Here is a 144,179-nt window from a genome sequence, read left to right on the forward strand (position 1 = left end):
ATCAGTGGAATTTGAACATTTCCTTGTTGGTAAATTATGATTTAGAAGACCTGATTAAAGAAGCATGGGCAATATGCCTGTGTTCTCGTAGTATATATGCCACTGCCATCGACTGGTGGGTTAAAATGGAGAAGCCAAAGTTGAGGTAGGTTGTTATTCAATACAGTGCCCAGAGTGCAGGAGAAATGAAATGCACTATAGAATATTACTATTCCTTTTTGAGAGTTCGATGTGATCAAGTCTCAGCAGGTTCCTCACTTCGGATAGCAGATATCAAAAAAGTCAAAGCCAAGTTACTTAATATCAAGAGAAATCAAATGGAAGGCTTGAAAATAAAATCGAAGGCAAATTCGGTGTCAGAAGAAGTAACTCAAAAAAGGTACGATTCTCAGAACCCAGCAGGATACCATGAACGAGTTTTATCGCTATTATTGCGAGCTAAATTCTGTAAATCAAAGTAATGATACATTCTTGGAAGAATTCCTTGACATCCTAGCTCCACAGCTGACAGAAGATGACAACGAAAATTTTCTCGAGGTAGTGAAGAGGATGTGTATGAGACTCTGTGTGCCTCACCACCAAAAAAATCCCCAGGACCAGATGGTCTATCAGCAGAGTTTTACATCTGTTACTGGGCAATATTGGGTGCGAAAATCACAGACATTCTAAATGAGGTTATCCAAGATACATTGTTTCCGGCTGAGTTTAAGGAGAGTAAAATTGTTCTTGTGCCAAAATATAATGGAAACAAATATTTAAATAATTTTGGACCAATTTCACTGCTGAATTCCGATTCTAAATTAATAGCTAGAATAGTAAACAAGAGAATTTCGTGCCTTACAGATAAAATTATTAGTAAACATCAGAACTGCATGCAACACAGAACCATTTTTCGAAATCTAACAGAATTAAGGGGTATCATTGCAATAACTTTTGTAACAAACATAAAGTGTGCTTTATTTTCTTTAGATTTTTATAAAGTCTTCGATGTAGTAAATCACGAACATCTTCTACAGACGTTGAAGAAAATAGGTTTCAATGATAGGGTCAAACAGTTGCTAAAGAACATAGCAAATGGAATAAATGCAAAAATAGCTGTGAATAGTCAACAATTCAGGCTGATAGAAATAAAACGAGGTGTTCCTCAAGGAAGTCCTCTGTCCATGTCGCCATTTCACTGGAACCTTTCCTCTGACATGTCCATGCTAGATTAAATGGCTTGACATTATCAGGAAATAAAACAGTTATCAGAGTCTATGCTTACGATATAGGTGTCATTGTAAGGAATAATGAAGAGGTAGCCACACTAGCAACAGTGATTGATATATAGTGTAGAGCATCACAGAGTTCAAGGTACACATGCTGTGTGAAAACCACAAAATTAGAAGGTAGGTATTCGAAAAAAAAAAGAAAAAGTTCGGTAATAAGTTAAAAACTACATTTGAAAGAATGGTCATTGGTTAGTATAAAAAAATAAGACTGTATTGACAGTGATGTACTGTAATTACCTTAAGGATACTAATTAAATTTTTACTGTAAATTTTTGGTGTGTGCTTTTTCTACTTCAGAAAGTAGTTTTTGACATTTTATAAGCTAATGTACAGAACTTATGTGACAGTCGGATTGTGTCTGATAGTGTCAAAACATAAAACATTAAAGCTGCATTATTGGTTTATAGTATAAATATGAAAATTGGCAGTTTTTATGGAAATGTCTTTATCGATTTGTTAAAACCATAAGATTGTATCTGTTATAATGTAATATTCAATGGCTGGCAAATTTCCCTGTTAATTTTTGCACTGTGATGTGTAAGTCAGATTTCCTGTGAAAGATCTATTATATAGGTCTCGTCACTTCGTATGATTAACATTCCATTAATGTCCAGACAGTGTAGTTGGAAGGCTAGTCAACTTTATAACATCTCTTTTCCGCCATTCTCAGGTATTTAAGATATTGTCTACTACGATTATTAAATTGTTTTTATGTACAATGGGCATAAATCTTCCATATTCTGTATAATTTTTGGTGACTTCCATACAATTGTGTGAAATGCTCATAGCTAGTCTGACTGAGCTGTGAAGGTTAAAGATTGGTTTCTTCCCTTAACCTGTCTCTCATGGAGACGATTTCCTTGTGTACATTAATATATTACAAATTATCTCAAAAATTTGCTGATATCCTTCATAAAGTGATATTTATACTTGTGTAAAGATGGGAGCATGTGTTAATACAAATTGCAGTTATTTATTTATTCATGTTTGAAGAAGCTTTAATGTCTTTAAGAAACTTTTCTTGATGTTTAAATTAATTCTTTCTGGTGCTTTATTCAGTAACACAGTTTTCTGTTTTATTTCCTTAGTATCACCATAATTGTAATGATTAAACTGTTTTTGTTTAAATCATTTCATGTATAACATGTGTGCATGGTTAATACATGTACTTGGTGTATAATTGGAATATGTAACATTGTTCCTTAAATAAATTTTTTTAATAAAAGATGGTGGGGCACTTGTCCACAGAAGACTAAGATCCTGAGATCACGTCTCGCTCCGGCACACAGTTTTAATCTGCCAAGAAGTTTCATATCAGTGCACACTCCACTGCAGAGTGAAAATCTCATTCTTTATTAACATTGTTGGTTATAGATGATCACAGTGAGGGCCATTTGTATGTAAATTTTTCCCTGATTAAAATATATCAGCACATCTGAATATCTCCCTTGGACTAAAACCTTTTCCACATAATTGTTTTCAGTTGCATGGTATATTTGGTAATTTATGTATGTCATGTGCCCTGTGTAAAAAAATGTACATTTGGGATATAGTGAAAGTCCACATGTTGTTCGGTAATCTTTATTCTTTTGATTTTAAATCTTTTGCTACGTGAAAACCTTCAAGATAACACAGTCACATCAGTTAACAGCACACCATGTGGTGAAACACTCACGTTTGTATCTGACAGTACACAGTAGCAAAATATTTCTCAGTTCTAACACTGTCACGTCTTACAACAGTAAGAGTTCACTTATACAGGATGATTCTTTCCACTGTGCACAAACTCGAGGGATTTATCAGTGATACGACATGGAACAAAAAAAGGCCTAATGAACTTATGTCCTAAAATGCGTGGTTTCCATGCTAGAGTCCATTTATTAAATCAAACATTGTTACAGAGACTGCAATCTAATACGTGCAGTTCCACACAGCCACAGTCAGCATGTGTTGAAAACGGTATTCATGTGGCTCAGCACATGCATGTATGCACTGTAGCATGTTCTGTCTCTCATGTTCACAGCAGCCAGGCTGCATGGCAGCATGAATACACTGTTCCATTGTCTTCACATCTGGAACTGGTGCTGCATACATGATACTTTTGAGATGGCCCCATAATCAGAAATCGCATGGACAGATCCAGTGAACGAGCAGGCCGTGCAACTGGACCTCCTTGTCTGATCCATCAACCAGGGAAGACTTGATCTAAAAGTGTCCGAACATTAACGACAAAGTGGGCTGGAGCACCATCATGTAGCAGCCACATAACCCTTCGTATCATCAGTGCCACTTCTTCCAGGCACTTCTTCCAGAAGGGGGGCAGGCAAAATCACCTGCAAGAAACGCCGATAGTTTCAGCCTGTTAGGCGACCTGGAAGGAAGACTGTTCCCAAAATACAATCGCCAATTATCCCTCCCCATACATCCTGACAGCACTGATGCTGATCGTTCACTGTCACCATTCCATGGTGGCTATGTATACTATCCCACAGGTGACTGTTATGAAAGTTGAAGATACCACTCCACATAAAGGTAGCGTGGAGACACAAATCCTGGAATCATGGTTTCCTGGTGAAAAAACAAAGGACAAAACTGCTCCCGATGTGGAAAGTCTGTCATTAGTAAGCCCTACACACGCTGTAAATGATAAGGGTTGTAACAATTGTCATGGAGAATGCTCCACACAGACGTCTGCCTTACCCTGTACTGGTGGGGTAACTGCCTGGTACTGACACGATGGTGGCTTCCCACAGCGTTAATCACTTTTTCCTCCAAGCCTGGTGTTTGAACTTTTTGGATACATCTTTTATTATTTCCTGCTTCGTGAAATGACCTTGTCTCAGACAAATGGCGAAACACTGTTGAAAATATTGAATGCTGTGGTTTTTGTCAGTGGGGATAGGTCTCCTGATACACCCTTGCCTTTCGATAAGTAAACATCACGTTGGTAAGCTTTCCGTTCAAATATGGAACCACTGCGCACAATTCTATATCACAACCACTACAAGGTGAGTCAGCAAGAGAAGTAAATCGGACACGTCACAAATTACTATGCCAGGAGAGGACGCTAGGGCATGATGTATGAGGAACAGTACCACCTTCTAGGAGGAAACCATGCATGCTGTAACTGTAGCTGTATGGTATAGCGTGTATTACATCACAGTCTCCGTAACATTGTATGATTGGATAAATGGCCTCTAGCATGGAAACCACGCATTTCCGGACGTACGTTCATTAGACATTTTATATTCCGTATAGTCTCATCGATCAACCCCTAGAGTTTGTACGTGATGGAAAAAAACACTCTGTATATTCAACTATAGTGGTACCAGCTACGTTTTGGATGATCTTACATAGTTTGTGTACCAGGACAAACTACACTACACAACAGGATGAAATCAACAGTTCTACAAAATGCTAGTTTCCATGGAGACTAGAATAAACGACAGGGCTCACAACATGTAAGCGAATTAGCAAGCAGGGCCACTAACGTCACAGTGAACCCAACCAGCGGCCAGAAGCCCGCATTTGTCATAAAGTACTGTGTTTTAATTGCATTTTCGAGCAAAAACAGAGTGGTTAACGACAGTTTGAATTTTTATCAGTAATTAGCGATTGAGTACAGAGCTACGCCGTAATCATCAATGAATTGAGCGATTTTCAAAGAACGTTTTTAAGTGAAAAATAAGTTTGTTACGCGATCGCCAGTTTTACTGACCACAACAGACAGGTACCGGTAACTATATTAGGAATTGTCTAAAAACAATTAGACTTAACGAAAATGAATCAATGCTTGTAAACGTGCTGATTCGTTTTCAGTTGAAAATGCTCTGTCTGCTCAATACGTTTTACTGATTCGAATTATGGAAGGGATTTGAAAATTGAACTGTTGATATTCCTTCGAAACACAAGTTGGAGACTAATGAAGGAATTGCTACTATACAAAATGGTAACCACAAAAAGAAACACTGCAGTGAATACAATATGTACCTACACCAACAGAAATTAAACAGAAATAAAAGACATAAGGCAAGAGAATGCAGATTTACAGGATTGCTTCTCTTGATGTAGCGCTGAGCTAATGAAATTAAAATCTGTTCAAAACATGATTCAGGGCTCTTTCTGTAAACAATTAGTGGTTATGAAAGGACTGTGTACTTAATGTTCCCTATCTCATAAAGCGTTATGTTTTGCTAGGAATTTGCTATAAAGTATTTCATGAGGACGCTCACTTTCATTAGAATGAAAGTCAACAACAAGGCAAAAAAATGCAAAGGTAGTTAGCGAACTGAGAGTGACCAAAGACAAAACAGAACAAAGGTTTGTAGCACAGCTTTCCATAATACAAAAGGAAAACCAGTTAATACAGTTAAAGAGTTTAAAATGACATTATAAGGGATTTCTCGGTACTACGAGGTGCATTCAAGTTCTAAGGCCTCCGATTTTTTTTCTAATTAACTACTCACCCGAAATCGATGAAACTGGCGTTACTTCTCGACGTAATCGCCCTGCAGACGTACACATTTTTCACAACGCTGACGCCATGATTCCATGGCAGCGGCGAAGGCTTCTTTAGGAGTCTGTTTTGACCACTGGAAAATCGCTGAGGCAATTGCAGCACGGCTGGTGAATGTGAGGCCATCGAAAGTGTCTTTCATTGTTGGAAAAAGCCAAAAGTCACTAGTAGCCAGGTCAGGTGAGTAGGGAGCATGAGGAATCACTTTAAAGTTGTTATCACGAAAAAACTATTGCGTAACGTTAGCTCGATGTGCGGGTACGTTGTCTTGGTGAAACAGCACATGCGCAGCCCTTCCCGGACGTTTTTGTTGCAGTGCAGGAAGGAATTTGTTCTTCAAAACATTTTCGTAGGATGCACCTGTTACTGTAGTGGCCTTTGGAACGCAATGGGTAAGGATTACGCCCTCCCTGTCCCAGAACATGGAAACCATCATTTTTTCAGCACTGGCGGTTACCCTAAATTTTTTTGGTGGCGGTGAATCTGTGTGCTTCCATTGAGCTGACTGGCGCTTTGTTTCTGGATTGAAAAATGGCATCCACGTCTCATCCATTGTCACAACCGACGAAAAGAAAGTCCCATTCATGCTGTCGTTGTGCGTCAGCATTGCTTGGCAACATGCCACACGGGCAGCCATGTGGTCGCCCGTCAGCATTCGTGGCACCCACCTGGATGACACTTTTCGCATATTCAGGTAGTCATGCAGGATTGTGTGCACAGAACCCACAGAAATGCTAACTCTGGAGGCGATCTGTTCAACAGTCATTCGGCGATCCCCCAAAACAATTCTCTCCCCTTTCTCGATCATGTCGTCAGACCGGCTTGTGCGAGCCCGAGGTTGTTTCGGTTTGTTGTCACACGATGTTCTGCCTTCATTAAACTGTCGCTCCCACGAACGCACTTTCGACACACCCATAACTCCATCACCACATGTCTCCTTCAACTGTCGATGAATTTCAATTGGTTTCACACTATGCAAATTCAGAAAACGAATGATTGCACGCTGTTCAAGTAAGGGAAACGTCGCCATTTTAAGTATTTAAAACAGTTCTCAGTCTCGCTGCTGGCGGTAAAATTCCATCTGCCGTACGGTGCTGCCATCTCTGGGACATATTGACAATGAACGCAGCCTCATTTTAAAACAATGCGCATGTTTCTATCTCTTTCCAGTCCGGAGGAAAAAAATCAGAGGCCTTAGAAATTGAATGCACCTCGTACAGGTCTATGTGGTCTAAGCCTGTGTGAGTTGTGAGTGTCTTCTCCTAATAAAAAAAGGCAGTGCCATCTGAGAAAGTGAAAGAGGCTGATGTCATTTGGAGGCTTTGCAGTAGCATTAACCTATTGTAGAAAAAGTAAAGCTCGATAATAATAACTGTATTTGCACTATGACATCGGAATCTCGATTACGTTCATACCCACATAAGAGTTAATTACGTGTGCCAATAAGCTCCAATGTATTGCGGCGTGGCGAGAAGGTTCACTGTGACGTCACAGGTCACAGCAACACTGCGTGTGGCCCCTAACGCGTATTCTAGTATCCGTGATGGTTCCTGCAATTTATCAAGTAACGGGGCCGGATCGAGAACATTTTCCTGAACAAGCTACTTCCATTTTGAACCCCTCTTCCCTCCCCCCCCCCCCCACTTCCACCTCCCAACGCGTCTGACTCCCCCCCCTCCTCCCCCTTCTTGACCCTTGTACAGACTTTCCCTCTCCAGTTTTCGTTGCTCACTGAGGGCCGATAAACAAACGAAACGCTCTGGTGCCACGGTTCCCCTCCCAGTTTGGTGGCGCAGGCGGCGGCGCGTGTCGCTTGCGCATTTATTTAACTGGCCCTGCTTTTTAATCTCTGTCAGTACAGCTTTCAGTGCTTTAAAGCGTTAATAACTTGAAAAAAGGGGCACCATGTGGCGACGCACTTAACAAGTGTCACTGTGATACTAATTAACTTTGTGTACGGACAACGAGGCTGAGTGAAATTAAAGTCTACCTTTGTTGAGGACCAGCAAGTTCTGTGGCAATAGCGAGTATATCTTGTATGTATTCCGAGTGCGGGGCATGCTGCACAGTGCTCACACGCCATTTACTGGTACACCAATTTTATTAGCAGCACGATTACACTGTTTTTACATCTGTACAACATGGAAGTCTGTGCACAATAAAACAAAGACAAAGAGAAAAACGCTTCCTCAAAGAAAAAAGATGTTTTGATCACAAGAATTTAACAACGATAAAAAGTCAGTAGTCAACTGCACACGAATAACCTTTAGTTGGTTTATATTAGCGGTTTCGACAGTTTAACCTGTCATCTACAGAACTGAAATAGACTCAAATTATTGGTAAGGCAACGTCAAAGTTAGAATCGGACGGTAATGTCCTACAAAAGATTGGCAAAAAATACGTATGTAAATCAAGTATGTTAAAACAAACGTGCAAAGATCGAACAACAGAAATAAAATAGGTTTGTTAAAAGAAATGTAAAGTAGTTAAGCTTAAGATCCACAGCATGCCTTTGCTACAGAATCAGTTAAACAGAGTGACATCACTAAAAATATATACGTGCAACGAGAAGCAAACAATTGAATATCAGATCTCACAGCGTACATAGTATGCGGGATGAAATTCAACCAACAAACTGATGACATGAGGAGCATTGAACAAGCTCGTATACAAAGTGCTAGTGTACAGATAAACTGTAATAAATTCTGCAAAAGTTGAAGCACAAGTATGTACTAAACCCTATAAAACCATGTGAAATAATTAGCAAAAGAAAATGAACCAAGAGCCAAGCAAAAAAAAATATATACAACATCATTCCTACGCAAAGGAAGACAAAAGTGTTCAGATTTAATCATCAGTTTATGGAGGCGCTGCGAGCTACTGGAACAGTGGCAATACGTGGACCTGTTCAGTATACTGGAGACGAGACGGGCGTTAGCAGCACACATGAGTTCTGTGAAGTGAGCTACAGTCGGACTTCGGTAGCAGGCAGCGGGCGCCACCGAGTCGAAGATGCGCGGTGGTCACTAGCAAGTGTCCTGCGGGATGTGTCTTACAAAATGTTACGAAAATGTGACCTCAGTGTGGCGTTTTCCATTAATAATCCCTCACTAAGTTGCTTTTTATGCATAACGAAAGATCTATAACCAACAGATATCTCAAATCAGGAACACATAAAATTCAATGCAATGTGTGCCCAAGCTTTCATACAGGACAAACTGAGACGGCTTTTAAGACTTAAACTTTTGCAGAACATCTTAAAACTGAAACACACATATCGCCGCCATCTTCACTCGATATGAAAATTTTGCAGTTTTACAAGAAGCTGAAATTTAGAAACATTCTCGCCATACATCTAAGCATTTTCTGAATGATCAACTTGCACTGACAGAATAGCTTTTTTAGTAATACAAGTTCCTTTGTTCTACTTTCTGACGATATCTTCTTGGTGTAAACACGAACTACTATTTATTTTTAATGTGTAACTGTCACGCGCTAACTTTTTTAAAATGCCTACGAAGGTTTATTGGCTTCCACACGTTAAGTAGCACTTCGCACGTGTCCACCCCCAGGTGTCTAAGACCGACTGCGGCTCACTTCACAGAACTCGCGTGTCCTGCTGCTAACACGTGTCCAGCGGTCGGCCTTGTCTCCAGGATACTGAACAGGTCCACGTATCGCCGCTGTTCCAGTGGCTCATGTCGCCACCATAAACTGATGACAAAATCTTAAGAGTTTACCTTCCTTTTGCTCATCTCCCTTTACATAGCAATGGCGTTATTTTTGTATGTTTGTTTGCGTAGCACTTGGTCCATGATTTATTGCCTTTTGCTAATCATTTCATCTGGTTTTATAAGTTTTAATGCATATTTTCCCTTCAACTGCTGCAGAATTTATTACGGTTTATCAGTACAGTAGCACTTCCACTTTGTACATAAGCGTGTTCAATGCACTTCATGTCATCAGTATGTTGGTGACTTTCGTTACACATACTGTGTAGGATGTGAGATTTGATAGTTAATTGTTTGCTATATTTTTAGCGATGTACTCTGTTTTACTGAGTGTGTAGCAAAGGTATACTGTGGCTCTTGAGCTTAGCTATTTTACATTTCATTTACGAAATCTGTTTTCCTTCTCATGTTCATTCCTTGTTCATTTGTTTTTAACGTAGTTGCTTTATACATGTATGTTTTGCCTATTCTTTGTAGGACATTCCGTCCCATTCTTATTTTGACGTTGGCTTACCAACGATTTGAGCCTATTTCACTGCTGTAAATGTCAGGTTAAACTGACGGGACTGGTAAAGTGAACCAAATAAAGGTTTCTCTTGTGCAGTTTACGACTGACTTTTTATATTTGGTGAAACATGCTCCAGCTGCTGAACAACAGCTATGAACAAAATCATAATCTCAAGAATTGAAGTGTCTGATACATTCCGCGTCTGCGATGGGAGACGTGCACCACACAGCCGCCCCACATAGTGCGGATCAGTGGGAGAGGAGGCGTCGCTGCTCCAAGTGTACTCTGATTAAAATCAATTCTGATTGACAGACTGCAGTGGTGGAGGCCTCGTTTGTCAAGACGATGCACCTACCTACAAAACAGGCAACACAGCGAGCTCTTGGTGCTAGAGAAAGAGCTACGATTGTGTGGTGGCTGGTACCAAACGGCGCCCATACTTCAATTTGTAAGGGGGGCCACATGGGAGTATTAACTATTTTTAATATTGTGGAAGACAAATGGCGACTTGTAAGTATCCATAACAAAGTTACATTTCCAATCCTGTTAAAATCCTGCATAATATCCACTTTTAAATTATTTTCTTGCTGGCTACATTATATTTTTTCCTTACCCTGAGAGCTGGGAGAGGGTGTGGGAATGTGCGTCCCTTGTCCCTGGGTACAGGCGCCCTTCCTCTAGCCCCTTCCATCCGACTTGCTGAAACGTCAGTCACAAAGTGATATTTTATTTGGAGTGTAGTCAGCAATAGTGGGACAGTGGGAGAGCTAGACAGGCCCAACGAGAGGGGGTAGGGGCAGGAGGGGGGGGGGCAAAATCCCCAGCACGCAAGCCTCATTGGGGGCCCAAGTCTCTCATGGGTTCAGATAGCCCAGGGTGGTAAGTTAGCAAGTATCAAACTGCTGTTGTAAAATAAATTCTGCATCATACAAAAAATAAGAGAACATTGCTCCGCACCAGCATAACTATCTAGCTCTTCCTTTACACTTCAGTTCGTTCAGTTTTATGAGCCATACCGGCCACTTGCATTCACTTATACTTCGTGTTTAATCCTGAATGCATAACATTTACTTTAGACATAGTGCACAAAAACCATCTCCTGGTGGAGTCAAGAATACACTTTCTTTCATTGTTGTTGGAAATCCTACCAAAACATTTCCCTTCTAAACGTACGCGGTGATAGCTGTGAAACATCTTTATACTTTGGTAGGTTTGCCATCAACAGTCAAAGATAAGGCACTTCTGGTTCTACCATAAGGTGGTTTTACAAGCAGAATGAGTATACAGAAAACATTTTGCATCCAACAGTAAACTCTACATAAGATATTGCCATTTCTATATAGCTGTCCTGGAAGAATGATAAAAGTGAAGAAATGAAATGATGTGAAGGAGGTGCATTAACCATGCTGATGCTCGGAAGTATAAAGCGGAAATATAGAGGTAATGATCATCTTTTGTTCGGTTGTAGGATAGCCAACTTGCATCCATATTGTTACATGCCTTGATGCTGACGTTAGTTCTTGGCCAAACAGGCTTTGCCTTTAGGGGTTCAGCTCAGAAAACTGGAGATCTAAATAATCGAAATTTCCTTGGCATATTAGGACTCTTGACTCACTATGATCCAGATTTTGCAAAATACATTAGCAAGTTCAGAATCCGACAAGGAGCTGCAATGCAAAGTGCATTATCGGTCAAGTGACATTCAACATGAATTTATTTCTAGTTGTGTCCATCGTGTCAAGGGTGATGTCTTGGGACTGAGAGAAAATCAGAAGCATTATTCAATTATTCTTGGTGCAACTTCTAATTTAAATCATATCGAACAAACAACATTCATCATCCATTTTATTTACTTCAAGAAGGAAGTTGATAAATATTAGATAAATGAATGGTTTTTTGAATTTGTAGATTTTAGTAAGAAAACAAAGAGTTACTATCGCAAATTTAATTTGATCAACTCTTGTGAAACACTCACTTGCTATCAGTAAACGCCATGAACAAGGTTATGGTAATGGAAGAAATATTAGAGGATCTTATAAAGGAGCTCAGATACATTTTCTTGGGTGATGTGCTCTTGAACAATTTGTCTATGTGCTTTTCGTAGCTTACTGTGGAGTACATGGAGATGAGAGTTGTCATAAGTAGATACTTTTTTCTCAGTGATTCAACGTCTCTACAACATGTTCAGTAGCTGTCCACAACGACGGGCAAGTCTGAAACATTGTGTTGGAAGTTCTTCATATTCTTTGTCTGACATCCGTTGGTGTGCTCGAGTTCATGCTGAAAAACCAATTGCAAGTCATGTGAATAAGATAACCATTGCTGTTTAAACCCTGTGAATTAATTTTTTCAGCTGACATACTTTCTGTGGTATGGGGTGTTCTTGATTATCTGAGCTCATTCAAGTGTTTAATTATGGCATCATTTTGGCTATTGTTGTTGGTACTAATTAACAACAGAAATAAATTACTATAATCTCGAAATACTGCCATTGATGTTGAGATAAGATACTTTGAGAACTTACTACATGTCTTAAAATATCTTCACGAAAATTGGGCGCCTTTCTCCCTAATCTAAAGTTGTTGCCACTGAAATTGATATACACTGATTAGCCAAAACATTATAACCACGTGCTTAATAGCTTGTTTGTACGTCTTTGGAACGAAATACGAGGCTAAGTCAATCATTATCCTCAATTTTGTTATATTTTTGTTTATTTTCGTAGCACTGTCGTTTTACATTGATGACACATGCTTTGTTTAATTGTTGTTATATCTTTGCAATTTTCAAGTTGCTGGGTTGGTAACGAAGGGGACAACTTCTTACAGAGGATCATTACTGGTGACGAAACATGGATCCATCCTTTAGACCCAGAGAGTAAACGGCAGAGTATAGAATGGAAACATCCTAATTCGGTGTGTAAGAAAAAGTTGAAGACCCAACCGTCCGCAGGAAAACAGATGCTTACGGTTTTTTGGGACGCACAAGGTCCAATACTGGAGCATTATGGGGAAAAGGGCACAACAATAACGGGTGTACGTTACAGTGAGATGCTTACTGCCAGTCTAAAGCCTGCAATTCGAAGCAAACGCCGAGGATTTCTGTCAAAATGTGTTGTGTTGTTGCACTACAATGCCCGTCCGCATACTGCTGCTCACACTGCTGAAACGCTCCAGAAACTCAAATTTGAAGTACTGGGTCATCCTCCATATAGTCCCGAACTTGCCCCTTCTGACTATCACTTGTTTGGTCCACTCAGACAGGCATTAAGGGGCCGTCGATTTGCCTCGGACGAAGCAGTGAAAGAAGCGGTGCATTCCTGGCTCGCAGCTCAACCGAGAACCTTCTTTTATGAGGGCATCAGGAAGCTTGTACAACGATGGACCATTTGCGTTGAAATGCAAGGAGACTATGTCGAAAAATTATGTACTTGTAAGTTTCCTATTTGATCACGATAAAATTTTATAACTACTTTGCGGATAATAATTGACTTATCCTCGTTCATCACTGTTTCTGCGTATCAGAGATCCGATAGCTTGTCGGTAGGTTTGTGGAGGTATGTGGCACTAGATGTCTACGTAGACGTGATGTGATTCGCGTAAGTAATGAGCTGCTGATTTGCGTACACGATCATGGCGCTCCATAGCAACCCAGATGGGTTCCACAGGATTCACACCAGGCGACGAGACATCAACGTTAAGTTCACTACTACGATCCTCAAAACACTGTAACACGGTTTTGGATCCAAGACACGGACAATTATATTGCTGAAAGATGACATCGCCGTTGGGGAACGCATCAGGCTTCAAGGGATGCAGCTGGCTCGAAGCCGTCAGCGTGTCTTCGATTACTACCACAGGTATCATGCAAGTGCAGGAAAACGTTTCCTATACCATAATACTGCTCTCACCAGCCTCCGTGCGTGGCGCGCTGCACGTTTCGAGACGCCGTTCACCTCGATGACATTTGTGGGGACGACCATCGATTTAGTGTACCAAAAATATGATTCTCCCAAGGAGCCGAAACGTATCCACTGATCGACTGTCAAATCCTGATAGTCCCGTGCACACAGCAATCGTAACTAACGGTGTCATTGGGTCAACATGTGAACACATAAACGTGGTCTGCTGCGGAGCTCTGTGTTCAACAATGTACGATTAACGGTGTATTCTGAAACACTTGTGCCTGCACCAGCACCGTGCACTTTCGACAGAGATGACACAGGTCACCATCTGTCCCACTGTACAGGGCAGAAAAGCCTCCGAAACCCACGTTCTGTGAAGAGTCGTGTACGTCCAACCGTTTAGCGCCTAGTAGTAGTTTCACTGTCCTATCTCTATCCATAGATGCTCACGATAATAGCACGTGAACGTTCGACCAGCTTCGCCGTTTTCGAGGTACTCGTTCACAGGCTCTGCGTAATAATTATCTATCATTTGTCAGAGTCGTTTATCTCAATGGATTTCCCCATTTGCAGCCCATATCTTCGCTAGGGTGATCAACCGTCGGTGTCTGCTCCGCTTACACACTTCTGTTACCGCGCCACGTGTCCGCAACGCCACCAAGCGGCATGTAACATCACGGTGGGCAGTGGTAATAATGTTTTCGCTGATCAGTGTAGAGCCTGAATTTCCGGAGGTGCGCACTGAGAAGAGGAAATCATTTCATGATGAAACCAAGTATGAAGTAAATGATTTGAACACAGAAGTTTTTTTGTCATCATTTTCAATCTAGTATCTAAGTGGAAAACCCAAAATGGAACAGTGAAGATTTTAGGTGAAACATTTAGGTTTTATAGAAACACTCAAAGATCAAGTCGCTGAGGCGCATTCGTGTTATTTATCAGTGAATACCATAATGATGGCACAAGAGTTTAGAAGAAGAAATTAAATATTTGAAATCTATTCATACTTCAGAATTCGGATACATTAATTCGGAACTATTGGACTATTGAATAAGAAACACGAGCTTAAAATTTTGAGTGTGTTTCTAAATGTGCATCTTTTAGACTGTTCCATCGACTGTAGCTGACACAAAAAGATTATTCAGCACTCTGACCCATGTTAAAACTTGTCTTAGATTAGCTAAGCACCAACAATGTCTCACTGATTTGGGAACCTAGCCAACTAAATATACACTCCTGGAAATTGAAATAAGAACACCGTGAATTCATTGTCCCAGGAAGGGGAAACTTTATTGACACATTCCTGGGGTCAGATACATCACATGATCACACTGACAGAACCACAGGCACATAGACACAAGCAACAGAGCATGCACAATGTCGGCACTAGTACAGTGTATATCCACCTTTCGCAGCAATGCAGGCTGCTATTCTCCCATGGAGACGATCGTAGAGATGCTGGATGTAGTCCTGTGGAACGGCTTGCCATGCCGTTTCCACCTGGCGCCTCAGTTGGACCAGCGTTCGTGCTGGACGTGCAGACCGCGTGAGACGACGCTTCATCCAGTCCCAAACATGCTCAATGGGGGACAGATCCGGAGATCTTGCTGGCCAGGGTAGTTGACTTACACCTTCTAGAGCACGTTGGGTGGCACGGGATACATGCGGACGTGCATTGTCCTGTTGGAACAGCAAGTTCCCTTGCCGGTCTAGGAATGGTAGAACGATGGGTTCGATGACGGTTTGGATGTACCGTGCACTATTCAGTGTCCCCTCGACGATGACCAGTGGTGTACGGCCAGTGTAGGAGATCGCTCCCCACACCATGATGCCGGGTGTTGGCCCTGTGTGCCTCGGTCGTATGCAGTCCTGATTGTGGCGCTCACCTGCACGGCGCCAAACACGCATACGACCATCATTGGCACCAAGGCAGAAGCGACTCTCATCGCTGAAGACGACACGTCTCCATTCCTCCCTCCATTCACGCCTGTCGCGACACCACTGGAGGCGGGCTGCACGATGTTGGGGCGTGAGCGGAAGACGGCCCAACGGTGTGCGGGACCGTAGCCCAGCTTCATGGAGACGGTTGCGAATGGTCCTCGCCGATACCCCAGGAGCAACAGTGTCCCTAATTTGCTGGGAAGTGGCGGTGCGGTCCCCTACGGCACTGCGTAGGATCCTAGTGTCTTGGCGTGCATCTGTGCGTCGCTGCGGTCCGGTCCCAGGTCGATGGGCACGTGCACCTTCCGCCGACCACTGGCGACAACATCGATGTACTGTGGAGACCTCACGCCCCACGTGTTGAGCAATTCGGCGGTACGTCCACCCGGCCTCCCGCATGCCCACTATACGCCCTTGCTCAAAGTCCGTCATCTGCACATACGGTTCACGTCCACGCTGTCGCGGAATGCTACCAGTGTTAACGACTGCGATGGAGCTCCGTATGCCACGGCAAACTGGCTGACACTGACGGCGGCGGTGCACAAATGCTGCGCAGCTAGCGCCATTCGACGGCCAACACCGCGGTGTCTGATGTGTCCGCTGTGCCGTGCGTGTGATCATTGCTTGTACAGCCCTCTCGCAGTGTCCGGAGCAAGTATGGTGGGTCTGACACACCGGTGTCAATGTGTTCTTTTTTCCATTTCCAGGAGTGTAGTTTTGCAAGGTAACTAGAATTTGCTGCTGTAATCTAAACATTTCCTGAACAAAAGGCTCGCAAATCGTCACTGACAGTTTCACACGCATGTAGGTTATAATACACTACCAGCTGCATGACTCATGGCTGTTTACATGCGAGGACGCTGGTGTCTGCTCACCAGGGGTAGAGAGGGGCAGAACACTCCATAACGCAGCATTACAAGCACCATACATTTCGTCAATGTACAAAGCAGTGTAACACTTAGCCTTTTGTTTTAAAGTGAAGCAAAAGAAAATTAAACCCATTTAAATAAATAAAATTAAATGGAGCTTAAATACATTTTAGATTAATTAATTATCGAGTAGCATCTGAAGCTGAAACTGTAAATTTGTCAGTTGTATCAGTTTTCTCCCTTTCCATGTAGGTCATGGCTGAGCTGTTATCCAATTCCCTAGCTGTGATGGTTTGGACTCCTGATCACTGTGTAATATCCACACCCACATTTTATTCAAAATAATATTCATGACAGCATTGTATGGTGAATGTGACTGGACTTTGATCCTATTTTGGTAATACTAATGAAAAGGACTTCATCATTAATAAAATAATAAATAATTATTGTCAATGACATAATTTAATATTTTGTGAAAAATAATATCTCAGACAATACCCATGTAAAAATATAATGAAACTCTCAGTCTTTTGTTATCCATGATTTTGTAGAAAAATGCTTCTTGTTCGAACTATAGTACTCACAGGATGTGATTGATGTCTCATCGTATCACAGAGGTCTGTAAAAAGCTGTATTATGTTCTTAACCGATATTTGAAAACAGTGTTTATGTGTTACTGAGACGAATTCTCTTTGTTTGGAGTTTTATTTCATTGTAATTCTCGTCCTGTATAAATGTTAAGTTTTCTGCTCAGCTACAAAAGAGCAGGGCAATTAGCGCTATTGATCTACAGCGCAGTTTATTGGTAAAGGGGGAATATTAATGTGCCCTGTAACATTGAGAAATATTTTCAATGTTAATGCATATAGTGAAGGTGACAAAAGATTTAATATATATTATTTATCATAAGTAAAACACAGCCTAAAGAGGAATCGGTAAGTGATTGTCTTAATGTAGCAGCCATCTTAGTGAAATGTTGCAGTGGCAGTTTTAAATTGATGTTCTGAACAGAAATAAATGTTGTTGGTTATTGTGTATTGGTGTTCGAGGATCCACTCTGAGGTAATAAATTCCAGTTAGACTGTGAATACACTGAACTTCTATAAATACAAACAGTATGTTATGTATAAATTCTTATCTGATGATGTATGATGCCCGGTAATTTCTTAACAACTTTTATGAAATGTATTGACAGCAAAATACATTAGTGTTGTGTATGTGTGGTGTTGTGTGACAGAACTATTCATTTTGTTTAAAGAAAAGTGTTGCCACCTCGAATAACAGTAGTGTTAAATCTGATAAATGATCTGCAACTAGCAAAGAGTCTTTTAAACAAGACCATTGAAATTACTAAGAATCATTAATCTTGTTGGGTTCAGGTTACTTATCGTACATTTAGCTTGTTTGGTGGTTATAAATGATTACTTTTCTGAATGAACTTAGTGACATTTACACTGCTTGACAGACATCATTGCTACACATTCCCAGGTGGATATTTCTTTTAAAAAATTACATTCATTAGCTGGGCAAAGCAGTGATTAAATAAAACCTCATGTTACATTGATAATAAGTAACTAATTTCATTGTAATCTTGTTCAACTTGTACGACACAATGTACTCACAATTGCACCACATGTCACAAATGTCTTCATAACTACATTTCAAACCAATTTATTGTCGTTCTTTCACTCTGCTACTCCATGAAAACATTATGGCGCTAGCATTCTTTCTCGATATAATGAACCTTTGCACACTCTTTCATCTGATTCATGTCTTAGTTTGACAAAGTGGTAAACTAGAAAGAGGGTTGAGGTCTACTTTTGTTTTATTACATTCCAGATTTCATTGTAATACAAGGTGTATCGTAATAGTTTCCTGAAATAACAGAGGGCACGAAATTAAACATTTTTTTAATAAAACAGTGTCCAGAAATTAGTCGTTTTGAACTTGGACTGTGATGAAGGAAACTATGTATTGTAATAAAAGTGCTGGTAGGTCTTCATTGGAAAACGAGTGTGGAATTTAGAACATGACATTGGCAAGGGCACATCACACAGTTGTGCTACTAATTGTTTTCTTTCTGTGGAGTTATTATAGTTAGATACAATGCAAACTGGAAATATATTTATAAATGTTATCTAAAATTGTAACTGCCGCAATGTACTCTAATCCTAATAGAAAATGTGTATGGAAATAAAAAATATGAAGTAGAAAACGTCATCGGAAAAAAATCACATACTGGCAGCAGCAAATTTAACTGTCATTGTCAGTTCTGTAATTAGAAAGCCTGTCTATGTTCACTTCCATAGAAAAACAATATTATGAAAGTGTGTATGGAAATCATAAGTGTGAATGTAGAAAATGTAGTCGGAAAAAATCGCATATTGGTGGCAACAAATTCAACTGTCAGTGTCAGTTCTGTATTTAGGAAGCCTGTCTTTGCTCACTTCCATAAAGAACCAATGTTATGTATTTTAATACCTGAAACTAAGTAAACAAATTATGCAGAAGATACCCTGTGACCAATAGTAACAAACTAACTTTAGTAGTTCATCATTTCTATGGTAAGAACAACAACTGAAGCAAAAGCAAATAACTCTGATTTATGAGCGTTTGCATAGCGTTTGTAAACGCTGTATTATTGATAAGTAATGTTTACATTCTTATTCTCCACATTAATAGAAAATTAAAAACAGTTAATCTTATGCATCTGTATAGAAACCGTCCTCTCTCCATCAGACCTGTTCATGCTATTTCTTCAGGGCCATCCCACTTTCTAAATACAATGCAATGAAGTGCCACAGTCCATATAATACTATGGAATGTTCACACGTTCTGTAATCAGGATGACCCTGCATCCGAAATGAAACCAAAGTTAGTACTGTTAATAGTGGCTCTATGATACTAGTATATGTACTACTGTACACTCTAATTCAGCCTATTGAACCATGAACAACTGTTAAGCGTATCGAATTCTGCTGGCAATACCTTGTGCAATGTATAGTACCAAAGTATAATTTCAGCAGAAATTTGCTCCGGTCAGAGTGCAAAAAGGCGACTATGTTCTTCAAAAGACTCTGACAGAAAAGTGAGGAACACCACACCAAGTCTCATTCTGCCTTCATCACCAAAAATTTTGTTATGCAAACACACTTGCGCTCCTTTGACACAGAACGTTTTTAAATCCTCTTACTCAGTCTCTGATTGTAGTGAGGCCTTCAGACAACAGCATCTCCCTCTCACTGCCACTTTCTGAGTCTCTGTCCCACTTTCTCTTTTTTTTCTCCCACTGCTTTACAATATGTTCCAGAGCCACTGTCTCCTCTTCATTGTCTCCTTTTGTCTTTCTTTGACACTACTATTGTCTCCTCCATACTTCAGCATGACAAAATTTCAGAGAGGGGGGATGGTCCAAACTACACCCTCCCCTATACCTATGTGTTAAAGTTCGTCAAACTGAAAGTCTCTAAACCCTTCTCCGTCCCAAACCTATATACAGTGTACACTCATCTCTTTTTCATTTCCGCTGTCTCCCCTCTCTTTTCCTCCACTGCTTCTACCTCCATGCACCTCTCTTTCTCTTCTAGTGCCATAGTCTCTCAGTGACAATAAATATCTCCTCTGTCATTGGCTTCCATTTGTATTATCTTCGTCTATTTCTCATTCTCTTTCTTTGACACTTTCTCTCCACCACAATCACTGCTTCCTCTCTCTTTCTCTCCCACTGGCTCTGTCTCTTCACTCTTCCACCGCCGCTGTCCCTCTGCTATTCTCCCTCAGCCCAAAGAAGTGTGGGAATGTTCATATGCCAAAATTTTTGGTGAGGAAGGCGGAATGGTGATTGTGGCAGCTGGGTCCCCACTTTTCTGTCAAGAGTCTTTCCTAGAGCCACATATTCGCCTTTTTGCGCTCCAAAACGAGCTTTTTTCCTTCAGTTCCCTTCTTTTCCCTGCCACAGCAGCATATACAGCTTATATAAAACAAGTTTCAAAGTTTATTCATGTACTTCGACACATTTCTATACTTTAATGCGTATATAAAAAAATAAACATTATGATATAGGGTTAAAAAGGAATTGTTTGTTTTACATGTTTTTCTTGATTCATTGCTCATCGATAACTAGTGAGTTAACAGCTATATATGTAATTTTATGTATAGGTTTCAGCACAATAATTTGGACAATATTGTAAGAAAATGAATGATTATTTGGTGACATATATGCATTGTGATATAGGGTATATGCCAAACAATCATTCATCTTCTTATCATATTGTCCCAATTATTGTTTTCTATATATATATATGCCACTTGTGAGAGCCTGTGAGGCTGCACAATGCACAAACCTAGTCCACCTTTGGGTGGTACCTGCATCAATAAGGTAAGCATACAATAAGCATTAATTTTGGATCTGAGCTCCACAAACTCTGCACTCTGTGAACCATTTGCCTCATATTTCATCAGCCCAATAACCTTCTTGTTCTGAGGTGTTATGCAGTAAGGAATATCAGCTGCATATCCAAACCTATCTAATTCCTTGGGACTGTACCTAATTACTTTATATATATTGCAGCCTTTCACCAAGTAGCTGAAAGTGTCTGTATATTTATAAAAAAACTTAGGCTTAGTGAAATTTCGCATGTGCAGTCTCAGAGTGTAATCACTACATGTGCAGTTTGGAGAGATTCAGAACACATACTGATACAGACAAGCTTTGTGAACTCCACTGGAAACTTAGTCATCTCCACAGAGACTAATCTTTTATGGAAAATAGTAGCCCACATAAAATTTGGGCTGAGAACACAATCTCTTGTATCCCTTCGATAAACTAAATTAATTCCTCTGTATTTTCTAACATTATCCATGGTTTTGCCAAAAACGGAATTATTTGTTTATTTAAAAATCTTTTTTTTCAAAATCATACATCACGAGAGCCTTCTGCTAAGTATTAACATAAATGGACTCCTTCAAACAGGGATGCTGCTTGGAGGAGATGCTGCTCCTAATAAGTCTGATCCCCAACCTGCGACATTGCCTGAGGTTTCAATAGTGTGTAATGTATCTCTCCATCTTCACCAGCATTGACACCAGCTTGGTGACAGAACCATTTGTGAGGCTAGGCCCTCCAAATGTAGTGACATGTCACTGTCTACATCATACAAAGAGGCAGGGTACTCAAGGCCTGCCTGCAGTACATATCCCCTAACAGCATCAGCAGCTACATTTCGTATCTCATTCCTCCGTCTAATGAGTTCATCTTTGAGCAACCATCAGATCCCTCCAAATGGCAGAGACTGTTGCATGGCATGGCTTTAGAGACTCCTTACATTCATCTAAAGCTTGGAACCAAATTATCAGATGATCTGCACTCCTCCTCCCTCAAACGCAGGTTATTTCCTTGGCATAACTGTGTACACACTGCCAAAGCCCCCATGAATCCCAAGCTCGAAAAAAAGCAAGATAACAACAACAGTCAATAGTTTAGGCTTATCTGTGTCTTTTTCAACATTCTGCCTCGTGTGAACCCCTGGTTTGGTGTAATAAAATCCAGAGTATACGTGCATCCAGAGTATACTTGCTCAGGTATACACTCTAGAATTTCTGAAAAATGTCTGTGAGCATGTACAATTTAGTATATTCCTCTAAATTAGGAATGCTGAACTCATCTGAAACATTCACTGCATGCCTCTACTCTTCATCCATTATGATAGTGACTGAGTTTTCTGATGAATGTAGTTGTAACTGGAAATGTGGTTTCTCAGAGTCACTCCATCAAATCCAGATATTCACAAGGAAAGACACCTTCTTCTAACAAGCAGGAACTTTACATCATCGGGATATGCAATTCTAGTGAGATGCATATCTTCCCAACTTATTATCTCAGTGAATTCCTGAAGATATGCATGCATAAATCTTCATGAATCCATAAAGTGGAGCGATAACCTGGACGTAATTCATTTGGCGAATGAAATGTTGTTTTCTACATTGTCAGGTATGATTCTGACCTTATCAATCTCCAACCCAAATTATCCAAATGCTCAACAAGAAAGTAAGCATCATACCTGTTCAAATTATGGAAGAAAACGGGTATATGTTATGGTACTTTGTATTTCATCTTGCATGCTTTGTGATCTGCACCATGGAATATTCCCATAGGCAACAGTGGCCTCTACATCGAGTTAACATATGTCTGTCAAATGGTAGTCCAAAAACATGACAGTCAACTGCGTGCTTGCATAAGGCATCATTCTCCTGTGCTCTGATCATTGGAATGTTGTTGCTAAACAGATCATCAATATCTTATACAAGTACGTACACTCACAAACATATTTAAGCACATACAAAATACTGGATTTACATTTAAATACTAGAATTAAAAAAATATTCATACAGCTGGACCATAAACATGCTCTGACACATTATTAAATACATAAACAAATTAAATAAAGATATATCGAAGGAATAGCAACAAAAGGTAGGCCAGTAGACTAATGTCTCTGTGCTTTCTAAAACACAGTAAATATTTAACCTATTTCTTCATGAATAGTGTATATCGGATATAAACAAAGACACAGATGAATAAATATATTTATAAGCATGCATCTACCGTTTTTTCGTGTAACTGTGAAGTACTTATGACCTGACGTGATCGATAGTAATCTGCCACTTTGACCTCTAATAACTCATGTACTATTTATGTTACATGCCGGTAATTCATACCAATTTAGGTTTACAATAATAACTTTCTAAAGACACATAGATCGATGAAATCGGATGAACCGTTTAGATTTTGGAAATTCGTTGCTGGGTGTTACTTGTATTATTTACTGTCAGATACTAAACTTTAAACTAACAAAGGTATTGGAAGTCTGATAACACCATCAGAATCATCGTGCAAATAATAGTAATGTACATATTTCTTTCTGAGGTATCATGATTCATCTGGCTACTATTAATTTCTATACGAACTGTGAAATTTCTGCCATGATGGTTTCACAATGTCCGCCATCTTTGGCCCTCCTGGCACGCAGCGTCACTATGAATTCCCAGCCATATACTCGATGGACCACATGCTCTGGCCGTTGTGCGGCATCACGCACTTGCTAACGAGCCTCACCCTGCCGAGCGGCCCAAGTGGTGGCTGCCAACTTTGAACTTAGAATATTTTCAGGGCGTCACAACTCGCCCATTACCTCACAAGAACTTTTTGTCCTGGTTGGTATTTTCACATGTACCAGCTCCTGGCTCAAGCAGTCAGTCTCTAAATACTCATGCATAGCGGACGAGTAGGAGCATCTGAGGCAAAAATGCCTTTCCCCATGATTTTTCGACATGTAGATGGAAAGTAGGTGGGATATGCATTTCATCCAGATGTAGTGATGCTCATCACCCTCGAAGAATAGCAATAAATCCATATGTTTGGGACACTGACCAGCTACTTTGGAAAGGTAGAGGAGTCAACTACTATGCACTTGGCATCTCCTGGCCTGTTTTTTTCTTATCTTCTTTCAAAACATAAATTTGAACTGAATAATTAGGGTTTGCGCCTCAAATTTTGGTAGGACAAGGTATGAGATGCCTTCGATCTTATTGTACCCATAGGCGTTAGCTGTTTTTTATGTATTCATAGCCATTGCATTTTTAGGTAATGTCTATCACAAGCTAGAAATGACATGCAATGCAATATTTATCATCTATTTTGAGAATCTGGACATTAATACACTCTTTTTAGTGGCAATATTTGGTGGAACATTAATGTATCTCGACTCCCTATTCATTGGGTCAACAGAATGCGAATACAAATAAATGTGGATTACAGGGTTGAGTGCCTTACTAGACCCTCTTTCCAACATAGCAGAATAATTGTTCCACAAAATGCTCTTGGTAAAAGTTCCATATCACTTTGCAGTTGTCATGCCATATCATAATTCCATTCCCCAAATTTTAACAATGTTTCTCTTTATGACACTATCACCTTCTTATGGGGAAGAGAGAAAGGGGGGTGTGCATGAGCTCACAGTACAGCTAGAAATGACATGCAATGCAATATTTATCATCTATTTTGAGAATCTGGACATAATACATTCTTTTTAGTGGCAATATTTGGCGGAACAGGAATATATCTTGATTCCCTATTCATTGGATCAACAGAATGCGTGTTGAGGCTGTCAGCATTCCATATGTCACTGGCAGCTATGAGGGTGGGCTCTGCTGAAGCACTACCCTGACCGATAGCAGAGAAAGCGTGTGCTCATGATTGCTACACTGTGTATTTCAAGCACCTGAAGGCGAGATACCACCGCATGTTGATAATTTCAGGGAGGTCCCTTTCGAACACTGCTCAATAAGAATGAACGAAAGTAGGTGAAATTTGATGCCCCACATTATCAATGCAGGACAGCAAAACCCTATCCCAAAAACACCAGGACTAAGGTGTAGTTCAGTGCAGCTGTGCGATTTGCCTGGTTTTCGCTAACGTGGCAGTCTGTTGGACTGCTGCTGCTGAGTCAGGTTACGTTAGGCAAGATTAGGCTAGATTAGGGTGGACTAGGCTAGGCTAAGTGTCATGTAGGGTCAGGTTGGGGTTAGGTTAGATTAGTATTAGGTCTAGGTTTAGGTCTGGGTCCAGTTGGGTCAGGTCAGGTTGGGTTGGGTCAGATCAGGCCAGTCTGGCCCAGGACAACAGAAAAGCAGTACATTGATGTCAGCACCAGCTCTGTGGTGGCTGGACTCGCTGGGTACTCAGTGAGTGTGTCCTTGAATAGCTGGCTAATGTTAGCTGCAAAAGGCAGTTTTACTTGCTAACTGTCTGTGTGGCATAAGCAAAAAGTCTGTGGGTCCCACGAAAATATGTCGCTTCAAAGAATATTAATAACCTGATAGTTAACACAACATAACAACAAAAAGCTTTCACAGATCTCACTGTTCAGAGTTGACTGATGCACTCTCATGGAAGCACAGAATGGCACTTGATCTAGCTGTATTGCTCAATACAGTGAAGGCACAGAGACTGTGTACAAAATGTCTATACTCTTGTGAATATGGTGGCAATGCAACAAGTGGATCCTGGATCAGTGATTAACAAATTACACAAAGTGTGATGTAGGGAGTTCGATGGGAAAGTGAGCAAGGAAACTAATGTGAAAGTCAATGTGTCCTCTTTGTCCAACATGGTAAAGGCACATTTGTGTGGAGTGGGACGAGGAGCTGCAATGGACACACAGTCAGTGATGTGGGAAGTAATGTCTGGGGCTCGACTGCAGATGATCAACTGATGATGCAGCCAGCAGGAGACAAAGTCTCGACAGCAGGCAGTGTCTGGGGCACCACATTCCAACTTTTTCTGGCAGCTGCAGTGCATGCGGGCTGATTAGGACTGTGGGCTGCGGTTATGACACACCGCATGTGTCTGAAGCAGATCCAGCAGTGGGCATATGTGACGTAGTGCTCTGGCTGCTCTGATGGAGGTGATCTGACTGCCTGTGATGGGCACAACCTGGGCACCTGTGGGATAAAGCTGAAGTGTGTGTAGCAGTGCAATGACAACTGGTAGCAGGCGTGTTGAGGCTGGCAGCATTCCATATGTCACTGGCAGCTATGAGTGTGGACTCTGATGAAGCACTACCCTGACCGATAGCGGAGAACGCTTGTGCTCACGATCGCTACACTGTGTATTTCAAGCGAACCTGATTTCCATCCTCATAGTGGTGCTATTAGTGCCACTCTTATGTGAATGGCGCGAAATATGAATAGAAACCACCTTTCAGATGTAGGAACATGCCTACGAACTTTCGTTTATGTCACAATCTCCTTCTTGTTTGTGATTTATTTATTTATTTATTTATTTATTGCCATCAGCGTATGAGGGCAGTATCAGTGGGGTGATGATTATGTCCCATATTTCAGCCATATAGTTTTTGTCTTGTTGACTCGCAACTTGGCCGAACTTGGTGAGGTTGCAGGTGGCACTGCCTCAACTTGCCTGGACCATATCAGTTAGTCCTGAGGAAAATAGAGGGGCAGCCTAACCGACACCTATCCTGTGCTTGTCACCATTCCAGTAACAGTAGATGGTGTCAGAGTGGTGGTGCTTTGTCCACTGAAATTTTCTTCAGCAGGCTGCAGGTGGGGAGACTCCATGTGTTTGGGGCTTCTCTGTAGCTCTGTAGCTCACTCTCCAATCTCTGGTTGTGTGGCAGTAACTCATCTGTTGTCTTTTGCACTTCATCCATGGTTGCCATCTTGCTTTAGAACTACGTTCTCGCATCTGGACTGGAAGGTGGGAGAGGAAGCATACATAAAAAGTAACACAGAACACAAAAAAGTCCAAAGTTCCAAATAGTGTCCACATGCAACAATGGTCAACATATAGAATTGTTTGTTCGTAAGACATAGTTTGCCAGATCTGATGTCACTGGCTGTAGGGGACCCAAAAAAAGCAGGAAAGTTTAAAAGCGAATAATACAAGAGGAAAACTGTTCATACAGGAGTCTTGATGATTTGTCCACTTATAAGGCATTGTTCATACACAAGGATGTAAGTGCTAGTCGACTCACAATTCCGTATCACTTATATTGATGAAAGTTTGTTAAACCACATGTTTGATTAACATCACTTCAGGATCAGCAATGAAGAAGAAATAGAGCTTATATTAGATTAGATTCAGTTCTCATTCCATAGACCCAAAAATGAGATGATTCTCATTTGAATGGAAGAAGTAAGAACATATAGCATAAATAGATAAAACATTTTAACATAATATGCACTATCCTGATCATTTGTCAGGAGATTGTCAAACTATGTCAATACATTACAGTAAACTGGAATTGCTAATATTTACAGAATTAATACACTGTCAGAATGAAACATAGTTATGCACTTTTAAGAAATTTGTCACACACAAAATACCTGATCTTGACTATTGGGACCAATTGCTGTCAAAACTGAAATCCAACTGAAATTGTTACTTAAGGTGGCCTGACATTCCCTGTTAAGATATTCATCTAGAGAGTAGAAGGAGCTGCCTATCAGAAAGTATTTCACACTCTGTTTAAACCATGTTTATCTGAAACCAAGTTTTTAATGGTTGCTGGCAATTTATTGAAAATGTGCATTCTTGAATAATGGGCCCCTTTTTGGGGCCAATGTAGGTGATTTTAGGTCTTTGTGTAGATTGCTCTTATTCCTAGCATTAATAGTATCTATTGAGCTATTAGTTTGAAATAGAGACATATTACTTGCAATACATTTCATTAACGAATAAATATACTGAGAATCATTGGTTAGAATACCAAGTTCCTTGGAGAGGTTTCCATGTGATTTTCTTGAATTTAGACCGCAAATGAGTCTTATTACATGCTTATTTATGCTAAAAACTTTTGCTCAGTTTGGTGAGTTACCCAGAATATGATCCCATATGACATTATAGAATGAAAGTAAGCAAACTATGCAAGTTTTTTTATATCTATATCTCTTACATCAGACATGATACTCACTACACATACTGACTTGTTTGGGCGCTTCACCAGTTCTGTGGTATGCCCTTCCGACCAGAATTTACTGTGGAGTTGTAATCCCAGAAATTTAACACTGTCAGCCTCTTTGATCTGCATGTCTTTGTATGTTATGCCCATGCTCGAAGGAAATCTCTTGCAGGTTCTGAACTATGTATGGTGGGTCTTTTCAAAGTTTAATGACAGTGAATCAGCTTTAAATCATTTATTGATTTCAGTGAAAATTTCAGTAACAGCCTTTTCTAAATTAAATCTGTACCCGACTTGCTATTTATAGCAATGTTTGTATCATCTGCAAACAGAACAAATCTAGCATCTGGCAATGTAACAGACGAGAGATCATTAATGTCACAAGAAAAAGCAATGGGCCCCAAATAGAACCTTGAGGAACACCACATGTGATTAATTCCTAATCAGATGACGACTGATTGCTTGCTCCACAGGTATTTCGCAGCGATATCCCTTGTTTCTGTTAGTTAGGCAAGACTCAAACCGTGACACCATCTAATTCTATTTGCAATATGTGGAGATCTCCACTTACAACTCATTTGTACGATGAGCTGGATTTATTGGTGCACCCGTGCAATATGTTCAGGGAGGAGACTATAGTGGCAGTATGCTGATGAGAACTGAAGAATTGAGAAGGTGCCTGATTACCAAATGTATGCTTATTCATTCAAATTAATACACAGGCAACTGACAACTGAGTTCCATTTGTTAACGTCAGTACACTCGCGATTACATGACTGCTGAAAATGTTATTATCACAAATAGTTCACTCTTTTCGCAGATCACAGGGCTCAAAACCTGATCCCAGAAGGTGTAAACTATCCACATTATGAGCACATTGCCTGATGTCATGACTGCACTAAAACGATAGACTCATGTCCAAAACTAGCGCCAAACTGACTTCCTGTGTGCATTGGTGGGGAGCTCGTCGTATGCTCGATCCACATCGTCTACAGTGACTGAAACAAATTAAGCCTCTGTTCTTGTTGACCTGCAATGCACCCTGTCTTTTGTGGACACGGATCAAACGACACAAACAGTGTCAAATTAATGCATTGTGCATGTGGGTTGGGAGCTAGCAGTAAGCTCCACCCATGTGTTCATGGCTTGATGAATACAAAACCAAGGAATCCACCATCTGCATGGCACAGTGGCTCAGTTCACGCCGCATTGACAATGTCGCACTTGGACGCACCACACTGTTTCCAAGCCTTCATGTAATGGTAAAGCTCATGTTGAGCTGTAGGTGAACTGCAGTCCCGCTGTTCACATATTTCTGCATTATGGCTGCCACAATAATAACAATGACAAAGTTCATTCATGGGGAAACCATAGAACTGATGTTCTTGATCAATTTCTGAGATGTGAAACAACATTTCAAAATATTGACATTTATGTACTAGCGAAGATATATACCTACAAGCATATCAAGCAGTATTTATAAGAGATTGCATAAACTCTGTTTAACTTATCTATAGTGTTTTTTTCTTACATAGCAAATAATCCAGAATAAGATTTTCACTCTGCAGTGGAATGTGCACTGATATGAAACTTCTTGGCAGATTAAAACTGTGTGCCTGACCGAGACTCGAACTCGAGACCTTTGCCTTTCGCGGGCAAGTGCTCTACCATCTGAGCTACTGAAGCACGACTCACGCCTGGTCCCACAGCTTTACTTCTGCTGCAGAGTGAAAATCTCTTTCTGGAAACATCCCCCAGGCTGTGGCTAAGCCATGTCTCCGCAGTATCCTTTCTTTCAGGAGTGCTAGTTCTGCAAGATTCGCAGGAGAGCTTCTGTAAAGTTTGGGAAGGTAGGAGATGAGATACTGGCAGAAGTAAAGCTGTGGGACCGGGCGTGAGTCGTGTTTCGGTAGCTCAGATGGTAGAGCACTAGCCCACGAAAGGCAAAGGTCCTGAGTTCGAGTCTCGGTCGGGCACACAGTTTTAATCTGCCAGAAAGTTTCATAGCAAATAATGTCAGAAACAAATGTATTTTTGTCCTTCAATAGAAATTTCTTTTTTAACTTAGAGAAATATTATTTAATGAACACTGCGTCAGCACTTTACTACCGTTTTTATACATGATGTAGGCATAATCTCTATTGAGTCACTATAGAATGTAAATAATTTTTCATTTCAGGTATTGAGCCTGTCTTGTGGAAGCAGTTCTTCATAGACAGTAATGCAGGGAAACGTTTAAAGTCAAATCTAATTATATTGTTCCAGAGACCTTTTTAAGTCTCAAACATCTATGATATGGACAGACTGGAGCAATGAATGAAAATTTGTACCATGGCCAGTACTCAAGCCCTGACCTCCTGTGCACTAGTCAGATGTGCTATCCACTATGCTGCCCTGGCACAATGGGAACACCAACTGGCTGAGATGTGAATTGGAATTCAGGTCCACAAAGCTATTGTGCCAGGGTGGAGTAATGGTCAGCACATCTGCATAGTGAGCAGGAGATATAAGTTCAGATCCCGGTCTTGATACAGATTTTCATTCTTTATATCAGTCTGTCTATATATACAACACAGATGTCTGAGACTTGGAAAGGTCTCTGGAAGCATATAGTTCATTTGATTAAAGCACCTGTGCCTTTATTTCAGTCAGTAATCTCCATTTCGCTCGATGCTGAGATTCTATTCTAATAAACTTGGCGAGCCTCTGCAATACTGTCCGAGTTTGGAGGGAATACCAAGTGAGCTGGAGTGTGAACGATAATTTCGATTCAGAAGGGAGGTCCGCTAGGGTAGTTCAGGGCAATTGTGCAGAGCCAGTGTGCCACAGCGGTCGATGTGATTGGAACATCTGGCTAGTGAGTAGGACACCCATGTTCGAATGCTAGCCTTGGTACAAATTTTCATTTATCACTTCAGTCTGCATATATACATCATAAATATTTAAAGAATTTAAAATAATGACGCTTTCTAATCTATATGTTAATGAATTGTGTGCTTTCTGAAGACCCATCAGGAATTTTCGGCATTGGACAATCACGTTCATAACTACAAAACAAGAAACAAAGATTTTTACACAGAGATACTCAAAAAACAGCCTTCACCAAAAAAGTGTACATTATCAACCTAAAATACGTTTTAGTGAATCGTCTGCTACAATAAAGAAAACAAAATAATTCCAGAAATTCAAAGTAGAGCTGAAGGAATTTTTAAAACATGTAGCTTTTATTTCGTTGAAAAATGTCGGAATATGAAAAAGTAAAATTATTTACATTTTCTGATGTAAGATGATTGTATTTATATGTAAGATTGTAAACAATCTAAATGTAATAAGTCTAATGTATGCCTATGAATTGACTACATCACTAAGTTAAATATTTAACAATGTAAAAAGTTTACAAGATGTCATGGTAAATTTGAAATGAGTTCTGAAAACATAACAAAATAATAAAACAAAGACTAAGGAGATGAAAAAACACAAAATCCTCTACTATAACACCCGTGAATGCGACGAAATTAGGTCTTCTGGTGTTAGCAGTCGACTCCTTTCCCCATCAACTCAACGTTAAAACTTTCTTTTCGAAACATATAGCTCAGTATAGTCATACTGACGACTCGTTCCATACTGCCAGTTCCACTATGTTGACGACTTGTGTGAATGCCGCCATTTAAAATGCATAGTAGACTGTTTTGACGTATCGTCATTCCGTCCCATTCTGTCAAATGTGGATCGACGTTAATACCGATTTTCATAGTACCAATACATTGCAAACTATATTTAATATATAGTACTTTGGTCACTTATTAACGTGAAAAGAGTGCTGAATATGTGTTTAGATTTAAACTTAAGGAATAATAGTTGTTAGTTATTCGTATTCGTGTCAGATCCAAGTGCATGTGCCAGCTTTATTATACAAGAACATAAAGGTATAATAGTTTTTTTCGTAAGTCTATGGTGTAGCCACTGTGGTGTAATACAGTCTTCGTGACTGAAATGCCTTGCCTAGTCAAGGTGTACAATCTTTGATAATACCTAGTAAACACATGTGGTAGATGTAAAGTAAGCAATTGGTTATTACGTGCTTGTAAGGGTTGGTTTCATGATGTCAATTGTTTAAGATTTCGGTGAAACGAATAAAGACTAGACTAACATTAATTATGGCCATTTCACTGAGCCCATCTCAGTTACAGTGCAGGTTGGTTAAAGAAATTAAGTACACATTTGTCTTGTTAATGACTTTTACACTCCAATGCAAACGGGTACAGGAAGAGCAATAGTATGCACGTTTTGATGGGGTTTCCAGTCGACTTCAAGAGATTTTTTCCCGTGTAATAAGCCAGGTTTCATCCGAAATATGTAATGCTTCACCAATTGAAGAGATTTTTCCAGAGAGACTGAAGTATGGCGTTGTTAAACCTCTCTTTTTGCATCTTCATCTATATTCTGCAACCACTGCGAAGTGCTTGGCAGAGGATTAGCCCTATTCTACCAGTTGTTAGGATTTCCTCCCGTTCCATTCAAGTATTGAGCGCAAGGAAGACTGAGTGTTTGAATGTCTCTGTGCGTGTGCTGTAATTATTATTATCTTATTCTGACGATCCTACATAAAATTAATTGTTGGTAAGGCGGGTATCAGGTTCAGATTCATTGGGAGAGTCCTTAGAAAATGTAGTCCATCAACAAAGGAGGTGGCTTACAAAACACTCGTTCGACCTATACTTGAGTATTGCTCATCAGTGTGGGATCCGCACCAGATCGGATTGACGGAGGAGATAGAGAGGATCCAAAGAAGAGCGGCACGTTTCGTCACAGTGTTATTTAGTAACCGTGATAGCGTTACGGAGATGTTTAGCAAACTCAAGTGGCAGACTCTGCAAGAGAGGTGCTCTGCATCGCGGTGTAGCTTGCTGTCCAGGTTTCGAGAGGGTGCGTTTCTGGATGAGATATCGAATATATTGCTTCCCCCTACTTATACCTCCCGAGGAGATCACGAATGTAAAATTAGAGAGATTCGAGCGCGCACGGAGGCTTCCAGACAGTCGTTCTTCCCGCGAACCATACGCGACTGGAGAAGAAAAGGGAGGTAATGATAGTGGCACGTAAAGTGCCCTCCGCCACACACCGTTGGGTGGCTTGCGGAGTATAAATGTAGTATGTAGAAAGTGATAAGGGAGATGTCAGTAACTACCGGCCTGTTTCATTGTTAATTTCGTTTTCCATAATTTTTTAGAGGGTGATGGATTCTAGACTCGTATTTCACCTTAGCAAAAATAATATCCACAGCAAATCACCGTTTGGGTTTCAGACGTATTGCTCTACTGAGAACACCATTTACATATTCACTAGCCAGGGTTTACAAACATTAAATAATGTAGTGCCTTTTATTATTATATTACGACCTGTCGAAGGCATTTGGCCGTGTGAATCGCAGTAGTCTCCAAGATGAATTGAAGTTTTATGCTGTTCAGGGTACAGCCAACCAGTGGCTGATGTCAGGTCGAGCCAAGAGAGTGCACAAAGTTGTACTTATTAATTCAGCCAATAAGGTTCAGAGACGTAATTCTAAATGGGGAGAAATCACATATGGGGTTCCCCAGTACTCAATCTTGGGTCTGTCATTGTACCTCATATATGTATATAATCTTCCATATTATATATAACAAGCAGAATTAGTCCTTTTTATAGATGACACTAGTCTTGCAATCAGTTCAAGTATATATACAGAAACAAAAGAAGTGGTAATCAATGTTGTTAAAAATATGATGACTGATTTTTATTGGTCTCGCCCTTAGATTTAAAAAGGCGCAATGTATTAAGTCCTGCGCACCTAGGCCAATGATACATGTAACACATGGTGAAGAAATAGTAAATAGGGTGGAAATTTCAAAATTCTTAATGATGAGAATTTAAATTGGAGAAAACACTTTTGGCTCATCCCATCTCGTATCAACACAGAAAAAGAGAATTTTCTACTCATTGTCTCAGATTTTCTTGAAATTTGGCATAGCTATACTGTTGGTATAGACTTAGAAAAATATGGAATTTTTCTGAGATATGTCACTCATCTCTGTATTACAGAGCTGAAAAGTTATAAAGTTACTATAGAAGCTTTCCAAATTGAGCTACAGACTTGGGATGAATACAGTCCTACAGCATTTTTGACACCCTTTCACATGGTGTGGAATAATATTCAAGTTAATATTAGAAAATTCCTTTCAAAACAAAATTTAAAATTTTAATTTATTTAGTAAGTATATATTTTAAAATTTCCTAATTTATTCCATGAACAGCTAGTATTGTTCTGAATCACAGGTGAAAATATAAATTTGGGATGATAATTTCTTCATTAGTAAAAAGGTGAAGACTGAAGCTCTACCTTAAATAATTCGAGTGTGTCCAGGTGTTAATTACTACATCAGTATGAATATTGACATTTTCATGAAAATAAACATGAACACTGTTGTTATAAAGATCGAAGTAAATAGACCACAGTAAAACAAACTGTTAAGTAACAGGATCTATTAATCATTTTAAATTTGAAAATGCTAAATATGTTTGGCACACATCATTTTCAGGTAAAAAGTTCTTCCAGTAGGAGTCACAGGATTTACTTTCACCAGATCATCCATTACTGATACCCACAGAATATCAGCATTTCTTGGGTATGAGAAGAATGTAGGTGGCCCAGTTGGATGAAGAAAAGTTTTTTCACATCATCAAGTTGTTCATTTTTCTGTACAACACACCTGTACTACCAGTTTGCTTGTTAGACAACAGTGACATAGCCTGATATGGGAAATACGGAAGCGTCCGATCCCGCCCTTCTGCTTTGACCCATGACATCAGAAATATGGCGGAAACAACCATAAACGACAATTCCAATATGGCGCATATAAAGTCGTTATGTACACATTATAAAGACGAAAATACATCGAAAAACAAACACACACGTTCCATAAAAAGCCTAATGACTCTAATGGACAAGCGCGGGAAATTGGGGGGTTTTGGGTGGGGACAAACTAAATATATACAAATTTAGACACCCACCCCCATACAGAACCAAGCAAAACGACAAAAAAAACCGACATCACAAAACTCCCCAAATACCACTAAACACAATATCATCTGGAATCGGACACTTCCCTTGACCTATATAGATCTACAGCAGCTCCCGATCCCATAAATTGGGATCGAACACTTCCCTTGACCTATATAGCTCAACAGCAGCTCCCAATGTCATCTCCCAATACAAATACCAACATACACCGCTAAACATTACGAACGGACACTTCCCTTGACCTACATAGATCTACAGCAGCTCCCGATCCCATAAATTGGGATCGAACGCTTCCCTTGACCTATATAGCTCAACAGCAGCTCCCGATGCCATCTCCCAATACAAAAACCAACATACTCCGCCAAACATTTGGATCGAACACTTCCCTCCAACTATATAGCTCAACAGCAGCTCCCAATCCCACAAGTTAGGAGCGACCACTTCCCTTTACCTATGTAACTCAAAAACATCTCCCAATACCAATATCAACCTTCACAGCCACAAATTTACACACACACACACACACACACACACAGAGCCAACGAAAAAATAATAAACCAAAAGAAAAACCCAACCCACCCACACCTCAACCCCCCCCCCAACCAACCCAACCACCCCCCTCACCCCAAAATAAAAAGCCCACAAACAAAAACCAAATTCAACAAAAAAAAATCTCAATCACACACTACAACTCAACAAAAACTTCAACAAAATAGATCCTCCACAACTAAAACACAAACACACACATTCCCCCCCCCCCCCCCCCCCACACACACACACATACACACACACCTTAACAAATGCTCTAACACCAAATAAACCACCCACCCCACCCTGAGCCGAAGCCACCCACCCACCTACCCAGACCACCCTAACCAACCACTTTTGGCCTATACATTTTACCCACAGCCCTTAAGAAAACCCGAACAACACAATAGCCCTCTGGGACACTCTTCCGCCAACAGTACTCATCTAAATGAGACTGAAGGTTGGAAGAGTGCCTCTTTCCCCTCCCAAGAACTGACTTAACCCCCCCCCCCCCCACATCCCCTCTATTGTATTGGTACAAGCCCCCGTCTCATAATTCTTAAACTCTTAAGCTATGATTCGCTACTAAATGATGAAATCCCCTCTCACCCAACCCCCTATACAAAGAAAAAGCATCAGAAACTATTGTGGACCCCAGTTCTATATATTCCTCAATTAGCCCCACTAATTCGGCCTTAGACCTCCCTTCCACAACCCTAAAAACACATTCGGAATCCCCACCCCCTGGAACAACAGCCCCCAACACCCAGAGACCAGCCACAGACTTCCCCCTCCCATACTTCCTTTTCCCAAACTGTGACTCGTCCACCTCCACAACAACCCCATGCCCCCCCCCCCCCCCCCCCCAGCTTACCCCTGTACTTAATAAATTCTGAACACACTTCACAACAAAAAGAATACCAATCAAGCACGTAACAAATACAATCTCGCGCATGCCCAACCTAGACTTCTCGAACCAGGTACCACGCCGTATGGAACGCCATATGTCATCTTTCTGACAGTGCCACATATAACCGTCCCTGGTTCCAGAGGCTGGAACTTTAGCCAACTTCATTTCTTCTCGGCAAACACTGCACTTGACCACCTCGGCAATTAAGCCAGAAAGCTGCAGGAACTTAATCAGCTCTAAAGGGGTGTCCCCCATTGTAGCCCTCAAACGGGAACTATTTATCTTATCTGTCATATCCATTCCTGAACAAAAAACAAAAACCGATTAAATTTAATAACAATACCACACGACATACAGCGATCATCACTACATTAACTTTCACACAAAACCACAAAAACGTCAACTCATTGAAACGAATTCCACTTCAAAAACGCACAAACAATACTCGACACTGAGCAACAGCAAACTGAGCCCAATACACCAAACAAAAAAAAAACCCTGAATATACCACCAGAGGGCACAACAAACCACAACATGACGACATCTACAACCACGCCACACTCACAAACCAAACTCCGCGCCGTCGTGACGCACACACCACAACACCCTTACGTCACGGGTCAAAGCCAACGCGTGAGATCGGACGCTTCTGTCGACCCCTGATATGTCTGCTAATTTTAGTTTATCAGGAGATTCTGGTACTTCCTTTTTGCAAAGTTGAGGATCCAAATAGAAGTTTATCACCAATATTTTAATCTAGTTTTTGGAATGAATGCTTGGTATTGATTTGTTCCTTTGATAATCAATGTTGGCTCAAAATGATTTTTCAAGAAACATTCTGATTCAATATACTCTTCCTGAGCTTAATATGCAAAGTCTACATTGATAATGTTTTCTGCTGCCCATTCAAAAAGTTGCAGTGGGCTTTTCATTTGGTTTTCATCGTCTTTGGAAATTGGGTGTGCAAGCTGCCAGTCTCCTCTTTATAGGTCCTCTAACACTGTCATAAGCCCTTGTGCCATGTGCTGTGGCAAAAAAGTGCCACTCTACTTTCACTTTAAAATCTTTCTCATGGAAACAGAGGTTTAAAAAGTTCTTTTTGTTTCTGTATTGGGCAGCAGACCCATCTGAAAAATAGAATAACTCTTTTGGAAGATTTTGAAATTTGGTTTTTACGTATATACAGTAACTGTGTTGTGCTCTCATGAATCAGAAACAGTTACCTAAGATGTTTAACTTTGTTTTCCTCTTTGAAATGTATAACAAAGGGATGGATTCTGGCCTGTTGGTTTGTCCAGTGCTAACTCTGAGCTGCTTCTTGTGGATCTATGCTGTAATTTTTAGAAAAATTACACTTGACAATGAATTCTGATGCTTTAAGATTTTCTGTTGTGATGTTAAGAAAATATCCCTACTGCTTGACTATGAAGTCGTGCTGAACTAAAACAGACAGCTTGCAGCAGAATAAATCAATAAGCTCTTCTGAATCTTTCTCCAAAGCCTCTAGATTACAGTGGTCAACTGAAAACCACTGGTGAAATTGTACTGGCTCTGAGCACTGTGGGACTTAACATCTGAGGTCATCAGTCACCTAGAACTACATAAACCTAACCAATGTAAGGACATTACACACATCCACGCCCGAGGCAGGATTCAAACCTGTGACTGTAGCACAATTTTACGTGTCAGTTCCACATGGACAGCAATCACATTTCCCCATGTTGCAATCGATAGACAGTGGATTACAAAGTACTTTGCAAGGCTTTGTGTGTAATTTTCATTTTTATCTTTTGTAACAGTTTTCAATTTAGTATTTTTTATCATTGGTTTCACATTTTGGCGATATCTACACACACAAACAGTGTGTGCCACTTTGACCAGCTAACATACATTGTTTAGGTCACAGTTCAGCAAATTTAGAGAAATCAGCATTAGGGAAGCATCTGATTCCAGCCATCTGCTTTGACCCATGACATCATCAATATGGCAGAAACGCCTACTTCTAGCATTAACAAAATGGCGACGATAACATAACTACACCTATATGCCAACAAATGCAAACAAAAATAAAAATGACACAAGAACGTCTCACTCCAACACTAAAATGAAACTAGTAAGATAACTGCAGGAAATAGGGAGTTTAGGGTGGGGACAAGCTAAACTCAACTTAGAACATAATGCTACAACTTCAAAACCACCCGGAATCGTATATTTCACTTGACCTGTATAGCTCAGACTAAGTATGTGATACAAAAAGACCAACATCAGCGATTCCGAAAAGCGGAATTGGACATTTCCCTTGACCTATATAGATCAAATGAAGCCCTCAGTACCATAAAACCAACATCTGCAACTTCGAAAAATGCAATCAGACATTTCACTTGACTTATACTGCTCAAATTCACCTCTTTATATAGACCGGCAAACCACAAATATAAAATCCACAACCAAAAACTTCACAGTCCTACATAAGTCACAGAATGCCACTCAAACTGAAACCTCAACGACTTGAAAACCCAAAAAACGCCATATTGTCTAGATCAATTAAAACACGACTGAAATACTATAAATATAAAACAGACAAAACATTAGAATTACTAAAGGATAAATCTAAAACAAAAATTACTTACCTACAAAAATCACCATGGTTGCCCCCTGCCACCCATGCACAAGGGTGGCAGGGGGGTTGAGGGGAGAGAAAAAGAAAAAATGCAACAACGGACACCAAACTAACCACACCTAATGAAAACACCACACACATAAACAAAGTGGAAAAAAATAACAACAACTGACTGAAAACACAGCAAACACTTCCAAATCCACATTACAGCATTGACTATCGAGACTCAAATAAACCCACATTTACCACAGTGATAACCAAGACTCAAATAAACCCAATACCACACAATGAACTCAACACGTCAACATCCAACACTAGAGGGTGCCATTAAATACAAGAAGACGACATCTACAAACACGAACAAACTCAAAAACACTGTTTAATAGTGACATCAAACAAAATACCACCGTATGTCACGGGTCAAAGCAGATGAGTGGAATCAGACATTTTCAATGACACGACAAATCTGGGGTCGACAGAAGCGTCCGATCCCACACGTCGGCTTTGACCCGTGACGTAAGGGTGTTGTGTGTGACGTCATGACGGCGCGGAGTTTGGTTTGTGTGTGGCTGTCTCCAGTTCTGTTTTATCTTATTTTATTTACTTTTCTGATCTGTTCGTTCTATCTCGTGAGATTTTTTTTTTTAATTTAAAAACACGTATTACTTATTTTAATTGTCTGTCTCCAATTTCTGTTTTAGTTTATTATATTTATCTTTCTGATCTGTTCGTTCTATCCCGTGAGATTTTTTTTTTTTTAAAGACAAAAAACACTAATCGGCTACTGAAACATCTTTATCTTCTATGGGTTGCAGGGGTTACAACCCCCTGGGGAGGTGGGTGGGTATTCATGCATGGCTGTCTTCACTTACACGTTGTAGCTACGCAAGGCATCTAAATTTATTTATATTTAGTTTTCCCCCCACCCAAAACACCCCATTTCCCGCACTTGTCCCGTTAGTGTCATTATGCTTCTTGTGGAAAGTGTGTGTTTTTGTTTCCGCCATATTTGTGATGTCATGGGTCAAAGCAGACGGGCGGGATCGGACGCTTCCGTATTTCCCAAATCTGTTTTAATGATGTAAAACTTGTCTTTAAAATTTTTATATGCTGCTTTAATGTTAAACAATATGAGCCTTTTCAAAATCTTTGATTCACTTCTATCTAATTTAGTACCTGTTGCACAGTCTTTAAGACCTGGCATTGCCCTACTAGCCACATCATCTTCATAAAATGACTGTACAATCCCCACTGTCTCTATTGGCAAGCTTTTCACTTGTTTTAAATTTGGACCTTCCAAAAAGCCTTTTTCTTTAAGACTTCTGTATTAACTGCTTGGCCATATAGTTTGACACATTATATTCATGCACTGTCTTTCTAAAGCTCCAGTTATCTGGTAAACATGTTAGAAGCATTAGCCTTTTCCTCCTACTTGTACAACTGGAAATCTTGTTTTTCAGATTTTTTACAACTTCGTTTCTCATCATTGCTATCTTTTTCTGATGACAAACTGTCAGCAAAGCAGAAAATGTTTACATTTCATAGACAAAATTTTTCTTACTTTCAGTGTACAATATTTCTTGTATTTCATTTTTCTGTTAGCAACAGGAGACTCGCCCAAGTGACTGAACAACCTCTGAAGTAGTTATAAATTCAGTATCACTGTGCAATAATGTTTCTGAGTGAGAATGATCAGTCAACATTTTTGTCACTTAAGGACTGTGCATTTTTTAACATAGTAATTTTCTTCCTACATATATCTCAGTTTTTTGAACCACTGACTGTTTGTAAATACAATACAGACATCCATGGTGTGACATTTCTACATTTCTGAGCTTTCTTCTTTCTCTAACAAAGTGATTTGTTTTCTGTAATGAATTGCAATACTGTATTCACATTAGGTCTGCTTCCATCTTTAGGGACTATGTGTCAGATTACATCTTGAGGAGAGGGGGGGGGGGGGGGGGACCGACCACACAAACACACTTTTAAAGTAGAAAATCACTTGTTAAAAATCAGCCAGTAACTTTTACATTTTAATGATTGACTTTAAGTCACTTTATAGCTTCCAATAACACCTTGTTTTACTGAAGCACTGTATATTTGACCTAAACAATAAGTAATCTTGATCTTCAATACAAGTTCACAAGCAACTAACTTATTAGACACAGACAACTTAGAATATATCCATTCTGGAAGGGCTGCTCTGATGTGAGAATGAGTATTTCAACATGAGTACACAGTTGAATTATACAAAATAGAGCTTCAGTCTTATTTTTTTTTATACTAATGGAGGAATTATCATCCCTAATTTATATTTTCACCCGTGGTTTACAACAATTTTAGCTCCTCAAGGAATACATTTGGAAATTTTAAAATATGTACTTTATGAAAAAGGTTAAATTAAAATTTTGCTTTGGAAAGCATTTTCTTACATTAAATATTATTGTATGGCACACAAAATGGTGTGGAAAATGCTGTGAAATTGTATCTATCCCATGTCCGTAGTTCAATTAGGAAATCTTCTGCAGCAATTCTAAAAACTGCCATTCCTTGTTTTTGGTCCCATTTATGATAACTTTATAGTTCTAATTCAGGAACGAGTTGACATTTTTATGAAAAATTTCATATTTTCCTAAGTGTATACCAATGGTACACCTGTGCCAAATTTCAAGAAAGTCTGAGATAGTGAGGTTATACCCTCTGTTGATTTGACATGGAAAAAACCCATTATGGAACTTCCAAAACAACTTAGTTCAGCCACATTTGCACTTAGAATCGTTGCAGGACAGACAGTTCAGTAAATTGACATATTTTGCATATTTTCATTCAGTAATACCGTAAGGAATAATGTTCTGGGGTAACTCACCTTTAAGAAAGAAAGTCTTTGTTGCACAAAAACATACTGTTAGAATAATATGTGGTGCTCACCCACAATTATGTTGTGGACATCTGTTTAAGGAGTTGGGTATTCTGACTGGCACTTCGCAGTATATTTATTCCCTCATGAAGTTTGTTGTATATTATCCACTGCTGTTCAAAAAGGAACAGTTATATACATAATTATAATACCAGAAGCAAAAATGACATTAATTACCCCACATTAAGGGTGCACAATGCTGCAACAAAAATTTTTGATCAGTTACCCGGTGATATAAAATGTCTTGCAGACAGGAAAGTAAACTTTGAAAATAACCTGAGAAAGTTTTTCCTTGACAACTATTCCATAGAAAAATTTCTGTTACAGTTATGTGTAAAAGGTGGCAGGTAGGAATTACTAACTCACATCTGTATATCTTTTTTTTTTTTTTTTTTTTTCTTTTTGTAATATTAAAAAAAAACTTTGAAATCTTCAAAATGTAAACATATGTACAGATTATTTTGCGATGCGATTATAGAATGACTTGTTCCACATCATTATGATTGATCGTACAAAATGATCCATGGAACATGTAACCAACTAACTAACTGAATGTAACAATATTATGAAATGGATAGTTGCTGACCTCAGCAGCCAGAGACTGGTTATATGTTTGTGAGTTGCATTTGCTTGAGTTTATGTGTGTATGTTCTATCTTCAACAAAGGCCTTGTTGGTCAAAAGTTACTTTTGTGACAGTCTTTTTGCTGCGCCTATCTGCGACTCATCACTGCTGTATGGTGAGTAGCAACTGTCCTTTTCAGAACATTTCTATACTCCATTCTGGATTTTCCATTGTTGAATTTTAAGTAACTAAATGGCCACCAGTCATAACAGAAACTGTACAAGGCTTGGTTATATCTATGGTGACTAATAAAATTAGCAAGCTTATATTTATGCATGAGGTGGAAGGGTCTTGTCCTCACCTGAATATCTTAATGTAGGTTTACTTGGGTTTACTTAAATGACTTGAAGTTTGCATTTGTGTTTTTCCTAATAAAGTTTGTTTCCTTCCACAATTCTGCCCAAAAAGAGATTGTAGTTATTGGGGGAAGTGGCCATGCACATAAAAAGCAGTATTACATTTGCATCCATAGATGTGTCAAAGCACTGCACTGAACAGGCATTGGAATGTTGTGCAGGGGCACCTGAAGTTAGTGAAACTAAACTTGCAATTGTTGTTATTTATATGTCTCATAGCTCGGACTTTCTGCTCAGGGCATTTCTGCTCAGGGTAGAGAGGGTTCTTGGTTCACTTTATAGAAGTACCAAAATTTAATTGTATGTTATAACTTCAGTATTAATTTTGTATGTGATTATGCAAGAAAAAGGATGTTGGAAGATCTCGTAAATTCATGTGATCTGATGCAGACAGTATTTTTTTCCATCTGGGGTGCAGGGGAACATTTGCACAATCATAGACCATATTTTAATTCATTCTTCATTACTAGATGGGCATTCTGTTACTGAAAGCCTGAATGGCATTTCAGACCCTTGTGCACAATTTTTAACATTAAAAGGTTTTTGTACTCAAACAAATGTTATCCATGATTACAAACTATGTAGAAACGATAATCTAACAGCAGTAGAGTGTTTTTTAAACCCCATTAAGGAGCAAGAGTGGCAGGATATTTATAGTGCTGATTCAATAGATGACAAATGTAATGCTTCAAAACAATGGAAAATCCATGATGGAATGTAACAATATTATGAGAAGGGAAGTTGCTACTCACCATATAGCAGAGATGCTGAGTCACAGATAGGCACAACAAAAAGACTCTCACAATTATAGCTCTTGGCTGTTAAGGCCTTTGTCAACAAAACACACACACACACACACACACACACACACGCACACAAACAAACAAACAAACTCATACATCACACGACTGCAGCTTCAGGCAACTGAAACCAGTGCGAGCAGCAGAACCGGTGCATGACGGGAGTGGTGACTGGGTGGGGGTAAGGAGGAGGCTGGAGTGGAGAGGTGGAGGGATAGTATGGTGGGGGTGGCGGACAGTGAAGTGCTGCAGGTTACTCTGAGGGTAGGGGAGGGGGGGGGGAGTAGTGGGGCACAGTTAAATGGTGGTGTGCCCCAGGGATCAGTGCTGGGGCACTCCTGTTCCTTACTTATATAAATGGTATGCCTTGTAGAATTACAGGTTTCTGTTTGCGGACAGCACTAACTTGGTAGCAAAGGAGGATGTGTGCAACATTGGCACTGTTTCAAATAGTACAGTTCAAGACATACGTTCATGGCTTGTAGAAGTTTCTAACACACAATTCAACAAAACCTGATGTTTTAATTGTACAGAATTGGCCTGTGGTTAGTGAGCCTTAACAATTCAAATTTATAGATACTCAGACAGGTAGTAAACAGTCGTGGAAACCCTACGTTCAGGATCTTGTTGAAAGACTTTATGCTGCCATTTTTACTATTAGAACAGTGTCTAAAGTAAGTGATAGTTCAATTTGAAACATTGTTTACTTATTTTCATTCCCTTATGATGTATGGGATTATATTTTTGGGTAACTCTTCTCACTTTCTTAGTGTATTTCTGGCTCAGAAACGGCCAGTTTGGGTAATAAGTGGTGTATGTTTGTGGACCTCTTGTCGACCCCTGTTCATTAGTCCGGGTATTCGGAGATTGGTCTCTCAAAAAATATATATGCGAGGTAAAGTGACTTTATATTTTTATGAAAAAATATTTATTTCTTCATCAATATTCATGTTGTCCCCATCAAAGTAATCCCCCTCAGATACAATACACTTGCGCCAACACTTCTTCCAATCCTCAAAGCACTTCTCATAAGCACTTTTTGGTACAGCCTTGAAGTACTTCCAGCGATGCAGTTTTTATTTCTTCATTCATTGAAAATCTTTGTCTTTTCATACGTCTCATCAGTTTTGGGAGCAGGATAAAGTCGCAGGGGGCCAAATCCAGTGAATATGGTGACTGAGGCATGATGGTCATGTTGTTTTTTGCCAAAATACCTCTCACAAGCAACGATGAATGAGCAGGTGCATTGTCATGATGCAAAAATCATGAATTGTTTTTCACTACTTGTGGATGTTTTTTGTGCATTGCTTCTTGCAAACAGTGCATAACATCAACGTAATACTCCTTATTGACCATATGACCTTGAGGCAAAAATTCATAATGCACTATGCCATGGTAATTGAAAGAAACAGTGAGCAAAACTTTGACATTTGATCAGACTTGACGTGCTTTTTTTCGGTTTTGGCTGTCCGGGATGCTCCCATTGGGATAATTGAGCTTTGGTTTCGAGATCATAACCCTAAAACGATGTTTCGTCACCATGACACTGTTGAGCAAATCGGGATCATCATTGACGTCATTCAAGAGCTCCTGAGCAATGCTCATGGGGCTGTTCTGATCAAAATTGAGAAGTTGTGGAACAAACTTTGCTGACACGTGTCTCGTGCCCAGAACATCTGAAAAAAATGCATGACACTAGCATATCGATATGCCAATATCCTCATCAACTTCTCTTATGGTAATTCAACGATTTTCCAAAACAATTTTCTTCACATTTTCGATGTTATCATCTGTTGTTGATGTGCTGGTGCGTCCAGAGTGAGGTCCATCATTGGCATCTTCTCTGCCATCTTCCAGCTTGTACCACTTGTGAACATATTTTTTTTTTTTTCTCTCTTAGAGTAGACTCACTGTGTGCCACTGTCAACATTTCAGGTGTTCTAGAGCACTTGATCCCATTTTTCACACAAAATTTGATTCAAATCCTTTGCTCCATTTTTTATAATAATCAAAAATCGCCGAGCACACTAAAACACGTCTAAACCTTTCTATCTGTTGGGTGGGGGAAAAAATGCCTTTCACCGAATAATGCCTCTGAAATAGACCACAAGATTGGTATTTCTGTCTTTGATTAACTGATGTGGCTGAACTGAACCCACAAACAACATAACATTAATAAATACAAAAAAAAAAACTGATTTCATTGTGAAATTGGGATCTTTTTCTTCATGTAATCTAATACTTAAATTAAACTCTGTGGATCCTACCAACCACAAAACAACAATATTCGCAATAAAACACAATAACAAGCCTATTCTGCTCTAAAATTTGTATTACTGCTATCAACTAACATTTAAATTAAACTGAACTCTATGGTAGCCACCTATCACGAAAATGTAAAATTTGTGTTGATATTTTCACTTAATCTGTATGGTTCAACGAAAATCTACACCTACATCTGTATCCATTCTCTGCAAACCACCGTGAAGTGTATGGCAGACGGTATTTCACACTGTACCATTTGTTAGGGCACCTATGCATTTCATTCATGTATGGAATGTGGGAAGATTGGCTGTTTAAATTACTGTGTGTGCACTATAATTAATCCAATCTTGTCCTCATGATTCTGTACCTTCATATCCCCTCCTCATCCTATCTGGTTGCAGTCCCACACACTCAAGCAATGTTCTAGGATGAGTTGCACAAGAGGTTTGTAATCAATCTCCTCTGTAGAATGATTCCATTTTCCTGGTGTTCTGTCAGTAAGCTGAAGTATGCCACTTGCTTTACCTATGATGGAGCCCATTTAATTATGCCATTTCATGTCTCTACAAATTGTTACAGCCAAGTATTTGTGCAAGTTAACTGATTCCAATTGTGACCCATTGATGTTGCAGTCATAGGATACCATATTTCTACATTTTGTGAAGTGCACAACTTTATACCTCTGAACATTTAAGTAAATTGCCAATCTTTACATTACTTAGAAATCTTATGAGGATCTGACTGAATATAAGTGCAGCTTTTCCAGGTAACTGCATCATCTGCGAAAATTCTGAGGTTGCTATTAACATCATGTGAAAGGTTGTTAATACACAATGTGAACAGCAAGGGTCCCAACACACTTCCAATGCACACCCAAAGGTACTTCTACATGATTCTCCATCCAAGAAAATACTGTGTTTTTTCTACAAAAAGTACTCAGACCAATAACAAATTTATCTTGTTACCTCATACAACTATACTGATATCATACAACTATACTGATAAGAAGTCTAGTGTGGTACTGATGCAAGTGCTTTTCAGAAATTGAGAAATACTCCATCTACATGATTGCATTGATCTATGGCTTTCAGGATGTCATTTGAGAAAAGTGAGAGTTGCATTTCACATGGTCAATGTTTTCGGAATCCACAGTGATTGGCAGGGGAAGGTCATTCTGTTTGAGATGCCTCCTTATTTTTGAGCTTGGAATATGTTCTTAGACATAAAACAAATGGATGTCAAGGTTATTGGATGGTTGTTTTGTGGATCCTGTAATGGGTAATGGGGTTCTATTTAATGTTGTTGTAGTGGTGTGTACGTGTTATTGTAAAATGTATGAAAATGTAGTAGCAAGAATAACAGTATTGTTTGAAAGATGTAAATAAACTCTGTTATTTCTTATTTATGTGCTGCTGAGCCTGACTATAACGAGTTTCAGTAATTCTCTACTTGACATTAAAATGTATGCACCAATTAACTAATATATTGCACCACAACCTCTATCCATAACACTGGTGTCGTAAATATTTTTATTTAAAGTCACTGATGAATTAGTTTGGGAAAAATTAATCTTACACACCAGTCATAAAATTATTTCATTTACGTAAAGTCTAAAATTGTTCTACTGAATGTTATTTTCACTTTTGCAGTAGAAAAATAATAAATTCCTACGGGTTCTTGTCCTCGGGGATCAAATATTGTAATAATGATCAAAAGAATTAGTGTCTGATTATGTCTGAAGTTTAAAATTGCCGCTTCGTACATTCACATAATGGGGCAAACAAAGCATAGTCTGAACTGTTGCGGACACAAAACTTAAAACATTCATAATTGGTTATTTAGTTACAAATAAATGGCCGAACACTAGAATTCCGTTCAGTAAATTTTACATTATATTTTTCCTTTGTTAACTTATTACTACCTTTTACAATATTTAAAAGAACAGACCTCAGCTTATCTTTGATCTCATCCGCTTCATACATCATAGAGAAGAAGAACAGAAGAAGGAAAAATTCCACAGACAATACAATGCCAGTACACTCTTTTTGGTATTATCTTCTGTAATATGGTTATTCTTCGTAGGAAAATGATTACAAAATAGTAAAACATATTGTTGTTATTTCATAGTATAATAATAAGTCACAATATAATAATAAGTCTTTTCTCAGTTAAAAGTCATTTCTGGAAAAATATTCATTAATTCATAGTCTCGAGCACTGTCCCATACACTGACAACACAAAGTATTGGCATCGACATTACAATCCTTGTGGCTACCCTTTTTGTAGACATAGGTGACCCGTGTTTTTTTTTTCCGATACGTACGGGTCATCTGGGTAGAAAGGCTCGCACACATCGTATTAGGTTTATATGCTTCGTGGTAGACAGAGGAACTGTGAAAGTGTAAACAAATTAGTGACACACAAACATACACATTATTGTCCTGCAATACGGAACTTAAGTTGTACCGCACCTCATTGGATGTGGTTGCGGACAGATACAACTAATCAGTGGCCTGTCAAGGTGTGCATTACCGAATACAGTGTCAACAACACTGTGTCCTTCCTGGGCACCACATTGTCAATCACTGTAGTCCCTATGTGAAGGCTATAGGTGACTCCACTTGTAGACAGTCACGCAGGCTGATCTCCACTAAGAACCGTAGCTACGGGCTACAACCCTGGAACTCTGTACTAGAACTGTCATACACCAACGTTAAAAATGAACTGTCTGTTGCTGCCTATGGCCGCCACTTATCATAACATGGAAGTCCATTTCATTGATGATGGCATGGAGATTGCTGATTGGGCCACGCTCATGATGGTTGGCGGCGAACGTCAAAGCCCTGCCCGGGGGACTGATGACCTCGCAGTTTGATCACTTCCCCCCCCCCCCCTTTTAAACCAACCTACCAACTTGCCCGGGATACCAGTTGGAAACTGTCTCAGCGTATCAGCTCCTGTTACATCCATTGGTGAGGATACAACACTTCCAACTACTGGACATGGTTTTTTGTTCAAGCAATCTGCAGCAGATTATTGTTAAAGAAGGGCTTACTCAATCATTAATTTGGTCCAGTTTTTTAAATTTTAGCAGTTTCAGCTTTTCTCAACTCTACTAACTTCATTTGTAAAGAAACATTTGAAACCTGAGCTTTGCTATTCTCAATTCCAGTTCCTGTCTCATGGATGAGGGACTGGACACTAACTTTTGTGCTACTAATAGCCCTTATATATGAGCAGAATTTCCTTGGGTTCTGTGAGGTATACTTCAACAAAATCAGCTTCAACTGTTATTGAAGGATTCACACATTGCCCCTTTTGCAGCCAGATGTGTTCCATTCCATTCAGCATCTCCTTATCTCTAGTGATATTTTTTATTTTACACCTATTATGTAGTAGTCAATTCTCCTTTAGAGTGCTTGTATACCATACACGCTACCTCTCATCATTAACTTTTCTACTAGGTACATATTTATCAATAACATGGCCTACTATTATTCTAAACCTGAGTCATAATTCTTCTACTTTCTTCTCTCCAGAACTGTTTCTAATTCCATATTGTGATATGACACTACTACATCCTTATCTAGTTTGATGAAAATATATGTGGAATTTCCATGAGGAAATACTTCTAGTGCAATGCAGAGAGCAGATTGATGCTGTTATAATACACTTTATTAACCACAGGGAGGTGCAACTCAAATCTGTACACACTAGACAGTTGTTTGCAATGAAATAAAAATGTTAAAGATACTTGTGGTGCAGGAGCACAACCTTGTGTCCAAAAAGTCTTCTTCACTGGCATTTGCATTATCAATTGTGAGGTCATCATAAAAGCCGCTGCCCCCCCCCCCCCGCGCCCCCCCCCTTTCCAGGAGTGTGGGGCACTGTGGGGAGGCATCATCAGAGGGCACAGCTACCAACATTGTTTTTGCAAATGTGCACGTCACCAACCATACCATGGCTGGCTACTTCACAGGGCAAGGATGAACCGTTTCTTGGTCAGAGGTAATAGAAAGGACATGAAGTTGTGATCCTCGACCTGTCTCAGTGCAGGTGATCTTGGCGGAGGTTGGGTGGAGATCAGATGGGGCAGCTATGCCAGGAATGTTGGTCTTCACAGACCTTAACGAGCTGTGGTGGGGTAGTGCTGGTCTGAGGTGTGATCAGGTAGTGGGTACAGTTACATCTGGCTCTGCATGAATTCTTGAAGACAAGTGTTGTTTCTTAGAAGCAGTGATGGTTAGGAGCCCATCCAGCCTATAATCTTGGTGTAATCATGGCTGGCTTGACATCAGTGGTAAGTAGCTGTGATTGAACTGTCGAAAAATAAAACAGTTATCTACTTGGTGTTCCTTGGGTTATCTGTCAACCACAGCGAAGTCATCCACCAGCTTTACTTTTATGTTGTCTGACTGGAATTGCCCCACATCAGGTGTCACTATGAATGTGTTGTCCATGTTCAAAATATCTGATGTTTCGTTGTGCTTCAACATGACACAGGTGGTGGTGTCACTCCCCACATCCACTGTGCCAATTGTATCGTGGAAATTCATGCAAGTTTAAATCAGGTACCTGAAACAATAGTGGACTTGCCATGTAGCAAAATATTGAAGGTATTGGTTCCTCATTTTAGCATTCTGTGAGGACCCAGATATGGTGGCGGCAGCATAGGTCTGATAGTATCGTCTTACAACATGACATATTCATAATCTGCTAAATTTTTGGTGAGTTGTGTGCCTGTGGTGGAGGTATTCTAAGCCGTGCTCTGCGCTGTTTTACACAGTTGACAAGAGCAGTTAGTTCTTTAGTAGCTGGTGCTTGCGCTATTGTTGAGTAGTTGTAGATGGTTGTTGTGTGTGGAGCACAAGGAAGGTGCTTGTGGAGTTATGCTCTATGAAGCCAGCTGTGCATATAAAGGTGAACTACCAATGACACCTTTTATTGATTCTCCGCTGTTGGTTTGATGAAGGGTACCTCATGCCAAACCTGAGGAGAGATCAGAGTGATGGAGGAAATCTGTGCCCAAGATTGGTTCGCAAACATCTGCACTCAAGAACTGGCATGAAAATTTTTCATGAGTCCAAGGCCTATGGTGTGTGTTACAGTCCCATAACATTTTATAGGCAAAATGTTTGTGGCTGTAGTTGGGTGGCCAGTGTAGGAATCTCTGTTGCTCGATTCTCCCTTGGGATGCTGCATACTTGTGAGCCGGTGTCGGCCAGAAAGTGTTGATTTGGGAAGTGATGTAGCATATAGAGTTCACCACTATCACTTAGAACGTATTTAAACTGTAGGTGACAAGCAACTGCGGCAATCCGTTGCGCCTATTGCAGACTGTATTTAGCGTTTGGATGTTTGTGCAGTTGCACACTTTGCCAACACAGCTGAGGTTACGTTGACTCACCTGCCAGTGGAATGCTGTCACCAGCCCAGGGCATGTTTGTTATGGCTGGTCAGAGGTCACCACCCTCATGGTTGGGGCCAGTGATGGCACTCTTGTAAGTGCCTGGAAACATTCGGGTCATGTTGGCTGCCCATGGCTGCAGCCAGTGTTGTACTTTAGAAATGCACTGGTGATGACCATTTTGTCTGATATATTTGGGTGCTGTTTATGTTGACAAATAGCAAATACAAGTTTTTTTTCCTCAGCCAAAAACAATGCTATGAATGTGAAACATTACGCATTTATTATTTGAAGTCTCCTGAGTGAGCATGCCAAGTTTCCGTCGCTTATGTCAGATAGCGAGACAGTGTAGCTGCAGGGCAGTTTCAAAATGGGACATGTAGGTAATGTACGTTACAAGCAATGTGCCATCATTGAATTTCTCACTGCAGAGAAAGATATTGTGGGCAATTTCTGCAATGTCTATGGAGCATCTGCTATTGACAGAAGTACAGTTAGTCACTGGGTATGGAGGGTGATCAGAAGGTGGTTCGTCGGAGCTCCACAATTTGCAGCAGTCCGGAAGACCATCCACAGCTGTCCCATCTAACAGTCCTGACCTTGCCCCCTCGAACTTCCACTTGTTTGGGCCATTAAAAGGTGCCATTCAATCGAAGACATTTTGAGGGCAATGAGAAGGTGATTTCACACAGTAAAGTACTGGCTCCACCACCAGGACAAGGACTGATACTGACAGTGCATACACCCCCTTGTTTCATGCTGGAGGATGGCCATGGAATGGGATGGAGGTTATGTGGAAAAATAGGGGGTGTAGACAAAACACCATTCTTTTGTGTGTGTAATTCTCATTATGTTCAATAAAGAATTGCTGAAGAAAAAATGCGGTGCATTACTTTCTGGACAACCCTAGTTGTCTGTCAGCGAGAAGTAATTTGAACTCCACTGGATCACTCGATTTTTTTTTTTTTTTTTTTTTTTTTTTTTTTTTTTTTTTTTTTTTTTGCGAGATCATTGCCAATTGTATCTTTGGTGGTTGTTTGATGGTCCAAGCATCCATAGTGCATTGAGTGGCATGTGATTTGAGTTGATTAATGTACAAAGGCATTGCCAGAGCTGAGATAGTGTCCTGTTGCCTAAACAGCAGCCAAACTTGCAGTCGGAACAGGCCTCAACGACGACATGAGCTGGGAGCAAGTGAAACACACACAAGTAGGTACAATGTGGACAGCCATGTAGCCACTCTGCCAAGCTGCAGCCTTCAATCAAGGTCGCCTTGTTTGTAACCCACGAAGGGCATTGAGGTCAAACAGCATTGAAATGGAAGGATGAATATTAACTTTTCAATTAACCATTTAAAAAGAAAAACAAATCAAGTAATTAAGGAGAATAATGACAATAACAAGATTTATTAGGAATGATTTTTTCCTTTGGCAGAAGTTCAGCTGTTTCCACTCAGAATAGATGTTGGTATGGTACCTTAGGTCACAGGCTACAATGAAACAACTGACTGTTAATACATAACAAGAAACTAGAAATTCTTGGCATGGCCATACAGTATAGCACATTTTGTGTATGGTTAACAAGCAGACTACATGTCAACCATGTGCTCTCCTACAAGGCTACAGTTACAAAATAACATCAAAATATGCATTAAATTCACAGATGATAAAGGTACTCATACAACTTCCCATCATGTGTAGTCTATAACTGTACAAACCAGAGGAGAGAATGTATTGTCAGATCTGATAACACAGTTTAAATCACTATGTTGGCACACAATCTGTTAATATTAACTAGAAAATGGTTTATAACCACACCAGGACAGAGTACCTGTTTCAGTCAGAAGCATACATGCATTTATTTCATACTTCAAACTTGAGTGTAAACGCTATAGTCACTGCCAGAAGCTCAGGCTGCAGCACCTCCAGACACCACACTACTGCAGGCCTGCAATTACTCAATGTGTATGGCCAGCCCATAAACCTTGTTGACAGCTTGCAGAACAGCTCTTACTGATTCAGCAAGTGACTGCCTTTCCTCTCATGGCTCCAACCAGTGAATTCCGCATGCTACCTGCTGCCTTATAAACACTTTCGCCACCAGAGGGGAAGAGCACAAACCTGTAGGAAGTAGAGCCAACCTGTGTGTGCTAATACCAAACTGGGCAATAGCGACTCAAATGGCCCATCATTTAGAGTGGTAGAGACCATGTGCTTTGTTGAGGAGTGGGTATGTTCATGACGCTGCATTCAAGGGAATTTGGACATATGTCTCTGTGAGGTCAGTTGTACTAAATAAATTGGCATGGCTTAGTTTTGCAAAGAATTTATTTGAGATTGGCAAGGGGTAAGTTTCCACTTTAGTTTTCCTTAATGTTACTTTAAAATCCCCACAGAGTCTTAACGTGCTGTCAGCTTTGTGTACTGTTACCACTGGAGTGGCCCACTGACTAGGAGGAATTGATATTAACACTTCTTCATTAGTTAGTTGATCCATTTCTCCTTTAAGAGCCAGGGACACCAGATGAGCTCAGAAAAAGTGCAGGATAGGTGTCACCTTAAGAGTGACATGAACCTTGAAATCAGCTGCCCTCCCTAATCCAGAAGAGAAAAGTGAATATATCTCTCGCAGAAAGTCTTTAGAGCGGTGCAAGGCCATTTGGACTATGTGGAATGTACTGTTTCAAGAATCATGAATTCAAAAGCATGGAAAAGTATATTCCAAAAACATTATCCATTTTGGGATTAGCTACCACAAGAAAATTTACTGGATGGGTGACTAGGTTGTGAGTTAGTAAAACTAAAAACTTTCATAGCAAGGCACATGTGTATCTCCATAGTCCCAAAGAATTGACTTGGCTGTCTGCAGTGAAACAAGCTCAAGTATACAGATTGGAAGGCAATGACATAGAAGCAAATGGTGTCGAGGAGTAACTTCACTGAGTGTTTAACTCTAAATGCATGTAGGTACATTTGCTAGGCTGTGTGCTGAGAAGTCTGCACTTGTGTAATTTTATTACTCTACTGGTTCATGTTCATAGACTGAGGTGTGATTGTATTGGAATTGCTACAACATACCTCTAGCAGGAGCCCGTTCTGCTGAATGTGTAGCGTATTGTTCGTTGATGGGGGAACATGCTGCATGTGTGATGAAGGACTGAATGTTTAAAGGCAGACGACCGTGCTGCTGCTGACATTGCCCATCACTGCTGGTGTAGGTCACAGAGCAGGTGAGGACCCCATCAGAACTGGTTTGATGTCCTTACAACCACTTCTGTAGAGCTATCTGCCATGACATCTTTTTCCATCAAAAACTAGCTCTGGGCTGCATGGACAGTTAGTTTCACAGGCTTGAAATATTCACATTACTTCCTTCGGACAGATCCAATTTCCTCAGTGCATTGTTCCTCACTTCAGAGTGGAGGATAAGATGCACAATAACGTTCATGATTAAAGTTTCTGCATAGTTCTGCCTTCGCAGAAAATTGAAATTGCAATTTTTACTTAATCCCAGTAGGTCAGTGACTTGGTCAGCACAAGATTTATTCGGACCCTTTTTGCGCTGTCAGAATTCTAACTGGGCAGCAGTAATGTGTTTCTTCATCAAAAAATGTGCTTCCATAAAGAAAATATTCTAGACAACTCAAGTCCTGCTGGATTCATTAATGGCTCTAGCTTTTGTATTAGGTAAGCTCTAGGTTTTGGTTTAGGTGATACAGTTTGGGGTTTCCTGACAAGAACGTAGCCTTTTGTCTTTCCATGGCAGAAATTTGGCAAGCCATAAAATATAACTGCAGTCATTGGCAGTAAGTCTTGGTCTCTTCACTTTGTTCATTAAATACTGGGATAACCATAAACACAGGTGTCACAAAAGATGTACTTGTTACACTCGCTACTGCTTGCACTGCCTTTAATTTTGCTGCTGTTAGCTCATGATAACTCTGTGCAGTTTGTGGTAGTAATTGTAGTTCCTCAACAGTTGAAGAAACAACACTCATGCCTAATTGCAAAAGTTCAAAGTCTGACTTGTACGCATTGCATGTCCCGAGCTGTCACACTTCCAAAGCATTGCAATCTATTTTAAGTAAGCATTTCAATTCAAGTCCAGTTCACACAGTAATAATAACCAGAGGGCACAATGTAGACACCATAAACCAAACCAATGTGCCAACCGGCACACACTTTACTAATTGCATTACAGTTGACTCAGACTGGCCCTGGGCTGTCTTATATACAGAAGTCTGACGTGGTCTTGCCACATGTGCTCGTGATGATAAGCACCATCTGTGTGGTGGTGTCAAGGCACTTAACAGTAATGTTGCACCAGGTAGTCAGTTTGCATGGTGATGTTGGGCAGTGTCACAATAGATTGAAGCAGAAAACTTGAAGCTTGCAATTGACACAAATTGTGAAATGCATCTTCAATGCTGAAACAACATTTTTTGCAGATGGTTCATTGAAAAGAGACAATACGTGAATCCAGACCACAAAATAACTCTCAAGCAGCATGTTAACTGCACACTAAAAGTTAATGAGATCTGTTCATCTCCTAGTTCAAAGTTTAGGGTTCCTTTTTCATCATGAAAACACAGTGCTATAGGACACTTGTATAGGAAGAGACTGCCAATGTGGACTTGACCTACAATTAGGATGTACTCTGATCTTATTATATATAAAGGTAAGACAGAGATTTAGGAACCAGGTTTTAAATTGTAAGACATTTCCAGGGTCAGATTTGGACTCTGACCGCAATCTGTTGGTTATGAACTGTAGATTAAAACTGAAGAAACTGCAAAAAGGTGGGAATTTAAGGAGATGGGACCTGGATAAACTGACTAAACCAGAGGTTGTACAGAGTTTCAGGGAGAGCATAAGGGAACAATTGTCACGAATGGGGGAAAGAAATACAGTAGAAGAACAATGGGTAGCTCTGAGGGATGAAGTAGTGAAGGCAGCAGAAGATCAAGTAGGTAAAAAGACGAGGGCTAGTAGAAATCCTTGGGTAACAGAAGAAATATTGAATTTAATTGATGAAAGGAGAAAATATAAAAATGCAGTAAATGAAGCAGGCAAAAAGGAATACAAACGTCTCAAAAATGAGATCGATAGGAAGTGCAAACTGGCTAAGCACGGATGATTAGAGGACAAATTTAAGGTTGGAGAGGCTTATCTCACTAGGGGTTAGATAGATACTGCTTACAGGAAAATTAAAGAGACCTTTAGAGAAAAGAGAACCACTTGTATGAATATCAAGAGCTCAGAGGCAAAACCCAGTTATAAGCAAAGAAGGGAAAGCAGAAAGTTGGAAGGAGTATATAGAGGGTCTATACAAGGGCGATGTACTTGAGGACAATATTATGGAAATGGAAGAGGATGTAGATGAAGATGAAATGGGGCTATGATACCGAACTATCAGTTTAATAAGTCACAGCTCCAAAATACTCACGCAAATTCTTTACAGACAAATGGAAAAACTGGTAGAAGGTGACCTCGGGGAAGATCAGTTTGGATTCCATAGAAATATTGGAACACGTGAGGCAATACTGACTCTACGACTTATCTTAGAAGAAAGATTAGGGAAAGGCAAACCTACATTTCTAGCATTTGTGGACTTAGAGAAAGCTTTTGACAATGTTGACTGGAATACTCTCTTAGAAATTCTAAAGGTGGCATGGGTAAAATACTAGGAACGAAAGGCTATTTACAATTTGTACAGAAACCAGATGGCAGTTATAAGAGTCGAGGGGCATGAAAGGGAAGCAGTGGTTGGGAAGGGAGTGAGACAGGGTTGTAGCCTCTCCCCAATGTTATTCAATCTGTATATTGAGCAAACAGTAAAGGAAACAAAAGAAAAATTCGGAGTAGGTATTAAAATCCATGGAGAAGAAATAAAAACATTGAGGTTCACCGATGACATTGTAATTCTGTCAGAGACAGCAAAGAACTTAGAAGAGCAGTTGAATGGAATGGACAGTGTCCTGAAAGGAGGATATAAGATGAACATCAACAAAAGCAAAACGACGATAATGGAATGTAGTCGAATTAAGTCGGATGATGCTGAGGGAATTAGATTAGGAAATGAGACACTTAAAGTAGTAAAGGTGTTTTGTGTTATAACGTCAAGTTTAACACATATATTTCAGAACGACACAACACATATAAGTCATAGAGTAAGTTGACAAGCAAGACATGTGTACACATTAGCATTCGAATGAGCACTGAGTCCCAGTCTAGCGGCTGCTGCTCGGCTGGCCGCTTAGGTGGTGCAGCTGCTGCATGGCTGGCAGACAACACCGCACATAGAGGATGCGCGTAATTGCACAGCGGCGCTTTGAATGATCGGCGAGTCACAACACTTTTCCCCCCTTTGAAATTGTTGCACTGGTCTTGATGGAGGTGTCCTGGAGATGGCTAACGTCCATAGGTGTTGTTTGACTCACCGTAAAGTCTCGAGGAGGAGGCTTCCCGTACGGACGGAAGTGTCCCCGATGATAACAGGTCGAGATGACAGGAGACGTAGGGGTTGAATCTGCTGGGGCCCCATGCACCAATCTGCCCATTGCGGCAAGTCCAGTTGATATGACAGGAGACATGGGCGATGTGTCGGCGTCCGTTGGAGGAGGAGGCGAGTAGATTTGCTCTGACAGAGGATGGTCATCCGGTTCCTGCATGGGCACGTCTCCTGGTGGCATCCGTTCTTCTGCTGGCATCGCGATGATGGTGAGAGGGCTGCGTTGTGAGTATTGAGAGATGCCAAGGTCCCGAGCATCAGGTAGAGCCAAAGGTGGTGTAGCAGCATTCGGAACAGGCGTTGCTGGCACACGAGGCCGAAGCTGGTCCGAATGACGCACTGCAACACCGGTGTCCATCTGGGTTTCATACAGGCGTCTGCCACGGTGTCTTAAGATGCGGCCCGGGCTCCATTTTGGCCGCCTGCCATATCCCCGTACTCAGACGAGGTCGTCGGCGGTGAACCGGCCAAGTGAAGGCACTCGCAGCCGTGAGGTGGAAGGCCGCAGAAGATGAAGTAGCATGCGGGGCTGTCAGCCATGTAAGAGCTCAGCCGGGCTGTGGTCGCCCATGGGGGTGAAACGGTAAGACGCCAGAAACTGGAGAAGCGCATCATCAGCAGCAGAAGAAGTCAGAAGTTTCTGCATCTGAGGCTTAAATGTGCGGACCAGTCGTTCAGCCTCACCGTTGGATTGTGGATGGAATGGCGGGGCCATGACATGCATAATGCCATGACGAGCACAAAAATCCGCAAATTCAGAAGAGGCAAATTGTGGACCATTATCAGTAACAAGAGTAGAGGGGAGGCCTTCCAAAGAAAAAATGCGGGTGAGAGCACTGGTGGTTGCCATGGTGGTAGGCGACGTGCAACGGACAATGAAAGGAAAGTTAGAGTAGGCGTCAATCACGAGGAGCCAATAAGTACCTAAAAAGGGTCCCACAAAGTCAGCATGAATGCGCTCCCAAGACTTCTCAGGCAAAGGCCACGGTGACAAAGATGACTTCAAGGCAGCAGCCTGGGACGCACAAGAGCCGCAGGCAGCAACCATGTGTGCTATTTCAGAGTCGATGCCAGGCCAGTACACATGACGGCGTGCCAGAGTTTTTGTGCGAGACACACCCCAGTGCCCTTGCTGAAGGAGGCGCAAGACCGAAGCACGCAAAGACGCAGGTACCACAACATGCGGTGAAGCATTGTCAGTGGAGAGGAAGATAACACCATCCCTAGCCGTGAGGCGGTAGCGCAAAGCGTAGTAATTCCGCAACGGATCAGAAGTCTTAGTGGACAGGCGATCTGGCCAACCCTTCTGAATACAGTGTAAAACCTGGGAGAGGGTAGGGTCAGAACCCATAGCAGCCGCCAGCCTGTCCCCAGTGATGGGGAACCCGTCCACAACCCACTGCTCGGCAACATCCAGGTAGAAACACAAAAGTTCGTCCCTATCGAATGCATGATCAGGACCCATGGGAAGGTGAGACAGAGCATCAGCATTTGCATGTTGAGCCGTTGGCTGGACATGAATCTCATAATTGAAATGAGACAAGTAAAGAGCCCAACGCTGGAGGTGGTGTGCAGCCTTGTCGGGAAGTGACGTTGATGGATGAAACAAGGAAACAAGTGGTTTGTGACCCGTAACAAGATTACATTTTGAGCCATAGAGAAAAACACCAAACTTATGAAGAGCATAAATAATGGCCAAAGCTTCTTTCTCAATTTGAGAATACTTTTGTTGGGCATCCGTGAGCGTTTTGGAGGCATAAGCAATGGTTTGTTCCGAACCATCAGAAAAACGGTGCACAAGGACTGCACCGACCCTGTATTGAGAGGCATCTGTGGCAAGAACAAGATGTTGGCCAGGTCGATAAGTAGCCAGGCACGGGGCCTGTTTCAGCATAGTCTTCAATTTCTGGAAAGCCGCTTCGCATGATGCGGACCAGTGAAAAGGCACGTTTTTATGCAACAGGCGATGCAACGGCTGAGCCACCAAAGCCGCAGACAGTAAAAACTTGTGATAGTATGCTATTTTCCCCAAGAAGGCCTGCAGTTCCTGAACAGATGTAGGGCGAGAAAGGGCATCGATCGCAGCAACAGTTTGCTGAAGCGGACGAATACCATCCCGAGAGAGTTGAAATCCCAAGTACGTGATAGATGCCTGAAAAAATTGTGATTTCTGAAGATTACACTAAAGACTGGCAGTCTGTAAGACATGAAAAAGTGTGCGGAGATTTTGAAGATGTTCTTCAGTGGTGGAGCCAATGACAACAATGTTGTCCATGTAATTGATACACCCAGGGACAGGGAGCAATAATTGTTCCAAGAATCGCTGAAAGAGAGCAGGGGTGCTAGCAACCCCGAATGGCAAGCGTTGGTATTGATAGATGCCGAAAGGTGTGTTAAGGACCAGAAACTGCCGGGAAGCAGCGTCGAGAGGAAGTTGATGATAAGCTTCTGACAGGTCAATTTTAGAAAAATACTGGCCTCCAGCAAGTTTAGTGAACAGTTCTTCATGACGGGGCATAGGGTAAGTGTCGATGAGGCATTGAGCATTTACAGTGGCTTTGAAATCACCACAGAGACGAATATCACCATTTGGCTTAGCAACGACAGGAGAGGACCACTCACCGGAAGTGACAGGAAGCAAGACCCCTGAAGTAGTGAGACGATCCAACTCCCGTTTTACCTGATCACAAAGGGCCACAGGCATGGGCCGAGCCCAAAAAAACTTAGGTCGAGCAGGGGTTTGAGCGTGATATGAGCTTCAAAGTCATTTGCACGTCCTAACCCAGGAGAAAAAAAGGGACGAAAATGTCGTCGACAAGGAATCCAGTTGAGCATAAGGAATAGCATCAGAGACAATATTGACAGAGTCATCTATGGAGAACCCAAAAACGCGAAAGGCATCGAAACCAAAAAGATTTTCTGCATTGCTCTGGTCGACCACAAATATGGGAACAGTGCGAATGACGGATTTGTAAGATACCTCAGCATTAAACTGTCCCAAGAGAGAAATCTTCTGTTTATTGTACGTCCGTTATTTCCGAGTGACAGGTGACAGGAGTGGAGAACCCAACTGAAGATACGTCTGAGTATTAATTATAGTAGCAGCAGAACCTGTATCCACTTGCTTCGAACATCTCGACCAAGGATTTGGACAGTGAGGAATAACTTCCCTGAAAGGGAATCGGAATCAGAATCAGCGTCATGTTCATGAACATCATGTATGCGGTCGGATTTGCAAACGGAAGACACACGACGTTTCTTTTTGCAATTGTGACACACAGCCTAACGTTGGGGACAATCCTCATGTGAATGTTTCGTAAAACACCGCGGACATGAAGGAAGTTGCCGGGGGTTTTGCTGCAGTTTCTTAGCGGGTTGTTGACGGCTAGACCGAGGCTGCACGTGGGAGCGCACTGTGGCCATGTCGGCCGGCAGGGACGCGCCGCACGCGTCGTCAACAGCGCACAGAGGTTGTATTTCCTTGACATCAGCCCACGCCTCTATTTGCGCCCCAGCGACGCGAGAAATTTCAAAAGACTGCGCGATGGAGAGAACTTCATCTAGAGTCGGATTCGCCAACCGAAGGGCACGATGCTGAACTTATTTGTCGGGTGCTGACCGGATAATAGCATCCCGTACCATGGAATCGGCATAGGATTCTTTGTGAATGTCAGTAACAAATTGACACTTTCGACTGAGGCCGTGAAGTTCAGCAGCCCAAGCGCGATAGGATTGATGTGGCTGTTTTTGACAACGATAAAAGGCAACACGAGAGGCTACCACATGCGTTTGCTTTTGAAAATAGACAGACAGAAGTGAGCACATTTCAGCAAAGGACAAAGGTGCAGGATCTTTCAAAGGAGCGAATTGCGACAGCAACCGATACATTTGAGGTGAAATCCAGGAAAGGAACAGAGACTTACATAGTTGTTCGTCCGTGACATGAAATGCCAAGAAGTGATGTTGAAGACGTTTTTCATAATCAGACCAGTCTTCCGCCATCTCGTCGTAAGGAGAAAAAGGAGGTATAGCCAATGACGAGAAACGCCCTGCATTTGACGCCGCAACGAAATCGCGAATCGCCGCTGTTAGAAGCGTTTGCTGTTCAAGGAGATTTTGGAATAGTTGCTCGACAGTAGCCATGGAACCCTGTGGGTCAACGGTGAAAAGGAAAAATCCACTACCTCGTCGCCAATTGTTATAACGTCAAGTTTAACACATATATTTCAGAACGACGCAACGCACATAAGTCACAGAGTAAGTTGACAAGCAAGACATGTGTACACGTTAGCATTCGAATGAGCACTGCGTCCCAGTCTAGCGGCCGCTGCTCAGCTGGCCGCTTAGGTGGCGCAGCTGCTGCATGGCTGGCAGACAGCGCCGCACATAGAGGACGCGCGTAATTGCGCGGCGGCGCTTTGAATGATCGGTGAGTCACAACGTTTTGCTATTTGGGGAGCAAAATGACTGATGGTGGTCAAAGTAGAGAGGATATAAAATGTAGACTGGTAATGGCAAGGAAAGTGTTTCTGAAGAAGAGAAATTTGTTAACATCTAGTATAGATTTAAGTGTCAGGAAGTCGTTTCTGAAAGTATTTGTATGGAGTGTAGCCATGTATGGAAGTGAAACATGGACGATAAATAGTTTGGACAAAAAGAGAATAGAAGCTTTCAAAATGTGGTGCTACAGAAGAACGCTGAAGGTTAGATGGGTAGATCACATTACTAATGAGGAGGTATTGAATAGAATTGGGGAGGAGAGGAGTTTGTGGCACAACTTGACAAGAAGAAGGGACCGGTTGGTAGGATTGGTAGGACATGTTCTGAGGTATCAAGGGATCACAAATTTAGCATTGGAGGGTAGCGTGGAGGGTAAAAATCGTAGAGGGAGACCAAGAGATGAACACACTAGGCAGATTCAGAAGGATGTAGGTTGCAGTAAGTACTGGAAGATGAAGAAGCTTGCACAGGATAGAGTAGCATGGAGAGCTGCATCAAACCAGACTCAGGACTGAAGACGACCACAGCAACAACAACTGATCTTAACATTTGTGATTTGTTAGACATGGGGCAGAGATATTGAGATATCAGTCATAGTGTAGTTGATGGTAAGAAATTTGTGGTCTTCACACGAACTAACTTCACCCAAGGTTTTTTTTTTTTTTTTTTAATAGACCTGTAGACCTACTACAAACAGCTCTGACATACTAATTTACCCTACTTCTAGACTGTTAATGTCAATAGGCATTGTTCCACTTTAATACGTATGTTTGTACGAAATTTCTAAATAATACCCATAAACAAGCTAGTATGAATAACTATGCAGTCTGTTGAAAGAAACTTATTACGGACGCTGAATCAGTAAAATTATTAAGAAGGAACACAATCAGCAATTGTAATCAGACATTGTTGTGTTTGTTTGTATGGTATTAAAGCTCCACAAATTACATCAATATGCAGAGCTATAGTAGATAAATAAAACTAGTTAAGTCATTTGTAACTAACCTGTATACTACCCACTCCTAATAACTAGTTAACACTGTCCAGATTGAGTTAAAAGTCAACTAATCTGTGAGTTTTAATGTTGTTCCCTCCACTCCATAATCATTATTTGTGTGTGTCTTCTATTTGGAATTCATGATGTTTATCACTATTGTAAAGTTTCCTTGTTCTTTCTGTAGCTATCTATGAAGTACTAGGAATTACAATGCAAATATACTGATTTCAGGGTCAGCTCTGTGCTAAATCGAGATGTTAAACTGTATGGGAAGAAACACATTTTTGATGGTAATGATGAAACATGTTGGAACTCTGACCAGGTAATAAATTTCATTTTAATATTTAGTTAATTGTGACCACAAAGAATTTCTTTAATACCAAGAGTAGTTTCCTTTAGATTAGCAAATATGACTGATAGATTGATAATACAAACATATCTTAAGTGATAGAATCACTATTGGGGTTCCAGTATATCTAACCAGACAAAAGGTTAGTTTCCATTGTCTTAATAGGCTGTCGAATATTCTGGTTGTACCAGACATAAGTGTCCAAATATTCATTCCATTGCAGTTTGCATAGGTTGGCAAGATATATGGGTACCATCTCATATTCTTTGCACTTTTTTGAGGTGATCTCCCAAAAGATTTGCTCTTAGTTTCAAGTCCAGAATCTTCTCCTCTTGGAAGCATATGCATCCCCCCATCCCCCACCCCACTCCCACCTTTCTTGGGAGGTCTGCATTTGGACATACCATGGCACATCATTCATATACATGCAGACACATTGTGTCACTGAATAGATAATGCATAATGAACTCTTAAGTGGTCACTTTAGTTGGCAGGTGTGTGTGTGATTATCTTGCATTCAACTCAGCTCCAAGTGTCGTAGTTTAATGTGTGTATGATAACCAACAGAGGGTTGCTCTTCTGTAGTCATTCTGTTAGGTCTGTCTTATGCAAAACTAATTAACAGCTGTTTAGTTTCTTAAGGGGACATGCTCCTGAAAATGACCAAAAATTTGAAAGAAGTTTTCTTGCTCTATAGAAAAGAGCATTTCATGCTGATTTCAAGAATGTATAGTTTATGGGCATTATCATTTTCTGTTCATTCTAAAATTGAGGTTGAATGTAATGTTGCACAGGGGCCACACCCATCTGTCAGTTTGAAGTGCATCCGAATATGTGATGTATTATTTTGTTCCTTCGTTTTTTTTTCCATCGTTAGTTACGGATCATTAACACAGGTGTATTCTAGAAGGCACTGACTCCCAGAACCAAAGTACAGGCATGTCTAGAAGGCTATGGTTTGAATGTAAACAACAATCTGATAATATGTGATTTCAGAATTTCATATGCGTGTGGTTTTGTAGTTGTTCTGTGTTGTTTTGTTTCTGTGTGTGTGTGTTTCCTGTGCTACAAATGCCGAGTAAAGAAATTTATCCCCAAACAAAAGTTTCGTTGCAACCAGTTCCAAACACAACCAAATAATACACATCAATTGCTTCAAAAGTTGCCTGCAGACACTGTGTCTACAGGCAGTGCTTCTAGACGTAAATTTTCACTTTCTGAATGTAATAAGAACAAACCTAGTAGTATTGTGAGCAGCAATAGTGACAGAAATGTTATTGTGAACCTAAATATGCTGTCAAGACTTTTGAAGAGTGCTGTTAAATGTGAGTACTGCAATTGTGAAGATAGTATTGACATTTCTGAGGACACTTCAGCAAGGAAGGGTCTTTCAAGTCGGTTAGTGATTGCTTGTAACTTGTGTAAGATGCTTAGTGATACTGTGACATCGCCAGTAACTGATAGTCAACATTATAGTGTAAATATTCAGCTTACCTATGCAGTGCAATGTATTGGAAGAGGAAGGAGAGCCCTTTTTGTGCAGCAATGGATTTGCCTCCACCTCCACTGAGGTTTGACAAGTAAAATAAATTAATACATAATGCTTTATGTGGTGCTAGTGAACATTCAATTAAAAGAGCAGCGGAAGAAGCAGTAGCCTTGTCTGAGAATAGACATTGTAGCAGCATTTGATGGATCTTGGCAGAAGAGAGGTCATACTTCTCGGAATGGGGTTGTAACTGCCACATTTATTGAAACTGGTAAGATACTAGATTATGAATGTCTAACAAAGAACTGCCGGAGTTGTTCAAGTAAATTTATTGGCATCCATGTTTGTGTAAAGAACTTTGATGGGCCAAGTGGAAACACGGAGACGAAAGGAGTTCTAAACATTTTTAGAAGCTCAGAGATCAGTCATGGTGTGAGGCATATAGGCTATGTTGGGGATGGAGACTATAAAGGACACACTACTTTTGTTAATGACAGACCATATGGGGACACACTGATAAAAAAGCTTGAATGTGGTGGGCATGTACTAAAAAGGATGGGAGCTCAGCTGAGAAAATTATGTAAAGACTTCAGTGGAAAAAAACTGTCTGATGGAAAACACATAGGTGTTACAGGTCATCTTACAAAAAGTGAAATTGATTCTTTGATTAAATATTATGGACTAGCAATAAGGAGAAATGTAGGAGATTTGGAGAACATGAGACGAGCTGTTTGGGCAACATGGTTCACACGGAGTGTCAACAGATGAACCCTCACAACATGTTTTGTGTCCAAAAGGGGAAGTTTCATGGTGCAAGTACTGGTTGAGCAATGTTACAGGCATACAATATGCCCACAAACATTCCTTACCAATTGCTGTAATGGAGGCAATTAGGCCTGTATATAGGGATCTGGCAAATAAAAATCTACTTAGGGAATGTATGCATGGTCTCTCTCAGAATGCAAATGAAAGCTTCAACAGCTTTATGTGGGAGAGAATACCCAGAACAGTATTTGTTGGGCTGACAGTGCTGAAGATTGTTGTAATGAATGCAGTAATAACATCCAGTGATGGTGCAATTTCAAGAATCAATGTTATGAAGAAATTGAACATCCAGACGGGGAGGAATATGGCTTCAGCTCTAACTGCTGTTGATAAGTGGCAGGATACTGAAGCAGAGACAGCTGCCGAAGCTGCTACCAAGGAGTCAAAGATAAAGAAAAGAATGAGGAGAAAAAGTATGGAGGATAAGGAAGCAGGATGACAACTGAAGTTTGCAGCTGGAATGTTCTGAAGAGCATAGTGGTAAGTTAATAAATCTGTAAATCTCCTTTCACAATTTACCGAAAACTTGAGTTTCCCTCACTCAGGTACACTTTCTCTTAAATGACTGAAGTTAAACTCACAAAAATTGGTACAGATATTTAGAATGACCTCCCATGCCTACTATTTCCTGAAAAATTTTTAACGTGATGATGATGTCACTGATACTTGAGCTACATTTTTAAATATTTTTGTTGTAGTAAAATAAATTACTTGCCTTTTTCACAGATCAGCATCAGGGAAGGAAACTGGAGGCATAAAACACTTATGTGAATGTTGTTTGTACTCTGACTCTTTTTCAAAGCTGTGCAGTCAGTGGTTCCAAAGAAAACGATACCACAGTGAAATAGTGTTCCATTTTTTATACTATTATAAATATTGTTGTCAGTGCCAAAATATAATAAATATCTTAATGATTTTTTGGGAAATTCTTTGACTAATGACCCTAATTGTGTGTAAGAATTTTGAGCTACCTCTCGTTTATAGATCAGTTGCACTATGAGGGTGAAGATAATCTTAAAAATGCAGGCCATTCAGGGGTGTGTCCTCTTAATTTTTGGATGGTATATGTAGTGACTCAGTTGCTGATGGGTCTGTTTGTAAGAGCTAATAGATGTGTTAACAATTGTTATCAGGATTCTTCCAATTGCTGTTGACTGCAAGAGCAGTTGATCGATACATACATTTCTTGAGGTCATAACTGTGTGGTGGGCTTTGCACATTAATTTCATCCTGATAGACTCTCAATAAAAATTTATGACATTGTTGGTCTCCTCAAAACTGTTAAGGTCAAAGAAGACTATAATTTTGGAGCAGGATACACACACACACACACACACACACACACACACACACACACACACACGAGACTGCAGTCTCAGACAGCTGAAACTGCAGTGCAGAGAAAGAGAGAGAGAGAGAGAGTGTGTGTCTTTTCTATTTTTGTCAAATGTGCGAAAGCTTTATTTATTTCTGACAGTCTTTTTGTTGTGCCTATCTGCAACTCAGCATCTCTGCTATATGGTGAGTGGCAACTTTCCTTATCATAATGTTGTTACATTCCATCCTGGATTTTCCATTGTTTGAAATTAGATGACCAGTCACTTTTTATCATCATTGGAAGGAAGGAAGGAAAGGGTCATTAGAGTATAAGCACAAGCCCGTCTTGGATAAGCTGGGGAAGGAAATTGCCCTTATCCTTTTGAAGGGCACTGTCTGGCATTTGCTCTAATCAATTCAGGGAAACTACAAAAACCTAAATTTGATGGTTGTGTGTGGACTTTTTCTTTAAATGTAACAACTGCATTCTCCTTTAATAAAAAGTTTGGATACCCATAACATAAAACAGATACTAAAAAATTCAGCAGCAATGGGGTGTATGAATAATCACACCACAGTTGTCCTGAGTACTATGTAGCAAAAACAAGCAGAAATTTCAAAACTCGCTTCTGGGAATACACAAGTGCTTTCAGTCTAAACCACTTGGAAAAATCAACTATTGCTCAGCACATGCTGGAAACCAAACTCATTATTCACCAGATAGAAAGTAATTTAGTAATACTACACAGTGAAGCCAATTGTAAGACCCTAATCTGTTAGAACAACTGGGAATATAGGTCCATAAAATCAAAAAGCTTGAATCTGTGTAGAGTGAACAGACAGATTTTGCTAGCCATAGTTATTTTAGCAGTTGTTAAGTCTTGTTTTACATTCATTCCACACATATGTCAATTTGCTAATACTCAGCTCTCTGACAATGCATGATAAACTTCATATTTGATCATATCATGTTAAACTATATCTGAGAAATGTTTCTACAATGTACAAACAGATGTGCACCTTGAGTGACAAGATTTGTGATGATAGAAAGAATAAACCAATATCTACTGGCGTTAAAAGGTCAAAAAAGTTTGGCAAGTTTTTCAGTGGTTTTTTTTCCCTTTTTTTTCCTGCTGTTTCTCGCTGAGCAGAATTAAATTATGTATCAAGGTGATTTGCACCTGACGAAGGACCCACAGGGTCGGAAATGCATTGTGTGATTCAATAAAACATGAAAAAATTGTGACTGAAGGCATTTTTATTAATACTTCCTTTATATTGAATACATCATATTCACAACTGGAAAGTACTGATAATATTAAAAACAGTTATTCACTGTGGTCTTCCCGTTGACCATCGCCTGACTGCCCACTGAATGCATAGGTGCTTACTGAAATGTAGCTGACGCTGCATGATAAACTTCATCTTTGATCATATCATGTTAAACTATATCTGAGAAATGTTTTTAAAATGTACAAACAAATGTGCAAGTGACTCTGCAACCGCAGCTGCTGACTTGGATCCGAGCAGTCTCATAAGTGCAGGCTGAATGGTAGGTTACGTCCAACTCTCTTTTTCGGACACATGATCAGTGTAGGGAACCAGTCTGGGGACTTTGGTTCCACCTGTGGGGACTTTGGCACCACCTGTGGTGACTTTGGTGCCATCAGTCCGAGTGGAGCCTTCTGTAAGCCAGACTATAAATATGTTGTTATTTTGATGTTTATGTCTACTGGGTAGGCAACGTGTCTGTATTATGGAAGAGCATACACCTCAAGATACAGCACTTCTGTGCCCCCTCCTCCCCCCCCCCCCCCCCCCAATCACCCGCCCACCCACTCTCCCTAGACAAGAGGTGGTATAGCCAGCACAAATGTCATGAAGGACTGCAATGATGGATGTATCAGTGGGGTGAGATGTCTCTCACAGTCAGAAATGTCAATGTCCATTGTAATGGAGGTGAAATGAACAGTCACATTCTCATCCCTACAGAAGTTGTCATGAGGTTGGGAAGAGAGTTCGGCTGTGGTCACTATGGCAGATCCAGATGCAGTGAATCTGAAAAAGAAAAAATTACAGCATTTTCATCATACAAGACTGAGGTGCTTCCAGGCATGAATCTGAGTTTCCATGTGAACTTCAGACATGAAGTGACCCAAGTGCTCGGTAATTTTGCCTATGCCAATCATCGCATACCCCCACTGAAAGATGAAGGCTCAGCTCCTCATCATTTAGCATAAATTTAAGCGGACACACAACAGGCAATGGATGCCTATGGTCAACTGACTGGACAAGCAACACTGGTGTCCTGTAGTGTCACTGTGCAGGCTTTTGTGCAGTACACTGACCATCCTTGTGGCATGTTGATACTTCTGCCTGGAAGCATGGTAATTCAGACTCATGTCTATCCTTCACAACTACTTAAGAAGGCTTCAATGTAATATGCTCTCAAAAGTCCATGATAAAACATATTATGCTACCAAAGATAGATGCATGTTCCCGTAATAGGTTTGTAAGGTGCGTGGGGTGTGGTACCCCTGCAGCTGAGTGGTTTGGTTGTGCACTTCCAGATGCAACTTGGAGAAGAGGTTGAGACTCAGAATATTACTAGCATCCTGGAATTTGACGACTAACAGCTTTACTGTGACTGTGATATTATTATACCGTACAGTAATACGTAATTGGCTGCAGACTACTATGCAGTCATTACTGTAGCTAATCAGTTTACTGAGGAACATTTGGAGCTGTGATGAGCCTAACTGTTGGTAAGTTTCCAAATTGAGAATTGTTGACAACAAACCTATCTCAATATGGAAAGTGCCTGGGTTTGCATTAATTGATACTTCTAAAATTAAAAGTTTACACAGATAATTTGCATCAACCTGTAAGTCATCATGAAATGAGCCTGACATTTCTTGTATGCTGCTAGTAAGACATGTAACATTAACTTTCATCTGATGGACAGAATTAGCACTTTGGCCTTGTGGCCTCTCTTGTGACAGGAACTATGCTTGGTCTTTGGACAATAACAATTGTCATGTTGTTGAGTAATAAAACACTTTAAGGACCGAGCGAGATGGCACAGCGGTTAGCATACTGGACTCGCATTCAGGAGGACAATATTTCAATCCTGTGTCTGGCCATCCTGGTTTAGATTTTCCGTGATTTCCCTAAATTGCTCCAGGCAAATGCCGGGATGGTTCCTTTGTAAGGGCACGGCCATCTTCCTTCCCTGCCCTTCCCTAATCTGATGAGACCGATGACCTCACTGTCTGGTTTCTTCCCCCAAACAACCCAACCCCAAAATACTTAAGGCACGAGTATGACGTATCAGGGAACCTGTTTTCCTGCTATTCTACAAGGGCAGACAGCAATGTTCAGTCTACCATGTGCACCAGGGCAGCGAGATCCCTCCGGGCTTCAGTGTTTTTTACTAGCCTGAAATTTGATGGGGGTAAGAGGTTTCTGTAATATTGCACACTGTGTCATTGTTTGTTCAAAAGCACAAATGAGTGATAAATAAATAGCTAATGAGTTTTTTCAATTTTAATGTGCCATTTTTCATACATTTGTGCAGTGAATGTTCTAAAATCACGTTGTGCACTGATGAATTTCCATATGATTGTTCACACTTTTCAGTGAAACACAGGAATTCACAGTCCTGTGTTAATCCCTGTAATGGGGCTGGATTTACAAACATGGTAACTTTGCCCACTTCTCTTACTGCAGCCAAAAAAATCTATGTCTATCAGCTGCTACATGTATCTACAAATCAAAGTAATAATCTTGCTTGTCTTTCAGCTGAATGTATGTTTGGTCACTAGCATCTGTCTTTGTGTTAAGTTGTTTAAGAACTCCGCGTAAATCAACAGCAGAGAAAGCAAGTAGAAATGCTTTCTGTTGTGGCAACTAAATGTTGCTCCAACCTAGCAATGTAGTTCAGTCATGGTGCCATCTTCTTATCAAAACTTGGGAACAGCTGAGGTGGCTGTCTCCTGACTTGGGCTGGACTAAAATCCAGGTGGGACTATGTTTTCAAAATAATCTCTTGTGTCATTTGCATGTTTTGCAACAAAAGCAGTAACTGTGCTCAGATATCCAGGTCCAGAGTTGCCACATTGAAACATATAAGTGGCCAGTTAGGACAGAGCAAAAGAAGTGGCAGGAACACCCAAATTAATGGAGAATAGTTAGGAAAGGTGCACTACATTAAGTATCCATCATTGGAAACAAAATTATCACACATATTCAGACACCCTTGTTGCCATTTTCTTGCGATGGTATTCATGGTCAAACATACTTGTTGCCATTTTGATGTGACATCAGTCACCATGTCAGTTTCTCAAAAGATGGCCACATAACTACTGACGATGGTGTGAATAAAATCAGTACATTTATTCAAGTCACAGTGCTTTAACTCGAGTGAAGAGATGTGAATTACACAAGTCCATTAATTATCACATTAGTGCAAGGTACATACGTAGAATCAAATGATCATTCTTTACATAATGTAAGACCTATGAGAGTTAAATGATCACCTAATTTCAGTGTCCAAAACAAACACTCACTGATGGTGAGAATTGGATGGTCGGATGAAGGCTTCCTGGTGACCACAACTTGGCTCCTCACTGATCTCAGGTGTGGAGTGCAGACAGCACTCAACAGGGTGAATGTTGGAGTGATGGGCCGGTGGGCCCACTGACACATTGCTGGTTGAGCAAAATGCTTTATTCAATTCTAAATACACATCTTGTCACAAGTAATGTGAAGCAGACACACCTCACTTCAGTGACCCAGGCAGCAGGCTACTTCCACTCTGTCAAGAGATGCACACATAGGTGCCCTGTGATGCTGACGTTAGACTGAGGAATGGCCAGCAGCCTGTACAGCAATTCAGGCCCCACTTGCATCCGCCGTGGAGGTGGGTGGAGAGTGCTGTATGCAGGACACGACCCGCTGCCTGCTGGCAGGAGTCCGGCGATGGCAGGTGTGGCAGTCTCCCACAAGGAGACTCAGTGCAGTTGGTGGCTGGCCTGACCTGGTCTCAAACCCACACCTGCAGTAGGCAGTGCTCAGGTGTCTATCATCTAGTGTGGATCTGATATCATGGTGGTGCTGCTGGACTTTGAATGAAACTACCCTAAAATTCACACATATTTATATGGCTCTTAGGCGCACTTTTTGCACTACTACCCAACCCCTGGTCAAGCAGCTGACAGCATGGGTCTAGTCCAAGTGTGGTAACATCGTCCTGCTCACTTTGGCTGTTATCGCTGTGCAGTGCAGGTTTCACCAAGCACGGGTGGCCCGTCTCTCAATCCTTTTGCTTATATGTTATTCTAAACCGTGTCACCACACGGTGCTTACCAGACTGGGATTGCTACTGCAACCTTTCATTGTGGCTTTCTCACTAAATTCACTAAAAACTTGGTAGTAACACTATAGAGATGTTTCGCTGAAGTGAAGCCATATCCAGAACTGGCTATGCAACTGAAACTGATGGATCAGATCTGCATGCCCTCCTAAGTACTGGCTGAGCAGCAGATTATGTGTCCTACTCTCTTTTTCAGACACGTGATTGGCATAGGAAAATAGCAGGGATATGTTGAGGAGGTATTAACCGGAGATTATAAACCAGAGTACAAGTGGAGAAAATGACCATTTTGCCTTCTTCTCCTCTCTAATATCAGATTGATTGACTAAACAAGTAAAGCAGTTATCGTGTGGTTCCCAACCTGATGCAAATCTTTTACAGTTTTTTTACCAATTTTGTTGCTTGTTTTTTCAAGCAGCTTCTCGTTTGCCCTCATGAGGCCAGATCATTCTATTACAGAAAAGCTGATGTAGACATTGGAATCAAATGTGGTATCTCCACTTTATAATTAAATGACAATAAACTCCAGACCACAGAGGTGGTTTCTGATACAGTGCCAAGCAGCAGCAGTTCTTGCCCTCTGCAAATGTCCTGCAAGCATTTCCTCTAGTGCTGATTGTTTCTGAACACGTACCTGTCTCATATTGAACAGAATTCTTTTCATGTTTGAAATCACTGGATCAGAAAAAAATCACGGACATAGAAAGAGAACAGTTATTAAACACTCAATGTGTTCACTCAGGACACTGATCCATACTGAAAATCACTTTGACATTTTAAAATATTCATTGTACAAAAATGTTTGCATTTCAACACCCTATGGCTGATAGATGAAGGATGCAACATAGTGTGTGATGATTCAAGTACTTCTCTTGTTTTCAGTAGTGACGCACTGTTGAAACTTACAAAGATAGTTGTCAGATGCGCTATCATGTCTCAGAGACCTACAGACAATTTAGCTCTCTCTCTCTCTCTCTCTCTCTCTCTCTCTCTCTCTCTCTCTCTCTCTCTCTCTTTCCACCCCCTGCCTCACCCACTGCCATTCCCACAAATGCACACCGTGTGTGTGTGTGTGTGTGTGTGTGTGTGTGTGAGAGAGAGAGAGAGAGAGAGAGAGAGAGAGAGAGAGAGAGAGAGAGATTCCTTTGTTCATTCCATTGTTTGGAACTTAAAAAAGCAGCATACAAAAAAATAAATGAGAAAGAAACAAAGTGAAATTTTTGAGTGTGATAATCGGCTAAGAATAAATAAAGATGAAGAGCAGGTAAGTGGAGAATAATAAAGAAGGAAGTAACTATTCTCAGGGAAGCTAGGATAAGTGCAACAAATCAGCATGAGACAGTCTCTTACTTTTGTTGATTCATTGTTTGTATCATACGTAAGATTTCTCAGGAACTTCTTAGGAGTGTAGATTAGTCACATTTCGGGTGAGACACCAATGACTGCATCTGGTTTAATGATTTTTGGTATTTCTCATGATAACATATACCACTGTGAAATATTTTACATAATGTCTTGCTGCCTTTCTCATAAATTAATTTAAAAAACACTTGATTTCTTTAACTGGGTAATATGGCTGATACAAGCTGACGTATTGTTTAAAAACTTATTACAAGCTCAGTACATGTATAAATAGTTGTTTTTCAGAAGCCCAAATATTTATTGAAAAAATATCCTCAAATTAAACAGGTTGTTTATGAACTTTAAATTTATCATGTACTGAAACACTAGAAAACTGTGACATTAGGGAGTCTCACTAGTCGTATGTGAGATGTGGGGAACCCCCTTCGTATACAGAGAGATACAGCAGGATCTTTCAGTTTCTGGGATGTTGCTGTGAACTAATGATGACAACTCCTAAAACTAAACTACCATATTTACTCGAATCTAAGCCGCACTTTTTCCGGTTTTTGTAATCCAAAAAACCGCCTGCGGCTTAGAATCGAGTGCAAAGCAAGCGGAAGTTCTGAAAAATGGTGGTAGGTGCCGCCACAACTAACTTCTGCTGTCGAATATATGTAGCGCTACACAGGCATGTTTTGTAGGCACAGAGATAAATACTGGCACCAAAACCTCTGCGTCAGTAAATAAATTTAAAAAAAAAGGTGGAAGACGAGCTTTTTTTTCTCCGCCCCGAGACTCGACCACTGCATTTTCATACATTATCCAACGAAGTAAATACAAATTCCGTATTGTTCATCTTCGAATGTAGCAGAATTTCAATGTACTACGAAAATCCGACTGGCAAGACTGTTAGGGATGTTTGTCAATATGGCCAACTCTACGTTCTGAATTTTTTCCTACCTGTGAGAAGTGATGGTTGCTAATAGGAACCTGATGAAATGTGAATCACATGCAGTATTCTGTTCACCATAAGAATAATAGGAATATAAACATTTTGCCATGTATTCTTTCGTGTTTGCTGCTATCTCATTTAAATCCTGTCTGCCTACTACGAAACTAGAGTGAGACAACAGCAAACGCGGAAGAATATACGTATCGTGTCATGTTTATATTCGTATTATTCTTATGCCTAATAGTGATACAGTCAGAAATGAAGCACGGCAACTGACTAGATTTTTAAATCTAAGATGACTAATTTCTGTGCAGAATTTGATGTACTAAAGAAGCGGCCGCAAAGATTTTCAAATGGAGAAAAATTTTCGCCTAACTCTCGTTCAGAACATGTTCCATCATACACAGTCTATTATTTGGTTCTTGTTGATCATTATCAAAGAAAGCAGCAGTGTAAGTAACAACAAATAGCAGTCTCTTGCCATTGTTTCGCTAATGAGATGATTCCTCTCCTTTTTTTTATTTTTATTTTATTTTATTTTTTTATTGTAAGCGGCGGTAGCATGCACAAAAGCAAGCCATGCTGCGAGCGGCGACAGGTCGTAAACACGCACTATCAGAATGCGACAAACAATGCATGACGCAGTACAGTAATGCATTTTCAGCTTAGAGCGACGTAAACACCTATAACAAAGAAAATGGCACTTATCAGATCAAAGCAAAATAAGCAGTCGATTCAAACCAGACGAAGCACGTGAAAAAGGAAGAGTAAACGTATAAATACGGACGGAGCGCCTGACGCATAGCAATGGCTACCTGGTAAAGCTTAATTGCTAAGCTTACGACTCGAACTGAACTACTGTAGCTGTATCGTCTTTCATTCGACCTAAATTGTGTCTCATATTACAATGGACCAACTTTGTTTCGATTTGGAGGTGCGGCCTAAAACTTTTCTCTCCCCTTGAATTTCGAGTCTCAAATTTCAGGTGCAGCTTATATTCGGGAAATTTTTTTTTCCTTTATTTCGAGTCTCATTTTTCAGGTGCGGCTTGGATTCGAGTAAATACGGTAAATTGTACTGTGTTTGTGACAAAGAAGATTAAAATCATTGGGCCACATGTTTGATATTCTAAATGTAATTGACTGTTCTTGTATCAACTTTTAGTTTTTAGTGTCAGGGGTATTTTCCTTGTTTTGAAAGTGGACGCAAGAGACATTTTTGTCTCAATACATTTTTTTAAATTTTTTTCTATTTAATTTTTGATATCGGAAGGCACAGAAGTTGAACTGGCGCCAGAAGGTATGGACCTAGATACTCACTCGGGGTCTCCGTGCCCCAGCATGTGCCTGCGCCACAAGCCTTAACATGTGAGTGCGCCACTCTCCATACCACATGAAGTCTGCAGCCAATCGCATTTCCCGTGATCATGTATTTAAGCAGCCAGGTGGCACTACCCCGACAATCTGATACTCACCATAGTTCGCGTGTGCATCTCGGCCGTACTGCATTCCAGTTCTGTGTGTTGAGATACATACTATCATTGTTTGGAGTGCTCCTGCATTGTTGTTGTATCGCTGTGTTTATCATCTCAGTTCTTGCTTGCTTGCCTCGTGTTGTGTCGTGGTCGGTCGTAGTGTCTACCATCCCCTACTTGTTTGTCTGCCCTGCCTGTTTGTTGTTAGCAATACCTTCAGTAGCTTCCCTGCCTGGCAGCTTCACATCTCTATTCTCTACCATGCACCGCTCGCTGGTCACTTGGGGCTATAACATAATTCTCATGCTTTCTCTTCTTATCTTATGTGAATTGAAACCCTCCCTCTTTCAAAAAATATGCTGAAATTATAAAAGATAGGTCACATTTTGACAATAATGTGCCCCTTCTCTTTAATAGAGATGCTGTCATCGTCTAGGGGTTCTTACCCTGGCTGTCCTTGAATAGTATTTCATACGAGCAGGAAAATGGTCCTATTGAGCAAAAAAAAAAAAAAAAAATGGGGATATATTCCTGTTTATTTAAAAGACTCTGACTGAAAAGTGGATACCTGCTGCCTTATTCTACTCTTCTCTGCAAAATATTTCTCAAAATCTTTGGCATGCAGACATATTTGCTCTTTTTTTAACGTGCAAATGACTTCAAACTCTGTCAAGTTTCCATAACTGTAACTCATTCACACCCACTAGTCCATCACAATAAGTCGCTCATACCCATACACTCTTAGTTGTCTTTCTCACTCACTCATTCAGCCCAACTCATTGTCAGCATCACTTTTTGTCTCTCTGTCATTGTCTCCTATGTAACAGTCGCAATCACCTTACTTCTGTCGTACTATTAGTGTCTCCTTTCACTGTCACTCTCGCCCTCTTGCTCTCTCCTACTGCTAATATCTCATTCCTTCCTTCCTATTACTGCTGTCTCTTCTCACTGTTGCTAACTCTTTCATCCTCATTCTTATTGTCATATACTCTTTCTCTTGTTGTCACTGGCTCTCATCCATTTCCACTTTCTCCCCCTCTCCCCAATCACTGTCTCCTTCATTTTTTTCCTAGTACTGTTCTGCCACTATCAATTACGTCCCACTACCACTGTGTCCCTCTCTTTTTCTTACTGCCATTGCCTCTTTCACACTTTCTATAACAAACCACTGTCTATTATCTTCCGGTATTTATCTGTCTCTTTGCCACTGCCATTGTCTTCTTCTCTCACAGCATAAAAAAGTGCAAATATGTTCGCATGACAAAATTTCTAGTATTTTTTTAAGGGGAGCCGAAGGTGCCTATGCTGCCCATGTTAAAATCACTAAGTTTGAGGAACATTTATGAATAAACTACCAAATAGAAAAATTAGATTTTTTTTTTTTTTTTTTTTTTTTTTTTTTTTTTTTTTTTTTTTTTTTTTTACATATAGAGTGGTTTAGTATAGCAAATATGACAGAGGGATTTTGGAGTATCTTTTCTAGTTTCCTTCCAATTATTTTTTTTCTTAATGTACCAAATTTTTTTACAAATAATTGCTTTATAATTAAACTGAAATGAAACTACTGAACATATTGGAAATGGCTGTATTACAATGTAAGTTTGACCACTAGGAGTGCTGTATAAAAATTTCATCTCTCCAGCTTGAGTGGATTTTGAGAAAATGTTCCTTATATTTGAAAAATTCTAATTTACGGGAAATGGCTATCAAAGGTTCTCAATACATTCCTGCACTATAGGATGGATTATCAGGGTCTTCTTCTTCATCCTCCAAAAGCTTCTTCTTCTGTCTTCTTTTCTGGCCTGTTGTTCCATCATACATCATATGCCTTTCTCTTCTTTCTGCTCCTCTTATCCTTTCTCTGTCAATATTTCTTAGTGCTCGTACAGTGTTCACCCCAGCTGTTAATCCTAATGCCTTCAGAACTTCACACTGTTCCCTTGGTTGTAGGTTGCTATTGCATCATAAATGCCAAAGTGCAGTGTTTTTATGCTTACAAACACCCTTTTAGGAATCACTTTCCAAATCAAATTGTTTACGCTCTCATTAGGATTCTGTGTCTTTCCGTGTAGACATTTGTGTAACAATTCTGGCTGTGCTAAGTCATGAAAAATTGGTTTTATTGTTCCCTCCTGATTCTTGTACATACTGCATATTATCCACTTTACACAAGAAGTATAATACTACCAACAACAGGCACAACACTGAACTAATTCGAAACGGTAAACAGCAAAGAGACGATGTTCCGCACTCTTATTCATTGTAGTGTCCAACTTGGTATTAGTGTTAATTTTCTTTTCCCTACGTTCTTCCTCTTCTTATATACACGGTTACTAAAACGTGGCATCGTAACCAGAACAAAAGTGTATGTCAATATTAGATGGAGCAAGATGTACGAAATTCTGAGGAAAATAGGAGTAAGCTGTAAGGAAATACGGGTAATATTTGTCACAGAAAACAATGTAGCCAACCCTTGCACACTCGCTGTATGCGTAACATAAGGCGCTGTATGCGTAACAGGCCAAGAAAATCCCAAGCAGTTTGCCAGGAAGTCACGAGAGGGTGTTAGATGCATTCAGCAGCTGCCCATTTCCTCTGCAGGCGTGGGGGAAAATGGTAATAACTCCACTTCTAGGGCAAGTAGAACAATAATTCAATGTTTACATTAAAGAGGAATGTTCCAATTAATTTTCGGTAGCAAAAAAAAAAAAAAAAAAAAAAAAAAAAAAAAAAAAAAAATTGTAATTTTTTGGATTTGACCACCTCTGGCTCCCCTTAAAGGTGCTGAGGAAGGTAGAATGAGGCAGCTAATACCCCACTCTTCCATCAGTCTTTTAAATAAACAAGAACACTTTTTTATGCTCTTGATAGGAGCGTTTTTCCACCAGTTCCGTTTTTATCTCCCTTACAACAGGGCATGTAACTCATATGAAAAGAAATGTGTTCGTCAGTAAAATTTAGGTAGTTGACTTATGTGAAACTGAAATAACACAGAACTAATTTTACACCTCATACCAGATTTTGAGTGCAAAAAAGAAGGTTGCATGTTTCTTCAGTGTGCAACATGGGTTTCCCAAATGATAATGAAGACGCTTTACAGAATATTTATCTATAGCACATCACTTTATAACATACAGTTTCACCTCACACTGGATTTTGTGTATGTATTTTACATGTACAGGCAGGATAACTTTGAACCTCTTTATGCTGCAAATCAATAAAGATATGAAAAAATTTTCAAGTTTGAGATTGGGCTCCTAGGAATACATGATAAAAATTACAGCTATTTGCTGTGCATAGCCATCTTGGAATCTGCAACCGAGTTTTGGCACCCAAAAAACAAGTTTTTGGGCTAATTGTCAATAGCACACAATCATTTTTGAAAATGAGGAGATCACTGTTCTGGACAAATGCCTAGAGAGCATACTGTTAAAATTTGAGCAATCTGCTGCAGCTATTATTTAGATTTGCCTCATACGGATTTTACAGGGTGACAATTATTGAACTATGTGAAATAAAATCATCATAACTTCTGAACGGTTTGTGTTAGAATGTTCAAACTGCATGGTCAGATATAGAGCATGATAGGAATTAGTATGCGTATGTGCATGGTTTGATTTAGTGACAAAGCCCACTTTCATTTGGATGGGTTCATTGATAAGCAAAATTTGTGCATCTATGGGACTGAGAATCTGCATTTCACGATCGAGAAGTCTCTTCACTCTCGACAGGTGACTGGGCGGTGTGCAGTGTTCAGTCACAGAATAATCGGTGCGATATTTCTTGATGGCATGGTGACTGTTGAATGGTATGTGAAGATTCGGAAGATGATTTCATTGCCATTATCCAAAGGGACCCTGATTCCGACAAGATGTCATTCATGCAAGACAGAGCTCAACCCCATCCCAGCAGGAGAGTATGTGATGTCCTGGACGAGCACTTTGGGGACCACATTCTGACTCTGGGGTACCCAGAGGCCACAGGCATGGGCCTCGATTGGCTGTTGTATTCTCCAGATCTGAACACATGCAACTCCTTTTTGTGGTGCTATATTAAAGACAAGGTGTACAGCAATAACTCCAAAACATTGCTGACCTGAAAACAACCATTCAGAAGGTTATCGACAGCATCGATATTCCAAGACTTCAGCGGGTCAGGCAGAATTTCACTATTCATCTACGCCACATCATCGCTGATGATTCCAAGCATATCGAACATGTCATAATCTAAATCTGACATTCGCATGTTGAATAAAGTGTGTGCACGCCATAGTTTGTAACTAATTTATGTTTTTTCCATATAGTTGAATATTTGTCACCCTTTACATGTAGAAGTAGGGCTACTTTGAACATCTGTATCTTGGAAGTGGATAAAGCTGTCAAGAAAATTTTAAGGATCTTAGGAAGATATCATAAGAATCGCAACCATTTGCAATGCATAACTGTCTTGGTGTACATGGCTGGGTTTTGATCTGCTGATGACAGTGAAAATACAGTAAATAAAACCTTTTTTAGGGGGTTTCTGAGGAAACACTGATGAACTACAAGGCCCATCAGGCCCACCATAGACCACTTCAAATGCAAGAAGAACTAATTGATTTGTTCCATTTGACTAAGCAGAAGGAAGTGTGTAACATTCGTTCTTTGATCGTTTACTGTAGGATAGTGACACTAAGACAATCCTTCTGTTGGGTATACAAATGGTCCCTCTCATAAGGGCTAGCAAAAACGTTTATATCTACCTTTTTATCAACCTGTGATATAAGCACCAGAAAATCCCGTCTCTATGTGCACCATTCTGGAATGTAATAGGTACATATTCTGTCGCATGCATACCGACTGATTTGAGTTGTGTGTGTGTGTGTGTGTGTGTGTGTGTGTGTGTGTGTGTGTGTGTGTGTAAGTACATGAACTAACGTAGCTCTTCAGGAAGGGGGAGAGATATATTGGGGAAGGTTGTGGAGGAAGGGCATATGATTCAGACCCCAGAATGAATAGGACCCAACCTTCCCTTATCTTTCCCTTTCTGTTCCCTGTTGTGCTGATCCCCCTCTCCCCCTTCCCATACACACACAGTGTTGTTTGTTTTGTGAAGAGGGAGATTGAGTGTAGTATATATTCAGAGATGAAAAAATTGGCAAAACACAGAAAAGATGGAAAACAAATACGACCATTTTAATAACTGATGACTTCTGGAGGAAAGAAAGACATGAATGGGAGAGTTCCTCATTTTGTTGATTTCTGTCACTGATTCTCTCTTCTCCCTTTGTAATGAAATTTGTGGCAGCCTTTTTCCATAACTCTAGTCTTTCCTCTTTTTCAAAGTTCAGACTCTGTAATGAAATATGATCATATGCAGTAATTATAAATATCTCAATAAAAAGATTACAATTCTTAGATCTCTCCCTTAACAGACAGGTGATTATTGTCAATCATTCTTTCATAGTAATTAAAATTTAATACAAAATGAACATTGTCTCACCGAACTATGAACTACTAAATCTTCCAGGTTTTTCTCTACTCTTCCACTAATAGATTTCTATTTGTGGAATAAAAAGTCGATACCTTTGTTGCATCATTTATTCATTTTTTTTATTGTTTTTGTTATCTGATTCATGTAATCACTTTAAAACACAAGTGAATTGTTTAGTATGTCTTCTTTCTTCATAATACTGATTCATTCTCTCACTCTTCCTGATACTCTCTGCTTTTGTGACCTTCATTTGATATTTTTCACTTATTCCAATAGTGTTCTAGTACTACCTGACTCTTTCCTTCCAGTGTTTCCTGTCAAGCACATAGCATTCCATATCTTTTTGGTCAACATGTTGTCAGTTATTGTAATGATGTGCTTGGCAAATATCAATTACCTCTTCCATCTCATGCATTAAATTTCTTTTCCACTTTCATACAGCTTCTGTCTTGATCTGGGTATCCAGACTTCACCTTTCCTTCATGTCCCATATGACTCTCAAAATCTATTGTTCAACTTTCTTCAGTTGTTTCTTTATTTCACAGGTCCATCTTGATCACATAAATTTTTACATTTCACTATGACCGATTTCGGCCACTGCCATCTTCAGATCTGTTACAAAAACAAAAAGCGTGTAACCAACTGACCTAGTTTGCTGACACTAAATCTATAAAAGTCCTGGTTCTACATAAGAAAAATAAAATTTTTACATGTATACCAGCTATACATACCATAAAATATTCTGTTATAGTATCATCATCAAACTAAACATGTAGATATATAGTAAGTGCTGGTGATGATCAGAATGCATCTGGTATTTATGCATTGAAACTGAGGCCAGCAGAGGGCACTGTAGCTAGGCTACATGATTAACCAGTATCACAATTGTAATGGTTAAAATGTGGTATGCGTAGTCATTAATTAAAAATTACTTCACATGGCAAAATGAACGTCTGATAATAAATCATGTACTCGCATACTCCACGTGGAATTAGATCCATAGTTAAAATCCACATAAAAAGTGTAAATATTAATAATGTGAAGCTTCTAGCCCAGCAAGGTAAAACATACAGTTGTATAAAATCCAGTATAAAAAGTATAAGATTAAAAACACCTATAAAATAAAATCTTCCAGCTTGACAGATCAGTTACCATAAACATAATTGTAAGGTAATTAATGAAGCTTCATGGTAAATGATAACAGTCAAACAGTTGCAGGATAAAGATTTATTGAAATCCTTGACCACGGTTTTGGTATATCTAAATATACCTTCATCAGAAGCAAACATACACTAAAATCACATCCTGCAGTGGAGAGGTGATTTTAGTTTATTTTTGCAATCTGATGAAGGTATATTTAGGTATACTGAAGCTGTGGTCCAGGATTTCAAGAAATCTTTGTCCTGCAACTGTTTGGCTGTTATCATTTACCGTGAAGATTTTTGACAATTACTGCTTCAGCCATGTTTAAAATTTACTATTAATTAAAAATTAAAAAATCGATAGTCTATAATACATCTAGAGTGTGGTCTCAATGGTGGCAAGTTGAGGCTTCTCTGTATGACGTTCTTGTTTTCCTGCGGTGGAACTTGCCCAGTCTACTCGTCACCGGCGGTTGGCACACACAACCACATGCCAATCTACTGGGGCACTCAATGCTGCTCAAGACAGACCTGTAAAATAAAGTGCCCAAAAAATGATCACGGACTCATTTTCAGACTTTATGTCTTCAATTAATTTCTTCAGTTGGATACAGACCATCTTGTCTTAGAGTCTCATTACTGTTGCATACAACTTGGTATCACTGATTGCTGACATACATTGGGGGAGGGGTTAAAGGTAACAATCCACCATATCTGATGTGTTGAGAGCTCTGTTATTTGTTAATATTTCTAAGGATTTGGTCAATATCTTTCTTGAGAGCTAACTACAGGATACACCATACGAACATAGTACATTTTACCTGCACTGTAGTTCATCTGAGGTGATATACTAGCTATAATGGGTGAGGGGAGAAAGAGTGTGAGATGGGGGAGGGAGGGTTGGAAGAAAAGGAGACTGACAGCTGGGAGGGAGAGGCAGGAAGTGCAGCACCATGTTCCTGTCTCATGCACTTCCAAAAGAGAGGAAAAGATTGAGATTTCAGCCTAATGGAAAGTAGGTAGAGAGCATTAGAAAACGTGCTGAAACACCATGAATACATATTACTGAAGACTGTAACACAGAGAAAAGTCTAGAGGAGGTACTTGATAGAAATAGTTGCTGATGGTAATGATGTAACACAAAATTAACCATTAGACCATCACTTCTCAACAAATGTGTCAGTGTCAGACATGCTGATACCTTCAATTTGAAAAGCTTTTAGTTTATCATAAGCACTCCAGGCCACTTTCACTCTTCCATTTTTGTCCCCCAGACAGTCCAGATGCCTTCAGTTGTTCTGTATACAAAAACTCAGCTGGTCAAATGTTTCATTGTTAGTATGTACGAATTCCTTTTCTGTAGTATTTATTTGCATGATTTGTCTTATTACAATTAATTTGAGGCTATTTTCAAACTCGTTCTGTTAAGCTCTTTCATTTGTATATACTAGCGGCAAACAATATGATATCAACAGCAAGGTGAAGGTGGTTCAGATACTTTTCAGTAATGCACATGCTTTCAGTAGGGGTAAAGGACAGCCAATCAATTGCAAAAAATGATGGTTTTCAAATAACCTTGACCACGGTTTCAAAAGATCTAAACCCATCTTCTTCTGAAGGATTGACTTTTTTTTTTTTACAAGTTTCATTTTGAGTTCATATATTTGAAAAAAGCCTTAGATATTTAGGCTGGCAGGAACTTCAAAATTTAGAACATGGCTGCACTACAGCAATGTTATAGAATAGCAGGACTAACACATGCCTTCTTTATTTTCTCAGCTTAAGAATCTGCAAACTTCCTGTATGGCTGCTGAAAATAATTTTAATTCTATAGCATCACATTTCCTAATGCCCATTCCCTTGCTGAACTATGCACTGCTATGAAAGCAGTAGAACTGACATTTACATTATTCAGTTCACTGTGATAGGGGCAATCAGTGCCTTGTATCTGAAGCAACCTTAGAATAAAATTAGTCAAGAAGCTTACACAAAACCTATGTATCTTATGCAAGATGATAATTATAGTGTCATTCATTGGCAAGTTGTTTCTCATGTTGTATCTGCTTCTGAAGTAAGCTTGTTCCATTATTTGAATAAAGTACAAGGCATGAAGTTCCAGCATAATATAGGAGCAAGGACTAGGAACTTGGATTAATAAATTTTATTATTTCTTCAGTTTCTGTCCTCTGTCACAGTTGAATTTTTATTTATTTATTTATTTATTTGCTAGTTTTGGACTACATTGTCCATTCTCAAACCGTAGCCAACAAACAACACAAAACTGTTAAGGCTTTCATGGCCACTTGTTGACAAACTACCTGTTGGCTCCTGTCCTGGGTTCTTCGGCCGACATTCATCTAATGATTTTACTGATGTTTTGCCAGCACGAGTGGCTGGCATTGTCAAAGCTTCACTCTCCATTGCCGGTGGCGAACTGGAGCCGAGCTCGCGACTGCAGACTATATGTACGTGGCGCGCCAAAGTCCGAGGGCTTCTCCGCGGTCATTTCCGGTGTGGTTCTCCTCTTGCTATGTGTGACGGTCATTCACTGCAGTACAGGAAGCCAGGATCTGTTTACCTTAAGGCTTTCCTCTTTCTTGTTGAAACTGTTCACATGTTTTTGTATTTCTACAGCTTCTCTGAACAAGCGCGTGTGATAGTGCTTCTCTACAGCCAGAACTTCCATGTCGGCAAATTTTATTTTATTACATGGTCGGTCTCACTCAGTACGTGCTCTGCCATGACCGATTTCTCCACCTGCCCCAACCTGCAATGTTGGAATGATTGGACGATCAATTAACACCAGGATCAAAGAGCATAAGCGACATTGCAGGTTGGGGCAGGTGGAGAAATCGGCCATGGCAGAGCACGCACTGAGTGAGACCGACCACGTAACAAAATTCGCCAACACAGAAATTCTGGCTGTAGAGAAGCACTATCACACGCGAACAGTTTCAACAAGAAAGAGGAAAGCCTTAAGGTAAACAGATCCTGGCTTCCATACTGCAGCGAACAACCGTCGTGGGTAGCAAGAGGAGAACCGCACCGGAAATGACCGCGGAGAAGCCCTCAGATGTTGGCACGCCAGGTACATATAGTCTGCGGCCACAAGCTTGGCTCCAGTTCACCACCGGCAATGGAGGGTGAAGCTTTGACAATGCCAGCCACTCGTGCTGGTGAAACGTCAGTAACGCCATTAGATGAACGTCGGCCGAAGAACCTGAGACAGGAGCCAATAGGCAGTTTGTCAAACAACACAAAATTAGACAACTCCCATTAGTATAATTAACATTACATACCTTCATTGTAAATGCTAACATACTCATACAGAGAGTGATCAAAAAGTTTCCATTCAAAGGCCTTACAGTCTAGGATTGGTGTGACAGACATGCAAAATCGCCATTAGGTTGACGATACCTGTTCAGTAAAATACTATGTCCTGCTGTATGAAGAAGTCTGAACTGCCTACTGCACATCCTCATCTGACAGGATTCGTGGACCTTTCGAGGCCTTTTTAAGGGAGTGAAGGTGTGACAATAGCATGGAGAGAGATCATGACTATAGATCGAGTGCTCGAGTGTCTCCCGCTTGAGTTGCATAACTTCTGCATTACAACATTTGGGATATGGGAACATGCATTTCCATGAAGCAGCAGCACCCTTTGGCGAATCATTTCACAATAGTGGTTTTCAAAAGACGTGCTGCCCCATACACATTCATCATTCTCCAATGTAAGTCTAATGGTGTTTGTTCTTAAGCAGCCAAGAAAAGAATAACAGCATGTTGGTCATGTTTGGAAACTTTTGGTAATAAGTTTTCTGTAGTTTATGCTTCTGCATTGCCGACTGGAGTGGCCGTGCAGTTCTAGGCGCTACAGTCTGGAGCCGAGCGACTACTATGGTCGCAGGTTCGAATCCTGCCTCGGGTATGGACGTGTGTGATGTCCTTAGGTTAGTTAGGTTTAATTATTTCAAAGTTCTAGGCGACTGATGACCTCAAATGTTAAGCCGCATAGTGCTCAGAGCCATTTTGAGCTTCTGCATTCACTGCAAGCATATTGGAAAGACAAGAATGCCACACTAATCTGTTCCGTTGTCTGCTTGTTGATGCTTGTATACTCACCTTAGTCACATTATGATGCATATACACTGAAGCAGCGCCCTCAAATGGAGACATTTTTATCGCTCCTTATACGTTTCTACAGTGCACACATACGCAGTAACCATAACTGCTATTTTCACATATGTATTAAATAGTATTGCTTATTCAGGGTCCAGTAACTTCAGTAAGACAAGTAGTGTACACTCCCTCCAAAAGTACATGGTATACTGAAGGTCCGTGATATGACTCCGTATTGAAGTGAACTCGATAGAGTTCAGTTGTGGTTACTTGTGATATTGTTATGCACTGTGAAGCCTTACATGCTTCATGCTTCTACTGTGGTAACCATCCACTGCTCATTAAATAGTATTAATCCAGTTGCAGATTCATGACATTAAATACAATCTACTAAACAATTATAATTTAAAATTAAAACTGTCAAAAGTCAGGAAGCATTAAAAATGCAGTGCCATAATGAGGTGTAATCAAATGTCTGAAGTGGCTGTAAGCTGTTGTCAAAACATAACTTAAAAGTATAAAAATGGCAAATAGTCAGTAATAAGTAGACCAATGGAAATCTGCATTTTTATATCATAATTATTTTCATATAACACAGTGGAAAGTCCTGTTGGAATATCAACAATGTTCTGAAAAGGATATATTGCTACTCACTGTAAAGGTGACACTTTGAGTTGCAGACAGGCATAACGAAAAGACTGTTACATTGATCTTTCGGCCAAAGCCTTCCTCAGAAAAGCAAGCACACCTCATGCACACATGACAGTACCACCAGCAGCTCTGACCGTAATCTCCCAGCAGTAGCAGTCATGTGTGAATGAGGTGTGCTTACTTGGGTGAATGTGTGTTTTTCATTGTGCCTGCCTGCAACTGGATGGTTCATCTTCGTGGTGAGTGGCAATCTGTCCTTTTCCAGATATTATCAGTGAAAGTTGTGAATGGCTTTAAATTTCACCATTTCACCATGACAACACAAGGTAGGTGCCCTGAATCTAAGTCTCAAATGCTGCCTGGTTTTGACAGCTTTAATTAGTTCATGAAAATTGTTTAGTAGATTGTGTTAGAGGTTATGAAAATTGTACATGGACTAGTACTATTTAATGGGCAGTGGATGATTACCATTATAACAGCATGAAATGTGTAAAGCTTTGCAGCATGTAAGAATATCACATTTAGCCACTAGTGACCTCTGTCGAACTCACTTTGATACGGTCATAATATGGACCTTCAGTATACCACATACATTTGGAGGGAACTTACACTGCTTGTCTTAGTGAAGTTGCTGGATTCTGAATAAGCATTACTGTTCTGTACGTATACCAAAATATTAGTAATGGCTACTGTATATGTATCCACTGCTGGAAATGTAAATTAACATTTACAGTAATAGTATGTGATGTTAATTGTGTGAATCCTAATGGGAGTTGTCAAATTATTCTGGAATGCAAAGAAACTTAAAGATTCCCCTAACACTTATGTATTGTTTGTTGGCTATGATTTGAGAGTGGACAATGTAGTCAGAAACTAGTCACCACAAACAAAAAAATAAAAAAAGTTGAATGTAACTGTATCAAGAAAAAAGTATAATGTTCTTCTATGAAGCTGAAAGCACTGAACATTATTTGTTGGAGCCTTATATGCCTACAGTTTTTTATGTATTTTTTTTATTTCTTTCACTTGAAGTAGGATCATTCCAACATTTTTTCCAGTTTTGATGAATTATCTTCTTTCACAAACATTCTGTAAACAATTTTGCTTGTATAATTTTTACTTCAGCTTCAATAATATCATCTGAAACACTGCTGTCTGCAAGTTTTTCCTTTCTTCTTACATCAAAATGGCTTTATATACTTCATCTTGCATTATTTCCGTGCCATCTTAAGTAATGAAATGTGATGCTGTTCTCAGTGTTTTCTCTTAGCAGATTTTCAATGTATCTTCTCAAAGACATCTTCAAACAGTTTTGGTTAATTTAGCATATTCTTTTTTTGGTTTGTTGAAATTTTTGTCATTTATTTAATAGCTCCCTCTTTCCATTTGAGATTTTCATTCATTCTTCCTTTCTTTCTTTGTCCCTGCAAAATTTCTTGCTTTTGCATGATTTCCTTTTTAAAATAATCTTCCATTTTGTCTGTATCTATATGATATTATTTTTTGAAGATGCAGAACTTGTTGGTTTATTTCACTTGGTTGTGCTCTCCCCTTAAATAAATTCTCGTAATCTCTATATGTTATTTTCTAACACATGAACCTGGTTGTTTCTATTTTTCCATCTATTTTCTCTCCAGGTCTTATATCACTTACAATTCAAAAGTGGTTTACTACTGATACATCCTGTACAATTTCTTTGTTAGTTGATACATAATAATCAGTTTCATTGTTAGGGCTATTTGGTCTTTTTTTATACTTTTTTGTGTCCAGAACAACATATTAAGGCCAAACATGTTGTTCTCAGCAACTTCTGTCACTCATAAAATTGTACCCACAATTTCCAACTAAAGAACTGTTCATTATTTTTGTCCATCTTTGACATTAAAAGCCCCCAGTTTCATCCTGTAGGAGGATTTATCAGTTTCTGTAACTTTTCACAGGGGTGTGTTAACTCATCACAATCAGTGCAAATTGGTCCATAGGCGTGAAGGAAGTGTATGTGACTCCTATTTCTTGTTTTGAATACAAGTCCTGATGCTCTGTGAGGTTCCCTAACTATTTATAATATTGTTTTTAATCCTCTGGTTCACAAGATGCATTACATCTGAACCTCCTACCTACTTTGTTCCTTGGAGTATAATAAATGTCCTGATTTAATTTCTATTTCATCCTAATTTCGTTACTGCACTTTTGATAATCCTTTTATATCCCATATGAAGTAATTTAGCCCCTTTTCAAACTCCACTTCATTTCTCTATTCTGCGATTTATTTTCTTTATAGCTTAAATAAAATAACTTGTGATTGGCAGGCGTCAGGGGGAGGTGATGGCTGGGGGTGGGGATGGGGAGGGGAGAGGAGGGGAGGGGGAAATGGTATTTCCAGCTGCTCCCCTCCTCCCCCTCACACTTGGTTACATGATTTGTCTGGCAAGGTTCTTAATGCACCTACAAAAAAGGCAACACAACGAGCATGTGGAGTAAGAGAAAGAGTTTTGGTTGACTGACACATAGTGCCAACTACTCAACTTGCTGAAACCAGTCACAAAGTTATTTTAATCAAGATATAAATGAAAAGTAGTAGAAGCAGCTGGAGATTTAAAATTTCTTTAGTGTATCATGTTTAAAGCATCTTACACTGTACCTACAATTTATTGATTTTGTTTACAAACTAACATATTTGAAATGTTAACAGGGATCACCACAATGGATTGAAATTGAGTTTCCAGATGTGAAAAATCTTTCAGCATTTGAAATACAGTTTCAAGGAGGATTTGTTGGAAAAGACTGCCAAATAGAGATAGTGCCTGGGCCTGAAAGTGAGAAGTATGTGGAGCCATTTTATCCAGAGGATATAAATTCTTTACAGAAATTTTCACTAAAAAGTGTGACACCTGCAAAAGTTGTCAAATTTGTGTTCAACTCAAGCACAGACTTCTTTGGACGAATTGTAGTGTACAATCTAACACTGTATGGATCCAGCTGATATGAAAGTAACATTTGCATTTTTTTATTTTTGTCTTAAACATTTTATGTTCCAAATACAACATTTTCTGGCAGCATTGAACTGTTAGTTCTTGTTTGCTTATTTACCATACCAGAAATTGATTACCATCCTGATTAATTAAGCAAGCATAACTATTCTTGTATCAGTGAAATGTAAAGCTCATAATTTAAATGTCTGTGTCAACAACTGAATGCAAAAATTGTTTGTATAGGACAAATGATAAATTCCATTTTCCTTCTATACAGACGAGTGATAGCACGTTATTTTTATGTTCAATCTAGAACTGGGCTTTATGTGCAATATTTCCTAATTTCCATTGTCACAAGATGTTTACTGACATTTTACTGTGTAATATAAGATCACATGTCTTATTGTCAAAGTACTGTTACACACACCTACCATATTCATTTCTTTTATGTCTTCTTAGCTCACATTTTTTGTGGTTTTCTCAAAGAACTTTTAAGTGAATGTTTCTGAATGAATGAAAGAAGTGTGATATTTTTCAGAAAAGACATTTTGAACTCACTGATGTCATTGTGACAGATGACAACAAGACTAATGAAAGAGGTAATAACAATGTGATATGCACTAATGGTGCATCTTTGACTGTTTAGACCATGCATCCAGGTTGGACATCCATTCTTTCAAAATTTCACAGTAGTACAGGCAAGGTCACCCAGTGTAGTAAATGTTTCACACACTGTGCAAACCTGTTTAGAGGGAATGGATGATACACGGATGTTGTGGAATTTAAATTATGTGAAAATGTTAACAGAAAAGAAAGAATATGATACTGTTTTTACTCTTTAGATATCACTCATTCTGCTGGATGTCCTTTTAAATACCAAGACAATGCAATTTATATTGGGACTTGTATTCTCAGTCATAGTCAATAAATCACAGGGACAGAGTACTTAGAATTTTGGAATGGGTTTGAGATTGCCATGTTTCTCCCACAGACAGCTCTATGCATCTAGCCAAGAGTTGTGTCATATAAGAATTTATTTATTCTTGAATCTGGAGGTGAAATTAAAAATATAATGTATAATCAGGTTTTGTTGTAAATTAATATTACAAAGAATTTATGAAAGATTTTGCTTTATAATTTGTATAATGCATATGTACTTTGAAAAACATGTAAATAAATGAAATTTGTTTTTATACTAAGATACAGAGAGATTTAATTCCTTTTCTATCCAATATAAGATTCAGTTAAATAATTAATCAGGCAGTTTTGGATAATCACGTATTACATTCTTAGGTCTGCCTACAGTATACAGCTGTAAACTGGTCATGCCATTCTTAAATCATTCCTGAGTCATAATACCACCAGCTGATATTCAGAGTAATTTTCATTTTTTGCAAAACACATTAACTAAATGAGCTGGAAATGACTCGGGCAGGTGGTGATGGTATCTATAGGTATTACACCTGGTTTTATCTATAATTATCATGCCTGGATACTGTACAACTGAGACACTTACTTCTGTGAATGATTCTCCCCCTAATATCAATGGAGTCTGAGCACATAGCACTATGCTTCCAGGGTCTGCAAATGTAAGAAAAATTACCTTTCGTTGTTGCGTTGTCATCTTTTCCCCCCTTTCAGATTTTTTTCTTCCATTTCTGGCAGTGGGGCTGACAGCTCTTTGGAGGCCAGCATGCTGGCCTGTCTTCACCACTCCAGACACAGACTGTGTTGGGAGTGTGTTTCTGTGGATGGCTGTGGAAAGTCAGCTCGCCTGCTTGTTGCAGCCTACATCATGGCCTCAGAGACCTGGTTCAGGACAGCAAGGTGTGAAAGTTTGTCAAGAGCTGCAGTCTTCCAGGTGACTAATGAAGCCAAGTTGCCACTGGTTGCAAGCAGCTGCTATGTAGCATGGCAGGACACTGCTTCAGCATGGATGGCAGATATACTGCCTGCCATGATGTTGATGTCTTCTCTGTTTGTTGGGTGGCAGGTATTCTCCCTGGAAGGATCATCTCACTGCTCCTAATCCCCAGCAGTCTTCTTGTCACAAATGTGCCGTCTTCTGTTGCCTCCAGGAGTGAAGACAGTTGTAGCCTCTTTGAGTACAGACATCAGTGTGATGCTGGCAGTGTTGGTCGGTCTTGCTGCTGTCGGTGCACCTGAGTGAAGATATAGAACAGAGAGATCGGTTTTCAGCGTATATGGTGTGCCACAGTGGCGAGTTACCACCAGCTTGAACTTCTCACAGCCACAGTAGCTCACAGTGTGCTCACTGCCTCACTTTTTGCAGTTTGGGAAGTGTATCATCAGATGTGAGGGTTGTGCTCCCATGGTAGCCTACACCCCTCACGAATGCCTCAGGTGTGAGCAGTGATGTGCCATGTCTCCCCAGCCTGTGGCAGCAGAAACACTTAGATGCCCCCCTACAGTGCCTCAGGAGCTCAAGATGGCCCCCTACCGTGCCTCAGGTGCTCAACAGTGATGACTGTAAGTCACCTGCGTCACCTGAAAGAGTTTCCTGTTCCCCGGGTTATCAGTTGTGATAACTAGGAGAGACTGGGGACACACTGTATGTTTAGGATGACTTTATGCACACTACTGAATGCACCTCAAATCCAATGTCCTCAAACCCTTCTTTAAGGTGCTTGGGGTTAGCACAGTGCAGGTAACATTTAAACACTGCTTTGATGAGCTTCTCTGAGGCAGCACTGTGCTTACAGAAAGGCAGTAAGTGTGCTACCTCACCTGTCACATTCTAGTATTCTTCAGTGCTGCCAACCACTTCTTAACGCTTCCACACTTCCTCCAACACCTGTGAACTGTGCTGCTCTGCATTCACAAGCCCCTCTTCATCACTTGTGTCCATTCCAAGTCCATATATGTAGTAGGCTATGCTGGAATACATGGGGGGCCTATGAGGCTGCTAATAGATGAAGTTCCACAGGCAGGTAATCTACCACACCCTTTGCTCCACACACTTGTCTCTTTGCTTCTCCATCTGAGTTGGAATACTTGGATACTGTGCAATTTGACCAGTTGACTACATACTGACACATAAGTACTTGATACACCTATTGGAAGGTACAACCCAGAGGATCTAAATTGTTGATACCACAATAGAAGTACTCTGATGAATGTTCACAGGGCCATTGCTAGGTGTTTTACCGCCATAGCTGAGAATTGAAAAATGTGATATCCCTCTGTTTTACTACCATCAGTCTCCGCAGTAAACCTGCCCCACCACCACCACCACCAACAACAACAACAACAACAACATCCAATAGCAGAACAATGCAAATCTTGTATTATAGTTTTAATCATTAAACTAAGGTGACAGGCTTCCTCATTTTCTGGGGAACTTCTCAGTTTTCATGTTTTATCCTCAGTTCCTCGAAAACTGTTTGAGGACAACAAATGTCCTCAATTTCTTATCTTTTATCCCCAATTTTTGAAATTTCCCAAAATAATTGGGACCACACATTGTGGAAAATGCTTTGGTATTGCTAAGGTTAATAACTGTTTAGTACATTTTTGAAAACAATTCGGTGTTTTAATTATTTCTCTTTTTCATTTTTTATCCTCATTGGCTCAGTTTTTCACTGTTCGATTTGAAATTAATTTTTTCTCTCCACTGCCACCTCTAAAGTTTTGCTGCCCTAAATGGCCGTAAGTGTTCAACTAAGCTATTAGGCATGTTGCAACCAGGCAAGTTCTTAAGTTTTGATATTGATCTTCCAGATACTTGCGGAAACATCAAGCCATTTACCACAGTGGCTTTCCTTTCTTATATATCCCATTATCTCGAAGGAATGCAAGGTGTCTTTCATCATATACAACTAATAGTAGCAGCTATACATGCAAGTAGGTCTAAATTAAAATACGAAGTGACATCTTGACAACATGGGACAGCATCATGGAGAGACAACACAGTTGTACTGGCAGATGTGAACTACCACCATTAAAGTCTGCTTATAAGTTTCAAGAAGCAGCTTTAAGTGAGGAATATACTATAATCCTCTACTAATAGTTCCCATAGGGATCAAGGATGTAAGATTAGATTAATACCACAGCAATCCATTGTCAGGTCACACCATCTGTCCATAGACTGCATGTGTATGGGCAAGTTGCAGGTCAGAGAGATAGGTCACTGGTCCCATGTAACCTGATGAACAGCATATGACAGACTGTTCACATATCACAGTACATCTATGACTCACTTGTCTAGCTATTAAGTACAGCTGTGGAGTTTTATTTGATTTCATTATGCCCATGTGGCAGTAAGGGCTCCATTCATTCTGGTGGACAGTGCGTTGTTGTCATACCAATATAAAAAGCTGTAAAGTAATTACAGCAGAGTTGGTATATGACAAGCTTGCACTCAAAGATTGCCTTGTCACTAATGGGATAGGATTAGCCTGTGACAGGACTGGAGTAGGAAGTGCTGGGTGGGAGGATTGGGCAGGTTTTGCACCTGGGTGCTCCACAAGGCTATGATCCCCTTGGCAAGGGGTTGGGATTGGGAGTATGATAGGGATAGGGATAACCGTGGATGTCATATAGAATGGATGGGTGATGGAATACCACTTTAGGAGGAGTGGGAAGGATCTTGGGTAGGATGTCCCTCATTTCTGGGCATGATGATAGATAATCAAAGCCCAGGCAAAGAATATGGCTCTGTTGTTACAGTCAGGGGTGGTACTGGGTGATGAGGGGATTGCCTCTTCTTCATTGATTCTTGTGGGTGGTGGGAGGATTAGTGGTGAGGGAAGGTATGACACAGAAAACTGTTTGCAGACTAGATTTTGGGGTAGTACCTTCAGCATACAGGGTGAGGGCATCCTTGTCACTGTACACCATCCATGAACAGCCAGCCTGTACTGAGCAATTTTTTGGTGTTGAGGAGATGACAGCTGCTGAAATGCAGGTACTGTTTGTGATTAGTGGGCTTAATATGGACAGTAGTGTGGATGGAGCTGTCAGAGAGGTGGAGGTAAACTTCCAGGCAAATGGCACATTGGGTTGAGAAGGAGCACGTGAAGCAGATGGGGGAGAAGGTGTCAAGGCTGTGGAGGAATGAGGGCTTGGTGCCATGGCCCTGAGTCCAGATCATGAAGATATCATCAATGAACCTGAACCAGACAAGCCATTTGGGGTTTTAGGAGAAGGTTTCCTCTAAATGGTCAAACAAAAAACTTGATGTAGGAGGTGCCTTGAAAGGGCCCATGGCTGTGCACAGATTTGTTTATACACTTTCCCCACTAAGGATAAGTAGTCATGTGTAAGGATCTAGCTGATAAGGCATCTGAGAAATGAGGTAGTGGATTTGAAGTCTGAATGGTGTTGAGAGGGGTAGTCTTTAACAGTGGCAAAACTATGGCATGAGGATATGTTGTACAGGATAGGTGGTGGCATCAAAAGTGTGAAGTACATGCCAAGTTCCTGCCATTCACTTAAAAGGGATCGGCAACCCCTCAGATACTGAAGCATCGCAGGGTTGCATATGTACAAGTCGCTTCCCCATCATGCATCAACCATAAGAAGACAACAGATGGGAGGACAAGCAGCACCACCAGAGGTCCTCCATGCCGAGGACCTGTTTCCTCATCCATGACATGTGTACAGAACTGGAGCAGCACAAATTCCTCTGTGGTCCGGCTGTATAGGGTGACACAAGCTAACATGTCAGCAGTTAGCTCCAAATCATGTGCTGGGTTGTAGCAGCCCATCTGTCAGATCCCAGTCAGAAGCCACCACATTGGGACCTATGACTTTCCAGTGATATCCTGTGATATACCTGTCAACTGATTACACCAAATGTTCAAGCTCTGTACTTAAATGATTATCAGTGGCACAGTCTTCCTGCCTCACTATGTTTATTCACTGTGTGTTCCAGATGTTTGCCTGTTAGTGCCTGAGAAGTTGAATTATTTTTATTGAAGACTTTTCCTTTGTTATTAAATCTCTCCTCTATGGCCGTAATAATCCATCGTTTTAGTTTACCTGTACCTCATTATTTCTTATCAAGCATTTCCCCATGGGAGTCAGTGAAGGAAATAGTATCGTTGATGTGAGAGGCTAAGCTTTGGGCAATTGGTTGGAGAATTTGGTCAACAACAGTGGAATTTTTTTCAGAAGAACCGCAATAACTACTGTAGCTACAATTTGGTGTTCAGGATTTTTTGAGAGCATGCAGAAGATGGGTTTGTGAGATCAGATGTTGGGGTGATGAGAGATATGGACTAGGGATATGTTCATGGGATTGGTCTATGGACTTCAGTAAAGATGGGGGTTATGTTGGACTTCTGGGATGGGATCACTATGGCAATATTCAAAGTTGGAGGAGTCACACAATTGGCAGAAACCTTATGTCAGGTAGTCATAATGTTTTATCACAACAGTGGTGGAGCCTTTGTCTGCAGGGAAGGTAATTAGGTCCGGGTCGGTTTTAAGGTTGTGGATGGCTGTCCATTCCTGTACCACCCGAATCCTTGCTCATCACCATTGATACCACCTTCTGTACATCAAAATCCCTCATTTCCATGGTGTAGATCTCTCAGTGTACGTCAGATTTCAAATCTACAACCTCATTCCTCATACAACTTACTAGCTAAATCTTTACAGACAACTACTATTGTTTTAAAGGGACTGTATACAAATAAACCTTTGGCAAAGCCATGGGCCCCTGCATGAGACCCTCCTATGCCAAGTTTTTTATGAGCCATCTAAAGAAGCCCCCCATCCCCCTAAAATCCCAAACCTTTTGTCTGGTTCAGGTTCATTGATGATATCTTCATGATCTGGACGCAGGGCCAAGATACCCTATCCTCATTCCTCCACAACCTCAATGCCATCTCTCCCATCTGCTGCACCTGGTCCTCCTCAACCCAACATGCCACTTTCATGGACATTGGCTTCCACCTCTCTGATGGCTCCATCCACACTGCTGTCCATATAAGCCCACCAACCACAAACAGTACTTGCGTTTCAACAGCTGTCATCCCTTCCACACCAAAAAATTGCTCCAGTATAGCGTGGCCATTCATGGATGGTGTACTTCCAGTGATGAGAATGCCCTTGCCCAGAAAACTGAAGGTCTCATAAGACATTTACAGATAGTCACTAACCCCCTCCCCTCTCCCCCAAGTCTAGTCCGAAAACAATTTCTTGACCATATCCTCCCACATTGCTAATCCTCCCACCGTTACCAAGAATGAGCTATAAAAAAGCAACCACCTGTCACATGGCTGTTAACAACTGAATCATATTCTTTGCCAGGGCTTTGATTATCTATCATCCTGCCCAGAAATGAAGGACATCCTACCCAAGATCTCTTCCCACTCATCCTAAAGTTGTATTCCATCATCCACCTAACCTATACAACAACCAGGTCTATCCCTATCCCACTCCCAACCCCTTGCCAAGAGGGTCATAACCCTGTGGAAGACCCAGGTGCAAGGCCTGCCCAATACACCCTACCAGAACTTCTCACTCAAGTCCTGTCACTGGCTTATCGAGTCCCATTAGTGGCAAGGCCACCTGTAAGTGCAAGCATGTCATATACCAACTCTGTTGCAATCACTGGACAGATTTTTATATTGGTGTGACAATGAGCCAGCTGTCCCCTATAATGAATGGGCTCCGCCAAACAGTGGCCAAGAGCAGAGTTGACCACCCATTGGCACAACATGCAGCTGAACTCAATGGCTGCTTCCACAACATGTGCCATATGGATCTTTCCCTCAAGCACAAGCCTCTCTGAATTACGCAGATGGGAGTTACCCTTGCAGCGTATCCTTTGCTCCCACATCCCTGCTGGCTTCAATTTCTACTAACCCACGCCCTCATCTTACAGTTTCCCCTGCCTCTGCCCTCTCAACCCTCCCAGTCGAAGTCTCACATCATCATCATTGTTTGCTTCACCTCACTGATGCCATTACGTGCACATCACATGCCAAGCTTGAGCACCTACTATCACTCCTTCCTGCATTTCTAGTCATTAAACCTGCTGCCTTTCTGTGACAGCTATCTATCAATCCCCAATGTTTTTGCTTCCTGTATCTCTGTCATTGTCCAACCCATCCGACACAATGTCCACCCCACCCTAGCCCACCTGCAGAAATGCAGTCCCATCGTTTGGCCAGCTGGAACATGAAGGGTCATGTGTGTGTGTGTGTGTGTGTGTGTGTGTGTGTGTGTGTTGGGGGGTAGGAGTGGCATGCTGTGCTAAGAATAGCATTTGAAAACAAATTCGGTAAATTTTAAATTTTTTTGCAAGTACAATATTATTCGAAATGGAAATCAACTACCACTGTTGCTAAACATTGCACTTCATTTTCCATAGCAGAGTTCCCTGACACAGTGGCTTTCAAAGTATTGGATGAAATTGCTTGGTAAATCACTCGTGAGGCAAAATTAAAGCAAGCAACCAATTGCAAGGCTATGTACCTGGCAGTACTGCCTGCAACTTTTTGCTTGTGTGTGGGGCTCTTACCTGTTGACACACCCCCACAAGTGAGTAACTTGCTCAGAAGTAGCCCTTTTAGTCTACAGTAACTTCATTATGCTAAATTGCTAAATCCAGGATTTTGCTCTTCACTGAGGGCTTGAGGAGTCACTCAACAATGTGATAAACTAATCCTCTACATATATTGAAGACTTCAAGAACATTCAATCTTCTAATTAGGTATGTTTTTTTCTGTACTTCAGCTGACTCCTTTTTATGGTTGCTATTATTTTAGTACTACTACTACTAGTAGTAGTAGTAGTAGTAGTAGTAGTAGTAGCTTTATTCATCCGTAGATCTCTTTTTACAAGGATATAGGACATTTCCAAGTATTTACAAATTTATATCTAAAAACAAAGATGATGTGACTTACCAAATGAAAGCGCTGGCACGTCGATAGACACACAAACTAACACAAACATACACACAAAATTCTAGCTTTCGCAACCAACGGTTGCCTCGTCAGGAAAGAGGGAAGGAGAGGGAAAGACGAAAGGATTTGGGTTTTAAGGGAGAGGGTAAGGAGTCATTCCAATCCCGGGAGCGGAAAGACTTACCTTAGGAGGAAAAAAGGACAGGTATACACTCGCACACACACACACATATCCATCCACACATATACAGACCATACAAAATTGTCTTTGTTTCTCGTGTTATACGTGTGATTGAAACAGTTTTTCTCGAATTACTCTAAATTACACACATGTGGATCAAAGACCACAACAGAAGATGACAAAGGATGTGTTAAACTTAGTCCACAACTGCAGCTAGCCCAAAAATATTTACTACCAGCAGCTACCTCTACCTATCTGGCCGAAACACTTGCTGTGTTCAAGTGATAAAATGGTGTATGAATGAGAAACACACTTCCTATGCTACAGGAACTTTTCCTTCATGTTTGAAAATAGCATAAGTAAAGCCATTATACAAGAAAGGGAACAAAGATGATATTTCCAACTACAGACCACTGGCACTTCTGTCTGTTTTCTCAAAAATATTAGAAAGGCTTTTCAATAAGAGGCTAACAGACTTCTTAGAGGTAAATGGCATTCTGTCAGAATCTCAACATGGATTTAGAGCAAACCACTCAACTGAATCTGCAGGTCACTCCTTTCTATTAGAGGCATTGATAGCATTAGACAACAAAAAACTTACCATGGGCATATTTTTAGATTTGTCAGAGGCATCTGACTCCATAAATCATGACAAATTGCTACACAAGCTAGAAAATCTTAGCATTAGGGGAACAGCTAACAACTGGCTCAGCTGTTATCTTAAGAACAGGGAACAATATGTGGAACTAGATCACGAAAGGGACAATGTCATTAGGAAATATAATTCCAAGCTACTGACTGTTAAATATGGAGTGCCACAAGGATCAGTAATGGGTTCTGTTCTGTTCTTACTCTATGAAAATGACCTAAACATAAGCAATGACAGCAGTAAAATATTACAATTTGCTGATGATATGAGTGTTCTAATTACAGGAAACTCAGAAGAAACTCTTGTAAAAAGCATAAAAGAAGCCACTGACAGGCTAACATGTTACTTTGATGACAATGACTTAATAACAAACACTGAAAAAACTGTAGCTATGGATATATCTAAAAACAAAGATGATGTGACTTACCAAACAAAAGCGCTGGCAGGTCGATAGACACACAAACAAACACAAACATACACACAAAATTCAAGCTTTCGCAACTGACGGTTGCTTCATCAGGAAAGAGGGAAGGAGAGGGAAAGACGAAAGGATGTGGGTTTTAAGAGAGAGGGTAAGGAGTCATTCCAATCCCGGGAGCGGAAAGACTTACCTTAGGGGGAAAAAAGGACAGGTATACACTCGCACACACACACATATCCATCCGCACATACACAGACACAAGCAGACATTTGTAAAGGCAAAGAGTTTCGGCAGAGATGTCAGTCGAGGCGGAAGTACAGAGGCAAAGTTGTTGAAAGTATCCAGATAACTCAGACGGTGTAACACTGTAACACCGTCCGAGTTATCTGGATACTTACCGCTAACACCAACCTGTCAGAACTCCGGAGATGGGAACTTGCCCTTCAGTATATCCTCTCTTCTCATTATCCGCACCGAGCGAGGTGGCGCAGTGGTTAGCACACTGGACTCGCATTCGGGAGGACGACGGTTCAATCCCGCGTCCGGCCATCCTGATTTAGGTTTTCCGTGATTTCCCTAAATCACTCCAGGCAAATGCCGGGATGGTTCCTCTGAAAGGGCACGGCCGACTTCCTTCCCCATCCTTCCCTAATCCGATGAGACCGATGACCACGCTGTCTGGTCTCCTTCCCAAACCAACCAACCAACCAACCAACCTCATTATCCGCCAGGCCTCAACATTCGCTAATTTCAAGTTGCCGCCGCTCATACCTCACCTGTCTTTCAACAACATCTTTGCCTCTGTACTTCCGCCTCGACTGACATCTCTGCCGAAACTCTTTGCCTTTACAAATGTCTGCTTGTGTCTGTGTATGTGCGGATGGATATGTGTGTGTGTGTGTGCGAGTGTATACCTGTCCTTTTTTCCCCCTAAGGTAAGTCTTTCCGCTCCTGGGATTGGAATGACTCCTTACCCTCTCTCTTAAAACCCACATCCTTTCGTCTTTCCCTCTCCTTCCCTCTTTCCTGATGAAGCAACCGTCAGTTGCGAAAGCTTGAATTTTGTGTGTATGTTTGTGTTTGTTTGTGTGTCTATCGACCTGCCAGCGCTTTTGTTTGGTAACTCACATCATCTTTGCTTTTAAGATATATTTTTCCCACGTGGAATGTTTCCCTCTATTATATTCATATTATTAATTTGTAGCTATGGATATACACACAGCACAAACAAAAAATTTGATATCACCCAATCTAGAGCTATACGGACAGACAACTGCCAAAACAGCCTGTACCAAATTTCTTGGACTTCATCTACAAGACAACTTGAAATGGAAAGCACATATTGAACAAATGAACAAAAAATTAAGTACTTCTTGTTTTGTGCTGCATACATTAAAAATTGTACCAGCTACAACACCCTTCAGTGTGTATATTATGCAGTTGTACACTCTCACCTCCGGTATGGGATTATGTTCTGGGGAAATTCTGGATATTCCATAAAAACATTCAAAATTAAAAAAAAATTATAAGAATAATGGAAGGGGTAGATAATCGCAAATCATGCAGACCATTGTTTCAAAAAAGGATGACCCTGCACTCCCTTGCATATATATACGAGGGCAGTTCAATAAGTAATGCAACACATTTTTTTTTCTGAAACCGGGGTTGTTTCATTCAGCATTGAAATACATCAGGTTATTCCCCAATCTTTTAGCTACACAACACTATTTTTCAACGTAATCTCCATTCAATGCTACGGCCTTATGCCACCTTGAAATGAGGGCCTGTATGCCTGCACGGTACCATTCCACTGGTCGATGTCGGAGCCAACGTCGTACTGCATCAATAACTTCTTCATCATCCACGTAGTGCCTCCCACGGATTGCGTCCTTCATTGGGCCAAACATATGGAAATCCAACGGTGCGAGATCGGGGCTGTAGGGTGCATGAGGATGAACAGTCCACTGAAGTTTTGTGAGCTCCTCTCGGGTGCGAAGACTTGTGTGAGGTCTTGCGTTGTCATGAAGAAGGAGAAGTTCGTTCAGATTTTTGTGCCTACGAACACGCTGAAGTCATTTCTTCAATTTCTGAAGAGTAGCACAATACACTTCAGAGTTGATCGTTTGACCATGGGGAAGGACATCGAACAGAATAACCCCTTCAGCGTCCCAGAAGACTGTAACCATGACTTTACCGGCTGAGGGTATGGCTTTAAACTTTTTCTTGGTAGGGGAGTGGGTGTGGCGCCACTCCATTGATTGCCGTTTTGTTTCAGGTTCGAAGTGATGAACCCATGTTTCATCGCCTGTAACAATCTTTGACAAGAAATTGTCACCCTCAGCCACATGACGAGCAAGCAATTCCGCACAGATGGTTCTCCTTTGCTCTTTATGGTGTTCGGTTAGACAACGAGGGACCCAGCGGGAACAAACCTTTGCATATCCCAACTGGTGAACAATTGTGACAGCACTACCAACAGAGATGTCAAGTTGAGCACTGAGTTGTTTGATGGTGATCCGTCGATCATCTTGAACGAGTGTGTTCGCACGCTCCGCCATTGCAGGAGTCACAGCTGTGCACGGCCGGCCCGCACGCGGGAGATCAGACAGTCTTGCTTGACCTTGCGGCGATGATGACACACGCTTTGCCCAACGACTCACCGTGCTTTTGTCCACTGCCAGATCACCGTAGACATTCTGCAAGCGCCTATGAATATCTGAGATGCCCTGGTTTTCCGCCAAAAGAAACTCGATCACTGCCCGTTGTTTGCAACGCACATCCGTTACAGACGCCATTTTAACAGCTCCGTACAGCGCTGCCACCTGTCGGAAGTCAATGAAACTATACGAGACGAAGCGGGAATGTTTGAAAATATTCCACAAGAAATTTCCGGTTTTTTCAACCAAAATTGGCCGAGAAAAAAAAGTGTTGCATTACTTATTGAACTGCCCTCGTACTTGAAAATATAATGTATTTAAAGCAAAACTTACATGCAAAAAGACCACTCATCACTCAAAATCACACAATACACAGCTATGATACAAGACAAAAATTGGATATACATGTTCAAAGTGTCAACACAAAGTTATTTCAAAACAGCCTTATCCATCCTAGTATCAAACAATACAATGCCTTACCAGATACCATTGAACACGTAAAAAACATTGGTCACTTAAAATCTAAACTGAAGTCTTACTTGGTTGATCACTGCTTTTACACAGTAAATGAATACCTACAAAACTAAATTTTTGTGTGTTTACCCAGTGTAGTCTCATTCAGAAGAACATTAGTATTTTATCTCTGTAAATAGCGTAACACATTTATTTATGTATCCATCATTAATTGATATATTAATGTGTGTTGTTATGTTGTTGTTGTTGTTGTGGTCTTCAGCCCTGAGACTGGTTTGATGCAGCTCTCCATACTACTCTATCCTGTGCAAGCTTCTTCATCTCCCAGTACCTAATGCAACCTACATCCTTCTGAATCTGCTCAGTGTATTCATCTCTTGGTCTCCCTCTATGATTTTTACCCTCCACACTGCCCTCCAATACTAAATTGGTGATCCCTTGATTCCTCAGAACATGTCCTACCAACCAATCCCTTCTTCTGGTCAAGTTGTGCCACAAACTTCTCTCCTCCCTAATCCTATTCAATACTTGCTCATTAGTTATGTGATCTACCCATCTAATCTTTAGCATTCTTCTGTAGCACCACATTTCAAAAGCTTCTATTCTCTTCTTGTCCAAACTATTTATCGTCCATGTTTCACTTCCATACATGGCTACACTCCATACAAATACTTTCAGAAATGACTTCCTGACACTTAAATCTACACTCGATGTTAACAAATTTCTCTTCTTCAGAAACGCTTTCCTTGCCATTGCCAGTCTACATTTTACATCCTCTCTACTTCGACCATCATCAGTTATTTTGCTCCCCAAATAGCAAAACTCCTTTACTACTTTAAGTGTCTCATTTCCTAATCTAATTCCCTCAGCATCACCCGATTTAATGCGACTACATTCCATTATCCTCGTTTTGCTTCTGTTGATGTTCATCTTATATCCTCCTTTCAAGACACTATCCATTCCATTCAACTGCTCTTCCAAGTCCTTTGCTGTCTCTGACAGAATTACAATGTCATCGGCAAACCTCAAAGTTTTTATTTCTTCTCCATGGATTTTAATACCTACTCTGAATTTTTCTTTTGTTTCCTTTACTGCTTGCTCAATATACACATTGAATAACATCGGGGAGAGGTTGCAACCCTGTCTTACTCCCTTCCCAACCACTGCTTCCCTTTCATGTCCCTCGACCCTTATAACTGCCATCTGGTTTCCGTACAAATTGTAAATAGCCTTTCGCTCCCTGTATTTTACCCCTGCCACCTTTAAAATTTGAAAGAGTATTCCAGTCAACATTGTCAAAAGCTTTCTCTAAGTCTACAAATGCTAGAAACGTAGGTTTGCCTTTCCTTAATCTTTCTTCTAAGATAAGTCGTAAGGTCAGTATTGTCTCACGTGTTCCAGTATTTCTACGGAATCCAAACTGATCTTCTCCGAGGTCGGCTTCTACTAGTTTTTCCATTCGTCTGTAAAGAATTTGTGTTATTATTTTGCAGCTGTGGCTTATTACACTGATTGTTTGGTAATCTTCACATCTCTCAACACCTGCTTTCTTTGGGATTGGAATTATTATATTCTTCTTGAAGTCTGAGGGTATTTCGCCTGTTTCATACATCTTGCTCACCAGATGGTAGAGTTTTGTCAGGACTGTCTCTCCAAGGCCGTCAGTAGTTCCAATGGAATGATGGAATGTTGTCTACTCCGGGGGCCTTGTTTCGACTCAGGTCTTTCAGTGCCTTGTCAAATTCTTCACGCAGTATCGTATCTCCCATTTCATCTTCATCTACATCCTCTTCCATTCCTATAATATTGTTCTCAAGTACATCGCCCTTGTATAGACCCTCTATGTGTGTTATTATCTACAAAGGTAAACTGTTAATATAAACAAAAAAATCCAAATATCTCTTGCACATTGTGCAGCTGTAGATGAAAATGGATCAATAAATCAATCAATATTACCAGACTCCGCGGGCTTATTGTATAAAGCATTTAACATTAGGTTAAGACGAAATTACCTCGGATAAAGCTTAACCTGAAAATCTGCACTATATAAACATTAATCCTAGCTCGTATCGCCATGAAGTCGGATCATATTTTGACAGGTGAAAATTCGCGGTCGAGTCATCACTTACATTTTTGGCAGATATCAACTGAAATAATAAAAAAAATTGTTACTGATACAAAAAATGACAATTAAATATGTAACTACGCCATTTCCGCGCAGCTAATGCTCAAAACGCTTTTTTTTTTCGATCTGGAAGGTTAGGTCAAGAAAATTACCAACTACCGCGACTACTGAATGATTAATCTCATAAACGTTCTTGGGAGACGGCTCGTAATTTGTGCGATTAGTTCAAAGGCATTTTATAAGACACTTAGCACCGGAGTCAGAAAGAAAATTCGAAATATTTGCAGTGAACAGGTAAGTATGAGAATTATGGCATCAGCCAATAACAATTCACCATAGAGGTGGCAAGAAATAACGTAACTGATAGAAATAACCGGTTACTGAGAAGTAACGGTTACTGCGATAACCGTTCCTCTGATACAGGCAGTTATTTCAATAACTGTCTAATGTCAACAGTGCCTCGCGCCATCTGTTGACCGAAGATCGTACTATGCTTTCCCGTCAACTCATCGGTGATCTGGCTAGGAACGTAGGAGTTGGTAGACCATTTGGAAGGCGTTCTATAGGCCATGGGAATAACTGTGAGACTGCGCGCCATCTGTTGATAAGAACTGTGTACTATATCGTGCGCCTTCGTTACTTTTAGCACAAACAATTAAATAAAGTTAATGTCCGAGCGGTGGCTGATAGGAGCTGCGGTACAGGCATTAAAAAGTACGGTCGTTCTCTTAAGCCACCGCCTCATATGTCAATTTAGCTTGGACGGGTAGTATAAGGAGAGGTACCATAAGGAATTTGAGCGACTATGGAAATAACTGTCAGAGATCGGTATTTTCCTCTGGCAGTTATCATTATTGGCTCACAGTTCTCGCTCTCTGGCAGTTATCGGGCTACCATTACTGCTAACCTGTAAGTTGGTAACGGAATAACTGTGTGACTGTGTTCCTGACACAGTGACTCCGGTCTTAGACCCCGGTGATATTTCAGAGACGATAGTTATTGGAGCGAACAAATATATACGTACTTCTTCGGAAATAGCCGCTGGCCATCGCGAATGACAAATAATATCTCAGAAAGTATAACATAATACAGTTGAATATAATAATTATTATCCTCATCATTTGTCACGAGATTGTCAAAATATGTGAATATATTACAGTAACTGCTAATATTTACAGAACTGATACACTGTCAGAATAAAACACAGTTACGCACTTTTAATAAATTTATCATACACAGGATACCGATCTTGATTGTTGCAACCAAGTGCTGTCAAAACTGAAATATAGCAGAATTTTTACCTAAGCCGGTCCATCAGTCTCTGTTACGATTTTCATCTACAGAGTTGAAGGAGGGGTCAATGGAAGCGTCCGATTCCACCCGTCTGCTTCGACGTAAAGGTGTTGTGTGAATGTCATTATGGCACGGTGTTTATGAGCTGGTTTTTTGTGTGTGTGTGGGGGGGGGGGGGGTCGATCTAGTTTGCAGTGCCGGAATTTGCTGGTGGTAATTAATTTTTTTCTAGCTGTGATGTTTTGTGTATTTATGGAATATTGAATGTGATTTAATTTATGTAGGGATGATTGATTTGTGGACTTCTGGGATTGTGGTTTTATTTTTCGCAGTTGTAGGTGTTGTTTTTTTGGCATCAGTAGCTGTGGTGGACCTGTATAGGTCACCGGAAATGACCGATTCCCATTTTCATAGTTGTATGTGTTGGTGTTTTGGTATCGTCATCTGAGGTTGACCTATGTAGGTCAAGGGAAATGTCTGATTCCAATTTTCGTACTTTTAGTTGTGGGTATTGGTGTTTTGGTATGGTCACCTATGGTTGACTTATATTGTTCAAGGGAAGTGTCCGATTCCTGCATATTTTTGTTGGTGTAGCAGAATGCTGTATTTTTTTTCTTTTTGTTCTTCATTTTGTATTTTGATGTCATGGTGTGTTTTTTTTACTACCTTGTCCTCACCCTACACCCCCAACTTCCTGCAGTTGTCCCATTGGTTTGATTGTATTTTTGGTGGGAGATGTTATCGTATTATTTATATGCATCTTCTTGTTTGTTGCCATGTGTATGTAGTGACGTCATACACACACTTAAAATAGCCATTTCCGGCATATTGATGACAGTTAGAATCAGACACTTCTGTATCAAAAAGTCTTTCAAACACACCGTAAACTGTGCTTTATCTGAAACCAAGTTTTTAATGGTTGCTGACTTGCTGGCAGTTTATTGAAAATGCATGTTCCTGAATATTGGACCCCTTTTGGACCAAGGTAAGTGATTTTAGGTCTTTATGTAGATTGCTGTTCCTATTTCTAGTACTGATATTATGTATTGAGCTATTGGTTGGAAATACTTGTAACAAATTTCATTAAGGAATAAATATACTAGGAAGCAGTGGTTAGAATACAAAGTTCCTTGAACAGGTTCCTACATGATGTTCTTGAATTTATACCACAAACGATTTTTATTACACGCTTTTACATGCTAAAAACTTTTGCTACGTTTGTTGAGTTACCACAGAATATGCTCCCTTATGAAAGAACAGAGTGAAAAAATGTGGTATGCCCTTCCCAACTGAATTTATTATAGAGTTGTAGTCCCAGAAATGTAACACTGTCAACCTTTTCGATCTGCATGTCTTCATATGTTATAAACATGCTGTAGCTGGAGAAATCGAGCAGTTTCCAAATCTCACATAAAACTTGGATTAGCGTACTCACACTTTCCCCAGTAGGACTATCTTTTTGTAGCACAGGAGTAAACGAATCTGTCACATTACGTATATTTTTTGTTGTATTACAAGGCTGCACACTTTATTCTATTATGTGAGCAGCACAAGAAATTAAGCTTCGAATTTAACCTACAGTATTCAGTTTACATATTACTTCATACGTAAAAACGCACGTTGTTAACATTTTACTTAAACAGTGCTGTGGCGAAGTTCCGCGTACTTTCTGTTGCAGCTGCGAAGATAATATATCTAATAGCGACCGATAACATACAAACATATAATATGAAACACTAATAATCGTTCTAACATCAACTAAAATGTACCTGGGGTCAAAAGCTAAGGTTATGACACAATTCATACGATATTCCTGCCATTTCACACTACTCTCAGTTACACAGATAACTAAACTGATGGATTCCAACTGTGTCGTTATTTAACTGTAGCCCCTCGGAGTATTCGGTATTCGCTAGCGAAAAATAACTTAGCAGTTATTAATAACCGCTAAAAATAACGGTTATCAAAGAATAACTGGAACTGTGATAACGGTTACTCCAGAATAACCGTTTGGCCCACCTCAAATTCAGCATCACTTACATAGTTATATATATTCTCTTTCAGCTAGAGTAGCAGTAACTATGCAATTCGTATTAAATTTTTAACTAGCAAACACATCCTTAAAGTGTTGTGACAATTTCATGTGCCTAGATAATTAGAACGCAAGGAAGTATAATAATATGTCTTGGCTCGGAGGTTGCGTTGTGGACTGCAGTGCAAAAAATCACATGTATGAACCTACATCAATTCTTGAATTTTTTCCCATTTGTTACTACTTTCTCTACTTTACTCATCGTAAACCCAATTATAACATTACCATGCCATTCCATATCATTGAAACCATACCATATGCTCCGTTTTTTGTGTGTTCTGGACCACCATTGTGTAAAATTCTGTGTGCAATAATCACATGCGATAAGAATCACATTGTTTCCTTTCATTTAGTTTACAAATATCTGAGCATTCTGATGTGTCCAATGAGGCCGAGAATGACAAGATCCGAGCTCCTCACTGTTCCGTGAAAGTGTGAACCCACTCTTGGAGTTAACTAATAAATCATTTAAGCCAAGGTTTCGATTGGAGAAAAGTACTGTGGAGCAGTTGGAACAATGACTGAGAGACTACCTGATGAGCCCAACAAAAATAAACTAACCACTGACTGCAATGTGCATGTTGCCATTGATTTTATGCCACATTAACTTTTCAAATAGTGGCTGCTGACATCTTTAAAGCAGACATAGCAATAGCTAGGGTTAAAAGCCAAAATTCATGGCCACAGTGACTTTATGCTTTATTTATTTATTGCTTTTAATTATATCTTTACAATTTCTGGCAGCAAATTATTCTCATCCTGGGACAGATTTGATGATTGCTCCTCTGTTCGACTGCTCTCTGGTTATAGCACAACACCTTCGATAATAAATACTGTGTATCTACCACAGTCTAACATAACAGTTGTGACACTCCCTGCTGTTAAAGTTGTTGTCTTTTGACAGAAGGAGCAACACTAGCGCTCCAAGCGGCGAGTAAGGTGAACGTCAGACCCGTCGTAAGCATAATGTTTGTTTTGCATCCATTTCCTACGTAATTTAAGAAATATTTGAGTTTTTTCTTGCCTCCAAGCGTTTGTGTAGTATCAGAAGGCATATATGTTTCAATTTCATGTGCCTAGATAATTAGAACGCAAGGAAGTATAATAATATGTCTTGGCTCGGAGGTTGCGTTGTGGACTGCAGTGCAAAAAATCACATGTATGAACCTACATCAATTCTTGAATTTTTTCCCATTTGTTACTACTTTCTCTACTTTACTCATCGTAAACCCAATTATAACATTACCATGCCATTCCATATCATTGAAACCATACCATATGCTCCATTTTTTGTGTGTTCTGGACCACCATTGTGTAAAATTCTGTGTGCAATAATCACATGCGATAAGAATCACATTGTTTCCTTTCATTTAGTTTACAAATATCTGAGCATTCTGATGTGTCCAATGAGGCCGAGAATGACAAGATCCGAGCTCCTCACTGTTCCGTGAAAGTGTGAACCCACTCTTGGAGTTAACTAATAAATCATTTAAGCCAAGGTTTCGATTGGAGAAAAGTACTGTGGAGCAGTTGGAACAATGACTGAGAGACTACCTGATGAGCCCAACAAAAATAAACTAACCACTGACTGCAATGCGCATGTTGCCATTGATTTTATGCCACATTAACTTTTCAAATAGTGGCTGCTGACATCTTTAAAGCAGACATAGCAATAGCTAGGGTTAAAAGCCAAAATTCATGGCCACAGTGACTTTATGCTTTATTTATTTATTGCTTTTAATTATATCTTTACAATTTCCGGCAGCAAATTATTCTCATCCTGGGACAGATTTGATGATTGCTCCTCTGTTCGACTGCTCTCTGGTTATAGCACAACACCTTCGATAATAAATACTGTGTATCTACCACAGTCTAACATAACAGTTGTGACACTCCCTGCTGTTAAAGTTGTTGTCTTTTGACAGAAGGAGCAACACTAGCGCTCCAAGCGGCGAGTAAGGTGAACGTCAGACCCGTCGTAAGCATAATGTTTGTTTTGCATCCATTTCCTACGTAATTTAAGAAATATTTGAGTTTTTTCTTGCCTCCAAGCGTTTGTGTAGTATCAGAAGGCATATATGTTTCAAAAAATGGTTCTAAAATAAGCGCAAGTACGGACAAAAACCATGAACCGAATGGCAAGCTACAACACATTCGTGAAGAAACACTTGTGACGTTGGAGAAATTGCAGCTTACCACGTTCATATCAAAAGAATATAAACACACAGAATCACACATAGGAAGCACAGACATGTACCTCTACATACAAAAGCGATCGACAGCTCATTTATCATTCTGTAGGTCTACCGTGTTTATCATTGTCGCCTGTTGCCACAAGCACAACCTTCATCATTATATTATTTCAAGTGGGACTAGCAACTGCCAAATAGTGGGAGAAATATGTTGAAAACATTATAATGAGCTGATTACATTACATTTCACGCAAAACCAAATATTTGAATAATTTTCAAACAGTCTGTCAGTAAACAAGGTGTTAACAAAATAATGTCATCACACGAAGGAAGCAAGGAAAATTAAGAGACTAAGAATAGAAGTGAATGAAATAGATACCAAAGAAATCATCAGCCAACTTGTTCAGTTTGTTATTTTTCTTCCTTGTTGTTAGAAACTATGTCTTGATTCCAATATTTGAGCCGGTAAATGAGTCTCACTTAAACAAATATCTTGATCAATAGCTGCTTAGTTTCTTCACAACATCCAGGAGGAAAACTTGGGATAGCCATCAACAAGTCCACATATAATACACCAAAGCTATTGTGAGAATGTTCATCAAAAACTGAAGCCATCTGATCTTCACAATCCCTCAAAAATAAACTAACATTTTCATTGCAAATAACCAAGCTTCCAGAATTGTCTTCATAACTTTTGAAATGGCAATAAAATTTGTCATTTGCATCTAACTCCTGGCTGTTGTCTACAAGTAGATTCCTGCACTTGACACAATTACGTAAAGAAAAAAGGTTTTTTCAAGATGTAGCCAAACACATATCTCATACTGTTTTGTTCTCTGAGGTCTACTGGAACTTCCACATTTGGTAGCTTTGTTGTAGAACTTGTATCACTACTGCATAACAATGGTGAGACCTTTGAGCAGATTTCATGTCCAGTATTGCCTGACCCCAGTCAATTCCTTCACAATTACTGCTTGCTACATTAGAAGAGTCAATGTAATTAGTGTACAGTTGTTAAATGCAGCACGAAACTGCCTTCGAGATGGGTTGCTGCAAAAAAACACCTCTCTGCCTTATGGTTGAAAAAAACTTTTCTAATGTGTCTTGGTTAATTTTACGTGAGAATAATAATTAGCAGCAAGCACTTCCAAAGCACTTAACTCGCTTAGAAACCCCTTTACACATATTATCCTCAGGGAGTAATCTTTCCCATCACAGTCTACAAATTTCCAAGAGTGAATACATGGCTTCATCAAATGTAAAACATCCAGATGCTCTCAATCACTCCTAATACAGTTCCTTAGATGTGCAGGCTCTTTCACATTGTATGTATTAAAGATATCAAAAGTGTCATTAACTTTCTGACAAAAGTCTGCAGTGCCAATTGCAGATAATGGCATACCACCTGCAGTACCCACTTTCATTTTTGAAAAAGCTGGCAATTCGAAAGCTTTTTTAGTCAGCTTGGGAGCTAACTTGTATTTTCTGTGCAAGTCATTCGAATAAATGCTGAGAAATGTCCTTCCATGAAGCAGTACCAACTGAACCATCATTTGATGAATGAATTATGTCATACTTAAGCAAATTGTTTCTGATACTCTTAAACAAATGTAGGGTGTCATAGAAGAGGTAGATATTCTGCTCCTCATATACCAAACTTGGATTCTCTTGTGTATTTCCCAGTCTCTTTCTCCAGTCCACAAAATTTGAATCCTTGTCAGTCACACAAGTCTTCACAACCAAGCCAATTTCCTTAAGTCTATTGACTACTTCATAAAATACAGCAGTCAAATGCATATCTCCCACTGTTCCTTTACAAAAACTGTACAGCAATGGTTGTTTGAAACATGAAAAAATGCCATTAATCATTATCACCAACACACTGTTGGCAATTTTACCTGTGCGTGTATACCCCAAGTCCCCAAAACCAATAACATTCTCAGAAGTGCTGTCATATGTTAAATTTGCCATTAGAGACATTTCACCCAATGACATAATTATTCACTAGTTTATCATTATCAGAGAAATGCTGCGCCTTTTGCTTTAAAACATGGAATATATTGTCACTTATCCCACATTTTATTTGTATGCCTTCCACATACCTTTGTAATGTATGCACTGATGGAAGCATAAAATTTTCTGACAAAAACCTGTTTGCCTTAGTGCTGTAATACAATAAATTTAGAGCAAACAGCTTATTTTCGTCTTTCCATCTTGCAGCACATTTCTCTTTCAATGGCATGCTAATCTGGCTTAACAACAACTCAAAGGGCATATATATATATATATATATATATATATATATATATATATATATATATATATATATATATATATATATTTTTTTTTTTTTTTTATCAGGGTCTTACAGTCTTCAACATTCGTTTGTCCTTGTTCACTTGATCCTTCTGATAGTTTCTGTCGCTGTATGTAGGCACTTTCCTTGTCCTGTAGTAGTTTTGCTCGAACTCTAGCGATCTGCACATTCTGACACTTCACACTCTTTTGTAAGACACGAATAACTGCACATAATCTAACCACTTCATTGTCAAAGCAGGTCTGTGTTGACGATTCACACAAATCTGTCACTGATACATGGAGAGTTGAACTGGCCGCTTCTGTGTCATACGACTGTCTTACAGCTATAGATGGATTGTCGAATCTTTGTGGCAGTTACCTCTTCATCATCAGTTGAGGTGGCAATTATTTGGGATGGTAAACAGTGTAGGTACTGCATTCCACACTAGCTTATTGTTGTCTGCGTTCATGAGCTGGTTTTGTTCGAAATGTAACGAACAAAACTTAATGTCATTATACAGTTAAACTGGGTCTTTTTCATAAGGTCTTCTCGTCTGCTATTAACTAACCATTTTCTGCTCCTAAAACGAAACATTAATCATTAATACACATGTAGTTTGCAAGTGAATCCTGACGATAAAGTTTAGAAACGTAGTAGTATATACCTCTCAGGATCCTTAGGAAAACTAAAAAAAAAGACAGCTGTGGTGTCTTCTTCCTGTTGTTTCTGCAATTTATTGCACTTAAAACGCTCCCGCTAAAAAAAAAAAAAAAAAAAAAAAAAAAAAAAAACATTGTAGAAATCGAAATAAACAACTAGGTAGGTAAACAACAGCGTATAAGGTCAGAGGGCTCCATGCTCTCTGTAATAAAAAAACTGAATCAAAGAATCAACGATTAACTTGAACGGATGTCTTATGACGTCCGCCAAGACCAAACGCTACGACCAATAAGGAACAAAATGAATTAAAAAAAAAAACTCACAGTTTAACTTACCGGCCGCTTGGGGCGCTGCTGGCGTGGTAGGCAACAAAATCGAGGAGAAGTGTTGTGACTTATGTTAGACTGTGGTATCTGCGATGTACGATAAAAATCTGTGGTCGAAGCGCATCATTGTGTCGACAGCCGATTTTAGCCGTGTTACAAGTATGTTACGTGCCATCTGAGATCAAATCTGAACCTGCTTCAGTGGGTCCAAGTTTAGCATTCCACAATAGAGCTGAGTCCTGAACGTGTTTCATTTTCTGATCTAAAGTCAAATTTGATCTCAAGTCAGCAAAGTTTATACAATCGGCCCTATGAGTGTACTTCAAGCAATATCAAATACAAAAGTCTCAAAAACTACTAGTGGATATTTAGTCCAAGTTCGTTATTGGTATTATGATTGACTCTGAAGGCAGAAACAAATTGCCTGTTAGTGAGTAGAAGCCCATTGTGGAATCCCAGGCAAAGAAAGCGGGCTATGAGTGATGGGACACCACTAGACATAAAGCTTTCCTATACGGAATATGTACAACTTATTCGGAACAGGGCATTCGAATCTTGGCAGGAATAATGAAAGCAAGCTCATGACATAATGGAGGCGATCATGTGCAGGTATGGAGCCAGACCAGCAACATCCACTTTGAGTAGAGTAAGGCTCAATCATGGGACTTTATCAAAGGATTTATACTGACTGCATACAAACCACACACCAATCTGTGATTGTGTGATACTACTCAGAGAGGCATGAAACTTATAATATTTCAATGCAGTTAGCCGAGTAACAAGTTTTTAGCACTTGTTATTAAGCCGGGTTCACAAGAGCAATAAAAGTTTCGCCACAGTTAGTGGCATACCACAGTTGCGTGTATGAACTCCCAGTTCTTAGGGGCGCAACTAAAGAGACGCTACTTTTGTCGCGCTACAAAAAGCTCAACTTGGTTGCACTTTGTTGCACCGCTTTCCTACCACCACTGCTCCCTGGTGGTAGTATTCAGTATTGGGAGACACGAGTATTCTGTCGCAATTATCGTGCAGTAATTGCTTCTGTAGTCCATTCGATTTCAGTGTTTTTTTTAATTTTATTTCTGAAAAAGTGAAAACAATGTTCGGCAGGTACACTTCCGCACGTTCTAGAAAACTACAAGAACAGCAACCTATCTCTGCAGCAATGTGTGTGTGTGTGTGTGTGTGTGTGTGTGTGTGTGTGAGCGCGCAATATTTGCAAAACAATGACATATCTCACAAAGGAATAAATAAAGAAACTTAATATATGTAACCAACGAATCATATAAACTTCTTAATTTGTGGGACCAAGAATAGTATAAATTGTGGATTACATGCAGGAAATATCTCCCTAGCATGATGTGGCAGTTGTTAAATTAAAAATTAGTTATTCAGATTGCTTATATCAACGAATACAATAAGATTCTAAAACCTTGGAACTGTGGAGTGTCTGCAGATGATATTTACATGCCAGCTGTTGGTTAGTTTGCCATTTTGACAGTATTTTCGTCTCTTAAGTGTTGTTTCTTTTATAAATGTGATTGTTCCCTTGATTTATCCCTGTGCGAAATCTATTTTTGGATCCAGTATATCGGTTTCATCTTCCTTGTATTTAACTCATCACAGCTCTATGGCCATTACATGTAGAAAACATTCATATCCGCCCATATGATTTCAGTTGACACCATACTGAAAGTTGCCCAACTACGTTGAATCTGTGGCGTCCTTTGTGAACGGTAGTTCACGATGCCTCTACAACAAGCAACAAGCTGTGGCGCCACATTAAATGCGTGTGTGAATGCGGCTTTAGGAATAAAGTCCCGCAGCCTGTGTTAGTCGGGTTCTTGCTGTATGAACCGAACATTAAAACCTACAAGAAAAATAATCGAATTTATTTGTAACTGACAGATAAAGATATAAAGTTTAATAGTAAAATTTAAGGGACAGGGAAAGGAAGCTAAACTTAAAGAAACAGATATTGAGTGAATAAAGATAATATTATTACGCAGCAATGACCGACTGACCCGAAGGAAAAGAAATAAAAAAGAAACAAACAACTGGATGCATTAATTTCTGTTAGCTACGTCAGTTTTCTTGCTTTGCCGTCGGAACCAGTGTGCTCAATACTAGAATTTCTTGTGTGCGAGGTAGTCCTCTTTGCGCTGTGACATCTTTGGAGTAATGTCTTGTGTCTACTTGTTTATATCAGACTTTAGTTTGTAAATATGGCGAACAGGACTGTGAAGGATGCGAAGTCTGTGAGAGGTACAAATCCGCAGTATCTAGTAGAAAAAATAATAAGAGCTAGAATATATGACTGCAAATACTGGAAAGAAGAATGCTTCGCGTTAAGTGCGGAGTTGCTCGTGGACAAAGCAATGGAATTGCGATATATAGGTGGAGTATATGGTGGCAATATCAAGCCAACACCTTTTCTGTGTCTGGTACTGAAGATGTTGCAGATTCAGCCAGAGAAAGACATTGTAGTAGAATTTATAAAGAACGAAGAATTTAAATACGTTCGTGCGCTAGGTGCAATGTACATGAGACTGGTAGGCTCATCTTTGGATTGCTACAAGTATTTGGAACCACTGTTTAATGACAGCAGAAAGTTACGAAGACAAAATAGACAGGGGCATTTTGAGTTGGTGTACATGGATGAATTTATTGATGAGCTCTTACGTGAGGAAAGAGTTTGTGATGTAATTTTACCAAGAATTCAGAAGAGACATGTTTTGGAAGAAAATAACGAGCTTGACGCCAAAGTTTCAGCATTGGACGACGATATCGATGAAGGTATTGAATCCTCAGGAGATGAAGAGGAGATAGTTAAACCTGTAGAACCACCGCCGCAGGTTGAGAGCCATTATCCGCGTGGGCGAGAAGAGAAAATGAGGAGATCGCCTAACCGCCGGAGAAGCTTGTCTCGCGAGAGAAATCGCGACAGAGAACGGAGGCGAAGCAGAGAACGAGAAAGGAATCGCATGGATAGAAATGATCGTGAAAAGAAAGTACGCCGTAGTAGAAGCAGGGAAAGACGCCACCGTTCGAAATCACCAGTTGGAAGGCAGGGACACAGAGACAGAGGTGAAAGGGAAAGAGAGCATCAGAGGACAAACAGGGGCAACGACATGGATAGAGATATCCGTAGACGCGACAGGGATATGGACAGAAACAGGCAGAGACATTAAGATGTGTTGTGTATTATTCACCGGAGAAATGTTGTGTATTTTGTCTTACTGAAAGTGATACTGTGTGATTTCTATGTTTCACAGAAAATTCATCTAAAGCTGTTAACTTGTGGTAGTTATCTTGTGTATATGTGGAATGTGACGTTTTTTGTCAAGTGTATAAATTACTGCCGATTTGGATAGAGGCTTTACAATAAATGTTTTGAAGTCAACAAAATATTGTAGAAGTTTTTCCCATTTCTGTCAAAACATTGGTGGTTATCTATGGAATGGGTGTTGTTTTGTTTTCAGATGTGACATGAATAGTACCAAATGTCTGCCTGATATTATGTCTAGAGCTTTTAATAAGTTATATTCGCACCTCTTTCCTGTCAATTACATTGTGAAGAATGATAAAACTTCCCTAGTTGAGGTTTCTAATTCATTATGTAATTGTTATAACATTTGATCAGTTTGCAGATTGTGTGTAAGTTACTGCAAGATTGTTGCATCTATATTTATTCAAGTATTGACAGAAAATTAACTGAGTTTTAGTCGTTTGGTTTGTTGCTGAAACGTAGTCAGAATCACTATATTGTAACAGGCTTCTCAACAGTTCTCAGTTAACTAAGGTTCTGCAAATTAAATTAAGATTGGTCTCTCGATGTTTTCTTGTGAGAAAAGAATGTACAAATGAAAGCTGCTATAGAGGCCACATGTAGCTTCATATTATTGTCACCTCTGGCCCTGTGGACTTGTTCTTATTTCCAGTGGAATTGTAAAATGACCTCAGGTTAGGAAAATCACTGTAGCAATTGCTAAACCAAACACTATACAAATACAATGTTCGCATAGGTTGTCATATTAACTGCTACAGTACAATAAATACTAGGATATAGTCATGGACAAATTGTCATGATACATAATACTGTGGCCACTAAACTGAAGAACATATGTTAAAAATTTTGCTCCCCTCCTCATTCCCACTATTCTACAACATATTATATAGTGTAGTTTATCCTAGAAACATTTTGGAGAGAGAATCTCTCAGCATCATTTGTGTTACAGGACTTGTGATTAGTAGGAAATTGTTGGTGGCATTAGTATTTAACTCTAAAGGAGAGTACTAAAGCACAATTTTTATCACCTGTCCTCTGTTTATGTTTTCAAAAAACCTTTTGTGTGCTCACTGTATTTCTTTTTCCTTCAGTCTGTTTATTTTTTTCTCTTTGAGCATTTGCTCAAATTTGTGTTTTATGAGTTTTAATGTATTTTTTCACTGCCTGTGTGTCTTCTTTGGAGCTGTTTAGTTCCTTGAGGTCTTTGCTGATTTCTTTAACCCATTAAATTTTCACTGTATTAGTCATAACTGTGTCAAAAAATCATCTTTGTTAGTCCTGATTCATCCTATGTATGTTTCTATATAACTTTGATGGTGTTTGTAATTATCTCTGTCTATATGTTCAGTTCTTTGCTGGTCTCTCTATCCAGATATGTTCTTTCTTAACCGACCTGTAGATATTTCTCAATATTTTACTCTCTTGTTTTTCTCTTTCATTTCCATTTTTCCTGTTGTTTCTGAAGCACACACGACTTTCGGTAAGATTACTGTGGTATACTATATGTAATTTGGTACTGATACAGATACTACTTTTCTTGCAATTATTCTGTGTAAATCTGTATGCCTTTTGTAGTTTTCTGATCCTTTTTTCATTGGATGCCAAGTTCTGCCCTGTTTTCTGTATGATCTCTCCAAGGTATTTGAATCTTTCCACATGTGTTGTTTTTTCATACTTGGGTACCAATGTCTTTCTGTCTGTGGATTTGGCAAACGTGTAGGCCTACTGTTTCTTTTTCTTTTTTTTAAAAAAAAGAAAAAGATGTGCAGACCTGTTTATACTAAGATTTTGTGTCTTGCCGTTAGAGCTTCTTTGAATTTAACTTTGGATTTGTTAATGTTTCCTGAATTACCTTTTTGGTCTTTTCCACCTTCATGCCTTCCAGAGTTGAAGAGTGGTTTTCTGTCTGTGGAGTCATAGACCATTGTGAAGTCAACAAATATTGTGGTAGTCCTAGAATATCTCATTGTTAATATTGTTCTAAGCCCCAGATATGTTGCTGCATGATATTTACTTCCTGAACCCTACCTGGTAGTCTCATATCTGTGGAGATATCAGAGGCTCTAACCAATTTAACATGGTTCTGGACAGAATTTTGTATGTGACAGGTTGTAGTGAAATTCCTCTGAAGTTATTATGGTCTCTTTTTGTCTAATTTCAAGTGGAGTGGTTGTATTGGGGCCAACTGAATGAATGAAATTTTATTGTCGTTTAGCTATTACAGCAATTGACAAAGTCAAGTTACATATATACAAGTTATACAGCATATATACATGGGTTAAAGATCAATATGTGACATAGGTTTTACATAAAATACAATATTTAAAATGAAATAATATGAAAACATTGCATCATAACTGATTCAGTTAAAGAAATTATGCTGCGCTCTCCAAATCGGTACCACTATGATATTTTACAGTCGTAAAATTCCTGAAGTGAGTAGTATGGATTTGCAGCTAACCAACTGAACAGTTTGTCTTTAAATAAATCAAATGGAGCTTCTCCCCATTCTAGTGACAAATTATTAAACATCTCCATACCCACCACTTTGTAGCTGTTCAATGACTTGGATAATCTGTAGTAAGGTATGTCAAGATTGCTATTATTTCTGGTTCCATGAGAGTGTACATCTCTTCTACGCTGGTATTCTGATAAGTTGCTCTTTATATGCAGTAGGGCAGTGTAAATATACATGTTTATCACAGTTAATATTTTTAAGTCAATAAACAGTGGTTTGCAGTGGGCCAGTTTATCACTGTTTGTGATAATTCGAATTACTTTCTTCTGAAGTACCAAAATGTCCTGAAGGTGTGAGCTATTGCCCCATATTAAAAGCCCATAAGATATAATACTTTGAAAAAAAGCAAAGTAGGCTGATCTTACATAGGCCGCAGGTACATGGTTTATTAAATTATTTAACAAATACACCACTCTAGACAGCTTTGCACTAATGTATTTAATATGTGGCTCCCAAGTCAATTTAGTATCTATAACAATACCTAAGAACTTAACACTATTCTTGAAGTCTTCTGCTGGCGGATTTCTCAAACTAAATACAATGTTTTGAGTTTTACTCTCATTAAGCAGGAACCCATTAGCTTGGAACCAGACTGATGCCTGTGATATTGTGTCGTTTGCCGCAGTTTGGAGCATATCAATGTCTGAGCTGATATTGAAAAAAGTGGTATCATCTGCATAGAGAATGGAGTGAGTATTTATGTAGGGTGGTAGATCGTTTGTCATTAGGATAAATAGCAGAGGTCCTAATACTGAGCCTTGTGGCACACCGCACTTAACTTCAGCTAGCTGTGATCTCTGTTTACCGATACAAACAATGTGTCTACGGTTGCTGAGGAAAGATTCAAAAATGTTGTCAACTTCACTGTTTGTGATTCCGTAATAAACTAGTTTGTTGAGGAGTGAAATATGCTCCACAGAATCGAAGGCTTTGCTAAGATCACAAAAGGTTCCTTCATAAGCATTAAGCACTTTTTTAATCAGGGAGTCAATGGCATGGACTGTGGATTTGCCCTTCCTAAAGCCAAATTGTACCGCAGTAATAATGTTATTACATGTCAGATAATCACACAACTGGGAGTTGATGATGGATTCCAAAACTTTAGATAAAATAGGTGTCAGGGATATTGGGCGATAGCTAGATGGGCAATTTTTGTCTCCTTTATTGTAAATGGGCACTACCCTAGATAATTTTAATACTTCTGGGAATACTCCTTCAATTAGACATCTATTTATACATTTAGTAAGAGGATATACTATGTAGCCAATTATCTTTTTTAACATATTACAAGAAATACCATATATATCTTCAGTATCAGAGGGTCTAAAGTTATTTACAAGAGTTAAAACAACATCTGGCGTGACCTCTGTTAAAAGGAATTTATCGTTCAGGCTGTAGTCTACATTATGGTATTTAATGAGATCAGCAACAGTCTCTTGTGGCCTCACAATGCTTTCCCTAATTTGGTTAACAGATTTTATACAGTAGTTATTAAATTTGTCTGCTGAAATTACTACCTCAACTTTCTGCTTGCTTTTGGCCACTGAATTTATTATAGTCCATGCTTTTCTGCATTTATTTTTTGATGACTCAATGCTGACTAGGTTATGTTGTTTTTTGGCCTCATTTAAAGCATACTTATATTCCTTTTGTGCTCTTGAGTACCTTTGTTTAGCCATATCAGTTTTCTGAGGTCTGTAAGAATCTCTATACAACAACAACAACAACAACAACAACCTTCCTTTCATATTGGCTAGTTGAGCGGTATACCATGGATTCTTATCCCTATGTCTATTACTGTTATTTTTAGGGTTAACTTTACATTTGTATTGAGGGCTGTTGGTCTCGAATATATTTAAGAAATAATGAAAAAATCTATCAAACAATGTATTGGCAGAGCCCTGAGCATTATTGTTAAACAGATGTGACCAGTCATAATTACTGAGTGAGACCATGAAATTAGACAATTTTTCTTGCGTTATTGGTCTTGTGATGACTATTTTAGGCTCTTTAAACTCCTTATACTCCATGTTAGGCCTATCTGTACCTATTTTTACCCAAACTGAGTCATGGTCCGAGAAATCGAAGACAGCTACCTCTGAAGACAGTAACTCTCTATTGACATTTGTAAGTATGTTGTCGAGACAAGCGGACTGTCTTGTGGGTTTGCAGTTTGTAAAAATGAAGTTGAATTGTCGTAACAGGTTTTTAAATTCATTTACAGTGTGCACATCTTTGTTTACATCAAATGTGGCATTGATGTCACCACCAATCACAATACTATATTTCTTCCACTGAGGACTAAGAAAGAAATTTAGTAAAGTCTCAAGTTTTTCTAAAAATATTAATGGACTTCCATCTGGTGATCTATAAAGAGATACAATAGCAATTTTTAAATGATCCAGATATACGCCTGTGGCTTCAAAATGTATCTCACTGCACAAAAATCCTAGATCTAGTTCATTACTACAATTTATTAATCCCTTCTTAATGTAAATTGATACATCCCCATGAATATGTTGCTCTCTGCTAAAACTGTTTGCTAAGTGGAAATCATCTAGTACATGAAAAGATATTTCATTTCCTTTACACCAGTGCTCACTTAAGCATAATGCATCAAATAAGTTCTCATTTGCAAATTCGTTTAAAATTATGTGTTTTCCACTTATACTTTCAATATTGAGATAACCTATCTTGAAAGACAAAGTTGGTGAGTGGTTTTTGTTAATGGGGCATTCATCATTACTGCTATATTTCTCTCTAGTGTTACTGACATTTATTATATTATTCTTATCTTTAATCTGGTCATCCAGTGTGAATCTGGGCAAAGCTGTTAGTCTCAGCCCTTCTGTGCTACCTCTAAAAAAAGAGTTTTCCTTAAATCTAAGTGGTATTGACTTAGAGCTCTCGATTTTTGTTATGCCTAACTCATTGGTTAGTTTTATGATTTCATTACTCTCATACTTCTTTCCGAGTTGATTCAGATGGAGACCATGAACAGTGTGAAATCTTGTACCTAAGTTAGTTATGTTTACAAAACAGACATTTTTAAAGTATTTACAAATTTTCTTCATTTCTTCATTTACTCTTGTCACTTCAACATTCACACACGACCAGGATGGAAGATCATGCCGAAATGGTATTTAAAAGATGAGGATTTTTGTATTTTGAAGTTCCTGCAGTTTCTTCTTTAATGAGAACAAGAAGTCTTTTCCTTCATTTCTCGCTACGTAATTTGATCCAACCAGAAAAACTGCCAGTTCCATGGCTTCTGCTGGTGAATAACCTGCTACATCTTTAAATTTTGCACTAGGTTTTATTGTGGCTGAGATATGGTGGCTTGAATTGTTCTCAACTATATCCCTTAATTTCCTTCCTTGACTGTCTGCATATAAATGTATTTTCACAGGCCTAGGTCTGCAATTGCGGCTTGCTTTCTTGTGGTTTTCAGTTTCATTACTTCTACTGACAGTTGACGTAATATTTTTACTGCACCCATTATTCACTTCACTTCTATTCACAGTTTCATTACTTCTATTGACAGTTAATGTAATATTTTTACTGCGCCCATTATTCACTTCACTTCTATTGACAGTTGATGTAATATTGTTGCTACACCTATTACTCACTTCACTTTCATTAACCTTACTTGTGTTAAGCACATTGACTTGTGAGTCTACTTTAATGTTTTTTTCTGTAGCAAGAACATAAATCTGTTTTCCAAGGGTGGAAAGTTTACACAGACTCTACCGCATTTTGTGACGGGAACAGCCTGCCATTGTCTTTGTAGGCGATCTAATGGCCTACATTGATTGCTTGGTTCTGTGTACACGACACTAACCTCTTCTTGGGAAATTTGTTTAATGAGTTCCTGATTATTTGCTGCGTATTCCTTCTTCAGTTGTTTGTTTTCTTTGACCAGAGCTAGGTTCTCTTCAATTACCACTGATAAGATAGCTTGTAAAGTATTATAGTCAGTGTTTACCTCATGTTTATATTCCTCCATCAGCGCCATATTGTCCTTACTCTTCAGACAGACATTGCATCGCCATTCGCTGTTTTCGTCTGGAAGATTGTCTTCTTCTAACTTTGCACATCGAAAATGTAACCAACTGTCGCACTCATCACACAGAATTCCGTTTTTCACAACTTTACTACACTTTATGCACTTCATACTCATCAAAATTTTACTTTTCTTGGGAGCTAACTCACTTGTAACCATACTACTCGCCGCCATATTCATATCATCTCTGTTCTGTTCTGTTCTGTTCTTCCAGTACCTTTCCTGCTTCCCAGATGATGTAGATGCTTTGTGTATGTTGGGTGTAATGTTTTTTTGGGCTACTTTCCAGATTTCCAACATCCATCTTCTGTAGGTGCTCTGTTATTTTTCAATGATTTTATTATCTTCATGCTTTCTTTGTGTGTTAGAAAACTGGAATCCAGATTAGGTTCATGCTTTTTGAACTGTAGTATCCATGTGAGTTTATCTCACCTGAGTAATGTTATGCTAATATTTCAGTTCTTTTTTGGATTTGTCTCCAGTGTTACAATATGACTTTTGAAGTGTGGGGTTGATAACCTGTCATACTTTTTCTGAATGTTTTGTTGTTTTTGTTGAAGTCCTACCTTCTTCAACCTGTTGTTTTTGTAACTCTTTTTTCTCTATGGCTTATTTTAGAAGAGGTCTGTAGCTTGTTGAATTCTTCTCATATTTCAGATTTTGTGTGCCTGTTAAATTTTCTCCAGGCTTTTATTCTGTCTTGATTGGTTCTGTCACATGTCATGTTCCACCATATGTGTTTCATTATTCTTAGTGGTTGCACACAGTTTCATCAGTTCTTCAATTTTTTCTAACAATTCTGTCCAGTCGTTGCTCTTGATACCCTTAATTTTTTTCTGTTCCTTCTTTTTTGTTTAGTTGTAGGTATTTGAGACCTATTCTGAAACTTATATTCGCTCTCTTGATTTGTCTTTTGGGTATAAATTTTGTTGTGAATTGGCAGGAGCCAATTCACGGAGTTTGGAGGAAGCCGAAAGGCACGCTTTTAAGCTCACACAGGCTTGTGTGAGGTCTGGAAAATGACAAGGAATTATAGTAGCCAAAAATAGTACATAGATTCTGGAATACTTAACTTTAATCCATAATTGGTGTACATCACTCTTGACGGTACATTAATAACAATCTCAATATAAACTGGTAATGGCGCCTTGCTAGGTCGTAGCAAATGACGTAGCTGAAGGCTATGCTAACTATCGTCTCAGCAATTGAGAGCGTATTTGTCAGTGTAGCTTCGCTAGCAAAGTCGGCTGTACAACTGGGGCGAGTGCTAGGACGTCTCTCTAGACCTGCCGTGTGGCGGCGATCGGTCTGCAATCACTGACAGTGGCGACACGCGGGTCCGTTGTATACTAGCGGACCCCGGCCGATTTAAAAGCTACCACCTAGCAAGTGTGGTTTCTGGTGGTGACACCACAAATTTTGCTTTGATTTGGAGGAGACAATGACTGAATTCAAAAACCCCTTTTTTCTTTCTTAGATTCATAATTTCTCTGATGTTTTTCGTGGATATCACTGTGTGGTCCATCTGAAATTCTCATAGGACATTGTTGAGGGATTTCCAAATCTGTAGTTTTTGTGTGGTTTCTGGAATAATTAATATTATATGCTACGTATTATGAAATTATTTTATTGATCTTCATTTACTCCCTTGTCTCATTGTGTTCTTTGTACCCTCATCTTTGTGAATACCATTACATTCTATGGTATAGCTTTCAGAAAAATTCCCCCTATGTTTCAGGTAGTTTGACAAATGTGTGAGTAAATGTTAACAAAACTTTTGAGATACAAGTGAACCAGCATCTCATATTATAAACAGTGTATTTTGTTGTCATTGAATCAACTGTGGGCTATTGGTGAAACATTGTAAATTAACTAAGCAAATACTGTTTTTGGCCTTGTTTCACAATTGTATTATTATTGTTATTGCCCAATGTAGGTTTCGGGTTATAAGCCCATCTGGGAATCAGTAATGTACTTGAAAATGGGCTTCTAACTGCAAACCTAGGCTGTGCAATAACATTAATAATAAAATTGTGAAATAAGGCCAAACCAGTGTTTGTTTAGTCAGTATATTTTATATATCTTCTATGGACTACACTGTACAAATCTTGCAGAGACATGGTAGTAAGTAAAAGATAGAGAGAAGTTTAGAAGCTGTGATCAGTAAACAGTAAGGGGATTATTAATTGTGTTGACCTCTACAAGGCACTAAGTACACAGAACAAAATGTTTTTCGTGGAACAGATGTGCTGTTGATGTCCTCAAGATTGGTTTGATAAACTGTAAGAATTGCTAGTTTCCTATGTTGAACATAATTATTCAGTATTAATCAAATGTAAAAAAAGACTTGTAGGTCCTGGATGGAAATGATAACAATAATATGAAAAGGATAGATTGCAACTCACCATATGGAGGAGTTGTTGACTTGCAGATAGGCCCATCAAGAAGACTGCTATACATTAAGCTCTCTCTCTCTCTCTCTCTCTCTCTCTCTCTCTCTCTCTCTCTCTCTCTCTCCCTCCCTCTCCCCCCCTCTCCCTCCCTCCTCCCCCCCCCCCCCCTCCACACATACACATGAAGTCTGTGGCCAGAGGCAGTGAGACAGTGGCCTCACTCGTGCATGTGTGTGCATGCCCTCAATATCAGAAGGAGATCTTTTGGTCAAAAGCTTAATGTGTAGCAGTCTCTTTGTTGTGCCTGTGTGTGACTCACCGTCTCCTCCGTGTAGTGACTAGCAACCTATCTTTTTCATAATATTGTTGTTTTTTCGATAGAAATAATTTACTGTTCATCCAATTGTTGTTATTTTTAGAAGAGTTGCAGGAAGTTGAGAGAATTGGTGTCACCACACACTTAGAATGCTGCAAGGGTAGGAGGGTTACAGAGGGCGCCTCCTGCATTCAGTTCTGTCACTTTATGTATACATTGTGCTTCACACTGATCATCAGTGAAAGTAGAAACGTCAAGCAAAGGGTGCAGTTGTGATAGATCAGGAACTGCTTCATCACTCATTACAGTACAAATAATTTGAACACGATTTTCAGCAATAGCTACCACTGGATTTTATTGTTTGATTAGTGAAGTTGTCTGTGGATAGAGACTAAATGCTGTTGGCCCAAAGTCTTCCCTCATTTTTAGAAATTTAGAGCTGGGACATCAGAATATTAGGGAGAATGTACAACTTTTTTGTTCTGATTTTCTCATGTTTATTATTTCATAGGTACCGGAAAATATGGATCATACTGATAAAGATAACATGATTGATGCCATTGTGGTGAATCAAATACCAAGAAAAATGTACAAAAGCAGCCTAAACTCTCAACAAATTTACTTGAAGGGAAAGAGAGTTAATGGTCTTTTTCTGTGATAAAGGATTTTGTATGTTCAGTGAGGTTGGCCATGTAATTTAGTGTGCCATGTATTACAACACATGAGCCTGTGATTGTCACTTGGAATTCTTTTCTTGTGAGGTACTTGCTGTGCTATCTCCATTAGTGCACATTAGTTAGTTAGTTCGTGTTCTGTAGGTCATTAACATGATTTCTGTTGAAATGATGTGGAGTGAGCAATTCACAGGCCATATGTACCCAATTCGTTTGAGCTTATGGTTGCATGCTGTCCATTACCAAACTGCTAAATAACACAGTGCTTTAAATTAAATGAAAATGAACATGCTAGCCATTGTCACTATTGACTGATGTTACAATTGCAACATAGTTTTAACAACAGAGTAACAGTAATGTGTGCTGTCATACAGATGCTACCAATGTTTAATGAAGTAATCTTATATGGAATAGAAATTGTCCAGAAGAAATTATTGTAGAATAATTTTGTAATTTTATTTACCACCAGAGTTTTTATGTTACTGGGCAGATTTTAAAAGCTGTTTGTGGGTGCATGTTGAGCTATATTCAGAGCCCCTGACAACCTTAGTAGTGAAGGTCTTTTTATTCTAGTGTTATAGCTTTGTTCATTACCATGGGGCCTATTTCATGTGGAATCACCCTGTGGCTGTTGCTCTCATATCACAGATGTTTGTGAAAATTTGGTGTAATGAAGTATACATGATGAAAGGTGGTTGAAATAATTTTTCCAACATTTTTTGGTTGAAAGTAGGGTAAGGAGGCTGTTTTGAAATTGTGCCATTTTCACAAATTGATGTTTAAAAGACAAGGTGGGTTATAAGTTTGTAAACACTATAAGCCTTATATTTATTAACCAATTTTATTCAGTTTGCTGTTATTGGAAAGATGTAAGGCTCAACTACATTATGAAATGCTGGAATTATTCATACAAATACTTACAAATATGTAATGAATCATTTCTAAAGTTTTTTAATTTCAGGAAGTTTTTTTCACCAAGTCACAAATTTCTCCATCTTAATTTTAACTGTATATCAGACTGAAAATTTGTACCAAGGCCAGGATTCGAACCTGCTCCTGTTCACTAAGAGATGCACTAACCGCTGCGTCACCCCCCGCTGGCACAGTGGCTTTGCACTACTGCATGGGATGCCGTAGCAACCTCTCTAAATCCAGATTCCCATTCATGCCTCATCCCATTTGGTATTCCCCTTAAACACTTTTTTTTTAAAGTTGAGACCCTCCATGCACACAATGGCATGATGGCCAACACAAAAGGTCTACTACCATGTCTGCTTAAGGGCTAGTTTTCCATAAAGTGAGGTTTCACAGGATGTGGGTACTGCGATGTTTGCGTATGTCTGGTTAAGGTTAACCATTAATACGCGCTCATCTGGGGGTAGATTGGGTCAAAAGTTGAATGAAGGAAAGCAGTTTGAAGGGCAAAGGGAAAAAAGTGCCAAGGCAAGGGCCAAGGGAAGAAAACCTCTGCAATAGTTGGGTCGGGTTGTAAGAGCAGTAGCTGTTTTCTTGCTGCCTGTGACAGGCCATGCAAGGGCAGGCTTTGTTAGCAGTGGGTATCATGCAGGTCGATACCTTTGACGTTGTGCGATTTTGTTACTCGGTGGCTGCTGCTGGGTGCTGGTGTTGATTTCTTGGTCAGCTTCAGCAAACCTGTAACAGTTAGGTTCATCATCATTTTGTGTCCGATATGTCTTATTATATTGGATTCGCAGTGTAGAGTAGTGTTGGCGATTTGTCTGTGCATTAGTGGGCTAGCTTGTTGGTTTCCCTGCTGTAGCCTTTAGGTCGGCTGTAATAGCATCTGACATATCCAGTCAGTGTTGCTGATATGCAGGGAGTTGCGGATGTTATCGCTTGTGGGTGTATGTCAGCTTGCCATAGGTGGTTATGCTCTATCTAGTAGTGTCTTTGGCCACTTATGCTTCCACCTATGGTTGTGATCATAGTTTCCCAGATTAAGGATGAAAGGACTGTTCAAGTATCTCAAGTTCCTGTATAGTCATGTGGCATGTTTTTTGAATACTTCCTCAAATGTTTCAAGGCAGCATTCATTGGGAAGATCCATGGTGCGCCTTTGGCTGGATTTGGCACAGGTACCGAATGACTCAGTCCCTCCTGAGGCCCTCCGCTGATGCTTTCTTTCCATCCTTCCTGGGTTTCCCAGCTCCTCCACAGTCTATACCAATGGTTCAATGGTCGCTGGTCGAGTTGGGTATGCTTTTACTCTTGGGGAACAATCTGAACAATACTCATTGCTGGATGGCTGCAGTGTTTTCACTGCAGAGCTCATTGCCATCTCCCGCACCCTAGAGTATATCCGGCTCCTGCTCAGGTGAGTCCTTCGTTATCTGTAGTAACTCTGAATGGTTTACAAGCTGTTGACCAGTGTTTTCCTCACTCTAATTTGGTGATGCTTATCCAGGAGTACCTCCATACCCTTGCCCGTTGCAGCCACTCCATGGTCTTTGTGTGGATGCTGGGTCATGTTGGCATCCTGGGTAATGAACCTGTTGACACGCTGGCCAAACAGGCTATCAGTGCACCAGCCCTGGAGATTGGCCTTTCGGAGTGTGATCTCCAGTCAGTTTTGTGGCAGAAGGTCCTTGGCACCTGGGGTGATGAATGGCGCACACTGCCTTCACCCAACACACTTCAGATCATTTAGGAGACTACCGGTGTGTGGCACTTCTCCTTGTGGGCCTCTCACAAGGACTCTGTTATCCTCTGCCGGCTTCAACGCATTGGCCACACTTGGCTGACGCACGGTTATTTATTGCGCCGTGAGGACCCACCTCTCTGTCGCTGTGATTCAGTGTTGGTAGTGATCCATATTTTGTTGGACTGTCCACTTTTAACTGCGCTCAGGCAGACGGTTGCACTGCCTGATATGCTCCCTGCACATTTAATAGATGATACTGCGATGGCAGGCTTAGTTTTGAGTTTTATTCAAGCAGGGAGCTTTTATCACTCGATCTGAGGGTTTGTCTCTCTCTCTCTTTTTTTATTTTTATTTTTATTTTTTTTTTTTTTTTTTTTTTTTTTTTTTTTTTTTTTTTTTTTTTTTTTTTTTTTTTATTGAGTCTGGCCTTTGGCCTACAGTTTTAGGTTGGGGTTTTTAGTGTGGCTCCTGGCAGTTGGCTTTTCCTTTTTTTGTTTCCATGGTCAGCCAACTACTGTAACACTCTGTGTGCTTTTAATTACTCTTTGCTGGTCTTTGTCTATGTCTGTCTGTCTGTTGTTTGTTTTTGTTCCTTGTTGGTGTTTCCTGATTGTAGAAAAAGGGATCGATGGCCTTTGTAGTCTGGTCCCTTCAGCCCCCACGAACCAACTAACCACGGTGCGTGTGTATTGTGGAGTGTTGCTAATGATGTGTAGCACTTTGTTCTGTATGATCTGCAGGTGGCACTGGCATGTAGGAGCTGTGTATCCCCAGACAGGAGGTGCGTATATCATTGGAGATCTAATCAGTGTCATGTATATGGGCCTTGACACCATACTATTCAGTGTACTTTTCCTGTTGAACATTGGGTAGAGTTGTTTGAGCCTTGCATGCACTCTGTTGGCAACATATAGCATGTGGTCCCCCCATGTAGGTTTCCGGTCCAGCCAGATGCTGAGGTATATGACTTTCGGAAATGTATTGGGCGTGCATGTAGTGTTACCTGACGACAGTGTTGATGTTTGCGCAGTACCTTCGGTCTGCGTGCGAACAGAAGTGCTTCACACTTGTCGACGTTTACTTTAATATACCATCGTTCCAACCAAGTCTTGGCAGTTCTGCATGCCATCTGTGTTCATGAATTAATGTTCGACAGTTTTCAATCTTGCTCAAGGATGGCTGTGTCATCCGCATAGATGGCTAACATCGTGTTTTGTGTTGCTGGAAAGTCATTAATGTACAGGTTGAAGAAGATGGTCCCCAGGTGCTTCCCTGATATACAGCTTGGATACCCTATTATGTAGATTGTTTGCCCTGCACGTCAGTGTTGAAATGTCTGTTTGTGAGATATGAGTGTATGAGACATATGAGTTCGCTGGGAAACCAGCATTGCTTAGTGTGCACATAAGGCTGTTGTGCCAGAGATGATTGAAAGCTTTTTCAATGTCCAGGAATACAGCCCCTGTGGCTTTGTTCATGTTGTAGCCGTGTGTTATATGTTTGACTATGTGGAGGAGTTGTTGTTTTGTTGAGTGGTGATTTCTAAAGCCGAATTGCTCTGGTCTTAGGGTGTCATTGGCGATACAGTACCTAGTGATGCGTTTTAGTATTATCTTCTCAAGAAACTTGCTGAGCAAGCACAGCAGACTGACTGGTCGGTAATTTTGTGGGAGGGAGTGGTCTTTCCCTGGATTCCTCAACATCAGGATCTTGCCTGCCTTCCAAAAGTCAGAGAAGTGTTGGTGTTTTAAGATGGCATTCGTTACGTGTTCAGGGTACTCTATAGCTCTATCTGTGAACTCCTGGAGGACATGGTTTTGAATGCCATCGGGCCCAGAGATTTTCCTAGTGTTGTTATGATAAACTCAAACAGCACTGCAGAGGCTCTTCATCTGTTAGAATAGCACCTTGGCATCAAATGAAATGGGCAATCCTACCTGAAACCCAGGCATAGTGTTTTAATTTGGATTGAGGAGGGAGGCATACTAGGATACTCCATGTAGTTGTGCAAAGCCACTGCAACACAAGTAATACAGGAGTTTAGCTTGTAACAGAAGTGTGGCTACTGTGAACTGGCAACAGTATTGTAGTTGTTGTGCTGTGAGTGCCACACAAGGTACTAGATTTAACTCTTTATCATAAACTATTTCTTGTTTCACCTTACAGATTATTCGTAATATACCTTTTACTGATTAGAGCCTCAAAAAAGGTTGTTAAATCATCCAGTCCTTTTCTGCAACGTACACACTCAATTTAGAAATCATTGTGGATAACAAATTTTCTATAGATTCTCAGTCAAGCAGAGGTATGTGAGAAGAATGGTGGTCGTAATAGTAGTAGTAGTAGTAAAGATAATGATTTAATAGATATGTCAATTATGAACCCAGCTGATATTCGACTGCTGGAGCTAAGAACTTCCTTTGAAAATACTGACAGTGTTTGTTGTTCTGACCAAAGGCTATATTTTGGAACATTTGAAGATAGACAAAGAATTTTCTGTGGCCCTTTTAAGAAACATGGTAAAAGGACTATTAAGAATTCTTCGTAAGTTGTTTGTTTAAGCATGGCAAGGAAATATAAAACTCTTGGCCTTATCACAGGTACTAAGCTTTGTATAACATGCCATGAGGCCATTATATCTCCTACACTGTACAGGTTGTTCTGAAATTACCATTACAAACTTGTAGGACTTGTAGAGGGGTGCGATTACATGATCTTTTAAATAGGAATCCATGTCTGGAAATATACCTTTTCCATTCTATGACATTTCAGTTCAGATGTTTAAATCATCCACTTCTGCTTGAGCAGTTGACTTAGGTGTGACGCAGTACAAGTACTAGGTAACAATATGTAAAGAAACAAAAACAAAAAAAAAGCCCGTTTATCACCTAAGCACATTTGTTTGCATTAATACTTAAACATTACATTGTGTATGTACAGTATGCTGGGTTCTTTTCTGTTTTGGAATAATGTTTATGTGTTACTACAAACAGAAGTGCTTAAGTGATAAATGGATGTTCTGTTATGTTTCCTTTCGAATTGTTACCTAATAATTGTACTGTGTCACACTTAATTCAGTTCCTCAAGCGGAAGTGGATGTGTTAAATATCTGGACTGAAACCATCACAGAATGTTCCCAGACTTGGGTTCCTATTCAAAATATTATGTACTCATCCCCAAGTCCTAGAAGTTTGTAACAGGAATTTCCGAACACTGTGTATAGTTTGTCAGGGATGGATGGATGAATGTGAAATTGCAGATCCAGAATATACACTTTGTCCACCTACAGCCCTTGAAAAACTTAATGAAAGTTGTAAATGACTTGAGAATTCCATTTAAGGTAATCAAAAGAACACAAGGAAGGTGTCCAGAATATATTTTATCCAAGTCTTGTTGCTTAGCCTTAAAATTCCACCAAACACGATCAGAAATGCTAAATGTTCCCATGCAAAATGTACCTGAAGAAATGGCATTGCCGAATGCACAGACTGTAATAGTTTGACAGAAAAAAAGATCAAGAGAAATTGAGCAGGAATTGCGTTCAAGAAATTTACAGGTACTTAACTTTGCATCAACTTCATGAGGTAAAGAAAAAACCCAGAAATTTTTAAAAAGTAGTGGTAAAGAAATCAAGGATCTTTCCAAAAGAAGATGCTATTTTGTTGAAAGGAAACAGAATAGGTAAGAATGTGGAAACATGTCTTGTCCTTTTACTGCAATGATGAAGATAGTTGAATTTCTGCTAATAAAAGAGATTGTCTGTCTGTCCCTTCCAAAAATTGGAAAAGGGTGTGTAAGAGAAAAAGATTGATTTTGCATAATCTGAAACATGTGTACTTAACTTTCAAAGGAAACTGCTCTTCTGATAAAATTGATTTTACAAGTTTTGTGAACTTCATCCAACAGAATGTATTACTACCAACAGTGGTGGAATGTGTATTGTATATGTATGCATTTATCACCAAAATATAGAACTGATGATGCACATTGCACATATAAAAGTATTGTACATTGAACTTTTATGGAAACTTGCTTGCAATCTGGAAAAGTAGGAGTGCATATTGCATTGCTGTAGTCAGTGTCCTGAATAATATGAACTGCATAATTTTTTTCTGGGGCTAAAATCCTTACTTAAAATCAAGCAAGGAGACTCTTCCTGATACTTTGTGTATCATTGTAGGGAATTTTGCAGAAAACTACAAATGTTTGCTTCAGCTTGCTGCACTGGGAGATCACTGACAGAACATTCAAGATAATCTTCATCCTTTTGTTGTATACTATAAATCTGTGGATGGTATTAACTCATTGTTGTTGCATAAGTAATTGTTAGCAGCATGATACAAACACTTTCTGTGTTTTCCAGAAAACTGTTCTCACTTTTATGGGGAACAAATACCATGCATGTGCCATGTCACCCACTTACCTCAGTGATAACAGTGCTGCACAAGATAAAAATATTAAGTACTTTGTAAATTTGTGCCATCTCTAGGAAGATTATGAGGTAACTTCTGAACAGAATTTTATTTCACTAGTCAATCCCAAAGAAAGCAGGTGTTGACAGATGTGAAAATTACCAAACTATCAGTTTAATAAGTGCAAAATACTAACGCGAATTCTTTACAGACGAATGGAAAAACTAGTAGAAGCCTACCTCGGGGAAGATCAGTTTGGATTCCATAGAATATCAGAGCACATGAGGCAATACTGACCCTACGACTTATCTTAGAAGCTAGATTAAGGAAAGGCAAACCTACGTTTCTAGCATTTGTAGACTTAGAGAAACCTTTTGACAATGTTGACAGGAATATTCTCTTTCAACTTCTGAAGGTGGCAGGGGTGAAATACAGAGAGCGAAAGGCTATTTACAATTTGTACAGAAACCAGATGGCAGTTGTAAGAGTCGAGGGACATGAAAGGGAAGCAGTTATTGGGAAGGGAGTGAGACAGGGTTGTAGCCTCTCCCCGATGTTATTCAATCTGTATATTGAGCAAGCAGTGAAGGAAACAAAAGAAGAATTTGGAGTAGGTATTAAAATCCATGGAGAAGAAATAAAAACTTTGAGGTTCGCCGATGACATTGTAATTCTGTCAGAGACAGCAAAGGACTTGGAAGAGCAGTTGAATGGAATGGACACTGTCTTGAATGGAGGGTATAAGATGAACATCAACAAAATCAAAATGAGGATAATGGAATGTAGTCGAGTTAACTCGGGTGATGCTGAGGGAATTAGATTAGGAAATGAGACACTTAAAGTAGTAAAGGAGTTTTGCTATTTGGGGAGCAAAATAACTGATGATGGTCAAAGTAGAGAGGATATAAAATGTAGACTGGCAATGGCAAGGAAAGCGTTTCTGAAGAAGAGAAATTTGTTAACATCGAGTATAGATTTAAGTGTCAGGAAGTCATTTCTGAAAGTATTTGTATGGAGTGTAGCCATGTATGGAAGTGAAACATGGATGATAAATAGTCTGGACAAGAAGAGAATAGAAGCTTTTGAAATGTGGTGCTACAGAAGAATGCTGAAGATTATATGGGTAGATCACATAACTAATGAGGAGGTATTGAATACGATTGGGGAGAAGAGAAGTTAGTGACACAACTTGATGAGAAGAAGGGATCGGTTGGTAGGACATATTCTGAGGCATCAAGGGATCACCAATTTAGTGTTGGAGGGCAGCGAGGAGGGTAAAAATCATAGAGGGAGACCAAGAGATGAATACACTAAGCAGATTCAGAAGGATGTAGGTTGCATTAGGTACTGGGAGATGAAAAAGCTTGCAGAGGATAGAGTAGCATGGAGAGCTGCATCAAACCAGTCTCAGGACTGAAGACAACAACAACAACAACAACAGTCATGGCAGAAATGCATGTGATTTGGTGGTACTATTAAATGTTAGCCACAAGTGCAAGTGTCCATATGGCAATCCCATTTTAAGTCCAAAAGATCTGTTTGCATACGCCAAAACTCATGTTCCCATAATATAGACAAAGGCAATAACAAAATTCTCAAATATGTTACAAAAACAGTTCTGTCATTCCTGACAAGAGTTAATCATTTTTTAAAACACCAAACAAAAACTGGTTGCTGATGAAGCATATTCCATTGGCTGCTATATTCATATAGCTTCAAACAAAGTCTGTATCACTGTTAAAGACGAAATGTTCATTGGAGCTATCTACAATAGCCAGTGATTGCTTGGAAAAATTCTAGAGATCAGTGAAGAACCTGGAGATGCAATGATCAAATTCATGTTATCAACTGTATCTTCTTCAGTTTTTTTATGGCCACTTCATGCTGATCATTTGCTGGATCACTTATGAAAATATTTTAATCATTTTTATCTGCTCCTATCGCAAGCACAAGTGCCCCGGTCACTTATATATTTTTGTTTGTTGTACACTAGTTGGCAGCCACAAAATGAAATGAATATATTTTTATTTATGTTATTTAAGTTTTAAATTGCTAAACAGAGCAAACACGTTATACAAAACAGAAATTAAGAAGGTGAAACTTGTAATTTTGGTGAAAAAGTTCCTGAAATTGTCAGGGGATTACAGATTTGGAAGTATTGGTATGCATAATTCCAGCATTTTAATTTTATACCTTAGTTCTTCCTTTTCATCAAATGGAATAAAGTCAATTCATAAATTTAAAGAAAATTATAATGGTTACAAACTTTTAACCCTCCTTTCCTACCAATTCCAGTCTGTGAAAGAAAGACTGAATATAAAAATTATGCCCTAGCCACAGTTTTGATCCAAAAATTGGAGAAAAAATATTCTATCTAATTGCATACTTTCTTACACCAATTGTTCATAAACATCTGTGACACAAGGGCAACGCAATTTCTGTATTTTGGGTGATTTTAAATGAAATAAGACATGGTTTATTTATGAAGTATTTCATTAGGCATGTATGCCTTGTCATATATCACGTATTATTTTCACTGCTCACTTTTTTTATGACGACTAGTTCCTGCGTAAGTGATATGTTACCCCATATGTTAGTATGCTGAGTTGTTTATTTGCTGAAGTAACAGTTGTGTCTAATGCCTATTGAGAGTTGACTTTTGTGTGTGCAGTTTTATGCCAGAAAGAAGTTGAAAAATTTCCCCAAATGCTTGTTTAACTCATGGGGTTTTAAAAACTCATGAGATATCAGAAACGTCCAAGGCAAAATAATCTGAAGATATGAGAATTTAGGACCAGTGAGCTATGAAGTTGCTAGCCAGTACCTACTTGAAAAAGGGAGATAGAGAAAGGAACTAATAATTCCTAAAGCTAGGATAGTGTTGTGCAGTTTTAAACGTTCCTATCGACAGCACTGATATTTTGTCTTTTGCAGCTGATTACTAATGGACAATTCTGTCTTATATGGTTGTAGTTCTCTCATGAGAATTTTCTTTTTAACACATTTAGAACTAGTAATACCTTCATAGACTTATTTTTTTGTTTTTTGGCAACCTGTTGGCACATATTTTTGAAAAGTGCCTCATGTTGATTCTATTTTTCATTCATTAATACTTGTGCGTAAGTGTTTGTAATAAATGTAGTTCAAAGATTTTGCTATTCTGGATCTGTTACTGTGAATATAATTGCATAAAGTTAAGTGGTGTTGAGGATTCTCTAAAGTTGTTTCTTATAGTGCAAGAGTGATTTTTACTGCCAGAGAAAGAGGAGGGTTAGAGGTTAGCAGATTAATCATGCAAGTCTGAATCAGCAGGTGACCATGCTGTTGGCATGTAATAAAACTAACATTACGTATGAATATAATACACAGAGGGGGGAAAACTACACATCAACATTCCAATAGGACAGCTAATTACTTGTTGATTTGAATGCAGTTGTTTTATTTTTAGCAGTTTTACAGGCAGTTGGAAGTTCACAGGTCAGCTACTCTCTCTCACTTTGAAACCATGGGTTATTAGGAATATGTACATATTACAGTTGATGTCAATACTGAATAGTGATTAGGGATGGAAGAATAAGTGCATATGCTGGGCAGTTGAAATCAGTGTTGGAGAAAGCATTTATTAGCCTCAGTCATAACAGAATTCATTAAGCCTAAAGCTTGAATTATGAGGGAAATGGTTATATAATCTAATGTAGATTCCTCCAGTAAGGTTTAAGTTATGGTGGCCATGCCAGAGTTTGGCATGCCCTCTCTGCTGCAGGCCCCAGCAGAAAATGGATGTGGTAAATTCAAAACCATTCTGACTGAATGCCTGCAATTGCTTCTAACTGCTCCTACCATCTCGGAACACCAAGAGTTAACATCCAGTACAGTTCTGTCATGAAAGCATTCCCACAGAATGCACATGACACAAGGGTGGATCAATATGAACTGAATGAAATGAACCAAATGAGAGAAAATCAAATTAGATTCCTCCTTTCACTGCCTCAGTCCTGGAGGAATAGCATGAGCATGATGCCCCGAAGCCAACACAGCTGTAGAATAGCAGGAGATGGCATCCTTGTTTCTTTCTGTAGGGTCAGTGGTTGTGCATATACTTTTCTAAACTTGGTGTAGACACACACACATACAGACAAACCAGACTCAGCAACCTACTTACTTTTCAGGTGCCTCATGCCATATCTTTTTAACCATCACAATACCAGGGAGGAGGGGACCATCTTTTGAAAATATAGTAGTTTGGTCATAACCACTTTCTTCTTCTTCTTCTTCTTCTTCTTCTTTTGTTTTTGTCATCTTAGGACCATGTTAATTCACTTCAGCTTCATTTCTTCTGGTCTTCCTTCTTTCCCAATATTCTTTCATTCACATACTTTGCAACCTTCTTCATTCTTCTGTCCAAGATGATTTTTTTCTGGGTCTTGTTTGTCCTCGAAACCCTGTTGTATATAACTGGTTTCTGTATTCTCATATCTTCCAGATCTCTCTGTATTTCTTGGGTCCATCATACTTTGGTTTTCTTGTTCATCAGAAATTGTTTGATTCAGCATGTTAACCTCCCCTGGTCCATTCTGAGGATGTGTCTGAAGAACATGCTCCTTCCTTTCCTGATGATGTCAGAAATTTTTGCTATTTTGGTATACAGTTCCTGGTTGGCTCACTTTCTAAACTGACCATCTTCTGTTGTTTGAGATCCTAATATTCTCCTGCAAATCTTTCGTTCTATCAGTTCTGGCCTCTCGATCACTCTGTTTCTTGCTAAGTTGAGAGTTTCTGCTGCATGTAGAGTTTCAGGGCAGATCACTGTTTGGTAATGTTTCAGCTTTGCATTTGTCAAAATATTGATTCTTATTGTAGGTGTTGATAGTTTATATGCTAAGTTCATTTTGTTTATTCATGCTCCCATCAATTCTTTTTTGGCCAGTCCAACGTTTATCCATTCTCCAAGGTATTTGAATCTCTCCACCTTCTGAATTTTCCCTCCTCCTATTGTCATCCATCTGGGAGCTGTCATGATGTTTGTCATATATTGTGTCTTCTCAATAGAGATCTGTAGGCTTGTTTTAGCTGCCTGTCTCTGCAGTTCTGTGGTTTGGTTAATTGCCTCTTCTAGTGATTCGAACAATATCACAATGTCATCTGTGAATGCTAGGCAATCTATGCATACTCCTTTATTCTTACACCCCAGTCGTATTCCACCCAGTTCTTTCATTCTTTGTCACCACTCTCTAATCACCTTATTGAGGACACAATTAAAGAGCAAAGGGGAAACTCCATCTCACCCCAGTTTTAATCTTAAAGGCCTCCAACAGCTTTCCTCTGAACTTGACCTTGGATGTTGTGTTGCTTAGGGTCTGTTTAACCTGTTCACTGGATTTTCTATCCAAATTAATCTCCCATAAAATTTGGAACACTGTGTGTCTGTCTACAGAATCAAAGGCTTTCTTGAAGTCTATGACTGTAAGCACAAACTTTTTGTTCCTCTGTTTTTGATAAGCAATTATCAGTTTTAGATTCAAGATCTGTTCTGTGCATGATCTCTCCTTTCTGAAGCCTCCTTGGTACTCATCAATTTGTGGATTTAGTTGTTCTTCCACTCTGTTTATCAGTGCTTTTGAGAATACCATATAGGTCACGGGTATTAAGGAAATTCCCCTGTAGTTCCCAGGTTCTGTCTTATTGCCTTTCTTGTTTATAGGATGTATTAGTGCCGATGTCTAACCTGGAAGCTGCTCTTCATCCCAGATTTTTCGTATAATTTCTCATTTGCATACTTTAAGAGTTCTGCAATGATCCGATCTTCCCAGGTCCTTTGTTATTTTTCAAGGTTCTTATAATGTTCTTTACCTCTTCTATGTTGGGTGGTTCTGAGTCAGGGTTTGGTTCTTTCTCATTGTAATTGAATGTCTCAGATGGTACTTCACAATTCAGGAAGTCTTTAAAGTATTCTGCCAAGAGCTGACTGTTTTCCATGTCTCCATACACTGTCTTTCCTTCTTTATTCTTAAAGCTGAGGTTTCTTCATCTACATCTACATCCATACTCCGCAAACCCGCAAGCCACCAGACAGTGTGTGGTGGAGGGTACCCTGAGTACCTCTATCGGTTCTCCCTTCTATTCCAGTCTTGTATTGTTCGTGGAAAGAAGGATTGTCGGTATGCTTCTGTGTGGGCTTTAATCTCTCTGATTTTATCCTCATGGTCTCTTCGCGATATATATGTAGGACGGAGCAATATACTGCTTGACTCTTCGGTGAAGGTATGTTCTCAAAACGTTAACAAAAGCCTGTACCGAGCTACTGAGCATCTCTCCTGCAGAGTCTTCCACTGGAGTTTATCTATCATCTCCGTAACGCTTTCGCGATTACTAAATGATCCTGTAATGAAGCGCGCTGCTCTCCGTTGGATCTTCTCTATCTCTTCTATCAACCCTATCTTGTACGGATCCCACACTGCTGAGCAGTATTCCAGCAGTGGGCGAACAAGCGTACTGTAACCTACTTCCTTTGTTTTTGGATTGCATTTCCTTACGATTCTTCCAATGAATCTCAGTCTGGCATCTGCTTTACCAATGATCAACTTTATGTGATCATTCCATTTTAAATCACTCCTAATGCGTACTCCCAGATAATTTATGGAATTAACTGCTTCCAGTTGCTGACCTGCTATTTTGTAGCTAGATGATAAGGGATCTATCTTTCTATGTATTCGCAGCACATTACACTTGTCTACATTGAGATTCAATTGCCATTCCCTGCACCATGCGTCAATTCGCTGCAGATCCTCTTGCATTTCAGTACAATTTTCCATTGTTACAACCTCTCGATACACCACAGCATCATCTGCAAAAAGCCTCAGTGAACTTCCGATGTCATCCACCAGGTCATTTATGTATATTGTGAATAGCAACGGTCCTATGACACTCCCCTGCGACACACCTGAAATCACTCTTACTTCGGAAGACTTCTCTCCATTGAGAATGACATGCTGCGTTCTGTTATCTAGGAACTCCTCAATCCAATCACAGAATTGGTCTGATAGTCCATATGCTCTTACTTTGTTCATTAAACGACTGTGGGGAACTGTATCGAACGCCTTGCGGAAGTCAAGAAACACGGCATCTACCTGTGAACCCGTGTCTATGGCCCTCTGAGTCTTGTGGATGAATAGCGCGAGCTGGCTTTCACACGACCGTCTTTTTCGAAACCCATGCTGATTCCTACAGAGTAGATTTTTAGTCTCCAGAAAAGTCATTATACTCGAACATAATACGTGTTCCAAAATTCTACAACTGATCAACGTTAGAGATATAGGTCTATAGTTCTGCACATCTGTTCAACGTCCCTTCTTGAAAATGGGGATGAACTGTGCCCTTTTCCAATCCCTTGGAATGCTATGCTCTTCTAGAGACCTATGGTACACCGCTGCAAGAAGGGGGGCAAGTTACATTGTGTGCTCTGTGTAAAATCGAACTGGTATCCCATCAGGTCCAGCGGCCTTTCCTCTTTTGAGAGATTTTAATTGTTTCTCTATCCCTCTGTCATCTATTTTGATATCTACCATTTTGTCATCTGTGCGACAATCTAGAGATGGAACTACAGTGCAGTCTTCCTCTGTGAAACAGCTTTGGAAAAAGACATTTAGTATTTCGGCCTTTAGTCTGTCATCCTCTGTTTCAGTACCATTTTGGTCACAGAGTGTCTGGACATTTTGTTTTGATCCACCTACCGCTTTGACATAAGACCAAAATTTCTTAGGATTTTCTGCCAAGTCAGTACATAGAACTTTACTTTCGAATTCATTGAACGCCTCTCACATAGCCCTCCTCACACTACATTTCGCTTCGCGTAATTTTTGTTTGTCTGCAAGGCTTTGGCTATGTTTATGTTTGCTGTGAAGTTCCCTTTGCTTCCGCAGCAGTTTTCTAACTCGGTTGTTGTACCACGGTGGCTCTTTTCCATCTCTTACGATCTTGTTTGACACATACTCATCTAACGCATATTGTACGATGGTTTTGAACTTTGTCCACTGATCCTCAACACTATCTGTACTTGAGACAAAACTTTTGTGTTGAGCCATCAGGTAGTCTTTAATCTGCCTTTTGTCACTTTTGCTAAACAGAAAAATCTTCCTACCTTTTTTAATATTTCTATTTACGGCTGAAATCATCGATGCCGTAACCACTTTATGATCGCTGATTCCCTGTTCTGTGTTAACTGTTTCAAATAGTTCGAGTCTGTTTGTCACCAGAAGGTCTAATATGTTATCGCCACGAGTTGGTTCTCTGTTTAACTGCTCAAGGTAGTTTTCAGATAAAGCACTTAAAAAAATTTCACTGGATTCTTTGTCCCTGTCACCCGTTATGAACGTTTGAGTTCCCAGTCTATATCCGGCAAATTAAAATCTCC

The 144,179-nt window shown here is 39.7% G+C and overlaps 2 protein-coding genes across 2 annotated transcripts; both read left to right on the forward strand.

Moving 5' to 3' along the window:
- The first annotated feature begins 32,246 nt into the window (after positions 1 to 32,246).
- LOC126191439 (nuclear receptor 2C2-associated protein) lies at positions 32,247 to 92,363 on the forward strand. The gene is made up of 3 exons (XM_049932316.1): positions 32,247 to 32,415; positions 63,946 to 64,036; positions 90,915 to 92,363. Exons 1-3 carry the CDS (start codon positions 32,378 to 32,380, stop codon positions 91,203 to 91,205), a joined length of 420 nt encoding a protein of 139 aa, XP_049788273.1. The 5' UTR covers positions 32,247 to 32,377; the 3' UTR covers positions 91,206 to 92,363.
- Positions 92,364 to 117,613: 25,250 nt separating this feature from the next.
- On the forward strand, positions 117,614 to 119,138 carry LOC126190893 (pre-mRNA-splicing factor 38). Its single transcript, XM_049931507.1, has one exon. The coding sequence runs from the start codon at positions 117,668 to 117,670 to the stop codon at positions 118,631 to 118,633; it is 966 nt and encodes a 321-aa protein (XP_049787464.1). The 5' UTR covers positions 117,614 to 117,667; the 3' UTR covers positions 118,634 to 119,138.
- Positions 119,139 to 144,179: the final 25,041 nt, after the last annotated feature.

The sequence above is a fragment of the Schistocerca cancellata genome, chromosome 6 (assembly GCF_023864275.1).
Source record: "Schistocerca cancellata isolate TAMUIC-IGC-003103 chromosome 6, iqSchCanc2.1, whole genome shotgun sequence".
Taxonomy (NCBI): Eukaryota; Metazoa; Arthropoda; class Insecta; order Orthoptera; family Acrididae; genus Schistocerca; species Schistocerca cancellata.

What these genes read in the sequence shown, in the direction of transcription:
- LOC126191439 (XM_049932316.1), top strand. Translation starts at nt 32,378, where the DNA reads ATGGCCATTTCACTGAGCCCATCTCAGTTACAGTGCAG. An exon ending in CCATCTCAGTTACAGTGCAG is followed by an intron (nt 32,416 to 63,945) that starts GTTGGTTAAAGA and finishes TACTGATTTCAG; the next exon opens with GGTCAGCTCTGTGCTAAATC. An exon ending in CATGTTGGAACTCTGACCAG is followed by an intron (nt 64,037 to 90,914) that starts GTAATAAATTTC and finishes AAATGTTAACAG; the next exon opens with GGATCACCACAATGGATTGA.
- LOC126190893 (XM_049931507.1), top strand. Translation starts at nt 117,668, where the DNA reads ATGGCGAACAGGACTGTGAAGGATGCGAAGTCTGTGAGAGGTACAAAT.